The following is a 144,179-nucleotide window of genomic DNA, read 5'->3' as shown; positions in this document are numbered from 1 at the left end:
CTTCGTCCCATCTTCTCTGCGCTAAATCGAAACTGGCACCTATAGGCAACGGCAGAACGACTACACCCCGTCTGGAATTGTGTGCAGCGGTTATTCTCGCACGACTTATCTCTAGCGTGAGAGCTGCACTTTCTACGACGATTTTTTACGAGGTTCGAGCATTCTCCGATTCCAAAGTCGTCTTGGCATGGCTGGCTGGCGGCGCTGCAAGGTGGAAGACATTTGTGGCCAATCGCGTTGCGGAGATTTCCACTCATCTGCCCTCCATCAACTGGTATCACGTGGGCACTCATTACAATCCCGCAGATCTGGTATCTCGTCGAGCATTTCCTGATCAACGTCATGATAACCCTCTCTGGTGGCATGGACCTACCTGGGAACCATCGGAGACGAACAACGGATCATCACCGAACGGCGATCTTGACACTATTGAGCGACGGCAAATAGATAGAGAGCAGCGAGCCACAGCCGTGGTTTGTTTCACTGTGTATGAGAACAGTTTCTTGGATGACATGATGGCCAGGTACTACCCGAATCTCCAGCTTCTACTTCGTATAACTGCCCGAATGCTTCGTTTTGGACACTCTGAGTTCCGATGCACATCTCGCCTCTCTCCAGATGAAATCGATTTCGCTTTGAGAAAGTATCTGCAACACACACAACAGCAACATTTTCCCGAAGAACTCCGTCGACTGAAAAGAGATCTCGGCGTCGAACGCAGTAGTCCGCTACATCAACTCAATCCGTTCCTGGATGTAAACGGTCTCGTCAGGGTGGGCGGACGGCTGCAGCAATCGGATTTGAGTTACAACACCAAACATCCGATCTTGTTGCCCCGTCATCATTCGATATTGACTTCGCTCATTCTTCTCCACGAACACCAAGAACGTCTCCACTGTGGACCTCAGTCGTTACTTGCAGCTTTACGGACCAGGTTCTGGATACTACGAGGTAGCAGCGATTGTGTAAAGTGCAATCGAGCTCGGCCAGCACGTGTAACACAGCAAATGGGACAGTTGCCAGCAGACCGTTTGAAGCCACTTCCACCATTTTCCATCACGGGCGTAGACTACGCCGGTTCGGTGAATATCGTCGGTCGAAGAATTCGTGGAGCAGTACCGTCGAAGGGTTACATTGCCCTGTTCGTTTGCCTTGGAACGCGAGCTGTGCATCTGGAAGCAGTTTCTGATATATGTAAGTGCGTCATCCTTTCTCGCCGCCTTCACACGGTTCACCAGTCAGTACGGCGTACCCAGCAAGATGTACTCCGACAACGCTACGAATCTACGAGCAGCAGCGAGAACACTTCTGGAACTCTACCAGCAGATAGATGCCACTGAACACAGCGACGAGGTCAACGACTTCCTGACCAACAGACGGGTGCAATGGCTCTTTATCCCCGCTCGTTCTCCACACCATGGTGGATTGTGGGAGGCTGGTATCAAGGTTGCGAAGGGATTTCTCAGTAAAATTGGAGGTAATTACAATTACACATTTGAAGAATTAAGCACTCTTTTCGGTCAGGTAGCTGCCTGTATGAACTCGCGTCCGATCTCTGCGATGTCGGATGACCCTACCGATCCACAACCCCTTACGCCCGCACACTTCTTAATCGGGCGACCTCTTGACGCCCTCCCGGAGGTCAACCATTTGGAACAACAGATAGGCTTTCTGTCGAGGTGGAACTATGTGCAGTGTGTCACTCAAGATTTTCGAGCTCGGTGGCGCTTCAACGGCTAGCGAAATGGCAAGCATCATCCCCTAATTTCGCAGAAGGTGATTTTGTGCTACTCGTCGATGAAATCGAAAAATCGCAGCAGTGGCCCTTGGGACGTGTTGTGGAGCTCTTCCCCGGGAACGATGGACTCGTCAGGGTTGTCTCGGTCAAGACACCCAAGGGTGTTTTCCGTCGAGAAGTCAGGAAGCTTCGACGATTCCCAATCGACAGTGACGAGTACGTTTCAGGCAGACATGGGTCGGAAATTCCTACTCGTAATTTGGTGGGCGGATGGGTTATATAAACCCCACACTGAAGAGAAAATATATAGCAAGTATTGAATTGTTAGAAGTAGCACGTCGTTTTTTTATCCCGTTTTCTGAAAGTTTCCCGGTAGTTTGTCCGCTCTTCTTGTGATTTTCCGCGCAGTTTTTTTGGACCTCACGCTAACAATTGTGGTACATAATTTTACGGAGACGAAAGTATTTAAATAAATCTATCTAATCTATACAAAATTGATAAATGTTCAATAGAATCGACAATGTTATTTCAGAACTATGATCACTTACTGATACCCAAAGTAACCATTGGTAATTTCGTTCGTGATTTTAGATTCATACTGCTGAGCAACAACTATACCGTACCTGTTCGTTTTTCACACGGAACAATTTTTTAATAACAGATTAATTATAAATAACGACTATGTCATAAAGATGACTCACGTTGGTCGAAAATCAATACAAAATTTTCAAGCTTGTGGCCAAAATTTAACTGATGCTGTACCACTCAAGTAGCAGTTCCGGAAACATTTGGCATCCATTGTGCTTCATCATGGTTTAATAACGACAATAAACAATCCATTTAGTTTAAATACAGCATTTCAAAGTGTAAAACATTCCTACCTTGTACTTAAGTATTTTTCTTTCATAGTCTGACGATAAAGTCAAAAACTGTCTTGTTTTAAAAATAAGTTAAAAGCAGATCTCAATCCCTCCGTAAAACTGTTCTGGAATTCAATCACAAACTAAATTATTTTCATCAATTTTTTTATTAGTTTCTTCATAAAACGCTCTACAAACGTATAAAAGCAACCATAGAACACTTAGGTTTTATATGAGAAATAAAAGCATATGTTGTTGCTTTTGAGGCTTTTTAACATATATCATAAAATCCCTAATTACTTTGTTTACTTAAAAGATGAATCCTTATAGTGCATAAAAGCTAATTTTATGACAACCATTCCCATCTATTTGCTTTATCCCTGCTCTATTTTCGTTAAGACAAAAAACTTAAAACAATTTTTTTTTTTTTTTTATTATTATAGTCACTTAAACACTCTTGGGTCATTCGTGACATGTGCGAGGGTGAGATTTGAACTCGTCACTTTGGCGTGAGAGGTATGGATGCTAACCACTACGCCGGGGTAGCCCCCAACCCATCAATTATGGTTTCTCCGCAAATCTCAAGTCAGGCCCTCCCAAAATTTGAGCTCATTTGGATGCAATATAGTCAGTGCTGTGTAACTAAAATTTGAGCTAAGTAGTCGCACTCAATTAGCCTGCGCCCTATAAAATATAAATCTGTCTAAAATAACGATTCAGAGAGCATTTTGCGGAGAAGAGTGAAGGCGCAGCTATGTAGCTGGGTTCAATTCCCAGTCCGTTCCAGAAATTTTTCGGGTTGGAAAATTTCTCGACTTCCTGGGCATAATAGAGTATGATTGTGCTTGCCACACAATTATACTAATGCAAAAATGGTACAGCTATTAATTAATAACTGTGGAAGTAAACCTAGAACACTATGTTGAGAGCACGCAATAAGCTAATATGCGATATGCAATAAGCTTGAAATGCGAGGAAGAAGAAGATTGATGGGGCACTTCGGAAACCATCCGTAACGAGGGGATCTTTTCGGGGAACGATTGAGCTTCCAGCTGGTGGAAATGCGGAATGTTGTAAAACAGTTTCGCACACTGTCTGCTTTCATTCCATCGGGAGAAAATTGCCTTGAAGAACACTGGATCACACTATCGAAAAATGAAGATTCGAAGTCATTACCGTGAAATAATACAGAAATAATGAGCTCTCTTTCCTTTCACTCGAGCAGTGTCTCTATGCTTCAATGAATTTCTCTGAATTTCCCTGAAGTTCTCAGAACTTTTCCGAAGTTTTTTAAATTTTCTTGACGATCTCTGAACTTCCCTGAAGTTCTCATAAATTCTCGGAACTTATTGAAGGTACCCGAAATCTTCCTGAACTTAATTGTGCTTCAGTTTACCGAACTTACCCTTGGAAAGCATTAAACTTCCTCGAAGTTTAAAACGTTATAAGAACTTCTTAAAGATTCATGAAATTTGCCAAACGATAATGGGAATGCTCTTAAGATCCTGAACTACCCTGAAGTTCTTGGGATTTCCCTAAATTCCTGAAGTCAAAGGAACTGCCCAAAAGTTCTCGGATCTTCTCTAAAGTTTTTGAATTGGCCCTGAAGTTGGTTGAACTGTGCTGAAGTTCTCTGAACTGCCTTGCTGTTCAAAGATCATCTCTTAAAAGCTCCAAACTTCTTTGGGTGTCCTTGAAGCAGGGTAACTTGCACTCACTTGCTTTAAAAAATTGATTTTCACAATTATTAAATCATTAAATATTATAATCATAATTAGTACTTGTATGTTACAAGAAGAGGTCGTTAAGTATGTGTTTGACACATAAAACTTGTCAGTTTTGCTTTGAGTGCGTCGCAATCAGCGATTTTACGATTCGTGAGCGTTCACTCTGAGTGAGGGCCAACGTGAAAGACTTACATCCTGGGCGGCTGCTCACTTTTGCCTTGACCTGGGCCCAGGTAAAATTCCTATCGACTTGCTTAATTTCTTTATTGAGGCTCCGTCGCCATGAGCCCCTGGGTTTGCCTCTGCTGCGATGTTCTTCCGGATTCCAATCCAGCGCTTGCTTGCATATTTCGTTTGTGTGGCCGACCCACCTCCACTTTCGCTCTCGAATTTCTGTTGCTATCGGCTTCTGATGACATCGACGATGGAGCTCGGCATTCGAGATCCAGTTGTGAGGCCACCAGGCACGAATTATATACCGCAGGCATCGGTTGATGAAGACCTGCAGCTTTTGAGTGTTCTCCTCTGATACACACCACGTCTCGCTGGCGTATAACAACACAGATTTCACGTTCGAGTTGAAAATTCGTTGACTTATCTGGTTGGATCTCCATACGTTTCGTAAACTCGCAAAGGCAGCCCTAGCCTTCTTGATTCGGGCACCTATGTCGCTCTTGGTCCCGCCGTCCGACGCTATTTGGCTGCCAAGATATTGGAAACTTTCGACCTTCTCCACTGCTTGCCCCGCTACCGAAAAGTTGGAAGGGTTGCCCGTGCTGATATCCAACGATTTGGTCTTGTTGACGTTGATGGTGAGACCCGCCGCAGAAGAGCGTTCGGCTAGGTCATTGAGCTTACTCTGCATATCAGAGCGCCGTTGTGCTAGTAGAGCAACATCATCAGCCAAATCGAAGTCGTTGAGATTCCATGGTGATAGGCTGCCAAAGCAGCCCACGGTTCGGTACACGGTCAATTGCACCTACCATGATCTCGTCGATTACGATGAGAAACAGTAGCGGTGATAGTATACATCCTTGTCTCACACCAGCGACTACCCGGATAGGGTCGGACAAGGGTCCGTTATGCAGAACTCTGCACGTGAAAGCCTCATACTGCGCTTCGATGAGGTTGACGATTTTATCCGGGACTCCCTTGCGTCTCAGGGCGCCCCACAGATTCTCGTGATTGAGACGGTCGAAAGCTTTTTCGTAGTCAATGAATATCAAATAAAGGTACTCTTGGAATTCATTGACCTGCTCCAGGACCATGCGGAGCGTGACAATATGGTCTACACAAGTTCTTCCGGCACGGAATCCTGCCTGCTGCCGTCGGAGAGTTGCGTCGATCATCTCCTGTATCCGATTCAGGATAACTTTGCACGGAACTTTGATAACAATACACAGTAACATGATTCCGTCGCACACAGTCAGATCTCCCTTCTTTGGGACCTTCAATAAGATGCCCTGCATCCAGTCGGCCGGCAAAGTCGCGGTGTTTCAGATATTACAGAATAGTTGATGCAACATGCTGCTGAAATGCGATCGACCCCTGGAGCCTTGTTGAATTTCATGCTTCGGATTGCTGCTTCAATCTCCTGCAGTGATGGGGCTCCGGAATTGACGCTAGTGATGCGCCGCACCCTAGGCGGATCATGCCGAGATGTTGATGGCTGGTTGGCTGTCGAAACTTGAAGAAGTTGTTCGAAGTTCTCAATTGTTCAGTCGTGTCCTTCACTGGCATCCTCGGATTCATTCGTGCTCCACTCAGGTGTCGTGAGATATCGTAGAGGAGACGTATATCGCCAGTGTTTGCAGATTTCTCCTCTTCGTCGGCCAGGGAGTTCACCCACGCTTGCTTGTCCCGTCTGCAAGAGCGCTTGACTTCCTTCTCTAGAGCCGAGTACCGTTGACGGGCTTCGTTCTTGGCTCCTCTGGTTCTCGCCCGCTCTATCGGGGCTTTTGCTTCTCTACGCTCCTCAATCTTCCACCAGGTTTCATCGGTGAACCACAATTTCCTCTGGGTGCGCAGCTCACCCAGGTTGTTCTCGCTTGTTTCTATAAAGGCATTCTTGATGGCCGTCCATTGTTCTTCTACGCTGCCACCTTCTGGAACGTCCGCAGCTCGAGTCTCAAGTTCTTCAACAAAAGACCTTTTTACCGCTGGATCTTCAAGTCGGCGTTTGTTGAACCGCCGCCCGAGTCTCTCCTCCCGTCGCTGGATCCGCGCCATGTGTAGGCGGATTTCGCCGATTAGAAGGTGATGGTCAGACGCGATGTCGGCGCTGCGTTTATTCCGGACATCAAGAAGATGCGCAGATGTGGTCGATCTAATTTTCGGTATGTCCATCACGGGAAACCCACGTGACTTTGTGCACTGGCCGATGGGGGAAGAGCGAGGCCCCGATCACCATGTCGTTATTGCCACAAAATTCTGCAAACAGCTCACCGTTCTCACTCATTTCGCCGAGACCATGGCGTTCTATGACACGCTCATAGTCCGTGTTGTCGGAGCCGATCTTCGCATTGAAGTCGCCAGTGTAGATCTTGATGTCACCCTTTGGAACCTTATCCACGATGGCATTCAGTTGACTGTAAAAATTCTCCTTGTCCTGTAGCTCGGCAGCATCGGCGCATAACATTGGATTATGGTAAGGTTACGAACCCGCGTTCTAAATCTGGCAACGATTATCCTTTCATCAACAGGCTCCCACTTGATGAGCGCAGCACTTGCCTGGACGCTAAGTAGGAGACCAACTCCACGATGGCGGGGAGCGTTTTCACCTCGAATACCAGAGTATAGTAGTTCCTGTCCCGACGGTAGTTTGGAAGCAACCCTGCCTTGAAGTTCTCCGAACCAAATTACGTTCCTCAAATTCTCATTATCCAATGTTTGATACTTTTATTATTATGTTTATGTTAACAATAAATCATGATTTTAATATTATATTGATTTGAGCACCGTACTGCATCGTATACAATTCGGGCTGCTACAGTACGTTCGCAGCTCTTCCAGGGCATTGGTCATAGCCAAAAATTTTTGCTCGTGGTACTCTTTGTTCGTCAGAAAATAGAATAGCATCATCGAAATACAAAATCCGGTGATTGCTTCTCGATTGGCAGAGAAGAAAGAAACGAAGAAGGTGAAATGAACACAAACATCGCCACCGCCAAAAGGATTATTCGCCCAAAGGATTATCCACCAAAAGAATAGTTGAGGGAGATTCAGCAGAGAGAGAGATACATAGAGGTACCAGGCATGTTTTGTAGGTACTCAAATCGAGTGTCATAAAAATACATGGCATGTTGAAAGAATGAGGTCGTGAGGTTGTTATTAATTATTTAAGAGATTGATAATCTTATGCCATGATCAAGCAGCTATTCTGTGGGCAACACTGTTTTCTGCAGTGTGACATAGTAGCCAAGATATTTGTGCTCTATTCTTCGCACCAGAAACACCAATGTTGCCTACTGAACAGTTGAATGAGCATAATCATAAGACATCAGTGGCTTGAATCATTAATAACTTTTGTTCCTTACATTTGATTGAAAAGTAGTTTTCAACAAAGTTGTAGCTGAAAAAAATGCTACAATAACTGCTATCATTTTTAAAGGAATATTGATGTAGTGAATTGTTATATATATGAACAAAAACACAAGTTTTTCAATAGTAATTCCCATATAAACTTAAAATGGTTTGTGCCAAGTCAGTTTCTTACTAAAGTAGTTCAAATTTTAAGAGGCTAAGCAGGACCCAATTTGGAACCGTTTAAGCTCTGTGGAGCGAAAATTTCAAATTTTTCATCAGTCTAATGGGCAGGTTTACCTTAAGGAATGCCTCCAAAAGCGTCTACTTCGACTTCTGAGGTCACACAATGGTCCTACGCTTTTCTGGCCGGATTTAGCCTCGTGCCATTACTCGAAAGATGTTCTGGAGTAGTACAAGGATAATGTGGTCCATTTCGTACCGAAGCATTTCAATCCCCCGAACGCACAGGAACTGTAACGAATTGAGAAGTACTGCGCCATCATGAAGCAGGCACTTTGGGAAAAAACCCTAAGGAAGTAAAATCAGAGGAAGAAGATATGAAGAAAAAATGAATTTTCTCACAAAAAAAAAGTTGGTCCAAACGTTGTACAAGATCTAATGAATAGTGTTAAGAAAAAATACGTGCATTTGAATATGGCAATGAAATTGAATAAAACAAACATGGAAAAAATTAAATAATGTTTTCTTTTATTCCCTGAAACTTTGGAGTTGATCGGTTAAATGGGTAAATTTTACCGAATATTTTCTTGTGATACAATTTTATTTCGTACACCCTTTAGTGGAAGACAACTAATAAGTTTTAGTACATTGTGCCTTTGCCTCTGTGTCACTTTACCGCTGTACCACTATACCGCTATGCCGCTGTCATTGTGTTCAGCCCTTTACGTAGTTCCCTGATTCGAGGATACCTGAAGTCCTAAGAACTTTCCTGAACTTCTACGATATTCTTGGAGCTTCTACAAAATTCCCTGAACTTCTATGAAGTTTGCTAAACTACCACTAAGTTTTCGAGCTTCTACGCAGTTCCGTGAGATCGTGCATATCTATGGAGTATTACAAAGTTCCTAGAATTACCTCACATTCTTCGAAAAATTGTGTTCGCTAGACTACTTTGAAATTCACTTCACTTCTAAGGAGCTCCCTAAAATAAAATATCTATTTTCTACGGAGTTCACTAAAATTTCGTGAACTTCTATGAGATTCCCTTAAATATTTCAAAACAATAAAACTTCAATGAAAGCCCCTTAAGTAAAAACATGAACTTTTACGAGAGTCCCTGAAATCTAACAAATTTTATTAAACTACTACGAAATTCCACAAACTTGTCATAGTTTCCACTTCGAGGTATTTCCGATTGATAACAAAGTTCCCTGAATGTCTACGAAGTTCTCTAAAGCTCTACGAAGTTCTCTAAATTTTCTACTAAGTTTCCTGAATTTCTACAATATTTCATGAACATCTTCGAAGTCCCTGATGTTTTATGAAGTTGCTTGGAGTTTAAGAAAAATCCCTAAACTTCAACGATTGCAACAATTTTGTTGAATTTATCGAAAGTTATTTTTTTATCTTTTAATTTTACAAAGATCTCTCTACTCCTACATAATTAGCTGAACATAAAATTTCCTGCTTTCCTACGAAGTTCACTAAAACTTCACAAAGTTCGCTGAGCTTCTAAAAAGCTGGCTGCACTTTCAGAAAGCTTCCTAAACTGCTACGCAGTTTCCTGCACAATGATTCCATAACTTTCACAAACTTCTATGAAGTTCTCCGAACTAATGTAAAGATTCAACTAAATTGAAATTTGAAACTTTAAACACCCTCCCACAGGTGCAAATTTGATAAGCAGTGGTGACGACTGTGAAGACTTTTCATCGATCTCGCCAAAGATTTTTCTCAATACTCCTGGTGAACAGACGCTCAACAAGGTTGGCCAAGTACCGCTGTAAGTACCAACTCGCTTGACGTAGTTTTTGTTTTTTTTTTGTATCTTTTTATTGATTTAACTTTACAGAACCGAGGATTCTTGTTCACTACAACACAATAAACACTTTATTCCGCTATCAAATAAGCCTGCTCCATCAGAACGGGATCCACCCCAAGTCACAATTTCGGTTTTATAAGGTTTCTGTAGACCTTGATTTAGACTTGTAGCATACTTTAAAACTTCCATAAAACTTGAAATGTTACTTGGATTCAAGTAGTTTCATTGTATGGCAGTATCGCCATCGGGGGGCAGAGCTCTTCCATTGCAGCAATCGACGCAAAACGTGGTCATCACTCACACACTCATCACGAAGTGGTTGCTTTCCAAAGTCGACGATGCATCAACCGAAAGAACTACCGATGAAAAACAATGAGGAGGACCACACAATGGTTGCTGCCGAATAAACAAACGATCGCGTGACACACATCGAGAGTGGCCTGCTCCTTTCGACAGCCGAGTGAACAATACTATTGACGGAGATTGTTTTCTGATATTGTGGTGTTTCATAGAGCCCACTGCATTGTCCCGCTATATCCATATACATTTCCCGTTGATTATTTGGGATTGCTTATTACCTTTGTTACTAGCGTAACATAGGTATTAGAATCGATTTTCACACGTCCTGCCGTCTGCGCCCGATAGCCCTCCACACAAGCTATCTCACCTGTATAAAACATTCCCAATCTATAAAACCCAATCGATTCCCAATTTAATCCAGGCAACCTTTTTTCGAGATGGCTTATTCGATCAATATGGTTGATACGTGCATGTTGGTTAACCCCTTTTAAGTCGGAAGAAGGCAAAATTGTGGAATGTAGGGGAGAATAGCGCTGGGTTAAAATGGCCCCGTGCAGTTTTTCGTTGCTTATCCATTACTAATTCTGGAAATATCATGTGCCAGAATGTTAGTTCAAGCACTGAACTAGCAATGCTGATTTTTAAATTCACGAATTGACAATGGGAAAGATATGAAAAACAGCGCAGGGGCATTTTACCCCAGGGGTGCGATTTGAACCATCCTACCCTACGTATTCCAATAGACCTTTTCGATGCTTAATCGTCTTTCTCTATCTATCACACATGTATGAATCGACGGTGTATTTTCCCACTAATGTGTTTCCCTCTTGCTCGCACTCGTTGGATTTAAATTGTACAGTAGCGTCCGCCGATTAGACGTCGAGAAGCTCTATACGACCAATCAGATGTTGTCCCTTTAAATTTGTGCACGACCGATGAGATCAACCTAAATAAAAACCTCAATAATCTGCTGGAAAATGAGGAAAATTTACGAAAATTTTACACAGTCTAGTAGTAGTACCAATAGACCGAGAAAATCTAATCTTTAGTGTTATCATTTTCTGGTATTCTGGAAAAAACTTTTTGTGATTTATGAGTAAAGTAAAATCAAATTTGGGTTGATCTCGTTGGCCGAGTGCAGCGAGTTTTTCCTGGGGGGGTGACTGGCGCTTTAAACCTTGGTCTATACATCACACTCATTTTTAAAAATCGCTATTGGAACTGCTACATAGTGAAACAAAATTGGAAACTCTGACCGATCAGTCCCGTTAGCGTAGCTGTTGGAGGTGCCGCAGGCAATGGTGCAACATGTTTTCGAATTTTATTCTGTATTCTTGCGGAACATTTGAAAAGGGCCTATCTTCGGCCTCTCTCTTTGATTTACCACGGCAACATAAAAGAATTTCTCGCTAAGCTCACAGAACAGTTCAACATAAGATGCTGTTAGCTGTATAGTCGCTGTATTCATAGCCTGGCGGAGAGAATCTCGGGAACCAGTTGAGCTGTCAAATAGTCGTTTGACCAATTAAGCTGTCAATTCACGACCAACAACAGAAAAAGGCACATCAGCTATTACGAACAAAAATTCCGGAATCCGTTTTCTCGTGACTTAAGCCTCGCCTACGCAAACTAACTCAAATTTCCCCTATCCTATGATGAAAGCATAATCAAAGTTTTGTTTATAAAACTTGATAGTACCATTACATTTGTTGGTCTATAATATATTGAATTGGTTCCGCTCTTTGATAGATCGAAATTCTATCCGCCAGACTATAAATATAGCGACTATAGTTAGCTTGCGGCTGAATCAACACACTCAATGGGAAATTCATTTGCAGTCGGGTTATTCGCGAAAGAGAAAATCAATGAAGAGAATCGGGCTGATTGATTTCTTAACTTGTTGTAATATAATAAGATTGTGCTAAAAGTATGTAGAGCACAATAAAGCAGATTAAGTAAAAAGTCATTAGGCTATGATTTATGTTTTGGACTCCAATTCAAACTAGCAATTGCAGTTTTGTTTGCAGCAATTGAACAGTGCAGAAACTGAGACCAATAAAAAATATCCATTAGGGCTCGTACATATATCTATGGATAATATAAAAAAACGAGATTATACTGGGTAACAGAGGTTCTATTCACCTGCCCGGTGGATCAATTTGGGTTTTTAAAATTATAATGGCAAACCGTTATCCGTAACCGATGACCCCGTCCGAAAGCTAGCAGCAAATGTTCACTGAGCCCTCACGTGCTCAAATGGTACATTGGATCATACGTCACAACCTAATGTAATGGGATATTCTGATAAGGACAAATTTGTAACTGTTGATTTAGCTGGTAGGAGAGGAAAAGCACTTCATTTACTGCATGGGTAGAAGTAGAAGGTCAGATAAAAAAATATCATATATAACTAATATCAGGATCCAAGATTATAGGCCAAAGGCTGATTATTCCCTGTATGCTACGGCAACGTCCACCAGAAAGGGTCAACATTTGCATAATTTATTGAAAACGGTAGCCGGATTTATTCACACAGTTCAATTATGCCGTGGTGTTTTTTTCTCTTCCGAAACTCTAGCAAGCCTAACTTCCCCTATAGCTCACACGCGACTGCACACAAGCACTAGAGAATTTTCCTTTGTAGTTTGCTTGCCACCTCTCTTAATGGAAATTATCCACAAGGGTGTAAATTTGCTCTCCACCACGGTTGATGCTCTGCTCAGATCATCATGGTTGATGCCTGGAAAAAAATATACCATAGTCGTTTGATGTCATACCTCAAGTCAGTGCGGCGTGTGTTTAAAGGTATACACACAGAGATTATTTTACTGGGGTCAATAATTTTTTACTGGGTTTTCAAACAGCTGAAAAAGTCAGTAAACTGAAAATAACGGTCACACGTAATGCAACGAACAATTTTAACATATTTTATTTTTATCATAAAAAAAATGTAATAAGAACACAGTCTGTATAAATTTCAAGAAAAAATCACTTTTATACAATTTTTTACAATTTTTTTAAGTTTACTGACTTTTTCAGCTGTTCAAAAACCCAGTAAAAAATTACCGAACAGGGAGGCCGTGATTTTGTGTGCACAAAGAAAAAGCAAACTATAATGCTAAGTGCTGTGGGGTATTCCCAAATCGAAAGGCCTTTGAAAAAATCTACCTGAGCGGTTCCACGATAACTGACGAATCGATTTTATTTTTCCCTATCCGAATTCCAAAAATACTTCGCATAATTCTCGATGAACATTTGAAATAATCCTATCTGCTTTGATCGATTCTCTTCATCGACTTTCTCTTTTCATAACCACTGCTATGCAAATAGATTTCGCGTTAATTCTACCACATAATTTGATAAAGGAGGTTCTTATCGTCCAAAACGTCAAATACAACAGGGAAAGGTTTTGCAGCTGAGTTATTGACTAAAGAGAAAGTCGATGAAGAGAATCGATCAAAGCAGATAGGACCATTTGAAATGTTCATCGAGAATTGTTCACTAGGGACAATAAATCAAGTTAGTGCCAGAATTCGGCCGTTTTGACTACTGCCTAATTTTTCAAAATGGTGAACACTCAAGTTTTTTTTGTACGTTTTTTTTGCATGGTTTTTTAACACGTTTTTTAACGATGATTTTCAAGATAACGCAGTTTTTAAATACACGATTTTCACGACGATTTTTGAAATAACACGGTTAATGACAAACAACGATTTCCAAGTGTTTTCTTTCTTAGGAATGGACTTAGCCAAAAAACAAACTTGGAAGTGTACTTTGAATGTGTTCATGGCAACATATTTTCGGATCAGAAACGACGTGTAGAGGCCGGAAATCGATGATTCACGCTATTTCGGAAAATCAAGATGGCGACTTTCGGTTTGTGAAAACCCTTTCGAATACCCATATTGTAATGGGTATTTTGAAAACGGGAACGACGTGTAGAGGATGAAAACCGATTATTCACACCATTTTGGAATCAAGATAGTGATTTCCGGTTTGGGAAGATCTATAAAAATACCTTACAGGTGAATTTCGCTCGCTGAGCTATCTTTAAGTGAGCTACGTTTTAGTTGGGATCCCGTGAGTGGCCTGTAGCCCACCTTAATCGAAATCAAACGGCATTTCTGACAGTGTTGATTCCATTTCGAGGATTAATGGAGGACTCATGGATGAACAGTTTGGAAAGTTTCGAAAAGATTTAGATGATGATATTAAACAATCGGTGTATCCCTCTACCAGTTTTCAACTCGACAGCTCAGCCCAACTAGCGAAAGCCTTCACCAGTGCTGTGCATTATCATAACGGTTATTGTACCTTCACGGTCATCCTTATATAACCGTCACATATCAAAAATGACGGTCAACTATTTAGCATATCACTTGAAAACACCTTTACCTCACTAGACCGTCTTCATCAAATCCATCCATGACAGTTAGATTAAATGACAACGAGAGTGTAGCAAAATCATTCACTCCCTGATCATCTCTGTTGAACATTTATAAGTGCACGGTAAGAAAAAAATACTCAAAATTAAGTTTAAAAAAACTCAACGTTGGGTTCTATCATTTGAGGTCCGCCGTTGAGTGAATCAGAAAAGGGGCGCTGGTTAAAATTTACTCAACTATTGAGTAATAATAGTGGGAAGTGAGATTAATGCTCCCTCATTTTACTGTTATTACTAAAAGTTGTTAAGTTCAGAACATACGAAACATTTGGAAGAAAACGTTGGATTTTCATTTTCCTTATAACAAATAAATATGTGGGAGATGCTCCGTTACAATATAGAGAAATATCTGCTTATCTTCAAAAATGCCATTTCTTAACTTGCCACTATCACTTTTTTATGTTCCATCGGCAATTTTAATTCTCTCTTACGTACGCGTCATTGTGTACGATGCTTAATAAATCTCAAAACTGACACAACTCACAATTGACAAGCTCACGAGATTTAAACAATGTCAAAACAAATAACTTTTCAACATGGTTACGTTTCGTGCGAAAATTGCAGCGAAAAATCTTAGATTTTTTAATTGCTCCGAAAAATTGCAAGGACGATCATGGAACCAACAGCTGGACCTTCGACAAAATCAGTACCAAACCTAACTTGTTGTCAGTGCGAACCTCAACCTGAGCTGGGTTTTAAAAGCAAACGAACAAACTGACGTTTGTAAGAAAATAAGCAAATCCAATCTTGATACCCGATCCAGGCTGCACCTGAATAATTAGCGATGATTTATTGAAATACACTGCGTTTCTTTACGGAATTCAAAGTAATGATTTGAAGATTTATTTGTTGATGGATACCAATGGTTGCTTTGATTGTTGAAACCTCAAGTGAAGAAAATGTGTATTTATAATAAATATTGCACCGTGCAATAATTCAAGACCAACAATTGCAAAGGCCTCAACTTCAATTTGTAAACAAACCTTGCAAAGCCATTTTATCAACAATCAATACGAAACTAACGATTTTAAATTGGCTCACTACTTGACTAGCCTATTGGTCCCAAGCAAACGATTAACGTACCCAATTCTAGTCGAAATTCCAGTACTACGCAATGTTTGTTTTGATTCGCTATGAAAGTTTGACAGATAAAATATAGGGGTTATTGGTTTTTCTTATTTTCGAGGGGTGAATCGATTAGCTTGGGACCGAAGAGAGTACCAGAGCTGAGCCAAAAAGTTGAGCACGTTATTTCGGGACCTTCTAGTCTTAGAGTTACCTCTATGATTTTATCGCGAACCGAAGTCCGCCAACGCAAACGAACAAAATTAACAGGTAGGGAAAATTCTCCTCTTCCCTATTGTGAATAAGGTTTGTGAATGTAGGTTTCGTTTCGCGAGAAAATGGCCTTACAAGGTTTGTTTACAAAATGGAGTTGTGACTTTTTCAATTGTTGGTCTTGAGTTGTGTAAGGGGTTGTTTGATTTTTTCTCCCGGTCCAGAAATTTGTGGCATCGCTTGTGATAATTTTAATTTTAGTTTATTTACGCGGTGATGATGTGGGTTCACTCGCAACTATTTTTGAAAAAACCAAGTGTTTTCGAACGAAAGTGTTCCATAAGTGCTTCTGAACGTGTTTCGCAGTTGGGTGTGGTGAAATTTGTGCATTCCCGTTTGGTTTTGGAAATCCGTTTCACAAAATTGCCTACCGATTCCTTTTTTTTTGCCGTTCGACGACGACGGGTGTGCTTTCGCAAGAGTAACGTTTATTGGATCCGTTTCTTTGCACGGGAGTGTTTTTTTTTATAACTAGCGTAAGTTTGCCTGCGATTTGCATCGAGTGACGGACATTGTGAGTAAGCTGAAGGATGTCTCGCTGGATACGCCCAGCTGGTGGTGGCCGTGAACGGTTCCTGGGGAAAGCACTAGATGCGAACCTCCTCCCAGATCACCATGGCAATACAGGAAGTATCACAACAAAGGTAATTGCTATTAGATATTTTGAAAACAGTGACAGATAGCGGACATGAAGTACCAGTGGAGGTGCCGGGCAAAGGTGTTTATCCTAGACAAATGGTAAGTTACAAATTCTCTGTTGTCGTTGTAGTAGGCGCTGCCGTAATCGCCGTCGCAGTCGTAGGCAGTACCGTTGGTATATTTAAAATTAAACATCAACCGCTGAAAATATGAATTATCGCGTATTTCTGTTGTTCATTACATTCCAAGTGAAAATCGAGAACGTAATTTCATTTGAATAGTTTGTTTAACCAGGTCTTAAACAATCGTCTCGTCGGTCATAGCTTGTTATGATTGTCTGAACCATGCGTAAAGAGAAAATCGAAACATTTAACGTCGCGTGAAAGTGGATCTTAATGAAGGCCTAAGTACTCTTTCGTAGCTTTTAGTTTTAGGATTTCAAAGATCGTCGGTTGCAGTGGCTTGCTTACTGAGGAGAAAGACGCGGTCCCAGATCCTTTCATATAAAAAATATTAAAATATCGCGTGTTTATCGTGTATTTTGTAAAACTTTTCGTTGTCGTCGGTGCCGGGTTTGAATAGTTATAAAAACTTGAGTAAAGCTATAATGTGATATGAGAGGCTCGGTGGCCTTAGAATAACCGTTTTTGCTTACTGAGCAGAACATAATAAGTCTAGTCTCAGGCCCACCCACATTCAAGATTCGTCAATGATTAAAAAGGAGCTCGTCTGTCTAGTGGCAGACGTTTTTGCTTACTGAGCAGAGGACCGTGGGTTCAATCCCAAGCTCCTTCGCGTTATACGATCGTTAGGACATCAATTCAGCTTATCGTTTACCAAAACGAACCCTGCTGCAAACCCAACCCTCTTACCCAACATCCCAGTGATTCCTCGTGGAAGTGCAGAGGTGTTCTCGGCTTCCATCAAAGCGAGTGTTATGTCAACACAATCCTTCCCATTCCTTTCTTGACCTGTGTTCGGGCGCGGCCGGCGCTGGTATTGCCTAATTTAAGATCACCAGTTTTCACACATTGAGGATGATTGCTAGTCCCAAGCATCGTCTATTGGTTCTCTGTGTAACTACAGCTGGTCTGGCAATAACAGAGTAGCAACCGTGGGTGGTCAATCATGCTCATGCTCATGCTCATGTTGGTCTTGAGTTGTAAAAGCATTAAAAAGGGATGGGGAGCTTACAATTTTCTAACGATGTCTTTACTAGAGAGGGACATATCTGATGTAAGGTTACATTGAGAGAGGGCGAGATGAAAAAACCCGAAAAACTGTAAACGTTATTGTATAACCCTTGTATTTGATGCTTGTCAACTTTTTTTTTCTGAAATAATCCCGAACTTTGGTAAACCAAGCAAATATTGTATTGCGTTTAACCTAAAGATAAACAATGACTTGAACAAATTCAACGTTTGATTACTCAGCAATATCACCTCTAGCTACAATTCATATTTAGAGGGGAGTTCCTATTTATGCAAAGGTTTTTTTTTGCGGATCTCTTGATATTTGGGCTTCGGTAATGTGGATACGATATACGGTCAGCATCTTTATTATTTGAGCTCAAGCGTCACGGTATCCGGAAAAATAAATAGCTGCGAAATCTCTATCCAAAACGGCGCCGGTGGTGTAGCGGTAAGCGTGATTACCTCTCACCCCAGCAGGCCTGGGTTCTATCCCAGTCGGCGCCGCCGGGATGTTCTGAGGCATAACAGCTCTGATCACCCCTTCCTTCGGATGGGAAGTAAAGCCGTTGGTCCCCGGTTCATGAGTTGATGGGTCGATAGGTAGGGTCCAGGTGTGGGAGCTGCCTTCCTGGCACGTCGGTAGCATTGGTGCTCAGCACGGAAAACAAGATCGACGGAAAAAACAAACCAAAGGAAAAAAAAATCTCTATCCATGAATAAGCATTCATGACTGCAGGTAGTACGTGTTCATGCAGATATGAATTCTCACAATGATAATTTTTGGTAATACTTTTTCCTGGATACATCCCAACTATCGCCTTATTCGTGATTGTGGAAGAGGAATGACCGTCATAACCGTATTTATGCTCGAAATGAGATGACGGTCAATTTATATGTATTTTTATTTTTCCTCGGTGATATGATGGTACCACATGATAGATGTTAGTGATATTGCGGATGAGTAAGAAAAGCAAAAAACGATATCTCACGGTTGTTGTGTCATACTGGTGAGAAGTTTTACGGAGAGAGGGTTCTCAGTTGTTTTGATTGTTAACCGTAGGAATCTCTTTTGTCAATCGAAAGGCTCACAGCACCGTGATGCAACTCAGCACTGGCTTTCACTAAGTGGGCTTTGGATTTAGCTCAACGAACGAAAGTTGACTGCATAGGAATTTTCTGAACGGGGACGACGTGCAGAGGCCATAAAATGATTATTGAAGCCGTTTTGGAATTCAAGATTGCGACATCCGGTATTTAAAATTGCCAAGTAAATTTTATGCAACAAGTTTTTAGATAACGTTCATTTGAGATAATCTGTAATTAAACTTATAAGATTTACAGGATTTGTATACATGGAATGTTGAACAACTTGTGATACCAACGACTTGTTTGGGGAATGAATGTAGCACTAGAGGTTTTCGAACAAGTGGTAATGGCCTCAATAGTGCCTAGCATAACTGGATCAGGATTCAGGGTACACTATCAAATAGCTTTGGGGTAATATGGCTGGCAGCAAGACGAGTGAACGTTGAATGAAAATTAACTCTTAAAACACAATAATTTATGGTGGTCCTCAAAAGAACCGATATGTCTTGATGGTTGAGTAATGCTGAGCTATTACGGTTTTCAATATGGATGAGGCTGGTGAGCTGTTTGTTGTTTGGAACGAGGGTGATGCGCTTGGAATACATGGCTCAAAGCAGTTCACGACGAGCAACTGAATCCGGTCAGCAGTGGTGCGGCTTCTTTCTTCTTCTTCAGTGAATCAAGGGCTCTTGAGGGCAGCCTGCTACTAGCTGCTTGCGGGGAGCCTTTTGTTTTATACTGCTGCTGCTAATGATGACCAGACACCACCACTCACCACACGCGGTTATTTAATAAACACCGTTCGGTGAGACCGGATGGAATTGGATTTTTAAATCTGTGTTAGGGAAAGCGCTTTTCACAGGCAATCGGTAATAATTTTGTTTATCATAGCAACAGTTGTACAATCGTGTAATTTTAAGATAGTGACCTATTGACGAAGTCTTAATTTTAACTTTTTCGTACAAAAATGTCCTATCGATTGGCGTATTAAGAATTCAAATCCATCATCTCCAACGTTGCCATAAAAATACATAGTATGTTAGATTTGAACTTATGTGAACTGACATCCGATTGATGACTTTGACAAATGTCTAGAATATACTATATAACAAATTTATGGAGATCCTGAAAAGGACCGTTTTATCGTGATGGTTAAGTAATGCTGAGCAATTATCTCATAAGAGACTGGCGAGCTGTATGTTGTTTGGAACGAGGGTCACGCACTTGGCACACAGTGACTCACGAAGAGCTACTGAATCCGATCAGTAGCGGTGCGGCTTCTTTCTCCTTCTTTGGTGAATGGACGATCATGAGCAGCTGCAGCTCGCTATTGGCGGGCAGCCTTTCGTTGTGTACTGAACGATGTTCAACGCCACGCACTTAAAGCACTGCTGATTGAATAAGCACCATTAGGCGAAACTTTGAGATCTGTGTTAGGGAAAGCGCTTTTTGCAGGCAATCAGTGATAATTTTTATCAACATTGCAACAGTTGGACATTTGTGTAATTTTCAATAGTGACCTATTGAAAATTGATACAGTGTTCATTTTAACAGATGTATAGAAAAGTTTAGAATTCAAAACCAGCCGCTATTGACGCTGACCACTTTTTGTAACACGTTTCGTTTTTTTGAAATTGCACCCCCAATATGTTGCCGCAAGACGTAATCCAACGTCAAAACATCCTGCAATGATGAATCCCTCATTAGTGTAAGCAAAATTTTCACCCTCTGGTTGGGTATACTATGGCCAGGGCTGGCAAATGTCATTTTCAATGAACAATCTCACGCGATATTTACAGAGTTACTTAAGTCACTATCATCGGATGAGGAAACCACAATAGAGATTTTCTTCCAAATCTCATCGATTTTCTTTTTCATGATAGAACGTGACAGTGTTGGGATCATGGCAATTACTAACTCAGTTATTGATATTATTGCTATATGATTCGCTTCAATCTTAAGAATATATTCACTCAACAGATTACATTCTGTTGCTTGCCTAAATTCATCAAAATTAGCTAGAAATATTGATTCCAAAACCGGATGGAAATTATTCTCATGAGTGCATGAACATTGGAAAATGACAAGAAAGGTCATGATAGGTAGTTTCGTCTCATAATTGTGAGAGAACCTGTATTCTCATTGTCACATCACGGCCGTGATAGTAAACAGCTCTGACTAGGACTGGTTTCTTTTTTGTAACGTTGTTTCCTCTTCTAGATGTTGCTGTACTGCCTGCTTCCGTTCCTTTCGCTTGGGGCTCGAGTTCATCCAATGCCCCACCGTCTTACAAAGAAAACGTAGTTGTTCTATGATTTCAGTAAATTTTTTAGAGCCCAACATGATACTTTAACCGAAAATAACATTTTTCATTGAAAAATCTTCAAAAACTATAGAAGATGGTTCTATCTTATGTATTTTGTTTTTTTTTTTAAAGTCTTAAGAATTTTTTTTTCAATTTTTCACCCATACTTTAAAAATGTATTACTGTGTTTATTTTTCATGAAAAGAATTTTTTTTTCCCTACAACTTTGTGTCAGACGTCATTTCAAATGGAAGTGACGTTTCCGTGTTATGATTTGTTTACTAGTTGGGGTGAAAAGTAACCTCCTTGACCGCCAGAATGCGCTGCTACTGCGAAAAAGGCTATGGTGCCTTGTAGTCCGTTCATATTTAGGCAGACATGCCAAATTTCAGTGCGATACTGTCTTTAGCAGTGCTGCCGTCGTAAAATTTGAGCTTGGTAGTCGTAGAAGTAAAATAAGGGCGCACCAACTAAACAAATTAAGAAATTTTGGTTTTCGATAAAAGCTAGTTAGTCGTGGAATACCCGCGACTACCCTCAACTACAGCACTGGTCTTTAGTTTTGTTTTGACAGCTGATTGTTGTTGACGTGTTTGACATCATGTTGAGTATGGTTAAAAACGATTTTCGTTCTCTCATAAAACATTGTTTTTTGAGAGACAAAACGGCGAAGGAAACAAAAGAAAAATTGGATAATTATTATGGGACCAATGCTCCGTCAGATTACACCGTCAAATATTGGTTTCCAGAGTTTTGTGGTAGCCGCAACTCCACTACCGAACAAGTCCGCATCGGCAGGCCCTCCGATGCGGTTACAGAGGACAATGTCAAAAATACATGAAATGGTGTTGGATGATCGGAAAGGTGCGCAAGCTAGCAGATACCGCAAAGATTAGTACTGAGCGCACACGCCATATTTTGGGCGAGATTCTGCATATGAAAAAAATATCCTGCCGCTGGGTGCCGCACAAGCTCACTCCTGACCAAAATCACGATCGCGAGAGCACTTCGAAAGAGTGTTTGGACTTATTGATGGGGATTCAGGTGGATTTTTGGCGTCGATTGGTAACTGTTGATGAAACCTGGATCCACTATTACCGCCCAGAGAACAAAATGAGTGCCCGGCAATGGACTGAAGCCGGCACGAGTGCTCTAAAGCGGCCGAGGGGGCTCGATGGGTCGGAAAGGTTATGGCGTCGGTTTTCTGGGATTGTCATGGCATACTCTTCGTGGACTACCTCAAAAAGGAAAAACTATCAACAGCGAGTATTACTGTGCATTATTGGAGCGATTGAAGGCCGAAATCACTGCAAAACGCTCTCACATGAATCGAAAAAAAAATTGTTTTTACAAAGACAATGCGCCGACGCACAAGACCATCGCAACAACGGCTAGAATTAATGACTTACGGCTCCAATTGCTACTACTAAAATAATGTTTATTTCTGTTCGTTTATGATTAGACATTGATTTTACATTTCAATTGTGTAGCCTTCCCTGCTCTTCATCTTTGTTTATTTTGTTATCATAATTTAATATTTTTGTTTTGCAACTAGTTTACAGCATGCCCCTTACGCTGGATCACGTATGACCTGGTGACTTGATTTCAGACAGGTGTCTCTGAACTTTTCCAGGATGAAAACTCTCCGTTCTTCTAATGTTTGAATTCTAGCCAGGAGGTGGATTTCTAGATCGCGAGGGACTGCTTAAAAGCATCCCAAGGATCTTCTTTTGGATCCTTTGGAGTTTAAGGTGATGGCATTTTGCGAAACTCTCCCAGATTGGCATGCCGTACTCGATTACAGAAAGGATGATTTGTTTGTAGACAGCAAGCTTATTTTTCAGGGACAGGGTTGACTTCCTGTTGATTAGTGGATACAACGATCTTATCAAGATGTTGCACTTGGTTTTCGCTTTGTCAACGTGCTCCCTGAAAAGAAGCTTGCTGTCTAGTATTAGCCCGAGGTACACGACCTCTTTGGACCATTCTCCAACGGAAGAAGTCTGGGAGATTTAGAGTGTGGGTCTTTGCCGCGTTGATACGGATCTTCCAGCTGTTGAAATATTCAGACAGGACGTCCAGGCCTCTCTGAAGTTTTGAAGTCAGAGCTCCGATGACCCTACCCTTGTAGACGATGGATGTGTCATCTGCGAACAGAGACAACGATCCACCGTCAGGGAGAGCCGGCATATCGGAGGTGAACAGGTTGAATAGAATGGGGCCAAGGATGCTTCCTTGTGGAACCCCGGCACCGGTGTTGAAAGCATCCGATGTGATGCCATTCAGAGAGACTCGGAACGTCCTGTCTGATAGATAGTTTATTATTATCCTCACTAGGAAGCTTGGAAGACCGTAGCGCTGCAATTTGAACACCTCCAGGTCATCATGCCAGACATTGTCGAACGCTTTTTCAACGTCCAATAACACCATGGCAGATGTTTTCCAAACAGACTTGTTCCGTCTGAGAATGTTTGTTACACGAGACAGCTGGTGGACGGACGAACGACCTTTCCGAAAACCAAACTGTTCTTCGAGTAACAAGTTGTTTTCATCGGCAGATGTTAGGAGCCGATGGTATACTGCTCTTTCGAACAGTTTTGATAACCCTGAGAGAAGGCTGATTGGTCGATAACTTGAAAGAGAGGACGGATCCTTCCCAGGTTTCCGGATGGGTATGACTTTAGCTGACTTCCAACACGAGGGGAAGTAGCCAAGGCTGAGGTATTGATTAAAAATCAGTGCGAGATGGTTGTAGAATCTGGAACTCAAGTGTTTGAGTTTTAGATTCAGGATGTTGTCAAAACCTGGGGCCTTCATGTTTTTAGGTGATTTGATATAGGCCAACAGTTCGTCAGCCGTAATCTCGGATTCCTCTGGAAAAAATGTTAGGAATCTGAAGAAGATTGGTTGCATTTTCAGCAACCTCAGTTTCTTGAGGGCTGACGATGTTTTGAACGAGATTATGGGAGCTGACGAAGTGTTGACCTATCGCGGCAGCCTTTTCTTCAGGAGTTATCAGATGAACCACTGGGTCGCCGGGACGATCCAGTGGGGTCAGTGTTGGAATGGGCCTAGGCTTGTTTTTAAGAATTTCTGTAAGTTTCCAGAAGGGCTTAGCACAATCTGGGAGGGAGCGGATTTTACTTGCAAAATCGTTATTTCTGAGATCCACCATCCTGGCCTGAATGATCTTTGTTAATCGATTACAATTGGTCTTCAAGTTAGGCAGGCAAGTACGCTGGTATTACCTACGAATGGTGTTACGCAGTCTAATGATATCTTTGGTAGGGCTGTCAAGGTTCAGAGTGTTACTCACCTGTCTGGATACTGGCACGTGTTGTTCCCTGGCCCGGAAAATCGCCTCCTGGCTCCAATTGCTTCCGCATCCACCGTATTCACCCGATTTGGCTCCCTCAGACTATTATCTCTTCCCAAACCTAAAAAAAATTGATCATCAATAAAAATTCAGCTCACGTGAGGATATTATCGACGCCGCGGAGGAGTATTTTGCAGACCTTCACAAAAATTACTTTTCGGACGGGATCATTAGGTTGGAAAATCGCTGGAATATGAGTATCGAGCTAAAAGTGGACTATATTGATTAAAATAAAATAAAACTTAAAAAATCATTCCCAAGGAGGTTACTTTTCACCCCACCTAGTAAATATATCAAATACACTTTTGTGCGATAATACGATTCAAAATGCCAGAATTTTAGCTCAAATGTAAATGATTGACCATAACAAACAATGATGCAAAGATTCATGAAAATCGGGGAAGGGAAAATCCGATCGATTCGTCATTTGGCGTGGAACTGCTCTATGATTTATTGAAAAATATCGAATACGCCATTTTGGAAATTTAGGCCTGAGTCAAATTGGCCGAAGTCTAGCACAAACTTGATTAATTGCCCTTAGCGAGTTCTGAGAAGTGAATCTTAAATCTTGTTTTCGCTATTTGGCTTGGAACTGCTCAACTTTTGCATATCATGAGATTTTTTTTAAATTGATTTCCTGAGGGATACTGCTGTGCATCTATTTTAATTTGAATAGTAAACCTTCCTTTACCAGCTAACGATAAATAAAAAAATTTCCCGTATTCATTAAATTTCTGATTAAAGCTTACTTCGCAGATTTCAAGGAACCGTCATAAGTTAAATATTTTTACTGCGTTGCTTCGGAACAGCAACGCAATGAGCCGACTGAGTCACGTTCCTGCCATTACAAACCCAACACCGGCAGACAGACAGGAACGCATAAATAGCACCAAACAATGGGATGACACTTCTGGAAGATAAGTGCTGCTGCTGCATGATACCACCCAACGGGGCACCAATGTTGTACATTCGTAACGACAACTTTAGTTGGGTGTGTCAGGTGCGCTTGCAGTCCATTATGTACACTTGTAATGGAATCCCAGCATTTCGCGGGTGAACGCTTCCCTGCGTAGGGTCTGTTTGAGGTAATTCTGGGGAAATAACAATGCGATTAGAAGGATCATGTCAGTAAGTACATAGTTGGTTTTGTTGGACCGGAAAATTTGTTGCAATGTTATCTGGCCTTAGTTTTAATAAAAAAAAGTAACTCCTATCCCTTGAAGTTCGAAGAATTATGACATAATTTCCCTCTTTTGGCATCAAATCAATCAAACATATTCGATTACCGAATTTCACCTTCCTGAAAACCCGTTCGCATATGTCATCGACAGCTATCGATCCGTCAAAGTGATTACCGAACAAATTGAAGAGAAAATAAACACCATTAATCACAGGAAACACACAAAGTTCCCCGTTTCCATTCTGGCTGTCGCTTAGCAGAAAAGGCGAAAGGAACTTCTCTTCGGTTGCCAAAATGCTCTTCCTGGTTCGAATCAACGCCTTCCGCCCTGGTGACAGGTTATTTTTGCGTGAGAAGAAAAGGCAATTCCGCTTCAAGCTGGCTGATTAATGGTTCAATCAATTCGAACAAGTTGAAGGTCGATTCGATGCATCCGATGCCGATAAGACAATTTCCCAACGCGCGTTCCCTTCGACAGGGGATGTTAATTTTCCACAGCAATGGGAAACTAGGTCAAAACTGCGAATGAATTGAACAATAATGGCACCAATCAATTGAGCGGAAAATGGAAACCACCCATACATTACCCAAGCTAATCGGTAATGCTCATCTAAACTGCTGCCTGTGTGAGAGTGTTTTTGCGTGGTGCCGGCTTTTATCTCGGCTCTCAATATCAATTTTCTCCAATTCGAATTGAAATGTCCTCGAGTGCCGAAGCGTGTTTGCTCGGTTCGGCGTTGATGAGCAGATAAAAAGGCAGAATCCAAATTGATTCTGATGGTGGCAATGGGCACCAAGACGCAGCGCTGCGGCGTTGTTTCCTTCGGTGAGGGACCGGCAAAAAAAAAATGAATATTGTATATGCTTTCTATTTGGACGAGGCCAAGAGGCTAATGCTCTTGGTCTCGTTGTTTACATGGTGTGCGCCCATCGACGACGACCTCCGAAAATGATGGTCAGAAGCGAAGATACTCCCAGGTCCTTGTGTACATTGGATGGTATTACCTATTTATCACTTGTTATGGGAGAGGGCAACAACAGAACGTGAGCAGAAGATAGCGGACTTGAAACATTGGACAGATAATACCATCATAAATTGGTTTGGTTTATGCGGGAAAACATTGGACCCGGGAGGATATCATGGTAGCAGAACGAGCAGCCAAGATGTGAATATACATTCCAATTTTGTCAGCAAACACTGACGGTAATCGAACATTCTATATTGGAGATTCGTAAATCGAATTGATAAGACATTTGAGCTGTGTAATTTTATGAAGCATGAAATTTATTCATAAAGTATCAATAAAGCGCTCTTGCATGCGCCCATGCTGTTCCGACTTTCCACAGCTCTTTTCAAGTTACTGAAGATAGGCCTAGCATCTTCCTTTGAAACATAGCATAAAATACGTCAATTGGTTTTAATTTGGTTAATATAATGGTGGTGTCATACAACGTGGTATTCCCAACCAGGGGATGTAAGATTTGCTTACACTTATGTGAGATTCATCATCACAGGATGTTAGTGGAGACCGCATGAATTTGAAAATGAGTTATACCGAGCTGCGGTCCAATGCAAGAAAATAAAGGAAGAAAATGTGAAGTGTATTGAGTCGTTCGCAATGCTGTTGTATTTTATATGGACTGTTTCAATTTGAAACTAGAACAGAAACACACCCCTCGCAATACTGAGTTGTAGTTTCATTATACGAGCACTATTTTGCATCAATTTTGAACTGCTCGACTATTCTGTTTTATTTCTGAGCAGATTTTAAACACGAATGGAAATCTGAATCAAATTTATTTGGATGTATTTTTAGACGTTCATCCTAAATGATTAGAGAACTTCATAGAAGTAAGGAGAATTTAATGGAAATTTGGGAATTGTACAAAAGTTTTGGAAATTTCTGTAAATGTTGGGATATTTCAGAAGCTTGGAGAGCTTCACACAAAAGTTGGTGAACTTCATAGAGAACAGTCAACTTTACGGAACTTGTATTTTTAAAATGTTTCAGGGATAATCATTGACGTTTAGGTAGTTTCATGGAAGTAAGTGGTATTTCATATAATATCGGAGAAAATCATTGAACTTCTTTGAATTTCATAGTATATTATAAAACATCATGGCTTGCATGGATCTTCACAGAATTGCATGAAAGCGCTTGCATCTCATACATCAAACAAATATTCTCTCATATGATACCAGACTGTTCAGAAATTATTCTGTTTTAAGACCTCCATGAAGTCCTCTTGATATTTTTTCAAAACTTCAGGTTGATCAGGTATTATTCTAAAGATCTTCAACTATCCAACAATTCCAGCCACGTTTATTAGATATTATACCAGGTTGCTCGGAAATTATTCGGAAGACCATTAAGTGATCAGAGATCACAATGATAACCTCTGGTTACTTTTTAAAGACTTAAGGTTGATCAGGTATCATTCTGACAATATCCAACTATTCAACAATTCAAATCACATCTCTCAGCCAGCTCAAAAAATATTCAAAAGTTCTCTGGATACCTTTTTCACGACTTCAATTTGATCAGGTGATTCCGAACATCTTCCAAAGATCTTCAGGTGATCAGAGATCTCCAAAAACTACGGATTGTATTTTTGCAAGTCTTCAGGTTGGTTAAGTATTATTCTGAAGATCTTCAATTGGGAAACAACTTAAATAACGTCCTTCAGATATTTACCCACGGTACCAGGTTGCTCAAAAATTAGGAGATCAGTGGATAATCCACATGCCTAAGATATTTTCTCAATACCCTGGAGGTCAGAAATTATTTCACAACCTTCTCCAGGTAATCGGAGATCTCCATAAAGAACTCAAAATATTTTTTCAAGTATTTAGGCGGTGTGCAAAACTGCGTAAGGGTTTCGGGTGAACTATCCAGTTCATTTGAATCTCGCCGGGGACTGCTACAAGGTGACGGACTCTCATGCCTACTCTTCAACATCGCTCTAGAAAGTGTAATGCGACGAGCTGGGCTCAACAGCCGGGGTACAATTTTCACGGATTCCGGTCAATTTGTGTGCTTTGTGGACATTATCGCAAGAACATTTGGAACGGTGGCAGAACTATACACCCGCCTGAAACAGGAAGCAGCAAAGGTCGGACTGGTGGTGAGTGCGTCAAAAACAAAGTACATGCTAGTAGGCGGAACCGAACATGACAGGATTCGTCTAGGAAGTAATGTCACGATAGACGGGGATACTTTTGAGGTAGTGGAGGAATTCGTTTACCTTGGATCCTTACTGACGGCTGACAACAATGTGAGTCGTGAAATACGAAGGCGCATCATCAGTGGAAGTCACTCTTTGCTCGACTGTTGAGCTGTTCAGTTCGTTTTCTTTTTCGCTCGAGTTCTCGCTTCGATTCGGTTTGTGCTGTCGCGTTGCGCCGTGGAAGCGTCGCCACCTTCGCGCGTTCTGGCAAGTTTACTGCAACTTGCCAACACGAAACAAATGGTGCGTAAACGTACCAATGATTCAGCAGCGGGCCCTTCAAAGAAGGTGGTAATCCAGCACAGCGCGTCGCAGGATGACGCCGGAAAACGGGTACTACAAGCCAACCAGTTTGCGGTGCTCCCCGAAGAAAATGGCGATGGTGACGTCGTTCCCATCGCTGCAAGAGAGCGGATTCCCCCGCTTTTCACGCCGGAGAAGGATGTTGCCAAGCTGCGTGCCGAACTGGCAAAACACAAGCTGCTGCCTCGCTTCAAGCTTTGCAGCATCGGCACCAAAATCATGTGCTCCAGCCTGGAGGAGTACAATCAAACAGGATGTTTCCTAAAGGAAAACAACGTTGACTTCTTCACGCACGATCTGCCATCGAGCAAGCCACTGAAGCTGGTATTGCGTGGATTACCGTCGTTCGAGGCGGCTGGGGTTAAATCCGAGCTGGAGCGGCTTGGGCTCAAACCTGAGGCGGTGTTCCCAATAAACCGGCGTTCCAACCACAACACCAGCCTCCGTGACCAGTTGTTCCTGGTGCACTTCACGAAGGGATCCACCAGTCTTGCGGCTCTGAGATCCAAAATCCGGGACCTGTTTCAGGTCATCATCAGTTGGGAGCATTACAAATCCCAACATCGTGATGTTACGCAGTGTATGAACTGCCTCTCCTACGGCCATGGCACCAAAAACTGCCATATGAAGACTATCTGCGGCAAGTGTGCTGGAACTCACTCGACTGCGTCCTGTGAGCAAGATGATGACATCGAGCCAACGTGTGTCAACTGCGGTGGTAACCACCAAGCCTCCAATCGCGGATGTCCCAAGCGAGTGGAGTTCATCAATATCCGTCGGAAGGCTACGATCAATAATCAGCCCGGTCGCCTCCGTAATCATCGTTCGCCTCCTGCACGCACGGAAGTCCAGTACCCAGCTCTCCAGCCCCGTCGACATGTTCCGAACTTAGAACCACTTCCGCTCAACAACCAACAAGTCAAGCATGTGAGTATTCCTAACAATCGAACAGTCCAGCATCGTCTCGCTGCTGCTGCTGCCCAGCCAATGCCAGGTCCCTCCACCGCCCCTGGATTATCATACGCTGGTGTTGTCTCAGGTGAGCCTGTCGACGATTCTCCGTTCACCTCGGAGGAACTTGTGACGCTCGTGGCCAAGGTCATCATCATCTTGCGCACCTGCAAGACTCGATCTGAACAGCTTCATGCTGCCCTGTCCCTTGTCACTAAGTATGGACCGTGAAGCCATCAAGATCGTAAATTGGAACGCTTGCTCCTTGAAGAGCAAAAACATCGAGTTTGTTGAGTTTCTCAATGAACGAAACATCGACATTGCCATCATAACTGAAACCCACCTGAAGCCTGAAACAAACGTCTACCTTCCCGATTTCCGGCTCGTGAGGCTAGATCGAACCAACTCTGGAGGAGGAGGAGTGGCTATTGCAATAAGGAGAAACATCTGCTGTCGACTGATGCCCAGCTTTCAGCTGAAGATCATCGAAGCCGTAGGGGTGGAAGTTTCTACTCCTATCGGCCCCATCACCATCGTCGCGGCTTACTGCCCCAAACAAGTCAACATCAGGGACGGATCGGCAGCAGATCTGCGACGAGATATTATCAAGCTAACACGACGACGGGAAAACTTTATCATCGCTGGCGACCTGAACGCCAAACATCAAGCTTGGGGCAACAATCGGCGCAATCAAAACGGCACCATCCTGAACAACGACCTGCAGGAAGCGCAGTACAACATCTTGAGTCCGGAAACTCCCACCCGGTTGAGTCGGTCCGGTGTTCACGCTACCATCGATATCTTCATCAGCAACATGGGCAACAACATCGCTCAACCTATCACCTATCAGGAACTCAGCTCGGACCACTACCCGGTGGTGACTGAGGTGGGATCCTCCGTAAATCGATTTGAAGCTTTCCGGCGCAACTATCATCGTGTTGACTGGGGTCAGTTCCAACATTGCGTCGACACCGCTGTAGACTACGATGTCCAACCGGAATCGTCCGAAGATGTTGACCGGTGTCTGCGCTCCATCGATCAAGCAATTTCCCGGGCCAGGGAGCTACATGTGCCAGTATCCAGACAGGTGAGTAATACACTGAACCTTGACAGGCCTACTAAAGACTTCATTAGACTCCGCAACACGATTCGTAGGCAGTACCAGCGTACTGGGCTGCCTAACCTGAAGACCAATTGCAACCGTTTGAACAAAATCATCCAAGCCAGGATGGTGGATCTCAGAAATATCGATTTTGCAAACAAGATTCGCTCTCTCCCAGATTGTGCTAAGCCATTCTGGAAAATGGCAAAGATTTTGAAAAATAAGCCGAGGCCCATTCCTCCCCTTTCCTCTCCTAACCAAAATTCGGACCCATCTTTACTAATAACCCCATTTGAAAAGGCCAATGCTCTTGGACAACACTTTGTAAATTCACATAACCTTGGCCACGCCATGGTGAGTCCCCACGAGCCTGCAGTATCACAGGCAATGGCTAGTGTCGCTGCCACCCCCGTAGTTGTCCCTGACGAAAGTAGAATATCGGCTGATGAGGTGATAGCAGCGATTAAATCAACAAAGAACATGAAGGCCGCTGGTGTCGATGGAGTGGTCAACCTCGAGCTGAAAAACTTGAGTGTTGACTTCTTCAAGCACCTTGCAGTGGTCTTCAACAAGTGTTTAATGCTTGGCTACTTCCCTGCATGCTGGAAGTTAGCCAAAGTTATTCCAATTCACAAACCTGGCAAAGACCCTACCAGTGCCAAAAGCTATCGCCCCATCAGCCTCTTGTCCTCCATCTCGAAACTATTCGAAAAATTGATACTCAGCCGTCTGCTGGTGTTTTCAAATGATAATAACATCTTTCTCAAAGAGCAATTCGGGTTTAGGAAAGGCCACTCTACCATCCACCAACTCGCACGGGTTACTAACATCATCAAGCGGAACAAGTCCGTTTCCAATACATCTGCCATGGCATTGTTGGACGTCGAGAAGGCGTTCGACAATGTCTGGCATGATGGTCTAGTGTACAAGCTGCATCGATACAACTTTCCGAACTACCTCGTGAAGATCATCAAAAACTACTTGTCGGGCAGATCATTCCAGGTCTACTTGAACAATGTCTCCTCTGATACGTTCAACGTTGATGCAGGAGTCCCTTAAGGTAGCCTGCTTGGGCCTATCCTATTCAACATTTTCACGTCAGACGTTCCTCCCCTGCCAGGTGGTGGTATCCTGTCAATGTTCGCAGATGACACCTCCATCATCTATAAGGGTCGAGTGATCCGTGCTCTGGCGAGTAAACTACAATCAGGCCTGGATGTTTGTCCGACTATTTTAAGAGCTGGAAGATTTGTATCAATGCAGCTAAAACACAAACCATTCTGTTTCCACATTCGTATTCACCTCGGCTTGTTCCGCCCGCTAACGTCAAGATCCATCTTGATAGCACTCCCATTGAATGGTCGAGTGAAGTAGTCTACCTTGGTCTCACCCTCGATAGCAAATTGCTATTCCGATCCCATGTGGACAAGACATCCACCAAGTCTAACATCTTGATCAGGTCGCTCTACCCTCTGATAAACAGGAAGTCCACCCTGTCCCTCAAAAACAAGCTTGCTGTCCACAAGCAAATCATTCTGCCGGCTATTGAGTATGGTATGCCAATCTGGGAGAGTTGTGCAAAGTGCCACCACTTAAAGCTTCAGAGGATCCAAAACAAGATCCTCAGAATGATCCTTAACAGTCCACCGCGAACTCGTAATTCTGAGATTCACCACCTGGCCGGTCTTCAAACACTCGAGGAGCGAAAGACTTCCACGCTGGAAAGGTTCAGAGTCGCCTGTCTGCGATCAAACCACCAGATCATTCGTGATTTGGCAACCTAGTTTAAGTAGTTAGGTGCTCAAGTAGGTAGGTTATCAAATTTTTAAATTCAAACCAAAACAATCCCACAAAGGGTATCCTGTAAATTAGCGCTAAACGCAATCATCACATTAGAATAACCAATTAACTAGAACAAAGATGAAGAGCCAAAGGCTAACCAATTGAAATGTTAAATCAAATGTTGAAACATAAAACCCAGAAAATAAACGTAAATTTTACTACTACTCAGTGGAAGTCGTGCCTACTACGGGCTCCAGAAGAAACTACGGTCAAAAAAGATTCACCCCCGCACCAAATGTACCATGTACAGAACGCTAATAAGACCGGTGGTCCTCTATGGAGACATGGACTATGCTAAGAACAATCTTCGGCGGTGTGCAGGAGAACGGTGAGTGGCGGTGAAGAATGAACCACGAGCTCGCTGCACTCTACGGCGAACCCAGCATCCAGAAGGTGTCCAAAGCCGGAAGGATGCGGTGGGCAGGGCATGTTGCAAGAATGCCGGACAACAACCCTGCAAAGTTGGTGTTCGCTACTGATCCGGTTGGCACAAGAAGGCGTGGAGCGCAGAGAGCACGATGGGCGGACCAGGTAGAGCGTGATCTAGCGAGCATTGGGCATGACCGAGGATGGAGAGCGGCAGCCGAGTATTGTGGCGTACTATTGTTGATTATGTCTTGTACAAATAAATGTATGTATGTATCATAGTTCCAAGTGTTTCCGAAAAACTGCAGAGCTCTTCGATCAGTTTCTAGTATAAACCAGTTTCAAGGATGTTCTGAATCTTCCGGATGATGGTTTCATAGCCATCCGGGTCCATATTTATATCACAACCCTAAATTATTTCCACGTGTTTTTGAAAAAAAAAAACTACAGAGATCTACGATCAGATTCATGGATGGACCACTTTTACAGATGTTTCGGATTTTCTGGAGGATGGCCCTATGGCCATCTGGGTCTTTGTTTATGTCATGACCCCAAATTCTTTCCTATATCTCAGTTCACCATGTTTTCATAAAACCATGGAGCTCTCTGGATGTTTCATGGATGGACCACTTTTACGGATGTTTCGGATGTTCTGGAGGTTGGTTTCAAGGCCATCTGGGACCATGTTAATGTCACAAATTATTTCTCATAACACAGTTCAAGCGTTTTAAAAACAATCGCGGAGCTATAGGATCGGTTTCATGGATATACCACTTTTACGGATGTTCAGAATCTTCCAGAGTATGGTCCCGTGACCCTCTAAGTCCATGTTTATGTCACGACCCCAATTTTTTTCTTAAACCACAGTTCCAAGTGTTTTCGAAAAAACCGTGGAGCTCTAGGATCAGTTTAATGGATGGACCACTTTTACGGAAGTTCCGGATCTTCCCGAGGACGGTCTGTATGGTCCATGTTTATGTTACGACCCCAAATTTATTATTACATCATAGTTCCTAATGTTTACAAAATCAACCGTGGAACTCTAGGATCAGTTTCGTGCATTGACCACTTTTACAGATGATCCGGATCTTCCAGAGGACAATCCCATGGCCACGACTCCAAATTCTTTCAAATATTACAGTTCCTAATGTTTTCAAAGATCCCCCGGAGCTCTAGGATCAGTTTCGTGGATGGTCAAATTGTGTTCCAGATCTGCCGGAAGACCGTTCCTTTGACTCTTGTATCCATATATAGGATCCATAACTATATTCTGGCTAATTTTAAGCATTTGCGCCCATGAATCTAAATAATAGATCTTAACCCACTCGCAAAACCCATAATCACAAATTAAAAAAAAAATACGTGCATCGACCCTTCGCTTTAAAAAAAATATACGAACCTATTTTCAATCTTTCTATAATCAAAATAATCTACAGACCCTATGAAATCAAAAGGTATCACTCCTAATTTGGGCCCATAAATAAATTCAGCAATCGACTATATTTGCAATAGCGACCAAAATATCGATTATTACCGTCCCAATGACGTGTTTATCTCGATAAAATTAAAAAAAGCAGATTTTTAACGATGGGCCTAATCTTAGATCCATCAGCCAACATTAGAGCCATTTCCCCTATAATTATATAAATATCTGGAATTTTGTATTGAAAAATATTGATTGTCTTTGTTTTGCATGGTTTGTAGACAGGGGGTGCAATACGTTTTTACATATTTCCTTGAAAATTCAAGCTTAAAGTATCAAAAAATCAACCATGTAGGGGAAATGACGGCTTCAGCATGACGGACTATTTTCGGCAACCCAAATTGAAACACTATTTTCACTGGATTTTCTTACGAAAACACTTCGCTGAATGCATGCAAACGATTCTTCATGCTTTCAGCTTCAATTTGACTATATTTTTACCACTGAGAAAAAGCAATCTAGCAGGGTTTTCTTGAAATGAAACACACGCACAACAAATTGTAGCTGATTTCGAGTTGCCGATAATAGAACAACAGAATGGAACGGTTGCCGAAGAAAAACTGGTTGCCGACAATACTCGCTCTCACTAGAGAAGATTGGAGCTTTGTAAAAGCGTTTCAAAACAGTTTTTGACAATTCTTTCGACTGAAATTGTTAGAGCAGCTGACAGCAAAAGATTGTAAACAAACCAATACTGCATATGTGTGCGTTTCATAGAGAAAAAGGCTATAGAAAGAAGGTCGCTGCTTAGGTTGCCAAGAATACGTAAATTCCCCTATTTTATTTTCGTTTTTTTAGTTCTATTTTTTTTTAAGTTATCAAAGTTTGCGTTTTCACTTACGCAACTAGACTACCATGCGTCTCCATTGATTTATAACGACTTTAACATGATCACGATGAGAACCACAATATTGTTTTACTATGGAATGGCTGTATATGGAAAAAAAGAAATTGCTTTGTTGACGTAGACTACGTCTTACGGGAAGGTACTAGGGGTACATCGAAAATCTAAACATGCAACCGTCACGAAAAGGTGTAAGGTTTTGAGCTCTTATAGCTTTGTCATTTATAAATGTAATTAAAATCCGAATACACCAATCGATAGGAAATAACTCTTAATATTTGCCTACAGTAGCAGTAGCAGTAAGAAGACAGCGGATCCTGTCAACCGCAGAGTGCACCAGTTTGAACCCCGAACCTTCCTCGACAGAAACGACGTGATCACTCACTGCTGGCAGCGAGCCCTATCGCCTCAATGGCGCATGCACTTCGAAGTGAATCAAACTCGCCTGAGTGATGTGATAACGATCCTGCGTTCTACAAATACTTTTTGGGCTGTGTCCCAATTGCCGAGGTAAATTTAACTCGTGGTTAAAAGTGACATTTCGAAAGGTATTTTCAATGTTCGTAAAACCCGGTGATTTCGATCGATCGGTTTTCAAACAGAATTCCGTTCATGAGTTGAGGGGTCGATAGGTAGGGTCCAGGTGTAGGAGCTGCCTATCTGGCACGTCGGTAGCATTGGTGCTCAGCACGGAAAACAAGATCGACGGAAAAAACAAAAACAAAGGAAAAAAAAAGTTACATTTCGACAGGTATTTTCAATGTTCGTAAAACCCGATGATTTGGATCGATCGGTTTTCAAACAGAATACAGTCACGGTTGCCAAAATTTAACTTCTTGTCGGTCAGAAATAACCACGCTCGGATAGACGAGTTATTCGATAACTTTCCATCTGTCACTTTTAACCACGAGTTAAATTTAACTAGTCAATTGAAACCCAGGCTTGATAGTAAAATATGACGATCCATAAATAGTGTCGCATTTTTTAGACCATTTAACCCCCCCCCCCCCACACCTTGACAGCAACCTAAATAAATCATTGATAAACTTTGTCGAACACTTTTTTCCAGGAAATTAGTGCAAAAACCTAAAATTAAATGAAAATGTTTTCACGTAGAACTACGTCTTTGATTTCTATATGGGGGTACACTTTGTGAAAACCGAAAATGAAACATGTAACAAATTAAGAAAGATTTTGAACGTTATTAACTCAGCTTCCCCTGGTCCAATTTCAATAATTTTATCACCAATCGATCATAAATATGGCTACGCATCGATAAAAATGTTACCGAATGTTGATTTTCAACAAGAAACTATTGAAAAACTGGTAAATTTCCAGCATTGTCCAAAAGCGTCGAATTAACTAACAAATCCACCAATTACCTACATGCATATGCTACTTCCCCAGCACAGTCGTCAGAGAGTAGTAAGTAGACGAAACAAGTCGAAGTGGCATTCGCCTCCGATCCTCGGGCGCGTGCGAATAGGGAGGATGGAATTGCGTAATATTTTGCATACTCATCTCCATACTCAGAACCACACGCTCCCAACGACCACACCACTGTGTGGTGGTGTTTGGTCGTTGAAATTAGAAGAAGCAGTAGCAGTGCTTTGTGTGTGGCGTTGAAAATTGTTCTCCAGTAACAACGAAATGCTGCCTGCAAGCAGCGAGCTGCAGAGCCCACATAAGCAACCATCAAAGGAGGATAGCTGCACCGCTATGCTACGGATCGGAATCAGTAGCTCTTCGTGAGTCGCTGCGGGTCGGTCATCTATGCCAAGCGTGTCACCCTCGCTCCAAACGACATAACGCTCGACAGCCTCATCCGTGTTGAACACCCAGCTCAGAATTACTCAACCATCACTACAAAACGGTCCTTTTAAAGGGCCACCAAAAATTTGTTAAAGAGTATTATTTGGACATTGGTCAAGGTCATCAGTTCCCGCAAGCAGCTAGCTATCAAGGCGCAACCTATCTGTAGAAGGTGTGGAATTGTAGGCCTGAATATATTCGTGCAATTAGTTTTTCCTCGGCTATCATTCCGCACGATTCGTTTCTATCGTATAATCAATCACCCTTGTAGTGACGTCGAAAAGATTGTTTCAATCGGCGCTTACATATGAAATATAATGTGGATTATAGCATTTTTTGTATGTTACCAAAATTTATGAATGGTTTGCCACTAAATGTTGAGATAATTTATTGATTATTGAATAATCACACTGTACACCATGAAAAAGCAGCCTGTTTGTGAGTTTCTGCCTGTTTTCAAGTGAGGAGTTATCATAAAAAACAATTCGCCAGCTGGTATTTCCCGGCGACTTTACAAATAAATAAAATCAAACTAAATCATCATGCAGAACTAGCTAGGATTTGTTTTACTTCATATTTCATAAAATTACTTTTGAGTGTTAAGACATCGTCTCCCGCAAAGTTTACATTTTTCCCTCTACCAACACATACATTAGGGCTAGATAGGTCTCCACAGGATCTATAGAATCCACGCAATTTCAAAAAACCAAAATGCACAGCATTACGAAAAGAGGTCAGGTTTTGACCAATAGCAGATAGATTTTAATTCTAAACAAGCCAAACGATTGGAAATTTATCTACCAATCTGCTAAAATGAACACTTAGTTAATTTTCAATAGGTCACTATTGAAAAATACCAAATGTCCAACTGTTGCAATGGTGATCAAAATTATCACCGAATGTCTGAAAACAGCGCATTCCCTAACACAGACTTAAAAATCGAATTCGATGCGTTCCCACTGAACGGTGCTCATTTAATCACCGTAAGAGGTGGTGTCCAGTCCAGCAGCAGCAGCAGCAGGAGTGCTTTCAACAACAACAACAACGAAAGGCTGCCTGCAAGCAGCGAGCTGCAGAGCTCATATGAGCAACCATAGAGAAGGAGGAAGAAGTCCCACCTCTAGGCTAGGATCGGAATCAGTAGTCCGTCGTGCTCAGCTCAGCATTACTCAACCATCACTACAAAACGGTCCTTTTCAGGACCAACATAAATTTGTTCAGAGTATTATTTGGACATTTGTCAAGGTCATCAGTTCCCGCAAGCATCTAGCTATCAAGGCTCAACCTGGTCTCTATAGAAGGTGTGGAATTGTAGGCCCGAATGTATTGGTGAGATTAATCATGGTCCGACCATTTTCCAGAACACGCTGGTAGGAAGTGTTAAAAATCCATATAGAATTTGAGAGAAGTGGGAATAATTCGCTTAGGGTGTATATTCAGTCCCCAGAAAGCCAATAAAATCAAATTTGTGAGAAAATTAGCTCTCACGAGTTCAATCTCTCGAAGTCCCTCCTTTTTTACATATTCTGCACAAAAGATACATTCATATAATTCGGAAGGAAATCCTGTGAGGGGTGAATTAAATACACCTTTAATACCAAAATGCACAAAACTTAAAAATTTATAAATAACAAAAAAAAAAATCAAAATACACCTTTTAAAGTCGGGTAGATGAATCGAAAATACTCAAGTTGACAGTCCCTTGGATTCTCTTAATCAACTTTCTCTTTGAAATAAATACTACAAATTTGATACGCTTACAAATAAAAAGCGGAAAGAGTTAAGATAATTGATGATTGATCAATTAAAAGAACTAAATGTTCACATTTGTTCCGTCCACTAGCGGTCCTACGTCAAGCTTCCGTTCGTACCCCCAGGCATCTATTTTTGCTTCATCATAAAAGTATGTCACCTTTTTATGTTTTATTTTTTTAGTTTTATAATTGACATTCTATAATTATATGAATCACTAAAAGTTGGCTTAGGGAGGGTCCACCAAGGCACCCGGTGGAAGCGAAATGAACGGGGAGAGTGGAAATGCCAATTCTCTATCTTTGACATTTCGTGAATAGAGCGTGGACTCTTCTCCCCACTCATTGGAGCATCCTCCTGGTGGATATCCCGAGCAAAGTAAAATAACAACCTGATATCATCTTGAAAACAAGTCTTGTTATGTTTGCCAGTGGTGGTGGGGGGACACCCCTCACCATCCCTCTCCAAAGGGGGAGTTTGGTAAAGAGAGATGAAAAAACCGATTTGTGCCTTCCTTAAAAGATGTCCTAGCTCGCTATTCTAATATCTATATGCAATCTTCACACTGCCGTACTCTAACGGAACTATCAACTCTATGCTTTCATCTACTCCATCTATCGTATAAAAATTACCACTACAGTCTGTTATTTGAAATTAGCATCTTCAACTAAGTCTTGTTATTCCAGATATCATTTTGTTTTCAGTTGTTATCACATTACTTATATAGTTATCAACCTCGACTAATTTTGTTATCAGTTGTTATCATGAAAGAATTTAAAATGGTGCAAGGTAAGTTCAAAACTTCTTATGTTATCCGCATGGTAAGATTAAAAAAAAAAACACTGAAAATCATATTTAAGTTATCAGTGTGAGGCTTTGATACCAAATTGATACATTCTTTTGAAAATTTTTTGAAACAATTGTATGAATCACAGAATTTGTTATCAAGATGTTTTCAATGATAACTGAATCAGTATTTTTTATGATATCCAAGGAGTATTCTTTTGTAATATTTTTTTGTTATGTTGGCTGTTTATTCAACCATAATGAGAACACGTTCAGCTATCAAATCTTGATAACCGGGTATCAGAACTTGTTATCATTTTGGTATAATCCTTTGCTCGGGTAGCCTGTCTTTTAACCGGTGGTATGATCCTGTTGCTGAAAGGAGATTCTCATTTATCCCGTGGATGCACGTGGGCTGATTTTGGCTCTTCATACAATGGTAGGTTGAGTGCAATTAGACGTTCTTAAACTTGATCAAGTCGAATAGCGAGAATAATTCACAGTCTACCGACAGTTGTCTTACTACAAGGAGTGGTAGCTACATAACATCATATCATCATCATCATCATCATCATCATCATCATCTTTTGAGCCTGTCAATTAAGCCTTGTAACAAACCCTTTTGTTACGCCCGCTCAGCCCACAAGTGACTCTAACCACACTCTGGGTCGGCTTCTTTTCGCCAAGGTTTGCGAGATTAGAGGAAAAACCACAAGACCATTAATTTACTTACTGACGGCGATTTATTTAATTTTTACCCTAACGGTCCCTAACAGCCCTATCTCTTCCTATCTGTAACTACTTACGGTTTCTTTTTGTGTGTGGTGTCAGTGTCGGGCCCGTCGATGAACGCTCGCTGGTTGGTTCCGCAACGGATTGCACGATGTCTCCGTGCCTAGTCGTATCCTTGGTATCCTTCCTTGCCGTTCGCGCCAATCGTGCCGATTGCCCCGATTGCGCCGATCTGGCCACCCCGATATCTGGTGATGATCGTTCGTGACAATCGTGCCGACTGCCCCGCTTCCACCGTGTGCGTCGATTACGCTGATTGTACGGATCACACTGGTCTCGTTCTCTTGGGTTCGCAGGTTTAAAGTCTCGCTTCGTCCACGTATGTCAGCTTACCGTTGTTTGTATGGCAGTGACGACTCTGGCGGTTTCGTAGAACCTTTCCACCGCTTTATGGAGAATAAATTCCTTCACCAACTTTTTCTTCGTGAGCTAACGTGTGGGTGCTTTTCTGGTGCTCAAGCAAGTGACCGAGCCAATATATTTGCAATCCTCAGGAACGGGCGAATAGGCCTTTTTCTGTGGTTGTTGTAGGTAGCATCCACCCATCAGGCAGTACTGCTACCAAAAATACCAGCGTTTATGGGTGTATTGTGGGTGTGTCGTGTTGTTGAGGCTGCGTACAAAACCTTCACAGTGTGTTGTGTTTTTTTTAATTTAGTCGTTAGCCGTCTTTTGCCTCCTAGATTAATTTAGTATGATACTTAGTTTAATTTATTTATTTGCATGAATTTTATTATTTATATAGCTTTTATATTTATTATTTTAGTTTGAATTAAGTCCCTATCTAGCTAGTTAAGATTTTATTTATGATTTTTCCTCTATACACATAAACAAATCCCCATTTGTGGTAAGAAAACTATGGACTGAGTGAACGAACGGAGTGACTTGTCACAGCCTTGAATTGTTTTTAACCGCTCCAATCTGCTTCACTCGATGGTCAGCTATACGTAGCATTAATAGCACCCAGTGTCCAATGGATAGATCCCAAATGCATTTGAACGATTCATGTGTAGTTTTGATTGTAATAGCCACCGAAAACTTCACCAAAGTAGTCAGAGACCAATAGCAATGTCATAGTGAGTGAGCCGTATATTATTCGAATCATCACAACAAGAAAAGTACGGTCTTCCGCTTTACTACGACTTCTCGAGATCAATCGTAATGGAATCTGTATCATTTTTGTTACATTTAGTATTTGAACTGGTAATTCAAAACTATACAATTCTCAATCATCAAGGCAGCTATAGTAAAAGAACTCAAACCGTGCAAAGCGAAACCACTATCGACCGCAACAATCGCACTGCGCTGAAAAGCACATTTCATTGGTGGAAGCTCTCTCTCAAATCAAACAGCTACTTCAAACGTTACTCAATCCAATTTCCTGATTGCAACCATCCTTCCAGTCGGAATCTCTAACATTGTGAGCTTAAGAACCATTAGACCAAGATTCCGGCTGCATGAATATCACATGGATGGAACCTTTGCCCCCGTCACCCCCCGTAGTAGTACTGTGCGCTTTAGATGCTGTATTTGCATTTTCACATATGATCGAGCATCAAACGAGGGAACGAACGAATTCCAAAAGCACTTCATATTAGCTAATTTGCATAGAATTGGAATTTCTCCCGGGATTTGCTCCCGATTTTGTTGCCAATGCCACTTTTGGCAGTATTACAAACGAAACGGAAAAGGGGAAATAGAGGGAGGTATGCATGTATGAGAACTGATTGTGGTAGCTTTCCGGGCTGGTGGAAAGTTCGGATGGATCTTTGTTCGAAGCTGTTTCCTTGACAGCGGGGATGCCAGCATTCTGCAGTGTATATTTGGGTGGTCACCAGTGTCGGCTTAAGGTATTCTTTCAGACCCCTGAAAGAGATTTTCTTGAACTTCCAATGGTGCTGCCGCTGCTGGCATTGGTTGGTGGGCTTTGCAAATTTGGAGTTGTTGAACAACATTTTAAGCCTCAATGTAGCCCTGCCTGTGTATGTACATGCAGCAAAGTCAAAGTTGATCATAACCGGGAATGGGGAGGGTACAATATAGAGGAAGGGGGCGGTCTACTGCATAAAGAGATTGAAAATCGGAGCAATTGAAACTGATTGTGCTTTATCGGTATTCGTTGAATACCGAATTTTGGAAGGGCTTGAAAGGGAATTGACTGCTCAAAGTGACATGATAGCGCAACTGCACTGGACAGGCTGAGAGAGATAGAGCGGTGGGAAGCTTCAGCAGTAGTTGAAGGAAGAGCTCTGCAAATCGTATCAATATGAAAGGTTTTCCCCATTTTGCTTTCGGAACGCCATGAGCATGCAGCATTACCCTATGTGAGGCGGTGCTAGTTGGCATAGATCAACGAGAGACAAACATTTTAATCAACTTTCGTCATGTCAAAACTGAAAATTTGCCACGAGCTTCCGGGCGGAACAATTTGAGTGGCTGACTCAATTATTATAGCTTGTTCGTTCACACATTGTTCCGCAATGTGGAATGTTTTCGGAACAATTTACCTCCCAATGTAGTCCCCGGTTTGGAACTCAAAAAGGTTAGGAAGATAAAGCAAACGCTAGAAAACAAGCTTTGAATGGGTTAGTTATTGTTTGTTTGCGAGCAACACGAATCACAACGAATACAGTCAGCCACACTAACTGAGTTTAGGTACTCCACGGTGCTACCGATCGGTTGAGTGTGGTTGCAAGTGGTAATGATCCGATTCGCCGCGGTCACTCACAACTTTCATTTTCATTTTCATTTTGCAGTGTAGGGTGGGCAGTAAAAAAGAGTAATGACTGACCCACCGCATGCAGTCTACATGCTCGCCATGGAAAAGTATAATGATTAGATTGAGGTAGGTGGGTGGAAGTTTTTTGGATTGAGTTGGCCACGATGCTACTAAATGATATGGAATGTGTTAGCTGGAAATAATTTGAAACTTGAATGAGTTATTTAATTATACATAAATTCATTATTGAAAGTTCTGCTCTAATTTGAATTAAATTCAATTTACTAAAAACTGACGATACTTCTTCTAGCAAACGAAGTAGGCTTTGCTTGTGAACGGACGTCAAGTTTAGTATTCTTCTTGTTTTCTTCTTTCTATTATTCGGTTTTAGATCCGGTTAAAATGTTTCTATTCGGCCCAGCATACGATTGACAGTTTCAAATAGTGTGGAATTCATTCATTTGTGGAATATGGTGAAATTATAACAGTGACTCAACTAATTCCCAAGGATGTACTAAGTCTACGTCTCTGGAGTTCGCCAATTACACGCAATTTAGGAACCGGAGGACAATTCGATACTTCCATTCAAGTTTATGTTCAAATCCAGCCGGCGGACCGTGTCACAGTGGGACAATTCTGAAAAAAGACGGTCAATACCTTTTTCTCCCCTTTATCGTCGTTTAAGAGACTTGGTGTCTTGGAAGAAGTTTCTCGTAATAATGGTCCACGTCTTTTGAAATAATTACCCAAATTTTTACTAAGCTGATATTACACTTACAAACACTATATTTTTACTGGTTCGGGATAATAGCTTTATGTCTTCAGCAATGTTGTAGAAAAACAAATTTTATGAAACTTTGCTGAAGACACCAAACTTCTATATCATTATCTTCACAATATTTAAGTGAACTCTTGACAGGAGTACCTTAAAATCACTGTTTTGGCTTGTTTGGTCTTATAATCTCAACTAAACGGTTTGATATGTTCTAAATAGATTTAAATATCATCAAATTACACAACTTTGCTGAAGACAACGGTAGTATGTATAGCTTTGTTTGAGTTTTACAGTGGTTTAAAGGCAACATATTACCAATATTTCAATTAAATTTTCTCTTGAGTTTGCAGGTTTTAGCAGCCACATTTAACGTGGTTTGATCAGTCATAATGTGAAGTATAAACGAGCCAAACATCTCAATCGGGTGTGGTCGGGCACTAAGGTTTTGTCAATAATCTTTTCAAGATGTTTTTAAATTAATGTTTATTCAAAATGTTGATCGATATGTTTCTTTCCGCATATTGTCGCGCTTATGTTAAATTCTCATGTGATGATGGTCGTAGCGCACTGCAACTCCGCCCATAAGGATTGTACACAGGTGTGTAACTTAAGCACACACCACACGGGCAAAAATATTGCCAATACTGCCTGATGACTGTATCAATACTGCCTATGACGATGACGCTCATATTGATGATGTGAATACAGAAAAATTGTCAATCTCGATGTATTGACGTCAATATAAAATGTATTGACAATACGATTATTGTCAATAAAAACTGTCGTGTGGGGTACACTTGAGATAATATTTTATGGCAGTGGCTTGAGGAGCAAATCCTGGATAAAGAGCTCCTTGTGCTAAATCAATGGGTACAGTTATACGGTCATAAACATTATCCTGCCACACACAATATTACTTTGCTCAACACCAACGCAAATATATGACCTGCTTAAGGCCAATGCGGTTGTATTTGTTTATATTTATTAAAACTGACAGTTCTATCGAGTGAGGAATTCGCGTAGTACGCGTGCCGTGTGTTTTCAAATTAGTTAAAATGAGAGATTATAAGCGGAAAGATTTGTGCCTTGTTTGGCCTGTAGATTCGAAGAGATACTTCGAGTCTCCACACACATGTGGTGGGTTAGACAAAGAAGTGTGCGTTTGACTATCCTCTTCAGAACTTACTCTAGTTAATAAATTATCACACTAAAGCTTCACGTTGATATTAGTATAGCTGTTGGAGACAGCCAGTTGCATACCGGTCTTGAAGCGAGCCAAATTGCAGCAGGGCAGCTGACTGGGCGTAACGCTACGCTTGACAGGACAATTGACAGGACAATTGACATCATGGATGACAGAACAGGTGACAGGACAGATAAGGAGAGTTATAAGAGAACAGATAACAAATAGAACAAAAGGAAGACAGATTAAAAACTATTAAGTACTTATTTTCTTTCGCATTTTAAAAGTGTTTGCTAGTGGTAAAATGTATTGAATTCTTTTCTATCGTAAGTTTACATGAATTAAAATGCTAGCAATTATTAAATTAAAATTTATATACAGATAGCACAACATATTAAAAACAGTTTGTTGACACAGTGAACTTCAACACGTGAAGTGGATTAAAATTTGTAAGTTTATATATTAAGTTTTCTAAAATTAATCTAATCATTAAATAAAACTTACAGCTAAAAGCATTCTCACTCAAAACTTGAGTTTGCTAACGGAAGATCCGAAAATTCACCGAAGTTTACATTGCCGTCAGTAACAAACTTTTAGAAATTTTACCGACCATTTGGAGGTTAGCCGGGTCCAGTATCAGCCTGTCGGGAGCGATACGATTCGCCGTTGCAAGATGTCCACTCTTAGACCAGGGTCAAAACGTTTGAGTGTCGTTAAGAGGGTCTCAGAAGAGGAGGCGACCACCGAATCTCACTGCCCCGACTGCAATCGACCTGATAATGCGGACCGATACATGGTGCAATGTGACGTATGCCAGAGGTGGTACCATTTCTCCTGCGCCAAGGTAGACGACAGCATCAAAGATCGAAGCTTTAGTTGTATCCATTGTGAGGAAGATGGTGCACAAGCGCTCTTGCCATGTCCATCACGAACAGAAAGTTCATCATCGATTCGCTTGGCGAATATTCAGCTGCAAATGCAGCAAATCGAAGAGGAGCAAAGGGCCCAGGAAAAGTTGATGAAAGAAGTACAGGAGTACGCCAAAGCATTGCGTGAGAAGGCGGTACAGCAGGAAATTGAGAGCAGAAGCAAAGCCATGCAGGAGAAGATGGAGCGGGAGTTAGATTTCATCAGAAGGAAGTATAATCTTCTGCAGAACGAGCTGAATGAAGGTGAGAATGGTAGCGTGAAAAGTTATCGAAGCCAACGAAGTGCATCTAGCACAGTCCATAAGTCGTTGGAAGCCCAGCGCGAGGCGCTCTTGACAAGTTCCGGGAACAAAAATGCCCCAACTTCCTCAAGGTCTCGAACCGGAGCCATCCCAAAAGGGACTACTGCAACGAAGCCAGTGGACGACAACGTTCAACCAATCATCAATCAAGCCAACACTCAAGTCTCGCAAGCACAATCTAGTTTGGATTATCCCCTCAATGTGATATCTCCGCCCACTTCACAACAGCTGGCAAATGCAAGAGCCAACCAGGGAATTACATCGGAAGTAGGAACACGTACCAATGAGCTCGAACAGAAGGTTCGAGATCTGCAGCATCAACTAGACAGTCTTCGCCTGCAGTCAGCGCTGCAGCCTCCGACAGAAGTTTATCAATGTCCGACTAGTCATCAACAGTTCCGGCGGCCCCCAGCGATTGGAAACAGTGCTGCTCTACCGAACAGGTTGGGAAGTATTCCGGCGTGCGAAGGTATGTTCAACCGACCCATAGTTTCATTCCCTTCGTCTCAAATGCCTCCCGTGGATTTCGGAAATATACGCGCCCATCCCGCTCCCAATCGAGCTCCCAATGCAATACCCGTTGCGTCTGGTCCAGTCTCTTGTCCGCCTGTGTCATGCATCCCAAGTTATTCGCATCCGATTGTAACTCCTTGTGTCTCGCAAGCGTCTGGGTTGATTCCGAATGTCTTGAATTGTGGACCCACCACTCAACAACTCGCTGCTCGCCACGTAGTCCCAAAGGAGCTCCCAATCTTCGATGGCAACCCAGCTGACTGGCCTTTATTCTACAGCAGCTACACCAACTCTAATGAAATGTGCGGATACTCTGATGCCGAGAATTTGATGCGGTTGCAGCGTTGCTTAAAGGGTAATGCGCTACATGCTGTTAGCTGTCAGCTTCTTCACCCTTCATCCGTACCGCAGATCATTTCAACATTGCAGATGCTGTATGGTCGGCCTGAGCTGGTGGTGAATAGTCTGGTTAACAAGGTTCGTTCTACACCTCCCCCAAAAGCGGATCGTTTAGAAAGTGTAATTACTTTTGGTTTGGCGGTTCAAAATTTATGCGGCCACTTACGTGCAATGGGCATGGAGAACCATTTGTCCAACCCTACTCTGCTGCAAGAGTTGGTTGGAAAGCTCCCAGCAGGAATTAAGCTGGATTGGGCACTTTATCAACGACAAATTCCTTACGCGGACCTGCGCGCTTTCAGTGACTACATGTCTACAATTGCGTCAGCTGCTAGCAACGTAACGTTCAGCACCGAGGTCATCCAGAAACAGGAGAAGTCGAAGAGCAAAGAAAAGGGCTACGTCAACGCACATGCGGAAGACATCCGAAAGAACGCAGATCAGGAGAATCGGAAGTCGGGTGAGATTAGCAAGGAGAAACAGCCGTATCAACCCAAACCGTGCTCCGTTTGTCAAAACCTTGGTCATAATATTAGAGACTGCAATGTCTTCAAGAGTCGCAACATCGAAGAACGGTGGAAGCTGGTCCAGCAGTTACATCTCTGCAGACGATGCTTGATTTCCCATGGAAAGTGGCCGTGCAAAGTGTCAGGGTGCGGTATACAAGGGTGCGAGCTTCGGCACCATACTTTGCTACACCCAGGGCAACCTGAGGGCACATCTGGAACATCTGCACCTGTAACCGGAAATGTGAATGCCCATCGACAAAAGCCACGGTCTACTCTTTTCCGCATCCTACCCGTGACTTTATACGGCAAGGATTCATCAGTCGAAGTATTAGCCTTTCTAGATGACGGGTCGTCGCTCACTTTGATAGAGAAGGAAGTTGCGGACAAGCTCGGTATGGAAGGGGAACTGGAGCCACTTTGTCTACAATGGACAGGAAACGTAACGAGAATGGAGTCGGAGTCAAGGGTCATCCAACTCGGCATATCTGGGACGGATAGTAGCAAACGTCATACTCTCGAGTGCGTACGTACGGTTGATCGTTTGGATCTTCCTCCGCAGTCTTTGCAATTCAATCAACTGGTTCAACAGTTTCCTTACCTTCGGGGTCTTCCGGTGAAAAGTTATAACGGAGCCACCCCTCGCATCCTAATTGGTTTGGAGAACACGGAGCTACTAGTAACGTTGAAGAAACGAGCAGGTAGACCTTCTGAACCAGTCGCAACGAAAACTAAACTTGGTTGGACAGTATACGGAACGGTGGAAGGCCTGAACGAACCATTTGAACACCGTCTTCTGCACATCTGTTCTGGTTCCAATGATCGGGAACTACACGACGTTGTCAAGGAGTTTTTCTCGATCGAAAACACTGGTGTAGTGGCTGCGCCAGCGGTAGAAGCAGAAGATGTCCGGCGGGCACGGGAGATCATGCAACGGACCACGGTTCGCACAGCTTCCGGAAGGTTTGAGACGGGCTTGCTGTGGCGCTATGATTATATCGAATTTCCGAACAGTAGACCGATGGCAGAGCGGCGTCTTAAGTGCCTAGTGCGAAGACTAGAGAAAACACCTGAACTCTACGAAAACGTCAGGCAGCAGATTGCTTCTTACGAGTCCAAAGGATACGCTCATCGAGCATCGGCGGAAGAGTTGGCCAAATTTGACCCTCGAAGAACTTGGTATCTTCCCCTCGGAGTGGTTATTAATCCAAACAAGCCGGGAAAAATTCGAGTGGTTTGGGATGCTGCGGCGAAGGTGGATGGAGTCTCGTATAACTCTATGCTTCTGAAGGGACCGGACCTGCTCGCGTCTCTTCCTGCGGTTCTACAGCGTTTTCGTCAACGGCAGATAGCAGTAACGGGTGATATCAGAGAAATGTTTCACCAGCTCCTGATTCGCTCCGAAGATCGTCAAAGTCAGCTTTTCCTGTGGTACGACAGTCCGTCTGGCGAAATCCACGTCTATGTCATGGACGTTGCGACGTTTGAGTCGACATGCTCACCGTGCTCTTCCCAATACGTCAAGAATCTGAATGCAGAAGAATGGAGGTGCGAGTTCCCGGAAGCTGTAGATGCGATTGTACATAACCACTACGTGGACGATTACCTTGACAGCAGGGATTCTGTGGAGGAAGCGACGAGTATTGCAACAGCAGTAAAAGAAGTCCATGCGAAAGCCGGATTTGAAATCCGTAATTGGCTATCGAACTCGGATGAGGTTGTGCGACGGGTCGGGGACGGCAGCGTTGCAGATCTTGCCAAGAGCTTTGCAGTAGACAAAAACAATGGTACGGAAAGAGTTCTGGGAATGTTGTGGAAGCCTTCCAGTGACGTTTTCACGTTTTCCATACGCTTCCGTGATGGGATATCCCAGATATTGAACGACAGGGTTGTTCCAACGAAGCGCGAAGTCTTGAGGGTTGTAATGAGTCTTTTTGATCCTCTTGGCTTAGTGGCCGCTTTCGTAGTACACGGAAAGTGTATCATCCAGGACATCTGGAGGTCCAATGTGAGCTGGGACGAGCAAATTCCGGAAGAGATCTTCAACCGATGGCGTCGCTGGGTGGAAGTACTAAAAGAGCTGGATCAAGTCACTATCCCTCGCTGCTACTTCCCAAACTATTCACCGAACAGCTTGGACACACTTGAATTGCATGTATTTGTTGATGCAAGTGAGGAAACGTACGCCTGCGTTGCTTACTTTCGCATCATCGATCGTGGTCAGGTCCGCTGTGCACTTGTATCTGCAAAATCGAAGGTCGCTCCACTAAAACCACTGTCAATTCCGCGGTTGGAACTGCAGGCAGCGGTCATAGGAAGCAGATTGGTGAAGTCAATTGAGGAAAACCACACGCTGCCGATTCGTCGTAGAGTAATCTGGAGCGATTCAAGCACGGTGTTATCGTGGATACAGTCGGACCAGCGCAAATACCGTCAGTTTGTGGCGGTCAGAATCAGCGAAATCCTAGATGTGACCAATATAGAGGAATGGCGTTGGGTGCCAACGCGCCTTAACGTAGCGGATGAAGCAACGAAGTGGGTGAAAGAACCCAGCTTCCATGCGGATTGTAGGTGGTTTGTCGGACCTGAGTTTTTGTACCAGGAGGAGTCGGCGTGGCCAAAAAGGATTCTGCCAACGAAGGACACTGCTGAGGAGATACGCCCGATACATGCCCATCATCGGAAAATTCCTGAACCTCTGATAAACTACAGCAGGTATTCCAAGTGGGAAAGATTATTGAGAGCCACAGCATTCCTTCTGCGGTGTGTGAATAACTGCAGAAGCTAAATCAACGGAGATCCTGTCGAACTCAACCCCATTTTGTCTCAACGGGAGCTGCAGAATGCCGAGGAGTTTCTTTGGCGTGCCGTGCAGATGGAGGCATATCCTGATGAAGCCATCGTGCTCGGAAGACAGCAACAACAATCGAGTGCAGCAAGGTTGGAAAAAACAAGCCCGCTTCACAAATTATCACCCTTCGTCGATGAGACGGGAGTAATTAGACAGGAAGGGCGAATTGGTGCTGCCAACTACGCTTCCTATGACGCTAGGTTCCCAATAGTGCTTCCACGAAACCATTACGTGACTGGACTCGTTTTGGATTGGTATCACCGTAAATATGCACACTGCAACGCGGAGACTATTGTTAATGAGGTTCGGCAAAAATTCCACATTTCTAACTTGCGCACGGCAGTGCGCAAACAGATACGAAAGTGCAACTGGTGTATCGTCTACAAGGCTACCCCACGGGCTCCGAGAATGGCGCCCCTTCCAGAGTCCAGGATGTCTTCGTACGTACGTCCTGTCTCCTTTACCGGAGTGGACTATTGCGGACCTTTCTACATCCGGATCGGTCGTAGTAGTGTGAAGAGATGGGTAGCGCTCTTTGTGTGCCAAACCGTGAGAGCCATCCATTTAGAGGTCGCAAGCAGTCTGTCAACTGAATCCTGCAAAATGGCTGTGCGACGGTTCATCGCAAGAAGAGGTGCTCCGCAGCAGATCTTCAGTGATCAAGGAACCAATTTTCATGGCGCTAGGAAGGAGTTGAAACAGGAGATTGCAGGCATCAACCAGAAACTGGCTGACACCTTTACCAACTGCAACACTCAGTGGATTTTGAATCCACCAGCTGCCCCACACATGGGTGGCTCGTGGGAACGACTGGTCCGTTCGGTCAAAATAGGTTTAAACACGCTCTCTACCAGCAGGAATCCGGACGAGGAGACCTTTGGAACCGTTCTGGTCGAGGTGGAAGCCATCGTGAACTCTAGACCGCTAACGCACGTGCCACTTGATTTGGAAGATGACGAAGCGCTTACTCCCAATCATTTTTTGATGTTGAGCTCCAGTGGTGTTGTGCAGCCAACCAAGTCGCCTGTTGATACTGGCGCTGTTCTCAAAACCAACTGGGGCCACGCGCAGAGTCTTTTAGACCTCTTCTGGGCCAGATGGGTTAGGGAATACCTCCCGACCATCAGAACACGCACCAAGTGGTTCGACGACTCTATACCAATTCAACCAGGAGATTTGGTGATGTTGGCGGATTGTGGAATACGGAACAGCTGGATTCGCGGAAAGGTCGTCAGAGTATACCCCGGAAAGGATGGCAGAATCCGCATCGCTGACGTCCAAACTAGTAGCAGAGTGCTTCAGAGGCCAGTAACAAGTCTGGCTGTACTTGAGGTTCAAAGCAGCGGTACAGCTGGAAGGAAGTTCCAGCAATACGGGCCGGGGAATGTTGGAGACAGCCAGTTGCATACCGGTCTTGAAGCGAGCCAAATTGCAGCAGGGCAGCTGACTGGGCGTAACGCTACGCTTGACAGGACAATTGACAGGACAATTGACAGGACAATTGACATCATGGATGACAGAACAGGTGACAGGACAGATAAGGAGAGTTATAAGAGAACAGATAACAAATAGAACAAAAGGAATACAGATTAAAAACTATTAAGTACTTATTTTCTTTCGCATTTTAAAAGTGTTTGCTAGTGGTAAAATGTATTGAATTCTTTTCTATCGTAAGTTTACATGAATTAAAATGCTAGCAATTATTAAATTAAAATTTATATACAGATAGCACAACATATTAAAAACAGTTTGTTGACACAGTGAACTTCAACACGTGAAGTGGATTAAAATTTGTAAGTTTATATATTAAGTTTTCTAAAATTAATCTAATCATTAAATAAAACTTACAGCTAAAAGCATTCTCACTCAAAACTTGAGTTTGCTAACGGAAGATCCGAAAATTCACCGAAGTTTACATTGCCGTCAGTAACAATAGCATTTCCAACCAATTCTGAAAATCAAACAAACAAACAAACAAAAAACACTTTGAATGCTTTATATTATGTTGGCAACTGTTATTTTTTTTTTATTGTTTTTGGCCTTTTAACATTGGAAAATTAAAATACAAATATGATTTACTAAAAAAAGCATAGAAACAAATTACTGACAAAACCTTATTTCCCGACCAGACCCGATTGAGATTTAAGGCTCGTTTATACTTCACATCATGACTGATCAAACCATGTTAAATTTGGCTGCTATAACCTGCAAGCTCAAAATAAATTTAAATTGAAAAAAATGTAATTTTTTGCCTTTAAACCGGTTTATAATTCAAACAAAGCTATATAGACAACCGTAGTCTTGAGCAAAATTGTGTATTTTGAGAATATTGAAAACTTTATGGAACATATTACCCCATTTATTTGAGATTATAATACAAAAAAATTAAAAAAAAAAGCGATTTTAAGGTGCTTTTATCAAGAATTCACTGAAATCTTGTAGAGATAAAGATATAGAAGCTTGTTCTCTTGAGCAAAGTTTCATAAAATTTGTTTTATATGACTGAACATCAACAGGCGTTATTTGCCCCAATGATGTAACTTAAACTAAACATGAAAAGTACTAAAACAAAACATCAATAAGTACATAGATTGTCATCTCGTAAAAAAAAAGGAACATTACTAAACAAACTAAACTGATCTAGAAAAAAACGAACTAAACCTCCGGCGAAGCAGCTGGTGAGTCAGGTCAAAATCAAACAGTGCGGAGGCCCTATTGAAGAGTCTCTGTAAACCACCGATTGCACCGAACATGCTATAATTAGTTCGATGTATGGGCAGGCGCAGCATTGAATTATTCCGTAGGGCTCGGGGTTGAACATTGATGTCAATTTGCTCAAGGAGGACAGGGAAATCGGTGCGTCCTTGCAAAATATCCGCAATTAGCAATGCCCTTGCTGTATCTCTTCGGACCGACAGGCGCTCCAAATGGATAAGTTGCAAACGACTTTCGTAGCTAGGCTAAGGAGCAGTACAACGATTTAAGGCAGTAGATATCCGTGAAGTCTTTGACAATCCTGAAGATAAACCCCAGAATTCTGGAAGCTTTGCCGACGGCGTGCGAGATGTGCTGCTTGAAAGAGACTTTTGTGTCCAGAATCACGCCTAGGTCCGTAATTTGGCTGACGCGCTCAATTTCAGTGCCTAACAAAACATACTACTACACTTTCTACAACATTGCTGAAGACATAAAACTATTATCTCGAACCAGTAAAAAAATAGTTTTTGCAAGTGTAATACCAGCTTAATAAATATTTAGGTAATTATTTCAAAAGACTCGGACTATTATTACGAGAAACTTCTTCCAAGACACCAAGTCTTTAAAACGACGATAAAGGGGAGAAAAAGGTATTGACCGTCTTTTCTTCAGAATGGTCCCACTGTGCGTGTGTCGTCAAACTACGTTTATAAATTTAAGTTTAATTAAAAAAAGAGGATAGACCTAGCTTTACGTGGAAGGATACACTGATTTTGTAAGGTATGAGGGGATGGATGAAAGAGTTTGGAAGTTGCTAGCAAAGGATAGGGAAAAATTGAAGTAAAAAGCAAAGGAAATTTATTAGGAAAGGGATAGTGCAATTTCGGATGGGGTAAGTCATCATCAAAAGGTAAGTTCGTTGGTACAGGTACATTCATTGAAATAATTCGTTTTTGAGTACGTAAATAACTCTTTTTGTCAACCACTCCTTGATAATCTTTTCAAAAATAAAACAGAAAACAACACCTTAAAGCACCCAAACAAAACAATTAAAATTTATCTTATCAAAGAAAGAGAGTTAAAATAACAATTCATATTATCTAAAATAATTAAAATTCGGATGCAGAGGGGTTGACGAAATTGGAACATTACTGTAAATCATATATTCTAAAACATTATATTATATATTGGGTTGGGGAGGGGCAGCCTAAGGGAATGAAAGGATTTGTTGACTGGACGAGGTATCGTGGATTTGTCAGTCCCTTTTGTCACGTGATTACAGATTGCCATCTGGTCGTTTTGTCTTCCAAAGGTCTTCAATGAAGCTGATTCACCCTGCTGAAACAAACCATCAGGCAGAACTTTACAACCGGTAAAGTATCTGCAGACGTTGGTAATCCTTGCACTGATGGTGGGTTCCATTCACATCACATCACATATTTGTAACAAGTGCAAAATTAACTAAAATCCCAAAACTTCTTATTCATATTTACATTAATAATATTTTTTGTATTCTATGTTTGAAAGATTCTCGATGATTGAACAATAAAAATCTAGATAAAAATAATACTTTAACTAATCTTATTTGTATAACTTCATGCGTAAGTAAACGATTTACATAGTTGGAGATCCTAAACGTTGGTCATTTTATACGATAGATGAGGAGATGGAAGTATTGAGTTGATAGCTCCGTTAGAGTACGACAGTTCGAAAATTGTATGTAAAGAGTAGAAAGCGAGCAAGGACAACATTAGGAAGGTACAAATCGGTACAGTCGGTTGAGTCGGTCTGAGGTCCATGCGACCATCGACATCTTCGTAAGCAACATGGGACACAACGTCTCGCAACCTGTGGCATTCCAGAAGCTGAGCTCGGACCACTACCCGGTGGTGGCCGAAGTTGGATCCTCGGTAAACCGATTCGAAGCTTCCCGGCGCAACTACCATCGAGTCAACTGGGCGCAATATCAACACTGCGTCGACACAACTATCGACTACGATGTCCAACCGGGGACGTCGGAAGATGTTGACCGGTGTCTACAAACCATCGAGGAGGCGATTTACCGGGCCAGGTAACAACACGTGCCACTATCCAGACAGGTGAGTAACATTCTGAACGTTGACAGCCCTACCAAAGATCTCATTAGACTCCGTAACACCATTCGTAGGCAGTACCAGCGTACTGGCCTGCCTAACTTGAAGACCAATTGTAATCGATTAACAAAGATCATTCAGGCCAGGATGGTGTTTCTCAGAAATAACGATTTTGCTAGTAAAATCCGCTCTCTCCCAGATTGTGGTAAACCGTTCTGGAAACTTACAAAAATTCTTAAAAACAAGCCTAGGCCCATTCCCCCACTGACCCCACTGGATCGTCCCGGCGACCGAGTGGTTCATCTGATAACTCCTGAAGAGAAGGCTGCCACGATAGGTCAACACTTCGTCAGCTCCCATAATCTCGGACAAAACATCGTCAGCCCTCATGAATCTGAGGTTGCTGAAAATGCAACCAATCTTCTTCAGATTAGATTCCTATCATTTTTCCAGAGGAATCCGAGATTACGACTGACGAACTGTTGGCCTATATCAAATCATCTAAAAACATGAAGGCCCCAGGTTTCGACAGCATCCTGAATCTGGAACTCAAACACTTGAGTTCGTGATTCTACAACCATCTGGCACTGATTTTAAATCTGTGCCTCAGACTGGGCTACTTCCCCTCGTGTCAGCTAAAGAGAAGTCAGCTAAAGTCATACCCATCCGGAAACCTGGGAAGGATCTGTCCTCTCCTTCAAGTTATCGACCAATCAGCCTTCTCTCAGGGTTATCAAAACTGTTCGAAAGAGCACTGCCGATGAAAACAACTTGTTACTCGAGGAACAGTTTGGTTTTCGGAAAGGTCGTTCGACCGTCCACCAGCTGACTCGAGTAACAAACATTCTCAGACGGAACAAGTCTGTTTCGAAAACTTCTACCATGGCGTTGTTGGACGTTGAAAAAGCGTTCGACACTGTCTGGCATGATGGCCTGGTGTTCAAATTGCAGCAGTACGGTCTTCCAATCTTCCTAGTAAAGATCATAAATAACTATCTATCAGACAGGACGTTCCGAGTCTCTCGGAATGGCATCTCATCGGATGCTTTCAACATCGGTGCCGGGGTTCCACAAGGAAGCATTCTTGGCCCCATCCTATTCAAACTGTTCACCTCCGATATGCCGGCTCTCCCTGATGGTGGATCGTTGTCTCTGTTCGCAGATGACACATCCATCGTCTGTCTACAAGGGTAGGGTCATCGGAGCTCTGACTGCCAAACTTCAGAGAGGCCTGGACGTTCTGTCTGAATATTTCAACAGCTGGAAGATGCGTATCAACGCGGCAAAGACCCAGGTCATTATCTTTCCACACTCTAAATCTCCTAGACTTGTTCCATCAGAGAATAACAAGATCTGCCTGAACGGCACAGTGGTGGATTGATCCAAAGAGGTCGTGTACCTCGGGCTAACACTAGACAGCAAGCTTCTTTTCAGGGAGCACGTTGACAAAACAAAAACCAAGTGCAACATCTTGATAAGATCGTTGTATCCACTTATCAACAGGAATTCAACCCTGTCCCTGAAAAATAAGCTTGCTGTCTACAAACAAATCATCCTTCCTGTAATCGAGTACGTTATGCCAATCTGGGAGAGTTGCGCAAAATGCCATCACCTTTAACTCCAAAGGATCCAGAACAAGATCCTTAGGATGGTCCTAAACAGTCCCCCGCGGACTAGAAATTCTGAGATCCACCTCCTGGCTAGAATTCAGACATTAGAAGAACGGAGAGTATTCATCCTGGAAAGGTTCAGAGACACCTGTCTGAGATCAAATCATCAGATCATACGTGATCTAGCGCGTTAGGTTAAGTTATGCTTGTAGTTAGGTAGGTTATCACTTTTTTCAATTCAAATAAAACACATCCCCAAAGGGGTATTCTGTAAACTAGTTCAAAAACGCAAATATTAAATTAGAAATTCAAATTAAACAAAGATGAAGAGCCAGATAGGCTAATCAATTAATATGATAAATCAATGTACTACCATAATCAACAGAAATAAACATAATTTTATTACTACTTACCATGTGGGTAATTCTCCAGTCTGATATCGTAAAGAACGCAGCACCGTAGATACCAGTGAAAATCATCAGCCCTCCGATCATCCGACTGACGAGCCAGCGAGCCCTCTTGTCGTTCAACAGTTACCAAGGGAACAAGCAAAACCGGCCAGCGAGACTGATCGCCTACTACGATCGAGAATGTGATTAAGAAGTGAAACCCCGAAAAGATCCAGTTTTGCTGTCGTTAAATACGACAGTAAAAAGTTCCAAATCTGCTCGAAAACGATAAGACGGTAAGTTATTTGTCTTTCATATCCAGTAGAAATACTTTTTTTTTATTTTGTTCATTTTGATCTGTTTGATTTGCAGAAATGGCGGACATTTGGCAATATTTTACGAAGCTTCCCGCCGGTTTATCAATGTCAATGTGCACTGCTTCGACGGGGTCATGTTCAATCTCGGGCTGGTTCGTGCTCAATGAGCCGCTCATGGGTCTCTTCCGTATAAATGGTATTCGGATAAACGGTGTTCGGCCAAATGACATTCGGCAAAACGGCATTGGCAAAACACCTTAAAATCTTCGCATCGTGTGTTTGTTATTCAATTATATTATTAAACAATTCAAACAACACATCTCTCAGTCACCGAAGCGTGATTCTTGTTCAAAAGTTTTTCGAATTACCACTTCTTGCTCAGCCGACTGAAATATGCCGGTGTGTTTATAACTATGGCAGAGCATAACGAGAATCAATCCAATCAAGCTCTTCATACAAACATTACGCCTATTTTCCAACGATAAACTTTCGACAACACGGGGGGAAGCTCCTCATTCCCAATGCCCAATTATACGGTGAAGAGTAACACTCCCACGCCCTTCCCCCACAGTAGCAGGTTAGGTACGCGTTCGCATATTTTGCAATAGTTCCTTGATGAAAGAAAAACACACCGAGCAAAACACATCTGGTGTGCGCTCGCATATCCCCTGATGAGGTTGAAGTGACAGAAAGTTTTCCCATTAGGTACTTGGAAAAAATTACGTACAAAAGGAAACGAACGAGTGCAGGAAATTTGCACGACGACGACATCCAGCAGTGTGCTACCAAGAGCAGCTGGGCGATTGAATTGTGTTGTGGGAAAACTATTTCATAAAACAGCTTCGTTTTGCTCAGAACTAGGAACGGAGCGCCACAAGTGGTTTACACTTTGCAGAAAGTAGGGTAGGATGGTGTAAAATGCACCGTTTAAGCTAAATCGTCAATTGCTGGCGTGTGGAAGCTTAAATCAAGGAAAAAGTAAATGAGTTTGGTACAGTACAATGTTTTCTACGAAGATCCAGTGATTTAGAGCTCAAAAAGGATGATTTTCATGATTTTCAAGGCATTAATTAAATATATTTCAAAATTATGGCGGAGTAAACCGTCTAATACATGGTGTAATAAGCGCCAGAACATTGGGGCAAGACGCACCACAACTTTGGGGTAAAATGCACCGCTGGATAGAGACAAACCATAACCTGCAAGTAGAGAATACAAAGGCATGAGGTATTTCAAATGATTATTCCTTTATTTTACATCAGAAATGTTGTCTCAATAGAGTGCTCAACTGTTATTCATGAAGTAAAACATCGAAAAAGTATACGAACAGTTTAATTTATTTTTCTTCATCGGACTTAACGTTTCTAAATGAAGCCTGATGGGGAAAAGCCTAGAAAAGGCGTAAAAACCACATATCTTTTCGAAATACATGAATCACAACAATACAATACAATTACAACGAACATTAATCAAGTCTGTAGAATAAAAAAAAAGTTATCCTCCTATGGCATAGAGTTGTCCGTGAATCAGGTAGAAGTCCTCGTCCTTCTCAGGAGTCTGCGTTGAATACGGTGACGAAAGGTTTCCGCTGCACAGTTAAAGTCGAAAAACTCGTAAAACTCGTTGAAACGCCCAGACATGAACCGTATTGGGTCATGCAAGCTGTAGTTCACAGCACGGGGTCCAAGATGCAGGAAACTCCTCGCTCGAAGAACTCGTTCGGGTGTGTAGATTTCGAATTCAGCCAAGATTCCTGGAGAGTCCATATCACCAATAAGTACTTTCGCTGCGAACACGGCCTGACTAATCGTCCGCCTATGTTCTAGTGTTTCAAGACCCAGGAGTTGACAACGATCTTCGTACGGCGGAAGGTTCACAGGATCATTCCAAGGAAGGTGACGAAAGGCATCCCGAATTCAAACCTCGCTATCCAAACTGCTTGATACGGGCACCATACTACCGAGCTGAATTCCAAGATCGATCGCACTAGAGAGCAGTATAGAGCTTTTAGACAGGCAGGATCGCGAAACTCGTCAGCGATCTTGAAAATGAACCCGAGTTGCCTGTTAGCTTTCGCAACGATGCCCGAGTAATGAAGCTTGAATGTTAAGGCGCAGTCCAGCGTGATTCCTAGGTCACGAACATTGTCCAAACGTCGTAGAAGTTGGTGATTTATCGTATAGTTGAATGCCACTGGTTTCAGCATGCGATGAAATGAGATAATATTACATTTTTGAACATTCTACGTGAGATAGTTTCTTGAGCACCACTCTTCGAAAGTATCGATTAAGTGCTGAAGCCGCAAGCAATCGGCGAAGCTACGAACAATCACATAGATCTTCACATCATCCGCGTAGAACGATCGGCAACCAGTTGGGAGGATCAGTCCGGCCTCATTCACAAAAATCGAGAATAGCAATGGTCCCAAGTTGCTACTTTGAGGAACACCGAAGCTGTTTGTAAAGTAGTCCGATTGCTCTGATCCGATTCTAACACAAAGTTCCCGATTGGTCAGATAGGACTTTAACCAACGAGTTAAACCCGAGGATACACAGAGTTTTTTTAGCTAGCAGTATGGAGTGGTCAACCCGGTCAAAGGCAGCCTTAAGATCTGTATATACAACGTCCACCTGCGCTCCAGCTACAATACTCCGAAGACATAAAGAAATGAACGGAGCTAGATTTGTTGAAACTGATCTCTTGGGATAAAAACCGTGTTGGTCAGGAGAAATGTAATTTCTGCAGCTAGAGAATAATGCGTCGTTGATGATGATTTCGATGGTGTGATGTGATCCCTCGGTAATTTTCGACGTTTCTCTTGTCTTCTTTCTTGTAGATCGGGAACATGAATGACGATTTCCAACGCGTAGGGAACTCCCCCTGCTGTAATGAAATATTGAACAGCTTCGAAAGCGGTGTGGTAAGCTCTGAACAGCATCGCTTCAGGATGTTTGAGGGGATCCCGTCAGGGCCAGCAGCATTAGAAAATTTCAGCTTCTTGATGGCGGATTCGACGAGGTCTACTGTAACCGAGGTAATCGAAAAATTGAAAGCATCACTGGGAGTGTCCCTCACCGCTTCAGCAACTTGGAACAACGAAGCCGTAGTGTCATTGAAAATGCGTTTGAAATGTTCTGCCAGAAGATTATATTTCTCAAGGGAATTGCTGGCGATTCTATCACCCAAGTAATTCCTTCCATTCTTTTGCGATTTATGCTGTTGATAACTGTGTCATGTTTTGAACATAATACATTTTTTTTTTAAATAATTAGTATGTCAACATATCTTTTTTTTATCTAGTTCGTTTATTTGGAAGCCTCAATCACGTTAGCTTTACGGAGCCAATAATTCATTTCATTGTTTTTAACAAATTTCACTTTACAGCCATGCCATATCAAAACGATATAGTGGTTCTCAGAATTTCGTAACAATTGGCCGTTTTGTTCCCTATCGACAAATATTAGACCCCTATTTTTTTTTCTCATAAGGGTGACCATTTCCATGTTAAGGTGGCCCAAAAATCTTTTTTTTTTCAAAAATGATTTTTTTTTAAATAATAACTTTTGAACCACTGGGCCGATTTTAATCTAATCTAATCTAACACCAACACAGCCAGTTCTTGAAAGCATCCTGGAAAATGATATATATACCTACATCATTTTTTTGTCTATTTGATATATGTTTCACATCGAAGATGCGTCACGCATATCAAAACGGCCAGGCCTACTGTGCAGCATTTAAGGGGCAAGATGATTCAGAAAACATCGGACCTGTTTGAATCTAAGATTTAAACACGATGCTTCAGAATCCAATAAATGGATGAAACGTGGACATCTCGTACCGTACGTTCCGATTTTGGTAATTTTATGATTGGTTGGTCGTAGGAAGCATCAAAGCTGGAAAGGTTAAGTGATGCTCCATTTTCCTCTGACGATTGGGTCATGAGCACTAATTCTTGTCGTAGCCTTTTATGACTTATCGCTACACAGCAAAAAACAAATTTTAATATTACATCCAAGAGGATACACTTCAATCATGTCGAAAATCTCATGTAATTTTTATAGCCACACAAATCAACAATTGCAGTAAAAGCAACGTAATGGCAAGTAATATTACACCATATTTTCGACACGATTGAAGTGCATCTACTTTTATGTGATATTAAAATTAATTTTTTGCTGTGTATAGCGCCATTACTCGCATCCTGAAAAGAGAAGAGGGAAAGGCAAAAGAGAAGGACAAAGGGAAAAGGATTATGTGAAATGTATGAGCATAAACAATATTATTGATTTGAAATATACAATATCGAAATACATAACGGTGCGGTGGACACTATCCAAGTCTTGTCACTATTATCAAGTCATAAAAAGTAACAAGGACTAAAATGTGATCCTTTGATTACTGGAAAATCCTGATTCCCCAGTTTGAAGTTGCCGCGACTAGCAGTCCAAATTGTAGACGAAGCATGATGAAGATCAACATGAACTAGTCCGGTTTATGGTAGTTGCGCGGAATGTCTTCCTTCGATTTGAGATAAACAAATGTTCGGATGTAAAGGGTGATACGGTCAAAATTTGGTCAATATCAACTTGACGTATTTCTTTCAATTTTGCATTTAAAAAACCTGAACACCCCTCATTTTGAAGGTGTGTGTGTGTAGAATGTTGTTCCTATTTTGATTTTGGAATTCACTCTTCAATTGTCAAAATGCCGTCCAAGCAAGAAGAGCAGCGTATCAAAATTTTGCTCGCGCATCGCGAAAATCCGAGCTACTCGCACGCAAAGTTGGCAAAATCGCTAAAAGTTGCCAAATCAACCGTTACAAATGTAATTAAAATGTTTGGGGAACGTTTGTCGACAGCCAGGAAGTCTGGATCGGGGGGAAATCGAAAATCGGAAGCCACTGAGACGACAAAGAGAGTTGCCGGTAGTTTCAAGCGAAACCCTAACCTCTCTCTCCGAGATGCCGCAAATAAGCTGGGTGTATCGTCTACAACCGTGCATCGAGCCAAAAAACGAGCCGGACTATCGACTTACAAGAAGGTAGTGACTCCAAATCGCGATGATAAACAAAATACGACGGCCAAAGCGCGATCTCGGAGGCTGTACACGACGATGCTGACGAAGTTTGACTGCGTGGTAATGGACGACGAAACCTACGTCAAAGCCGACTACAAGCAGCTTCCGGGACAGGAGTTTCATACGGCAAAAGGAAGGGGAAAGGTAGCAGATGTTTTCAAGCACATGAAACTGTCAAAGTTCGCAAAGAAATATCTGGTTTGGCAAGCCATCTGTACCTGTGGCTTGAAAAGCAGTATTGAGCATTTCTAGCTCAAATCGTTAAAAAAAATGTCAATTTTGTCTCGACCCCTTCTGATTTGAATGAAACATTGCTCACGTGTTCGCTGCTACTAATGGTTGCATTTTTCATTTAAATATGATTTTTTCCTCCAGAGTAACTTTTGAAAAGGGCGTATAAAAAAATTGATTATTTTTTTTTTAAAAAATCATAACTTGAAAACTATTGCTCTGATCAAAACGGCATATGAGAAGAAGTTTTAGGTAGTTAAATTATCTTTGCGGAAAAAATACACTGAAAGAAAAAACTTCGTAAATTAGTATTTAAAAAACATAAAACGATGATTATCTCAAAACACCCCCCCTTCGATCTTTATAATTTTTTTTTTCAAGAAAATTGATGGAATACCCTTAAGTTTTGTGAAAAGTGTATGCTGGTAACTTCCTTCAAAAGAAATCTATAATTTTTTAAATTTTTGTTGATTTTTACAAGTTGATGAAAATGCATATTTTTTTGAAAAATAACAATTTATTTGGATTTTACGCATAATTTTCGATAACTTTGCATATAAAAACTTTTTTCCTAAGTCCAGCCGTTCTCAAGTTAATGCAAATTAAAAAAATATAATTATAACAATTTTCAACATTTTAGGCCATTTTCAAATGTTCGTCGAGATGTCCAGCAACGAGATTTTATTTCATGATTGTATATTAAAAAACAAACAATTCATTCTCAGATATGGTAGCTGTCAGACTTACTCGTTTCTATCTAGAGGCAGCGGAAGAGAAGCACGTTGATGTGGTCAAATGAAAGATTTGTTGAGATAAAAAACAGTATATATTTATTATTTTATTTTACAACTCATATTATTTGAATACACTGGAGTCGCTTTTTACGCGGGTGATACGTCCCGCGTAAAAAAAACCGCGTAAAAAAACCGCGTAAATTCCGGAATCCGCGTAAAAAAAACCGCGTAAATTCCGAAGTTCACGTAAAAAAAACCGCGTAAAAAAAGACCGTGTAAGAAAAAACCGCGTAAAAAGCGATATACCGCGTCAATTCTGAAATCCGCGTAAAAAAAACCAAAATCCGCGTAAAAAAAAACCGCGTAAATTCCGGAATCCGCGTAAAAAAAACCGCGTGAATTCCGAAATCCGCGTAAAAAAAAACCGCGTAAAAAAAAACCGTGTACAAAAAAACCGCGTAAAAAGCGACTCCAGTGTACATTGAATAATTTGGGTGTATCGTTTGAATTAGAGAATATTTTTACTGCAATTTGGTTGTTTGAAACTGGAATATAGCAATGATATTTTCGAGTTCCAGGAATTGGTTTCACTTTCTTAAAAATTGGATCAAATTCCGTGTCAGCCTTTTTGTATTCTTCCGTAGAAACATAACAAAATGACAGTTTTGTTTGAAGATCTTCTTTACGACTATTTGCCCAGTCGTACAGTTGTTCAGGGTTCGTTATAGGGTGCTCGTGTTGCTTAGCTAAACTTGCTCTGGTTGCCATTCTCTTAAGGGTACCGCCAATCGCATCACAATGACCTTTGCCGTGTGAAGTTGCAAAAAAATGCCATTCAATTTCTACATTATGCTTATCTTTAAATCCACAGAGGCTAGCAATTTTTTTATGTTTTTGTATTGTGAAAATACAAATGCACTTTTGGACTGTTATTTGCAACTTTAAAAATTCTAATAATTTTGAGATAAACAACTGAACTACTGTTACTGTGTCATGCTTTGAAATTGATTTAGGTAGAGGTTTACAACACTTGAAATTGTTATCCATCGTAAAAAACTACTTGCTTTTTAACTTGAAACGCTAAGAGAGATGAACTGAATGGAACAGGTGAAGATCGTCCCAATATATATATATATATGTAGCAGAATAATTACAATGTTGACATTATACCTATCTTCATTAGGTACAATTGATTATAGCAAACTTTTTTAAGTGTGAGTGTAAGAAGCCTCCACGGGGTGCCTTTTTATGTAGTTGTGATATCGCGGGATGAGCTCTTAAGGCACAATATGGTATACGTCAGAGAAGTACCTAGAGAATTTATCTCAATTACAGGTTTAATAACATATTTGTTTACCTGTTTATGTTTTGAGCCTCTGTTATGACATACACAATTCTATAAAGGTATACAACTAATAGAGGACAGAAAAAAGGCACATGACTGGGTTTGTTGATTATTTGGGTATATTTGAGAGTATTTACTTATAAACGTGTTTCTTTTCCGCTGCGTCTAAATAGAAACGGGTAAGTCTGACAGCTACCATATTTGAGAATGAATTGTCTGTTTTTTAATATATATTCATGGAAAAACATCTCGTTGCTGGACATCACGACTAACATTTGAAAATGGCCCAAAATGTAGAAAATTATTATAATTTTTTTTTTAAATTGCATTAACTTGAGAACGGCTGGACTTAGGAAAAAAGTTTCTATATGTAATGTTTTTGAAAATTATGCGTAGAATCCAAATAAATTACTATTTTACTAAAAAATATGCAATTTCACCAACTTGTAAAAACCAACAAAAATTTCAAAAATTATAAAAAAAAATATAAGAAAGTTACCAGAATACACTCTTTACTAAATATTAGGGCATTTATTCAGTTTTCTTGAAAAAAAAAATTATAAAGATCAAAGGGGGGGTGTTTTGAGATAATCACCGTTTTACTTTTTTTAAATACTAATTTACTAAGTTTTTCTTTCAGTGTATTTTTTTCCGCAAAGATAATTTAACTACCTAAAACTTCTTCTCATATGCCATTTTGATCAGATCAATAGTTTTCAAGTTATGATTTTTTGAAAAAAAAATAATCCATTTTTTTATACGCCCTTTTAAAAAGTTACTCTGAAGGAAAAAATTATATTTAAATGAAAAATGCAACCATTAGTAGCAGCGAACACGTGAGAAATGTTTCATTCAAATCGGAAACACTCATGACCAACCGGTTTGCGTTTTGGGCTGGAAATGCTCTATTTTCATAGCTTCCGGGACTGTCAACCAAGAAATTTACGTGAAAGAGTGTTTGAATAAACGTCTGCTGCCTTTCCTGAAGAAACACGGTTGTTCCGTACTGTTTTGGCCGGATTTGGCATCTTGCCATTACGGTAAAAAGGCCATGGAGTGGTACGCCGCCAACAACGTGCAGGTGGTTCCCAAGGACAAGAACCCTCCCAACACGCCAGAGGTCCGCCCAATTGAGAAATACTGGGCTATTGTCAAGCGGAACCTAAAGAAGACCAAAAAAACTGCTAAGGGCGAGCAGCAGTTCAAGGCAAACTGGCTTTCTGCGGCGAAGAAGGTGGACAAGGTGGCTGTACAAAATCTGATGGCAGGGGTCAAGCGTAAGGCCCGGCAATTCGGATTTGGAAAAGCGGAAGCCTAACTGAATATTTTTCCTGAATTTTATACTAATTGAACTTGAAAAAGAAATTTAATTTGATTTTTTAAATAAACGATTTCACCGATTTACACGCGTTTTCCCTTGACCAAATTTTGACCGTATCACCCTTTATGTAGTCGATTTTTGATGTGCATTGGCAAGCTTTTTCGTGGCCAATAGTCAGGTTCAACGCTGCGATTGAACGAATGATGGAACTAATGATGGGACGAATGATGGGACGCCTCGTGAAGGTTCTACTTGGCTTCGGAACAGCTTCTCAGCGGTAAATAATAGGGACCTAGAATGAGGAACTAGAAATTGTCTCCTGGGCCTGGTTATGGCCAGATCAGCACCCGATTATAGATAAAAAAAACCACGGAAAAAAACTAACGTTAAGTTCGAACACCTGGAACAGGGTTGAACAAGTGTGGTTGGCTATTCAACTTGGTGATCGTCAATTGCTCTGTGCAGTGTACATCCCTCCAGATTGAACCCGTGACTTGGAGCTTATTGACGCACATTGTCAGATTCAGGCAAAGCAGGCCCTTCCGACGAAGTTATTGTTCTTGGCGATTTTAACCTACCGGACATTGCATGGACTCCAACCCATAGTGGTTTCTTTTGTCCTGATCACGAGCGTTCATCTTTCCACGTAGAAACCATCCAGCTCCTGCACAGTTATAGTACCGCAATTCTGTCACAAATCAAACGCCTGTTGAATGAAAACAACCGCACCCTGGATCTCTGCTTTGTGAGTGCTCGTGATACAGCTCCTTTTCTCTTCACGGCACCTTTAGTCAAGGAAGTGCATCATCACCCTGCTTTAGTTATCGTGATCGAAAATAATATTGTCCATGATTTCGCCAGCACTCCAAACGCTGTGTCATATGACTTCCGTAGAGCTGACCATCGCAGTATCGTCCATGTGCTGTCTAACCTAGATTGGGAGCATATTCTAGATCCTGTAGACGTCAACATTGCTGCACACACCTTTTCTCACGTCTTGGCATATATCATTGACAGACACGTTTCCAAAAAGATCATCCATATCGACTCTCGCGTCCCGTGGATGACGAAAGATCTTCGCTCGTTGAAAAGAACTAAGAAGGTTGCTCTCAGAAGATTTACTAAACTCCGCACACTGCCACTGAAATGCTACTATGTCAGACGAGTATAAGCGGTTAAGTCGTCTCTGTTTTCAACGCTTTCAAAGGAGGATTCAACGGCCGCTAAAATCACACCCGAAATTCTTCTGGAACTTCGTAAATGAGCAACGCAGGGAAGTCGGCTTACCCTCTTCCATGATTTTTAATGGTGAAACTGCTGGCAGTCAACATGACATTTGCAACCTGATCTCAACCAAATTTGCTAGTGTGTTTGAAGACGAGCAACTCTCCGCTAATATCATTACTTCCGCGGCCAGTAATGTTCCTTTGGTAAACCAAACGCTCAGCGTGGTCGAAGCCACTACAGATACGATTTCTAGAGCAGCATCTAAGCTTAAGACTTCAGCTAAGGCTGGACCCGATGGTGTTTCGTCCATTATTCTTAAAAAGAACATCATTTGTCTTTTAGATCCACTGCGCCACATTTTCCAGCTCTCTCTTTCCAGCGGCATCTTTCCGTCTTGTTGGATATGTTAAACAATTGGTTCTCATAGAGTTCCTAAATGCGCATTTCAAGCAATATCTAAGTACAGATCAACACGGATTCATAACTGGGCGTTCCACAACTACGAACCTTCTGTGTCTAACGTCTTACATCACAGACAGTTTGATTGCTCGGACCCAAACGGACGTTATCTACACAGATCTTACGGCAGCCTTCGATAAGCTTCTTCTTCTTCTTAGCATTTCAAGCTTATTGCATATCGCATATTAGCTTATTGCGTGCTCTCAACAACCCGAAAAATTCCTAGACCGGACCGGGAATTGAACCCAGCCACCTCCAGCATGGTCTTGCTTTGTAGCTGCGCCTTTACCGACTGAGCTAAGGGAGGCCTTCGATAAGCTGAACCACGAAATTGCGATCGCTAAACTTGATAGGCTAGGGATCGGTGGAAATCTTTTGAGATAGTTTCGTTCATACCTCACGGAGCGCCAATTGACAGTAACTTTGGGTACTTGACGCTCAGTAAGCTTCTGCGCAAAGTCCGGTATACCTCACGGTAGCCATCTGGAACCATTGGTAGTTTTCCTTTACTTCGACGACGTTCACCATGTTATCACAGAGCCACGATTATCGTTTGCACACGATCTGAAAGTTTTTCTGCGCATCCGCTCACTCGCCGACTGCCGCACGTAGGGGTATTTGATCAATCTAGCTGGCCAAAACATTTTTTACGTTGTAACTATTTCAGATGTTATTTAAATACTGCTATAATGGTACTATGAACATTAGGGTGTTTCATTTTGAAAAAAGTGATGAATTTTTGATAGGCCACCCTCCAGTTCGATTCATAGCCCCAAAATATGAACCTGTGCAAAAAATGGTAAAGATTGATGAAGGTTTAGAGGTCGCGCCAATGATTTGGATTTTGTATGGAGATTTTGGTGAATTAGTATGGGAAATTATTGATTTTCGTTTACATTGCTCTAACTTTGGTTGTAGTTGTCCAAACGTTGAAAAAAAAATATGTGGTTGTCATGACAATGATCAACAAGCCTGTTGTTGTTGCGATGAAATTGGCGTTGTTGCCTTGTACATATTCATCTGTCAATTTACCCTATTTTGCCATTTTTTCACATTTTTATAATTCTTGATACGCTGCAAAACTGAGCGTAGCAACTGTAGGCTTTTTGTTTATTGCCATAGCAATAACATACTAAATTTTTTCGACATTTGGACAAGTAGAAGCAAAGTTATAGCGATATAAGCGATTTTTTAAATTCTTCCATAGTAATTCCCATACAAATTTCAAATCATTGGCGCGACCTCTAAACCTTCATCAATCTTTACCAATTTTTGCACAGGTTCATATTTTGGGGCTATGAATCGAACTGGAGGGTGGCCCATCAGAAATTCATCACTTTTTTCAGAATGAAGCACCCTAATGAACATGTACATGGAGTTTGTTCAGACTAAAACGAATTACCGGTACCGTACATGGGTGTAACTTTGGATAATGAGCGTAACTTTCCACCATGTTTTTTTTTCTTTTTGTTACGCTGAACAAAAGTCCTAAAACTGTTACGAAAGGTATTTTTAAACCCCTAAAACGGCGCTATGGCCTTATACATGGTACATTTTCAGTCTTCAAACCAATTACTAGTACCGTAAATGGGTGTAACTTTGAATTATGAGGGTAACTTTGCCCATTTTTTTTTTCCTTTTTGTTACACCGGAAAATAGTCTTAAAACTGCTACAAAAGAAGTTTTGTCACTTCTAGAACAGTGCTATGATCATAGGCACGGTATGTTTTAGGATTTAAACCAGTTAAAAGTACAGTAAATAGGTGTAACTATGTTTTACTTGGGTAACTGTCCACCACTTTTTTCTCCATTTTTGGTACAATAAAAAATAATGTTAAAAATGCTACCGAACCTTCCAGTCGGTGAGATATATGGTGTAGGCATCCAATACGTTTTGGAGCTTCGATACGAGAGTGCGCATTACTCGTCCCTTGTAGCTGATTGCCGAATCGTCAGCAAACAGCGAAAGTGTTCCACCTTGCGACAGTGTCGGTATGTCCGATGTGTACAGATTGCACAATATGGGTCCCAGGATGCTTCCTTGAGGGACACCAGCGGGTACATCATACGGTTCCGAGAGAGCACTGCCTACACATACTTGAGACGTCCTGCCGTCGAGGTAGTCTGAGATGATCTTCACCAGGTAGCTGGGGAAACGAAATTGTAGAAGCTTGTGCACCAAGCCATCGTGCCACACGTTATCGAATGCCTTTTCGATGTCCAGTATCGCCATGACCGTTGTCTTCAAGACCGACTTCGCCTGATTGATGAGGTTTGAGACCCGCTTGAGTTGGTCCACCGTCGAGTGACCTCGTCGGAATCCAAATTGATCGTCCAGTAGGATGTGGTTCGCCTCGGTGTGCTCGAGGAGTCTGGCGTAAGTGAGTTTTTAAAACAACTTGCTAAGTGAGGAAAGCAAACTGATCGGACGGTAGCTTGACGGGTTGGTAGGATCCTTTCCCGGCTTCGGTATCGGTACCACCTTGGACCGTTTCCAGGTAGCTGGGAAGTGGCCAAGCTCCAGACAGCGATTGAAGACGTTCACCAGAAGAGTATGCGCTTTCGGTCCCAAATTCTTCAGGACAATGTTGAAGAGTCCGTCGAAACCCGGTGCATTCATGTTCTTCGTTGACTTGATGGTGTTCACCAGCTCATCAAGTGTGATTTTCCGGTCCACCGGAAGCTCGCTAGGCCCAGTAGCTAGCTGGTAGACGCTCTCAAGCAACGGACCCTCCATCGGGCTGACAATATCTCGACCCAGATTATGCGAAGCCATAAAATGTTGAGAAATGGAGTTCGCCTTTTCGACGGCTGTTATGTGAACCTCATTATCAACTCTAAGAGGCGGCATGGGCTTTGGTTTGTTTTTAAACGCCAGAAGGGCCTAGAGTAATTTGGTAAACTACTAAAGTCTTTTGCAAACTGCCTGTTCCTAAGTTTTTCCACCATAATAGCAATAATTTTGTTTAATTTGTTATATAAAACTTTCCTACTAACGTTTTGCGTTCTTTGGAACTGCCTCCTAACACAATTCCTAAGAGATATTATACGCTTGGTCTCATCATCAAGGTTGGTAAACTTACATGTCACCGGGGTTGTCGGGATGAACCGTTGTTCCGCTTCGCCTATGTCATTGGAGAGCGCTTGCAGCACGCCGTCGATTTCTTCCGTCGTCGTTAACGCAGGATTTTCGACCACTCGATCCTCCATAAACCTCTGGAGTTGAAGCCAGTTCGCCTACGATGCTGCTGACGTTGGTTGATGGTTTGATTCATCTTGAAAACCACCGGTAGGTGGTCGGATGACAGATCGGTAATGGCACGGGGCTAAGAGCAACCATCCGCCATGTTGGTGAGAACGATGTCGAGGGTGGATCCGACACCGGCTGGTGAGTAGAAGGTAGGCGAGTCCGGATGGAGGACCACGTAGTGTCCCGCCTGCAGGTCCGTGGCCAGCACTGCTCCGTTCTTACTACTTCTTGCATTGCCCCACAGCGAGTGGCGTGCGTTGAGGTCACCGGCGAGGATAAACTTACCCTTCCGACGAGTCAACTTCTGGATGTCATTCTTGAAACGATCGATTGTTCCATCCGACTCCTTACATTGGGCAGGGCAGTAGATGGCAATGAGTGTGATGAGACCATCCGGCGATGCCAGCTCGACTCCAATGGCTTCCACGAACGATAGACGAAAGTCAGGCAGCATCCTGTACTCCAGTTCTCTCCTGATGGCAATGGCAACGCCACCACCCCTCTGTGCTCGAATTCGGTCCAGTCTAGCAATTGTGTGATTTGGCAGGCTAAAGTTGACCTCCGGCTTGAGATACGTCTCGGTTAGAAACGCGACATCGATGTTATGTTCGCGCTGGAAATCTACGATTTCCGACTGTTTTCTCACCACTGAATGGGCGTTCCAATTAAGGGCGTTGATGGTGAACGTGAAAGTTCGTCATGAAGTGCATCATTTGCACCATCATTTTTTGCATTTCACTGACAAGCGTTGTCAGATGACTGATTACCTGCGTCAGACCATTGGTTGGAGGTACCAATGGTACAGCGCCAGGCTGGATTCCCCAGAATTCTGGAATCCTGCTTGGTTCGGCTTGCGTGGAAAATCATTTTCCAGATCGATTCCGGGTAGTTGCTTCTTTTTCTGCTGTCTCGGCTGGCTTGCTTTCTTCCGCAGTGCGATGAATTCAGCCCGCTTGTGACACGATCGACTAGTCGATGTGTGGGCATTCCCGCAGTTGACACAGGTTGGCTGCTTGTCCTTCATGTCCACGATGCATTGGACAGTGACATGTTGTTGGCCGCATTTGGAGCAACGCGACTTCATATGGCAGTTGCGCGCGCCATGTCCGATATTCAAGCAGCTGGTACACTGCGTCACTTCACGGTGGACCGGCTTGTACCGCTCCCACTCGACGACGACACTGAGCAGCGTTCGGATGCTTTGAAGCTGCTTCATGTTTGTGGATCCGCCAACCAAATGCACCAGGTACAGTTGGTCGCGATACTTGATCGCTTCGTTGTGGCGTTTGATCACGAAAACCTTCACGGGTTGAAGGTTGTTGCGTTTCAGCTCTTCTTCCACAACCGAAACATCCAGCTCGTGCAGCCCGCGTAGAATGACCTTGAAGGGCTTCGTCGACTGCACGTCGTGGGTGAAATTATTCCACCTTCCAGAGTTGCAGTGTCTCCGCCACGGATTTATAATGTTTCGTCGAGGGGACGGTGATTTTCACGCCATCAGCGCAGAGACGGAATTCGGCCCGTAGCCCTTTACGGGCTAGCACATTCAGGTTGTCGAGCAGCTCACGTGGCTGTCCCTTGACATAGAAAGGAGGCAACTTCTCCTTTTTCTCAACGCTTTCACACCTTTCGCCATCATCCTCCTGGAGCAGCGAGAACTGGTTGAGGGCTAGCACCCACTTCGTATGTCTGGCATCGACATTGTTATCCGCCGGCCGCTTGCCGCCTTGCTTCTGGCTACCGCTTGGGCCCGGTTTACCCATGCTTGGGTTGAACGAAAAAAGTAGAAGGGTCTGTGCCTAGGGGCACGAACGCAAGCTTGACGTAGGACCGCTAGTGGACGGAATAAATGTGAAGAGCATTAAGTTCTTTTAATTGATCAAATCAGGCATAACATTTGATAACGGCACAAAAGCATTTGTAAACAAACATTCTAAGGCCCTTTACACGCGAACTAAAGTACGCTCACGCAAACCAATACCACTTACAGAAAGGTGATAGTTGCCCCTATGCGATGATATTGTTGGTTTGCGTGGGCGTACTTTGGTTCGCGTGTAAAGGGCCTAAGAAGGTTTGTTTACAAATGCTTTTGTGCCGTTATCAAATGTTATGCCTGAAATATCTATTATCTCAACTCTTTCCGGTTTTGAATTGTAGGCGATCCAAATTTGTAGTAATCTTTTTCAAAAAGAAAGTTGATTACGAGAATCAATCCAAATCAATTGCACCCCTGCTTCCAAGTTTGTGTGGTCTTTGGGGGCTTGTGGTTCTGAATATGGACAAACAAGCACAGATAAATTCTATTCCAACTCTTTACTGATGTAAGCTTGATGGCCCTGAAAAGGGCCGTTTTATTGAAGAGGACATCCATGGCCACTTACGCTTGGCGTGTTTAGAGTAGGTGACAGCATCACGGACCTCATTTTACACGAACACCTTCAGCACACCTCGTAGATCAGACCGGAGATACGTCAGACACTGCGACGGCGAGCCAGACGACGGATGGTGGTTATCTCGAAGAATTTGCGATGACGACCAGCAACGACCTACTGCTGCTATTGCTGACCACGCCGTCCGAAGCGAAAATGAGCTGATACCAGTAGTAGTAAAGTAGTAAAAGTAGTAAAATTTACGTTTATTTTCTGGGTTTTATGTTTCAACATTTGATTTAACGTTTCAATTGGTTAGCCTTTGGCTCTTCATCTTTGTTCTAGTTAATTGGTTATTCTAATGTGATGATTGCGTTTAGCGCTAATTTACAGGATACCCTTTGTGGGATTGTTTTGGTTTGAATTTAAAAATTTGATAACCTATCTACTTGAGCACCTAACTACTTATACTAGGTTGCCAAATCACGAATGATCTGGTGGTTTGATCGCAGACAGGCGACTCTGAACCTTTCCAGCGTGGAAGTCTTTCGCTCCTCGAGTGTTTGAAGACCGGCCAGGTGGTGAATCTCAGAATTACGAGTTCGCGGTGGACTGTTAAGGATCATTCTGAGGATCTTGTTTTGGATCCTCTGAAGCTTTAAGTGGTGGCACTTAGCACAACTCTCCCAGATTGGCATACCATACTCAATAGCCGGCAGAATGATTTGCTTGTGGACAGCAAGCTTGTTTTTGAGGGACAGGGTGGACTTCCTGTTTATCAGAGGGTAGAGCGACCTGATCAAGATGTTACACTTGGTGGATGTCTTGTCCACATGGGATCGGAATAGCAATTTGCTATCGAGGGTGAGACCAAGGTAGACTACTTCACTCGACCATTCAATGGTAGTGCTATCAAGATGGACCTTGTTGTTAGCAGGTGGAACAAGCCGAGGTGAATTCGAGTGTGGGAACAGAATGGTTTGTGTTTTAGCTGCATTGATACAAATCTTCCAGCTCTTAAAATAGTCGGACAAAACATCCAGGCCTAATTGTAGTTTACTCGCCAGAGCACGGATCACTCGACCCTTATAGATGATGGAGGTGTCATCTGCGAACATTGACAGGATACCACCACCCGGCAGGGGAGGAACGTCTCACGTGAAAATGTTGAATAGGATAGGCCCAAGCAGGCTACCTTGAGGGACCCCTGCATCAACGTTGAACGTATCAGAGGAGACATTGTTCAAGTAGACCTGGGATGATCTGCCCGACAAGTAGTTTTTGATGATCTTCACGAGGTAGTTCGGAAAGTTGTATCGATGCAGCTTGTACACTAGACCATCATGCCAGACATTGTCGAACGCCTTCTCGACGTCCAACAATGCCATGGCAGATGTATTGGAAACGGACTTGTTCCGCTTGATGATGTTAGTAACCCGTGCGAGTTGGTGGATGGTAGAGTGGCCTTTCCTAAACCCGAATTGCTCTTTGAGAAAGATGTTATTATCATTTGAAAACACCAGCAGACGGCTGAGTATCAATTTTTCGAATAGCTTCGAGATGGAGGACAAGAGGCTGATGGGGCGATAGCTTTTGGCACTGGTAGGGTCTTTGCCAGGTTTGTGAATTGGAATAACTTTGGCTAACTTCCAGCATGCAGGGAAGTAGCCAAGCATTAAACACTTGTTGAAGACCACTGCAAGGTGCTTGAAAAAGTCAACACTCAAGTTTTTCAGCTCGAGGTTGACCACTCCATCGACACCAGCGGCCTTCATGTTCTTTGTTGATTTAATCGCTGCTATCACCTCATCAGCCGATATTCTACTTTCGTCAGGGACAACTACGGGGGTGGCAGCGACACTAGCCATTGCCTGTGATACTGCAGGCTCGTGGGGACTCACCATGGCGTGGCCAAGGTTATGTGAATTTACAAAGTGTTGTCCAAGAGCATTGGCCTTTTCAAATGGGGTTATTAGTAAAGATGGGTCCGAATTTTGGTTAGGAGAGGAAAGGGGAGGAATGGGCCTCGGCTTATTTTTCAAAATCTTTGCCATTTTCCAGAATGGCTTAGCACAATCTGGGAGAGAGCGAATCTTGTTTGCAAAATCGATATTTCTGAGATCCACCATCCTGGCTTGGATGATTTTGCTCAAACGGTTGCAATTGGTCTTCAGATTAGGCAGCCCAGTACGCTGGTACTGCCTACGGATCGTGTTGCGGAGTCTAATGAGGTCTTTAGTAGGCCTGTCAAGGTTCAGAGTGTTACTCACCTGTCTGGATACTGGCACATGTAGCTCCCTGGCCCAGGAAATTGCTTGATCGATGGAGCGCAGACACCGGTCAACATCTTCGGACGATTCCGGTTGGACATCGTAGTCTACAGCGGTGTCGACGCAATGTTGGAACTGACCCCAGTCAACACGATGATAGTTGCGCCGGAAAGCTTCAAATCGATTTACGGAGGATCCCACCTCAGTCACCACCGGGTAGTGGTCCGAGCTGAGTTCCTGATAGGTGATAGGTTGAGCGATGTTGTTGCCCATGTTGCTGATGAATATATCGATGGTAGCGTGAACACCGGACCGACTCAACCGGGTGGGAGTTTCCGGACTCAAGATGTTGTACTGCGCTTCCTGCAGGTCGTTGTTCAGGATGGTGCCGTTTTGATTGCGCCGATTGTTGCCCCAAGCTTGATGTTTGGCGTTCAGGTCGCCAGCGATGATAAAGTTTTCCCGTCGTCGTGTTAGCTTGATAATATCTCGTCGCAGATCTGCTGCCGATCCGTGCCTGATGTTGACTTGTTTGGGGCAGTAAGCCGCGACGATGGTGATGGGGCCGATAGGAGTAGAAACTTCCACCGCTACCGCTTCGATGATCTTCAGCTGAAAGCTGGGCATCAGTCGAAAGCAGATGTTTCTCCTTATTGCAATAGCCACTCCTCCTCCTCCAGAGTTGGTTCGATCTAGCCTCACGAGCCGGAAATCGGGAAGGTAGACGTTTGTTTCAGGCTTCAGGTGGGTTTCAGTTATGATGGCAATGTCGATGTTTCGTTCATTGAGAAACTCAACAAACTCGATGTTTTTGCTCTTCAAGGAGCAAGCGTTCCAATTTACGATCTTGATGGCTTCACGGTCCATACTTAGTGACAAGGGACAGGGCAGCATGAAGCTGTTCAGATCGAGTCTTGCAGGAGCGCAAGATGATGATGACCTCGGCCACGAGCGTCACAAGTTCCTCCGAGGTGAACGGAGAATCGTCGACAGGCTCACCTGAGACAACACCAGCGTATGATAAACCAGGGGTGGTGGAGGGACCTGGCATTGGCTGGGCAGCAGCAGCAGCGAGACGATGCTGGACTGTTCGATTGTTAAGAATACTCACATGCTTGACTTGTTGGTTGTTGAGCGGAAGTGGTTCTAAGTTCGGAACATGTCGACGGGGCTGGAGAGCTGGGTACTGGACTTCCGTGCGTGCAGGAGGCGAACGATGATTACGAAGGCGACCGGGCTGATTATTGATCGTAGTCTTCCGACGGATATTGATGAACTCCACTCGCTTGGGACATCCGCGATTGGAGGCTTGGTGGTTACCACCGCAGTTGACACACGTTGGCTCGATGTCATCATCTTGCTCACAGGACGCAGTCGAGTGAGTTCCAGCACACTTGCCGCAGATAGTCTTCATATGGCAGTTTTTGGTGCCATGGCCGTAGGAGAGGCAGTTCATACACTGCGTAACATCACGATGTTGGGATTTGTAATGCTCCCAACTGATGATGACCTGAAACAGGTCCCGGATTTTGGATCTCAGAGCCGCTAGACTGGTGGATCCCTTCGTGAAGTGCACCAGGAACAACTGGTCACGGAAGCTGGTGTTGTGGTTGGAACGCCGGTTTATTGGGAACACCGCCTCAGGTTTGAGCCCAAGCCGCTCCAGCTCGGATTTAACCACAGCCGCCTCGAACGACGGTAATCCACGCAATACCAGCTTCAGTGGCTTGCTCGATGGCAGATCGTGCGTGAAGAAGTCAACGTTGTTTTCCTTTAGGAAACATCCTGTTTGATTGTACTCCTCCAGGCTGGAGCACATGATTTTGGTACCGATGCTGCAAAGCTTGAAGCGAGGCAGCAGCTTGTGTTTTGCCAGTTCGGCACGCAGCTTGGCAACATCCTTCTCCGGCGTGAAAAGCGGGGGAATCCGCTCTCTTGCAGCGATGGGAACGACGTCACCATCGCCATTTTCTTCGGGGAGCACCGCAAACTGGTTGGCTTGCAGTACCCGTTTTCCGGCGTCATCCTGCGACGCGCTGTGCTGGATTACCACCTTCTTTGAAGGGCCCGCTGCTGAATCATTGGTACGTTTACGCACCATTTGTTTCGTGTTGGCAAGTTGCAGTAAACTTGCCAGAACGCGCGAAGGTGGCGACGCTTCCACGGCGCAACGCGACAGCACAAACCGAATCGAAGCGAGAACTCGAGCGAAAAAGAAAACGAACTGAACAGCTCAACAATCGAGCAAAGAGTGTCAGCTGATACCAGACAGCAGCGTTGCTTTATATTTTTTTTAGCTTAAAGCAGAATAATGTGCAACCAAGTGGTATAAAAGCTACAAAGACTCCTCCCATTATGAGTAGTTTGCTATCAAGTAGCGACACTGGCTATTTTCTTTTTGCGTACACGGCGAATGAGAACGACCCAAATTTGAGTTTAGTTCACTCATAATCGCCAAAAGTGTAGGAACTCAGCGATGAGTAAATTTGTCTCATGATTTCGTGTGGAAAACCTCAAAAATCTGCCAGAAAATGAGGAAATTGACGAAAATTTTATTCAGTCTCGGAGTAGTACCAATAGACTGAGTAAATCCAATCTTGACTTTTCTCAAATTCGGGAATTTTTCCCTGGAAAACCTGGGAAAAAAATAAGGCAAACTTACTCATCGCTGAGTTCCTGCACTTTATTTCTTATTTCTGAGATAACTAAACTCAAATTTGGGTCGTTCTCATTCGCCGTGATAGATATTGGCGTCTGTGGTTAGCGTGATTACCACTCACCCCAGCAGGCCTGGGTCCAATCTCAGTCTGCGCCACCGGCATGTTCTAAGGCATAACATCTCTGGGAGCTGCCTCCCTGGCGTCGGTAGCATTAGAGCTCAGTACGGAAAACAAATCTCGCGTCACTTTTCAATAGGTCCTATCTACATTGATCGATTATCTTCATCGACACTCTCTTTCGTAAATATTCGGCTTCACAAATGTGGATCAACAATAGAAAAGAGCCCATCAGTATTTGTAAACAAACCGTTCCAAAGCCCTTTACTCACAAAGCGAAGGCCACCCACACAAGCCAACACCATCATTAGATAGGGGAAAACTTCTACCTACAAGATGTTGGTGTTGGTTTGTGTGAGCGGCCTTCGATTTGTGAGGCTTTGGAACGGTTTGTTTACAAATGCTGATGGGCCCTATTCTATCGTTGATCCAGAAATGTTTCCTGCCGTCTTCGTCGAATTAGATGCTAGATTGTTGCTTCTTCCATCGAAAATATCCGGCCGTGGCGATTCAAAGTTGATCAAGGTTGATCAAAATAATTTGTATCCCTGCTTCCAGTTTGATAACATGAGCATTTTGTGTGGTCGGTGGTTCTGAATATGGACAAACAGGCAGATGAATTATATTCCTACTCTTTTCTGTAATAAGATTGGTGGCCCTGAAAAGAGCCGTTTTGTTTCCAATGTTGGTGATGATTTACCTCCGAAACCAAACAGAGTGCGTCTCTGTCACTTCAAAAACGTAGATGACATCCATGGCCGCTTACGCTTGGCGTGTTTAGTGTAGGTGACAGCATCACGGATCTCATTTTTCAGGAACACCTTCAGCACACCTCGTAAATCAAACCGTAGATACGTCAGACACCGCCTCGGCGAGCCAGACGACGGATGGTGGTTATCTCGAAGAATTTGCGTTTGGTTCTGAACATGGCTCCCTATTCGCACGCGCCCGAGGATCGGAGGCGAATGCCACTTCGACTTGTTTCGTCTACTTACTACTCTCTGACGACTGTGCTGGGGAAGCAGCATATGCATGTAGGTAATTGGTGGATTTGTTAGTTAATTCGACGCTTTTGGACAATGCTGAACATTTACCAGTTTTTCAATAGTTTCTTGTTGGAAATCAACATTCGGAAGCATTTTTATCAATGCGTAGCCATATTACTGATCGATTGGTGATAAAGTTATTGAAATTGGACCAGGGTCAGCTGAGTTATTAACGTTCAAAATCTTTCTTAATATGTTACATGTTCCATTTTCGGTTTTTACAAAGTGTACCCCCATATAGAAATCAAAGACGTAGTCCTACGTCAAAACGTTCGAAAACGCGCGAGAAAAAAACTTGCGAAAACACAGGAGAAAAGAATACTTGCGTTCGACCACACTGAGTGCTGATCGTAGCGTGTTAGTTTCGTCTGGAGTTCGATCGGCTATTTATTTTATGATCAGAAATTGTTTGCGAAACCTCTCGATGAAAACAAGCCCAATTCGTTACCAGGAAAAATCATCTGAGGAAAAGTTATCGTTGTTTTTCTACAAGTGGGAATTTTACCCCAGGGGTGCATTATGAGCCGTTCTCCCCTATGCATGACGAAATTATGTTTGCTCAGTATGTGCCACGCTCTGGAAAAGTAGGTACCCTGCGGGGTGCACTGCGTGAAGAGCGAGTTAATTAGATTACCCTAATGGTGTTTGACGGCGGAGTATGTACATTGGGTGAGATGGATCGGTGTCGCGGGGAACCGTGCGCAGAGTTGTATAATTCGATTTGGATCTAGAACAGGAATTGAAAACAAAGTTTTAATGGAATCATTTAGCGAATTCCTTTGGAAAGTATAAACATTAAAAATTACACTCAATTCTGTTATGTGATTTTCATGTTTTCGAGTTTGTCCTCATGCATGGTGACCACAGTTTTTAATAGCACCATATTTTTCATTGATCTCATTGTGATATTTTAAAGCAAAATGCAATAAATTTGGTTACAATTTGAGTTCACACGATCAAAAATAGAGGCGAAAAAGAATCAAGTAAAACAGAATTGAATGTCAGCGGCGCCGGTGGTGTAGTGATAGGCGTGATTACCTCTCATCCCAGTAGGCCTGGGTTCAATCCCAGTCAGTGCCGCCGGGATGTTCTGATGCATAACATCTCTGATAACGGGAGGAAAGTAAAACCGATGGTTCCCGGTTCATGAGTTTGATGGGTCGATATGTGTGGGAGATGCCTCTCTGGCGTCAGTAGCATTGCAATGCTACATTGGTGCTCAGCACGGAAAACAAGCTCGACGGCAATAAAATCAAAGAAAAAAGCAAAATATTTCTACGGGAATCGAGTTAATCCAAACCATTCTTTCCCCTTTGATGAAAAAGTCCATACACTAATGAAGCAGATGGATACTATATTTCGTGTTCGTACACAATTCCACTAAGTCAAGAACCCACGAATCTATTTTTATGCACAGTTCCATTCACTTGTACAGTTTACCTTTTCCATAGAATATACAACGACCCACACTTCACCCAATCGTCTCCGTTCATCTCAATAATCGGCTCTACCGAGAGCGGGGTGGGATAGGAGCACTCAGAAACTCTGAAACTATCTCGCAGATAATACCCGAGCTTAATCTCCTACAGAGAGCATTTCCTATTCATTTATCTTTCCGTTTTCATTTCCTCTTGCAAAAGCATTCCAGTCCCGGTAAATTTTTGCTGGACTTCAGGAACGTAGGCGGAATCGAGCTTCCACCACCCGACCGTCGTCCTCGCCGTTGAGTACACATGAGAATGTCTCTGAGAGGTCGCTTCATTCAGGGTCCTTGCGAAAAAAAAAGCGCCTCCCAAACAAAATACACACAACAAGAACAAAACAACTCCAAATCCCTTCCTTAGCTCGCTCCCGTATTTCTATCATGTTTGTTGTTTTGCTGATCAGGAACAGGCAACGGCATACCGATAGGGTTGGGGGGTGGAGAAGGAAATAAAGAAGATTGGTCGATAGGGAATGTATCGTAACCGGAGATGAGGCTATCTTGATGTTCAGCCTCGGCGAATTATGGTGCGCTGTTATTTAGTATTCATGGGAAACTGGGATTGCCCTTGAGTGACTGCAAGCGACGGGTGATTATATTTTTTCCCCCGACTATACGATGCCATTTCGATGGCTTTGTGGACTGGAACGAATGGTAAATGGGTTTATCGGTTGTTGTGTGATTTCACTTAACCGAATGGTTGGATTGCGATTCTATCCGTGGGAAAAATCAGAGCTTGATGTTTACTGTTTTAAAGCATACAAAGCGATTATTTTGGTAGTTAAGAAAACCATTTTACTTTTGATTCATTTTTTCAGCTGCCTTAAAAACGGAACAGTTTTCAATTTCAACATATTTTGTGTGAGTTTACCCAGTTTGTTTTGTTTTTCTTTTACCGCCGCCATCCGCATTTCATACGAAATCCGCTGCTTCTTCGTATGAATTTCAAGTCTTCGTCTTCGTCTTCTTCTTCGCTATTTTATTTAACGTCGATCTCTGTTCCGCAATCTAATGCCAATCTTCGGCGGACATCGATTGCCATTCATTTATTTATTTGTCTTAAATTTATGTAGACCGTTTGACAAAAGTTGTCTTACGTGCTATTTTACAATTTTACTAAGTTTAAAAATATACAGCCATACAGCAAAACGATATAGTGGTTCTCAGAATTTCGTAAAAAGTTGTAGTTTTGTTAGGGTGGTCCAATTGATTTTTTTTTCTAAATTATTTTGACGTAGGATGTTTATTCAATCCCCGCGTGTGGTGAGTGGTGGTGTCCAGTGGTCATCATCACCAGCAGCAGCAGCAGTGCTTTCGGCGCGTGGCGCGTTCTCCAGTACACGACGAATGGCTGCCCGCAAGCGCAAGCTGCAGCCCACTGAGCGGTCCATTCGCCGAAGAAGGAGGAAGAAGTTGCATCGCTACTGATCCGATTTCAGTTGCTCGCCGTGAGCCGCTGTGGGCCATCTCTGCCAAGCGCGTCACCGTTCCAAACAACATACAGCTCACCAGCCTTATCTCTGTAAAACACTTTAAGGGGCTACGCCACCCTAGAATACAGAAAAATGCACCAACTTCATTATTTTTTTTGTTGTTATTTAATAAAGTCACATACTAAATTAACTTATATGGGCTTATAGCACCGACGAACCGACATGCCAGCCGTGTTTCAGCTTTGCCCGAATTATTTTAACGACACATTCAAATCAGGGTGACCACATCTGTCAAAATTGAATATATCCGCCATGTTTATTGCGTATGTTGGCTTGCCTTTCAAAAAAATATAACACCAACGTCAACAACCAAACCGAAACATGGGAAGAAAATGTGAGGCAATTTTTTGTTATAATAATGACGGGAAAAACATCGGAAAATCGTTATATAGATTTCCCCAGAGCGTCGGAAGGTAGTTTTATTGTCGTCCTGAAAGTTATCATTGAAATTAACTGTTGTTTGTTAACTTTTCAGTTGTCTAAAATGGATAGAATATTGCCAATCCGAGGAGCTAGAGGGCGAGTTTTATTCTGGCGGACCACAAGCCCTAAGGAAGAAAAGAGATCATTTCACATTTGAAGCGTTGAAAGACTCAAACAGGAGTGATAAAGGGTAAATTATCAATAAATTAATTCCTTAGTGTGAAATCTTTAAAAAAAAGGTGATTTTCCAGCCTCAAGATAGGAGCTGTTCCATCCGTTGAATTCGTGTGGGTTGAGCCTGAGACTAAGCAATTAGCAACAAAATCACCTAGTATAACAACTTGTGTAAACTCAATCGAGGACACGATTTCTTATGATCTATCTCGGGTAAATACAAGCGATGAAGACCTTAACAAGACAGACGATATTTTTCTCGAAGATCTGGTTTTTTATGATGTTGAGTACCTAGATGAGGGAGAAACTATTGAGAACAATGATAACGTCTTCGACGATCAAAATAACAGCACTACTACTAAGGATGTTGAAGCACCGATGGTTTTTTTTTTTTTTTTTGATAATTCGTTTATTTTTCCAGGCTCATTTGCTGTAGCTTTGCGGAGCCGATATTCATTGTTTAGATAACAAAATTACTTAAAACTAACGTTAGTAAAGCGGGGGCCGATTACTCGCGGCTATCTCGAGGTTAGGGGTAACAAATTGTAACAAATGGATGGCAGGGTAGGGATTGTGAACACAAGGTTTGGAGAGAAATGTGCTCTTGATCTCGAACTAGGCGACACTCTGATGAAAAAGACAAACATGGGGGTACACCGATGGGTAGCTAACAACTTGGGAAAACACAAGATGACACTAACTTCTAAATCCTCAAATCTATCCGTTTTAAAAACACATAAATTAAATTCAAATAGTAAAGGTCTCGGCTCGCCAAGACATCTCTAACGGGTATCGCGGGTTGTTTTCCTCGGGCCCTGAGGGATGTGGATAACTCAGATCTGGCAACACGGTGTAAGGTACACGACCAAACAACATGCTCGATATCGTGATAACCACTGCCACACGCACATAAATTGCTGCCTGAGAGCCCAATTCGATAGAAGTGCGAGTCTAACGAGCAGTGATTGGACATAAGCCTTGATATAACGCGTATAAAGTCGCGGCTCTTGTCCAACCCTTTGAACCATGGTTTGTTCGACACCTGTGGGAGAATAGAATGTAACCATCTTCCCAATTCACCATCATTCCATTTTTGTTGCCAACTGATGAGGACTTGCTGGCGAGCAATGGAGAAAAATTCGTTGAAGGCGATTTGTCGCTCAAAAATATCGCCTTCCATAGCGCCCACCTTAGCCAATGAGTCCGCTTTCTCATTACCCGGAATTGAGCAATGAGATGGGACCCAAGCTAAGGTGATAGTATAGGAGCAGTTAGATAAAGCACTCAGTTTAGTTCGTATTTCAGGCAGGAAATACGAGAAGTCTTCATCGGCCTCATTGAACGAATAGCCTCCAATGAGCTAAGACTATCCGTAAAAATGAAATAATGGTCAGAAGGTAGTGAGGCAATTCGCTCTACTGCGTAAAATATAGCTGCGAGTTCCGCAACGTATACGGAGCATGGTTTCTGCAGTTTATAGGAGGCGCTATGAAATTGATTAAATACACCAAATCCAGTGGAAGCATTTATGGTTGACCCATCTGTGAAAAATCTTTTATCGTTACTTACATGGTGGTACTTGATTGCAAAAATTGAGGGAACAACCATCGACCGATGGTGATCTGGTATTCCATGGATTTCTTGCATCATGGTCAGATCAAAATTTACAGAGGAACTATAGAAGGCTTGGAAGCAATCACGATTGGAGATTAATGAAGAAGGACCAACCTCCAGCGTCATGTACTCATAGTACAAACTCATGAATCTTGTTTGAGGATTTTGGTCGAGCAGCTTCTCAAAGTGTTCAATTACCAAAGGATTCAATACTTCACAACGGATGAGGAACCGGAAAGACAGCTCAACGAAACGATCTGTCAGTGGGAGAACACCCGCGAGTACTTCGAGGCTCATCGTATGCGTCGAGTGCATACAGCCAAGCGCGATTCGGACGCAACGGTATTGAACTCGTTGCAGCTTCAAGATATGTGTTTTCGCCGCGGATTGAAAGCAGAAGCTACCGTACTCTAGAACCGACAAGATGGTTGTTCGATACAACCTGATAAGATCTTCCGGGTGTGCTCCCCACCAAATTCCGGTAATTGTACGAAGAAAATTGATTCTTTGTTGGCATTTTTGTTTTAGATACGCAATATGTTTTCCCCATGTGCATTTGGAATCGAACCAGACACCTAAATACTTGAAAGATATACTTTGAGTGATTGTTCTACCCTTTAGTTGAAGCTGTAACTGTGCAGGATGATGCTTCCTAGAAAAAACAACCAACTCAGTTTTCTCCGGAGAGAATTCGATACCCAGCTTCATAGCCCAAGCAGACAAATTGTCTAAGGTATCTTGCAATGGTCCTTGCAGGTCCGGTGCACTTGGCCCTATAACGGATACAACGCCGTCATCTGCAAGCTGCCTTAGCGAGCAATTTTCATCAAGACAACCATCAATGTCTTTAACGTAAAAATTATAAAGAAGGGGGCTTAAACATGAGCCCTGGGGGAGACCCATGTAACTAATTCGTGAAGTTGTCGAGTTTCCATGAGAAAAGCTCATATATTTCTCAGACAACAAGTTGCTCAAATAGTTGTTCATAATTGGTGAAAGCCCACTATCGTGGAGTTTATCCGAAAGTACATCGATACAAACAGAATCAAAAGCCCCCTTAATATCCAAGAAAACTGAACCCATTTGCTGTTTTTGCGCATAGGCCAGTTGAATTTCAGTTGAAAGCAACGCAAGACAGTCGCTCGTTCCTTTGCCTCTCCGAAATCCAAATTGCGTATCTGAAAGTAAACCATTCGACTCGACCCATTTGTCTAGACGAAAAAGAATCATTTTCTCCAACAATTTCCGTATACAGGACAGCATCGCGATGGGACGGTACGAGTTATAATCCGACGCGGGTTTACCGGGTTTTCGAATGGCGATAACTCTTACTTGCCTCCAATCATCCGGAACAATGTTGTGCTCCAGAAATTGATTGAATAAGTTCAACAAGCGTCTCTTCGCGATGTCTGGGAGATTTTTGAGCAAGTTAAACTTGATTCTATCCATTCCTGGAGCTGAGTTGTTACATGAGAGGAGAGCAAGTGAGAATTCCACCATCGAAAACGGAGAATCTATTTCGTTACTACCCGACGGACTATCACGAACGTTGGTTTGAACCGACACCGAATCCGGGCAAACTTTCTGCGCGAAGCTGAATATCCAACTGTCTGAGTACTCCTTGTCTTCGTTGACCGGTGATGACGCGTTGCGCATTCTCCTGCCGACATTCCAGAGTGTTCTCATGGAAGTCTCTCTCGACAAACCATCGACGAACCGACGCCAGTAACCGCGTTTTTTGGCTTTAATCAAGCTCTTAAAAGTTTTCTCGAGGTCGGTGTACCGCTCGAAATCCTCGACCTTACCGTGTTTGCGGAAGCGTTTAAACGCGGCGGACTTCTCGCTGTTCGCGTCGGTGCAATCCTTATCCCACCACGGAGTGAGAGGTCGTTTGCGAATGAAAACACCCGGAACGCGTTTCGTCTGTGCTTGAAAAGCGCAGTCAACGATAAGTCGCGATAAAAAGGAGTACTCATCCAGCGGAGGGAGTATCTCAACCGAATCAGTACCACCGAGAACCGCGGACGCAAATTTTTGCCAGTCGATGTTTTTCGTGAGGTCGTACGCGATGTCAACCGAGCGAGTGGAAGATGAACCATTGGTAATAGAAATTTTGATTGGCAAGTGGTCACTACCGTAGGGATCTTGAATTACTTTCCACGAGCAATCCAACGATAGTGAACTCGAACTGAGGGAGAGGTCTAATCTACTTTCTCTTGCTGGAGGTTTGGCCACTCGTGTTACTTCCCCAGTGTTTAGAATTGTCATATTGAAGTTATCGCAAAGGTCGTATATCAGGGTTGAGCGGTTGTCATCGTACAGTTCCCCCCAGCCTGTACCGTGGGAGTTAAAATCTCCTAATATCAACCGAGGCTCAGATAAAGCTGAGCAGATATCTGAGAGACCTTGGCGAGAAATCGCAGTTCTTGGAGGAAGATATACTGAGGCAATACTGAGGCTTTTACCTCGAATATTTACCTGACATGCGACAACTTCAATGCCTGTCACGGAAGGCAGATCGATTCTATGAAAGGAATGGAGCTTATTAATCCCGAGAAGCACCCCTCCATACGAATCTGCTCGATCAAGGCGAATAATGTTAAAATCGTGGAAAGGGAGATCGGTGTCTGAAGAAAGCCATGTTTCACAAAGAGCAAATGCATCACAAAGTGAGTTGTGAACTAAAAATTTGAATGTGTCAAGTTTCGGTATAAGACTTCTACAGTTCCACTGAAGAACAGAGATCATATCCCCGACCTCATTCGGAAAATTATCCATCAAAGGATATGATCGATGCAAGGAAGGGCCACCTAAAAGCTAGTTGCTTCAAAAGAGTTTTCACGAATGGAAGCACTAAATTAATAATGTTCCGAGTTGAGTCAGAGACGTTGAATATATTGAAGATGCTCTCCACAATTTCAGAAAACGTGAACATGGCATCATGTTCTTGCTGATTATTCAGCTGTTTTTCTGGCTGAAAAACTGGGATATCTGGGGTTTTAGATGATCCAGGAAGTGGCGGAAAGTCCTTGTTAAAATTACAAGATTTAAATCCCGGTGGTGGGGGTTTCGGTACATTTCCGCTACCTCTTAAATTTGTCAAGGTAGGTTGGGAGTCCATACGAGAGGTCTTACGCGGATTTTGAGTGACGTTTTTTTTTAATCGCTTTCTCGTGTTGCCTTTAAAGACAAAGGGACTACCTTCACCAACCTCTGAGTCAGAGCCCTGATCATCATCTGGCAAAATGGAGTATGTGTTTTTGGTTTTTGGGGTGGTTTGGGAAGATGAAGCGGTGTTTTTTAAGAGTTCTGCAAGTGACCTCTTGGAGCGAGCTTGCAAAGACCGCTTAAGTTTTTCTCCCTGCTGTTTGTACTTCGGGCAATCAACCAAAGCATGCAGAGTATCCTTGCAGTAAACACATTTTGGGGTAGCCCGGCAAGGACCATCTGCATGCAGCTCGCCGCATTGATCGTAGCTCGGTTTGTTGGAGCAGAAGTCAGCGGTGTGACCAAGTTGCTTGCATTTTGAGCAGTTCATTACCCGCGGTACAAACAAGCGTACAGGCAGTCGAACCTTCCCAATTACGACGTAGTCAGGTAGCGCCGATCCTGAAAAGGTCACACGGAACGAGTCTGACAGAGAGTACGTTTTTTTCGTGCCAATGAGAGACACTGATTGCATTTGGATGCAATCCAGAATCTTCACTTTCGGAAGGGTACGGTTTTTAAAAATACCGAAGGATTCGGCATGAAGGAAATCTTCGCAAGTTAGACTCGCTTCGGTGACCACTCCTTCGATTTCTACGTCGCAACTGGGGATGTAGACTTGATATTCCATCGTAAAAAGCTCATAGGCAACAATCCGGTTTGCCTGTTTCAGGTCATCAACGGTAACGCGCAGTTTGTTTGGCGTCACCTTAAATATATCGGTTACGGCCGAAAAATGTTTTGTCAGATCCTTCGAAATCCGAGAAATATTCAAAGGTTTTTGTTTGGGCCGGAAAAAAACAACCCACGGACCTTTTGAGCCACTTGGGTAAGCTTTATGGCGGGGGGTCGCAGAAATTTTTAAGGGAACGGTTGGAGTAGGGGGAACAGGTGGACGAGGGGGCGATGGTGGAGAAGGGGGGGGCAGGGGGTGCAGGAGGCTGTTGTTTAGACATCACCTTTGGGTAAGCTCCAGTGCTCGTTTTGGGGTCCGAAGTAGAGTCCCCTGAGGTATCCATTTTCTCTTCAGTGAGAAGCAGATTTTCGAATGATGGAGATTCAACAGACTCATCATCGGAGATATCTGCTAGCGAAACACCCCCGCCATCATTTGTTTCATCCATTGCGGGGTCTTAAGTACCTCCGCAACAGATTTCGACATAAACAAGAAGAAAAAAAAAATATGCGTAAGGAAAACAAAAAAAAAATAAAATAAAATAATAATAAAAAAAAAAAAAATATATATATATATAAGAAAAAAAAAAAACTTATCCAGAAATATAACGGTAAAAATAATACTTAATCCAACAAAGCAAAAAAAAATGTGCCAGGAAAGTTAATCAACACTATAGGGAGATTAATCAGACTGCAAAAAAACAGTGAGTGAAAAAAAAAAGAAAAAAAAAATGAAAACTTTTTCAGGAAAAACAAAAAGGTGTCAGAAAAGTTAATCAACACTATAAGGAGATTAATCAGATTGCAAAAAAAAACGAAGTGAAAAAGAAAAAAAAAAGGAAAACTTTTTCAGGAAAAAAACAAAAAGGTGTCAGAAAAGTTAATCAACGCTGTATGGAGATTAATCAGGTTGCGCAGAACGGAAGATAACCGTTTGTTACTTAACTCTTCACACAAGCGCACGGAGTGTGGCTGATGACGATGATCTACTGATGTGAGGATGATGGTGATGATCGTTCTATTGTTGCCCTCGAGTGTTTTCAACAAAGCACCGGCTGGTGAACTCGATGACCTTGATGTTGCAGTGGCGTGATGCGATGAAATTTGTTGGCTAAAGATGAACAGCTCATCTGCCGGACTCGGCCGGAAATGACTGCTTCCTTTCTCGAACGGTTGTGCGGCAAATGCAATTCCGCGATGCTCACTACACTTGTGTATACTATAACACCACTCAGTGTGAAAGCGGATTGAAAAAAAAACCTCAATAGGGAAAAAAAAACTAGTACTGATAACGGAGTGCAAGCAACACTAGACCGAAACAGTCGAACGTTCGATGCGGAATGAAGCACCGATGGTTACAGGTTTCAAATCACCCGAAGGAAGTGGTTGCAACACAATCCCAGACACGGGATTGATCCTTCCAATCGATCAGAGCTCAAAGAAGCTTTTGGATGCACATCATCAGATTAGTTTGAATAAACAATCGATATTACGAGGTACAGTAAATAAACTTAAAAACAGACTAAGGAACAGTGAAAGGACGAGCAGAAGAAGATTTTGGTCCAGGAAACAGGATGCTTATAAACTCAAGCATCAAAACGATCAGCTTGAGCTAATCCGAAAATTACATGCAAAAGATAAAAACTACTTGATGATCTGGCCAAGAATCCAGTGCTATATAACAGCCTGCGAAACTCCACGAGAGTAGCAAAAGCCAGACGATATAACCAGGAAATGAAGAAGTTTTCCGTATCACTTTACCTTTGTGGCCCACGTGTGTATCGGATGGTTCAAAGGTCAAATGTTCTGTGTTTGCCGGCGAAACGCACCATTAAACGGTGGACCAATGACGTCCGATTTGAACCAGGTTTGAACAGCGCTATCCTCAAAAGGATTAAAACATTAACTCGGAAATTCAGTGACCTGGAACGAGTAGTGGTACTGGCTATAGATCACCTCCTCCACCACGAATTAGACAAACATTGGTTTTCGTCCCTTACCTATGTTCGACACAGCTCTGATAGCGATGCATATGCTTCCACCTCGTTTGTCAGCTCAGATCAGCAAATGACATTCGATAGAATTATTTACATCATCGTTTTGAATGATTTGCGTTATGGGGCTAAACCAATACCATATACATTTCCATTTAGTAAGACATTCATTCTGCAGAGAGCATTACGCATTTCAACTGAAGGCCCTATCCCTTCTCATAACAATTTTCATCCTGTTTTCTAGAGGAAAATCATCTGATTTCAAAACATCCGTTGCAGGTATCATTCGAAAAAGCGATTTCAATGATTTGTTTTGAATGGTCTGAGGTTTCATTCGATCAGAGGATGATGTTTGTGTACAGTGTAGGAAGATGTGATTCTAGATGTGGTCCAATTACTAATGATAGGAGGCAAGGACGCTCAAGAAGCAGGCATCGTGATGATGGAGCACACCGAGAGCCAGGTCTGATTTTCGTCATGATCAATCAAGTAGCAGGGGAAGGTACTCTAATTTTGTTTGTCATTACTGCAAAGTTAAAGGTCATATTCAACGAAATTGTTACCGGTGGAAGAATAAGAACAACGCAGCGGGGAAGTTTGTGGAGGAATCGGATAAAAAGGATCCAGAGAACTATTTTAAGAGACTACAAATTGACCATGATAGCGACAACAATTCAGAACGCGATAGCCTCAACCATGATCTCGGCACACAGGGGCAGATCAAAATGGTCAAGAAACCCGAACGTAGGCGTAATGTTGCGCTTTGGGGTATCGAGTTGCGGAGGGCATCGAAGAGACGCTACGAGAGTTCAGATGAAGATGAGCCACCCCAGAGATCTTCGCCATCTTTGTTGCTACCTTCACCAGCCAGGAATGATTTATACCCCGAAGCACTGCAGTCAAGATCTGGGTTAAACATGTTCCATATCGAAGACATGACTACGTTGAACCATAGACGTAACTCTAAGACCTGAAGGTCCCGAAAAAACGTGCTCAACTTTTTGGCTCAGCTCTCGTACTTTCTTCGGTCCCATAGCTAATCGATGCACCCGTCGAAACATGGGAAAATCCACGAACCCCTCATTTTATCTGTCAAACTTCGTAGCGAATAAAAATAAAAATTGTGTAGTACTAGAATTTCGACTAGAAGCGATACACTCATAGATGTACTTGGGACCAATAGGCTAGTCAAGTAATGAGTCAATTTCAAATCGATAGTTTCCACTGGTTGGTTGAACCCCTCATTTTATCGAAAAGAATGAAGAATAAGAAAATGGATTCTGGATTTGTTTACACATAATGAATTGTTCGATTGAAATCACATAGAATTACAAGAGAATGAACATTTTCATCAATTTACTTCAAGAGATTTTGGGAATAGACAAAAGATTACTGTTTGAATAACAAGATTGTTTTTTGGCTGAATTAGATTTACTCATCTGTTCAAATTTGTTTCTATAAACTTAAGGAAGAAGGAGTTTTAGCTTGTTCATAGAGCAAATAAATTCCAGATCAACAATTGAAAAGGCCTCAACTCCATTTTGTTAACAAACCTTTTAAGGCCATTTTCTCGCGAACCGAAACCTACATTCGCAAACCAAATACACAATGGGGTAGAGGAGTTTTTTTTTTAAGGTAGAAATTGTTTGTTTGAATGATTCAAACAATCCCAACATGCTTCAACATCTGCTTTGAAAGAGTCATCACTTCAAGTGAATGTGCAAGATGCCAGTGTGCAAATAGCAGATGCATCTCCAGCTGATGGATCTTTGAACAAATTCTATTGCAACATGTTAAGCAGGAACTCCAATTCCGACTCCAAGCAAAAAAAGATGGAAGATATGCTTGGGAGCCATTCAGGTTTCGAATTAACATTCGGTTTTCCTAGAGATATGTCGATAGTGAGCATGCATAAGGGCGTGAACGGGATGATCGATTCTCTTCGTCCATTTTCTCTATTGTTAATAACTCGATTGGATTGAAATTTCTCGGTGCAATTGTTGTTGCTTTTAATGGCTAATAGAACATGTTACAGCACTGTATTGGAAAAAATTTCAGAAAATTACTTCTCTTAGCTGTAGCAATTTAAAGAGAAAATCGACGAAGATAATCGATCATCGCGTTTACGCCCTTATGCATGCTCAATGTCGATGTATATCCTTATCTGTTACCCCTTACTTACCCCTTAATGTAGAGGTAAGTGGATCATCTGGTCAACATATTTAGCTCTCTTGCCGTGCGGATCTATTTGCTTTTTGCTGAAGGAAGTGTTACTACTACCTAAAGCTACAACAAATTTAAACAGCATTTTTCAGAGCTCAACCTGCAAAATTTCTCCTTGTTTGGATCCTATACGAGGTCATCCTTCTTGGATATCGATTTGGAAAACTACTTGCTTGGAAGCTTCGGATAAAAATTTACTGCCGCCATGGCGCCTAAGCGCAAAAGAAAAGGGCAAACTCTTGATCCCCCTTCTGATGAAATTAAATTGAGCAATCAATTTGATTTGCTCACGGATGACGAAAATGATCCATCATCCAAGAAAAATTCTAGTAAACTTTCCCGGCTTAATGCCAAGAAGTAAAAGATTCCCCCTATTGTTATAACCACTTCCGATTTCCATGCTCTTCGCATGGAACTTTTGAATTTCGTGAAAATTAAATTTTCACTACAAATTGGACGTCGGGTGAATGCCGTGTATTGGCTGAAACCTTGGATGGATTTAAATGTCTTCTCAAGTATCTTACTGAGAAGAAGCACAAATTTTTTACTTACGACACCAAAACTGAACGTGTGTTCAAAGTTGTCATGAAAGGACTGCCCAGTGGTGAATCCCTGGATCAGATCAAAGATTAACTGGCAAAATTACTTGGAGTTGTGCCACTCCAAGTAGTCAAAATGAATATGAATTCCCGTCCTGGCGATTCGCGCAAAGGGATTTCTAATGATTTTTATTTGGTTCACTTCAAGTCTAGTGAACTAAACAACCTTAAAGCCTTAGAAAAAGCTAGTCTTATGCTCTATGTCCGAGTGAAGTGGGAACAGGAGTGGAGGAAATGTCCAAACCTTCACCCAGTGCCGTAAGTGCCAGGGATGGGGTCACGGAACTAAAAATTGCTACATGCCAGCTAAATGCATGAATTGTGGTGATTCCTCCCACGCAAAAGGACGACTGTCCTGTGAAGGAAGATCCTAAGAAATTTAAATTTTCAAATTGTGGTGAAAACCAAAAATCCAATTCTTGGGAATGTAAGACTCGCAAAGCGATCCTACAATCTCGTTCTAAGTGACAGGTACGAAACGCTCCACGTTTCCGAACAGGTACAAATTCCTCTGCTGTTAACAACGGTCAGCGAGGAACAAATTCTACATTCGTACCCGTAAGTACAACTATCACCCCTGCTTCAAATTTTTCATCTATACCTACTCCCCTCGCTGCTAATAATGTTCAGCGAGTTAATGGAGCTACCTATGCTGCTATTGCACTGGGTAGAAAAAAAAAACTAACCAACGTTATTCTAACGGAAATTTTGACAATTTTGACTTAGGAAACATTACTGCTCCAAAAATGGAATTTTTACAGAAGCTGCTTAGGAGCAATATCGAACATTTATGGAATATAACTTCAATCCAAACATTCCTTTGCAAACCAAAGATGAATTTAATTATGCTCTTAAATCTCTGACTACTTCTATAGTTGAAGCAAGAGCTGCATCAGTACCAAAAAGCGAGGTTAAGTTCGATTCAATTATAATAGTCGACCATCTTCACCTCTTAATTTGTCTTAAAAATATCCGTAGGAGACAACATCAAAGAACACGCGATCCTGCCATGAAAGTAATCTGGCGGCATTTGCAAAAACAAATTAAAAAGCTATTCTCTGCCCTGAGGTACAACACTTTTGAAAATAATGTTTCTAAATTAGACCCAAGTTTGAAACCCTTTTGGAAACTCACAAATTTTTTGAAAAAACCTCAAAAGCCTATTCCAGCGCTTAAAGGAGGTGGTAAAATTTTGATCACAAGTTTGGAAAAAGCTCAGAAACTTGCTAAGCAATTCGAGAGTTCCCATAATTTCAGTTTGGGTCTTACTAGTCCTATTGAGAATCAGGTTGTTCGGGATTATCTGAATATTTTCTCTCGGGAAAATATTTTTGATGATTCCTGGGGGACTGATTTGGACGAAGTAAGGTCTATAACTTAAAAGTTTCAAAATATGAAAGCTCCAGGTGATGATGGAATTTTCTCAATCCTCACCAAAAAATTCCCAGAGAGTACCTTGTCTTTCTTGGTAAAATTATTTAACAGATGTTTCCATTTGGCATACTTTCCTGATAAATGGAAAAATGCAAAAGTTGTTCCAATTTTGAAGCCGGATAAAAATCCAGCTGAAGCTTCTAGCTACCGTCCAAAATGATTGCTTTCTTCAATAAGTAAACTTTTTGAAAAGATAATTTTAAATAGAATGATACTTTACATCAATACGAACTCAATTTTTGCAGATGAGCAGTTTGGATTTCGCCATTTTTTCAACTACTCATCAACTCTTAAGAGTTACCAATTTAATTCGTTCAAACAAATATGAAGGCTGCTCAACTGGAGTTGCTCTTCTAGACATATAAAAAGCATTCGACAGTGTTTGACATGAAGGTTTGATTGCTAAATTGAAAAAGTTTAATTTTCCACTCTATATTATGAAAAAAATATTTAACTGACAGAACTCTGCAGGAAATTATCAAAATTCCAAATCTGATCGACTACCTGTTAGAGCAGGAGTTCCTCAGGGTAGCATCCTTGGGCCTATATTGTATAACATTTTCACTTCGGACCTCCCTGATTTGCCTCAGGGTTGCCACAAATCTTTGTTCGCTGATGACACAGGCATTTCCGCTAAAAGAAGAAGTCTTCGTGTTATTTGAAGCAGACTGCAGAAAAGTTTAGATATTTTCTCTTCTTATTCACAAAAATGGAAGATTTCTCCCAACGCTCCCAAAACTCAACGAATAATATTTCCACATAAGCCTAGAGTTTCTTTTTTGAAACCTAGTAGTAGTCACATAGTCACTATGAACGGAGTTCCAATTTCCTGGTCAAACCAAGTGAAATATCCTGGATTAGTACTTGACCAAAAATTAACTTTTAAAGAATTGAGGGCCAAATGTAACAAATATATAAAATGTTTGTATCCTCTTATAAACAGGAAATCCAAACTCTGCCTGACGAATAAACTTCTAATATTTAAACAAGTTTTTAGACCAGCCATGTTTTATAATTATTTCATACACAATACTACCGCCTTGTATTGAATAGAAAAAATGTGATCAATTTTAATCAATTGTACGTTGAGTTGAAGTTCACAATTTTTTTTGTATCCACTTACCCCGGTGAACCTTTAATTTTTACCAAACTGGCCACCAAATATGTTTTTCTATTTTCGCTTCAAAAATCGATATTTTTGCATAAATGTTGGAATTTTCATGCATTTCATTTTATATTTTTGAATAATTTTTTCCCCATAGGAAGGTTTTGCCATGCTGTCAGTAGTTGTGAGATTAAATCTGCATAGGTAATCCATTGTTGCGGTTTTCTTCCCTTCATCGACCAGAGAGACCACCCATTCTCGCTTGTCCCGTCTGCAAGAGCTCTTTACGTCTTTCCCTAGAGCCGAGTTCCCATTACCTGCTGATCCAGTAACCCTAGCTTTTCTGGTGTTTTCTGGTTTGAACGAAGCGAATTCTCAGGAGTTATTTGTAACTTAGGAGCCTATTGTGGTGCAAACTGCTCAAAATGAAATAAATTCGTAAAATTTGGCTAACATAGTTTTCTCTTTGATAAAACCCACCGTGCTGATGCTGCGTTTGCATTTCCAATTGAATTAATGATTCGTCAAAGCAACCCTCATTTGGTGTACACTGTAGGGCGATCAGCTGGATTGTCCCGGAAGCTGTGCAATGCGGCAATCAAAACATGCGCAAACACAATTTTTCGTTGAATTTATTATGTACACATTTGAGGGGTGCTCCAGTTGCACTTTTTTTAGAGGGAAATTAAATCCAAACACTTCGACTTTCAGTTGTATAAGGTGTGAATAAGTTCAGTAGCCCAATGTCGCAAGATTCATCAAAACGCGATTTTCATTGCATCCCTAATGCCTATGGAGCATTCCTATCGCCGGCCGCATCAATTTGGACAGTCCTTGCTGCATTCACACCCGTTGGCCTTGGTGTGGCTCATTTTTCCGCGGTATACAGTGATGCATATCGTCACGTGTCACGCATAAATTAACGATGTGAGGAGGCTGCTGAAATGCAGCGTAAGTTTTGTTTGAAGAATTTTGGTTGACTTTCAGGAGTTAATTCGTAGGTAAGGTTAACTCAACCACCGAGGAAGAAAGTGGTATCCGATGAAACTTTCGGCTAATTCATCCTTAAACAAACGCCAACCTTTCAGAAGCACTTTGGTCCTTGAAGTTCGTTGCTTTCAAAGGCATCATTCTACGAATAATGGGACAAGTTCTTTCTTTGAAATGACACCGTATAAAAAGTAACGAGGCAGTAAATTTAAGCTGCGACGGCGCCGTCGTCGTCGCTGCCGTTGACAGCATTTCGTCGCCCCGTTTCGTTGATGTTTGTCACTGAGTGCAGTACTTTACAGCATCCCGTCAGATCTCGTACGAACCCTATGCGTGTAATGTCGTGCTATAAAGTTGAACTATTTCACATTGCAGCACCTACCGCATACATGCTGATGCACTGCTGCATGCACACACGGGCAACGTCGGATCGCATCGTTGAGCAGTCGAGATTTATATGACGGGGTGTCAGTTCAATAGTGCGAACTTTGCGTTCGTTTGGACACAGACAACGCGACGGTATTCTAAATCAAGGAATGATGCCTAATAAATTTGGAAATTCCAAACTGTTGTCTAGGTTTTTCGGTTCTAGCTCTGCGCACCGTCATCGGATAAGTAATACATCATTGTAACGTTCACCGAACGGAGAAGTATTGTGTTATCCGAGGGCTCGCGCGCGCCTGAGTGACATCTCAAAACTGACAAGCTGAAGTGTGAGATGAAGAGTAGGGTCGTTCAAATTTTGAAATTGATGCTTCCATCCTTCCATTTTGCTCTACTGGGGGATGAAATAAGCTTTTTTTTTTAATAGCAATATCGGCTGAGATGCACAAACGTGTGTCTGGAAGTCTTGAAAAGTCGTTTTGAATGTTTTGAACGACGCTAATGATGCGACACATATCTATGCGAATGAATATAATGGTGGAGCTTCGTGCAGGGGTTTGACACATAATTCATATTGCTTTGAGGCACACTTGCAAGGAGTGTTATACTGAATTAGTGTGTCACAACGAGCGCTCGGGAGCAATAAGATGACATCGTGGTGTTGACAAGTATGACAGTTTAACGTATGTCGGAATTAGCTGTGCAACATGAAATAGTGTGACAAATGCATCTAAGTGAGAACTATTCACCAATCTGGAAGCAGAGCCCTGGAGATATGTGGAGATGGTTTCTGATTATCTTTAATTATCTTAATGGGGATTGCCGTTTGTGTTACAGTTCTGACTGTTTTGAATTATTTAGGTTTACTAATTCAAAATTTGTTTTCATATATCTGATCGTAGGACCAATTGATGAATTCAAAGACTCTCATAGGTCAGCTAAGGCACGGTATTACCAAGCCGGAGGTGACGGCTGTTCGATTCCCATTCCGGTCTAGAAATAATAAACTAATAAATTATGTATTGCACTGATGCGTGGTGTTCGTATCCTGGTTGACATAAGGATGTTTTACTGCACAATTAATAAACACTGCCCCGTAACGTGGGTAGATCATCTTTTCGTGGTACGTTACGGGATGTAAGATCTACCACCGATTCCCAGTCTTGACTACTTCAAACTAGGGGAACAGGATTTTTCAGTAATCAAAGGAACACATCTTAGTCCTTGTTACTTTTTATGCCTTGTTGATAGTGATAAGTCCTCCGGTTGCCTGGACCAAGGATGATCTTGAAACAAGGAAAAACTACAAGGGACAGCCCTATGGTACGCAATGGTGACGTAGGACTACGTGGTCTTATATGATAAATCTTATTTGTTAACTGCAACAGGAGCTTGTGTTTTGTGTAGGAATAGGAATTTGAACTCACGACAAGCTACTGATTCCGATCAATAGCGGTGCAGCTTCTTCCTCCTTCTAAGGATGCTCATATGGGCTGCAGCTCGCTAGTGATTGAATAAACACCGTTTGGTGAGATCGGATGAAATTCAACTTGGAAATCTGTGTTAGGGAAATCGATTTTTGCAGGCAATCAGTGATAATTTTAATTATCATAGCATTAGTTGCACATTCGTGCAATTTTAAATAGTGATATTTTGAAAAATGATAACTGATTCGTAGAAAAAATTTCTATCGATTGGCGTATTAAGAATTAAAATCCATCATCTCTGGATCAAAATCAGACCACTTTTATGCCACGACCGACTTTGGTTTTTGAAATCGCACTCCAAATGTTGCCTTAAAGTATGTTAGATATAAACATATCTAGATAGAGCTGGAATGAGGCGTAACAGAATTTGTAAATAATGACTTATCTCGATGATTTTTAGGAATTCAAGGCACGCTCACGCAAACCAACATTACCGTCTGGTAGAGGAAGTCTTACTCTACCTGATGGTGATGTTGATTTGCATGGGCGAGCCTTAACTTTCAAGACATCATCGAAAGAAGTCATTGTTTCTAAAAGCTGTTACGCCCTAATTCCAGCTCTATATTGATATGGGAACTGACATCCAATTGATGACCTTGGCAAATGTCCAAAAAATACTCTTTTACAAATTCATGGTGGTCCTGAAAAGAACCGTTTTGTCGTGATGGTTGAGTAATGCTGAGCTATTAAGGTGTTAAACATAGATCGGGCTGGTGAGCTGTATGTTGTTTGGAATGATGGTGACGCGCCCAAAGAGCTACTGATTCCGATCAATAGCGGTGCGGTTTTTTTCCTTCTTCTATGGATGCTCATGTAGGCTGCAGCTCACTGCTTGCGGACAGCCTTTCGTTGTGTACTGGAGAACAATGTTCAACGCCAAACGCCGAACGCACTGGTGCTGCTGAAGCTGATGCCGACGACCGGACACCACTACACATGGTGATTGGAACTGAATCCGATCAGCGGTTGAGGCCAGGTTGGTTGTGTACTGGAGAACACCACCGCTCACCACGCGGTGATTGAATAAACACCGTTTGGTGAGACCGGATGAAATTCAGCTTTGAAATCGATGTTAGGGAAATCGCTTTTCGCAGGCAATTGGTGATAATTTTAAGTATCAATGCAACCGTTGGACATTCGTGCAGTTTTCAATAGTGACATTTTGAAAAATGGTATAGTCTTAGTTCTAACAGGTACGTAGAAATATATCTGATCGATTGGTGATAAAATTATTGAATTTGGTCCAGTGGTAGATGAGTTATTAACGTGCAAAATCTTTCATAATTTTGTTACATGTTCTCTTTTTCCATGTTTCCACAAAGTGTACCCCCATAAAGAAATCACAGAGGTAGTCCTACGTCAAAAATGAGTTAGTTAGTCTTCATCTATGTGATTCTTAATCTTCTATTCGTTGTTCCCTAGTTTGAAGTGGTTAATGCTAGCGTTCTAATGCATGGTCATTATCGGTGTAATAGCCTGTTTTTGTTGCTGAGGAATCCAATTTTAACTGACAAAGGGGCGCGCTTTTGGAGAGTGTTCCAACTCCGAAGGGTATAAATAGCGGGACCTTTCAAATAGAATCGATTCCTTGCGATGAAGGCAATAAAGACAACTGTATCAAAACCAAATACTTCATCATTTCTCAATAGTGATGGAGTAATACGACATGCACTTAAATAAGGTCACGGGATATACTATAATAGATCAAATTACTGGTCGCAGTAGTGTCATGTCACGAACAGAGGGAAAAAAATATACCATAAAAGAATTCAATAGAGCTTTAGGAATTCATTTTTTTCTGGAACATATTCTTTGAATGAATACTGTGGATCAGTTCAATTAGGGTGACTTCTCATTTAGCTTAATAAATTGTTCAAGAGCTTCAACGGAGGTTCACAATAAAAAAGCTATTTTATAATATTTTTGGAAAAACAAAAACAATGGCAATCAGGATCCCTTCCATTCATTTTAGCTAAAAAAAAGTTTTATTAAATTATGGAATAATAATAATTGTGATGATATCTTGTATGTGTAAGTAACAAGACAATATTGTAAAGTTTGTGTTTGTCACATAAAACCTGTAAATTTAGCATTTACAGCGTCACAATGAACGATTTTCTTTTCGCCTCTTCGCGAAGAGTGAAGAGTGAAGAGTGGGTGAGATAAAGGATAGAATCGCTTATTGCGACCCACATGTAGCAAAATTGGTAAGTATTATGTGTCAAACACAAACTTTACAATATTTTCTTATTGCTTACACAAACAATATATTATCATAATATCTTATTATTCCATAAATTCATAAAACATCTTTTTATCAAAAATGAACGGAAGGCATCCTCATGGCAATCAACACCTTCGTTTTTAAAACATGACAATAAGTTTTAAAGAAACAGTTTCATCATCAGATACATTACCTGTTGAAGTTTAAAATTTATTTAATTCTAGAAAGGCGAAGATTTCAAAATATTTAACGTCTTTAAGTTTCATATTTCAAGTACAAGTTCAAGATATTGAAAATTTTCCAAGTGTCATAATTATGGGAACAAAAATGTTTAACAAAGTTAACATTTAACTTAATGATAGATATGAGATGTTCAGTGAATTAACTTCACAGAAATTGTAGGACCTTTAAATAAAAGGAAACCTTAGAATGAAGTTCAACAAACAAGCTGCGGGAAGATAAGGTAAGTTCTTAATTCATCTTGAAAATATGAGCAACTTCATGAAAGCCTTAAGAACTTCATATCAGCTCCATTAGCTTAAATAAACCTGAAGCATATTTTTAAAGTATTTGGAATTTTAAGAATATCAAGTGAACTTAACGGAAGTCTAAACAAATTCAGAGATTTGGAGAGAATTTTGTAAAATCTTAGGAATCTTTAATGAAGTTCCAAGTATCTCCAGGGCTGATAGCTGATTTGGTCACTTTTTTCAAGCCAGTCACTTTTTCTTATAATCAGTCACTTTTCGGCTTTTTTAGCGTGAATTTATTTTAAGATTGATCATTCTTTGCTTTGCAACGTTTAATCGTCTTTCTCTATGTAGGAGTAGACACCCTACTCATTTTTTTTAAATAAAATTACCTGAGTTTTCCATGTTTTTCCAGTATTTTCATGAAAAAACTCCAGGTTTATAATAAAAAAAGCTATTTTTTGCGTTAAACATATGCTTTTTTCTGGTAGATCAAAAACAACAGTAATTTACCCCAACGTTTTTAAGACATGGCAATCAGTTTTAAAGAACCAGCTTTACAATTTAATTCATTGAATGTTGAAGTTTAACACTTACTTACTTGATAAAGTTAAAAAAAAAGCCTACTCAATTTGAGCAAGTCCAAGCTGAAAATACGGGGAAATTACTGGAAGCTTTAAGATCCTCAAAGCGGTTCTTTTAGCATCTGAAAATTTTCGGGAACTTTTATGAAGTTCCTACAATTTCAGAGAACTTCACAGGTGTCAAGTGAACTTGAGAAATATAGAAAACATTAGGGGTATTGCGCAAATTACTCACATTGTAAGATTTTTGGGGAGTTTCTGATCTTAAGAGCAGTTTCTGTAGCTTAAGTCTAGGCGTTTGGAGCAGTTTAAAGGTCTATAATCGATAAATTTAGAAAAATTCAGGATAGTTCCATAATGTGCTGAAGAAAAAAAAATCAAGAGCCCTTAAGATGTTTCGATAATTTTAGGAAAGTTCAGAGTCTTTCAGAGAATTTATGACAACAACAGAAATATTTCAGAAACTTCACAGAAGTTCAGAGAATTTCACGAAAATTTATAGGCATTTACGGGAATTCCATTTATTTCCTAGCAGCAGAACTGAGATCTTCAAAAGAATTGAGAGCTTGAGAGAAGCTTCGAGAACATCAAGACAGATTAGAGAATCAAAGGGCAGTTCAAATAATTTCAAGGAAATTGTGGAAACCTTAAAGAAGCTGCGAGAAACCAGATTATAGTTGCTGGGCGAACTTCTGGGTGTTACTAACTGCTTTACTCTGGAACTGATTCGGCATACTCACGAACTCTGTGACTAGCCACTTCGCTAGTTTGTGGTTGGGGGAACCAACTGCAGACACGATCTCTCGCATTTCATTTCCCGGTTTGTGGACTTTGGGGAGACCTTTTATCCTGGGTAGAATGGGATTGGATTCCCGTAAACGGCCTGCTCCATCTCCTAATATTGATTTGCACTCCTTCAGTGCTTTCTCCACGCGTTTCACTATGTTCTGTAAGGGGTCTACTCGAAGCTGTCTATACAATTGACACACCTCAACAAGGATACGCGGTTACAACCAAGCCAGACGTGGAGCAGATCATCATTGACGTAGAGACAGCGATTACCAAGACCCCTCCAACATCATCACATAATACGGTCAGGACTATCACATCGAACATATAATCAAGGACGGACAAGAACAAAGTTGCGCCAACGAGAAGGAAATTCGTTGAAGCAGACAAGGCAGCGCGGTCGTTATCATGGACAAAGACGATTACGACAATCAAATGACAACGAAGATTAACACCGGACCGTATAGACAGCTTCGAGTAGACCCCTCACAGAACACACAGAAAAAATTCTGAATTTTAAATATCGCGTAAAATCTCCCTTCGATTAATTTTGAGCTATACTTGGCATAAACAGCGAAATCGTTTACAAGCTTGCATACAATATTGCTCATTTATTCGATATTGCGCTTAAATTTACACGAAATATCGCGTAAATTTATGCCAAATCTAGCGTTAATTTTATGTGCGCTATATCTCGCAGAAATTTACATGAATTTTTCGAACGGTGCATAGTGACACGCGTGGAGAAAGCACTGAAGGAGTGCAAATCAATATTAGAAAATGGAGCAGGCCGTTTACGAGAATCCAATCCCATTCTACCCAGGATCAAAGGTCTCCCCAAAGTCCACAAACCGGGAAATGAAATGCGAAAGATCGTGTCTGCAGTTAGTTTTCCCACCCACAAACTAGCGAAGTGGCTGGTCACAGAGTTCCAGAGTATGCCGAATCAGTTCCAGAGTAAAGCAGTTAGTAACACCCAGGAGTTCGCCCAACAACTACAATCTTCAGGAGACATCAACGAGGACGAGATTATGGTATATTTCGACGTCACAGCTCTTTTTCCCAGCGTACCGGTCAAGGAAGCGATCAACCATTTGGAGGACTGGCTATTAACACAACGAGAGGATGCAGCATGGAGAAACAAGGTTCGGACGTACCTTAAGCTGACCCGCCTTTGTATGGAAGAGAACTACTTCTCTTTCCGAGGTAACTTCTACAAGCAGACGAAAGGAGCCCCAATGGTTTTTTTTAAGGCTTTATTAAAGAGATTTTTAGCCTTAGGCTAGTTCATCTCTAGGAGCCCCAATGCGAAACCCCCTATCCCCCTTGTTGTGTGAACTTTTCATGACCAACTTGGAGACAATCCTGAAGGAGAAAGGACTATTACCAAACCGTTGGTGGAGGTTTGTTGACGATATCTTCAGCGTAGTTAAACGGGAAGCCCTTCCACAAATGTTAGATGAGATCAACAGAATTCAAAAGGATATCAAATTCACTCACGAGGTAGAAAAAGACGGGAAAGTCGCATTTCTCGATATTCTAGTCATCAGACAATCAGGGCTGTCATCTTATCACTCAATGCGCGCAATGTACTGATTTTCTGAAATAAACAAAGTGAGAATCTAGCAAACATACAGTTTGCTTGTCTTTCACCCTGCAAAAGTAAAAAGTAGCGGATAAGAGAAGACAGACGCCGGCGCCGGTGGTGTAGTGGTAAGCGTGACTGCTTTCTAATACCCCAATGGGTCTGGGTTCAATCCCAGCCGAGGTCGGTGGGATTTTTCTGAGGCATAAAAATCTCTGGTCACGTCTTCCTTCGGAAGGGAAGTAAAGCCGTTTGTCCCGGCCCATGTATGTTGTAAATGGGTGCGATATCCTACGCAGGTGTGGAAGCTGCCTTCCTGCACATTCGGTTGCCGTCAATTGATGGCAATCGATGTCCGTCGGTGATTGGCACTAGATTGCGGAACAGAGACCGACGTTAAATAAAGAAAAAGAAGAAGAGAAGACAGACACACACCCAGAAATAACGAAAGCTCAATTTGTAGCCATCGCTCTGACCGACCCAGCAAAAAGACAAAATTCTTCTTCGTTATGCTCTTCTTCATCTCCTATGCATACAGTCGTGGTAAGCAAAGTCTGCAAAGAATTCAAAGAAGACATTAGCGCTTGTTGTATTATATTCGCTCCCTGCGCCGCACGGAGTGTACTGCTCATTGAGTGGATTGCTTTCTCACAGATTAGTTCAAGACCAAGAACCAACTCCATTTTGTAAACAAAGCTTGTAAGGCCATTTTCTCGCGAGCTGAAACCTTCATTCGCAAACCTAAACCACAATCGGGTAGAGGAGAATCTACCCTATCTGTTTATTATGATGGTTGGCCTTTGCGGACTTCAGTTCGCGAGAAAATGGCCTTACAAAGTTTGTTTACAAAATGGAGTTAAGGCCATTTCAATTGTTGGTCTTGGGTTGGAAAAGAGTGTGCGAAGAAAATGGGAGAACCACACACTCTTTGTCGAGTGTTGTGAGACGCATACACGAAGTTGCGATTCTAACCCTCTGAGCTGCTTCCCAGCCCTGCAGAGAATTGTCATCATTATCTTCGCTTGAATGCGAACTTTACAGGAAACCAACAAGCACTAATAGAGTTATCCCCTATACTTCCAATCATTCATTCCAGCAGAAAATGGCCGCCTTCCACCACATGATTCATCGAATGCAGACTCTTCCACTCAGTGATACAGGAAAGGTTAAGGAATTGCAGTACATCTTCGAAACAGCAAGACTCAACGGACACAAGGAGACCACAATTTAGGCAATCATCGATAAAAAAGCGAGAATTCTACAAAGGAGATTATTTACAACTCTCACCGCAGAACCTGAACCCTGGATGTTTCAGCGAGCCTCGAGATCAACAAACAACGGAATTCAACTTTACTCAACAGAGGTCAAGGAAACGGACACACATCAACGAGTAAACAGTGGAATTACCTGCTCCTACAGAAAATTAAATTTAAGTTTAGCTAGCTTCTAAGTGAAAATGTACCTGTGTTAACATATATTCGGTGAAATGCGATGTTTTCTTCAGTCGAGTATTAGTACAAGATGCTAAAGATGTCTGCATATTGTAGACGCGTATCTGTGAAGGATAAGCAAATAAGTTAGTGGAATTAAATGGAATTTACTAATCTTTCTCTCTCTCTTTCTTCGAGAGAATTTCTGGAACGTGATGAAAATTATATGAACATCCGGAAAACGTGAGAGTATTTAAAGCGTGTTATATCATGGAGATTTCAAGAACTTAAAAAAACGCAAAAATATAGCTTACTTGATTAGAGAAAATCAACGAATTTCCATTAATTAAAATAAATGCGAGAACTTTTAGCAAGCAGCAAGCAGCAGAAATTCCAGAGAACTTCTAATCAATCAAGATACTTCAAGATAGTTTCATGATATTCAGCTTCAGAATAATCCCATTAACTTAAGCAAATTTGCAGAGACTTACAAGGAGTTCCATGGAATGATGGGGTATTCCATGAATTCTATGATTCATCCGAAAACGTCAGGGAATTTTGAATAGATATCAGTAATTTTTATGGGCTATTAAACAAATTTAGAGAATTTCAGGTAGCCATATAGGGGAAATGGCTCTATTGTTGGCCTATGGATCTAAGATGGGGCCCATCGCTAAAAATGTGCTATTTATCAATTGTATCTAGATGAACGCGTCATTTGGACGGTACTAATGGATATTTTTGGTTGCTATTGAAAATTTAGTCGATTGCTGAAATTATGTATGGGTCCAAATTAGGGACACTTAGTCCGACATTACATACATTTCCTCTATAAGTTTAGGGGACATTAGTGAGCGTTTATAATAGTTGTAATACTTGAGGGAAGTTGTCGAAACTCCAGGGCAGATCATTTAATTTCAGTAAAGTTGTGGATTCTTAAAAACTACTGAAAATTCAGGGCAGTCTACAGAACTTTAAAGAAATTCAACAATCGTTTAGGCAGGAAAGTCTTAAATTAGTGTCGATAACTTAAGGGAAGATTCATGAACTTCATAAATATCTTGAGAATTTCACTGAAAATCATATAGATATATTAATTATTGCGTTCTAATTCCATGAATGTGGGAGCACAAAAGTTCCAGAAATTTAGAAAAACATCGAAAACTTCATAGAAGTTTAAGAATTTGATGAGAAGCATTGTGAAAACCCAGCTTGTTTCTCAAACAACAAAAGAACTACAAAACTTCCTTTGGAATTCTACTTACATTGTTAGTCTCCTAAGAATCCATTGACATTTCTCCTCACAAATTCATTAGATTTCTTCTCAAAATTTGTTTGGCGAACCCTCTTGAATTAATTTTCCGAATTCCTATGAAGATGTTCTGGAGTTATTCTTAGATTTAACTGTAATCTTCCTTTTAGTATTTTCAAAAATATTCGAAGGACATATGCTCCAGATTCGTTTACTCCCACAAACACAAAATAATCCTCAGAAGGCCCTTGGAATTTTGCTTTGATTAAGTTGTGCTCATCAGAAATTTTCAGAGTTTTCAATAAACATTGATTTTAACTCAATTCAGGGTTTCTTGAAATTCTACTCAAAACTATCATGCTTCACAAGAAATCCAAATTTCCTCATAACCACCTTAAAAGCAGATTGCATTTGATGTTTTTCTAGAAGTTTTTCTTCCCCAGAACTTTCTTGAAATTAGGTCTTTAGAAATTATATTAAAATTTCACGAGGTATTGAAACTGTGCAAAGTTTCTTGAAGTTTTATAGCTTTTAAGTGCATAACTAGTTCAAATTTAAAATTTCTAGAAAATGTGCATGTTCAAAAAAACATTTGATTTTTTTAATATATTTGTTACTGCAGATTAGTCAACTGTGGATCTATAAACTTCAAAGTGTGAATGAAAATAACGAGAAAATTTAAATACATGAATTTTAAAATTCATTTTCATTCTTTAGTAAGAAAATTTTTAAAATTCTTTGAGCCTTCCAGGTAGTTTATGGAAAAATAAAATTTCCTGAGGATTCCCGATTTACAGGTTTTTGCAGTAAGTAGCAGTGTTCGGAAAATCATTATCAAATCTCATTAATTGAGCCTCCCAGCGAGAATAAACTCACGTGTGAATGCGGCAATCAAAATTCACGCTTGAGATTCTCATGGATATTCACGCACTCACACTCACAACGCCATAAAATCCACTCAAACGTCAATTGATATCATGCCTATGCATGTTGTGTAAGTTTTCCAACTCCTGATGCACAAACAATAGTAATAACAATGAATAACGCCAAAATATAAAGCAATGAATTTTTGAACCTGAAAACTCATCGGTGATTTTTGCGACGTTGAATTTTGCAAGGCAAAACTCATAGGCGCATAAACTCATGCATGAGATTTGAGTTTTTGAGTTTTTCTGAACACTGGAATAGACACCCTGACTAATACCGTGGGCTTGAATCTATTGAATCTTTCGCTTTAAAGGTTCATATCGTACATAAAGGCTCATGAAATACTTATTGAATAAGTCTAAAAAATCAAACATGTATTTGCTCTTAAGTCACTTTTTAGTCACTATTTTTACAACTATAAGTCACTATTTGGTCACATATTTCTTCAACATGGTCACTAAAATCACTTTTTTTGATCGCAGTGATTGCTACCATGTCAGAAAACGCTAGAATTTTGGAGTAGTTTATTAAACTTTAAACGTGAGATTAGATGAATTCACGACAACTCAATGTTCTTAAGGGAAAAATACGAGATGTGCTAAGAATAACAAGACAGTACAGAAAAACTTTAGATACTCAGAGAAATGATGAAAACTTCAGAGAAATTATGAAAGATTCAAACATATATAAAGAGGCCCAGAAAACTTCAGATAATAAAAAAAAAGACAGTTCCATTTATTTCAGAGTAGAACCCATGTATTGTAGAATTGTGAGCTTAGGGGAAGTTTCTCTGATCTGAATGGAACAGAGAACCAAAGAGTAGTTCAAATAATTTCAAAAAATTGCAGAAGCCATACAGATGTCACAGATGATACAGCTCCGAGAGATTTTCCGGAACGTAAGGGAAGCTATATTAACATCCGGAAAAAGTTAGAGTATTATAAAAAAATATAAGGATGTCATGTGTACTTCCAGAATTACAAAAAAATGTGAAAATTTAACATATCTAGTTGATTAAAGAACTTCAAGAAATTCTAGTGATCTTCAAAGAAATGTTTTTTTTTTTTTTTTTTAGATAATTCTTTGATATTCAGTGAAGTTCCGAGTACATCAAGAACAATCAGATAGTTTCAGAGCAATCCCGTTAAATTAAGAAAATTTTGTAGAGTTCCGTGGAAATGTGAGATATTTCAAGAATACTATGAATTTTTGGAAAACTTCATAAGCGTTTGGGAATTATGCATATTTAGGGAATCTCAGAGAAGCACAGAAACTTTGGGGATGTCCAGAGAAGTTCTGCGAGATTTAGTGATTAAAACAAAGTTCCGTGAGCGTTTATGAAGTTTACAAAATTTTTGGAAAAATTAAGGCAATTCAATCAACTTCATTTAAATTGCGGGAACAAAAAATACTGAGAAATTCAGGGCAGTCTGTGGAACTTTAATGAACCCTACCTATTGACCCATCAACTCATGAACCGGAGACCAACGGTTTTACTTCCCTGCCTCAGAAAATCCCAACGGCGCCTACTGGGATTGAACCCAGGCCCGATACTTCTGCGCCCAGTTAGTTTTGATGAAAATAATACAAATCGTAGTTGAAGATGCTAACTTCAAATAACAGACTAAAGTGGTAATTTTTATACCATAGATGAGGAGATGAAAGTATAGAATTGATAGTTCCGTTAGAGTACGGCAGTGCGAAAATTTGCATATAGAGAGTAGAAAGCGAGCAAGGACAACATTAGGAAGGTACAAATCGGTTTGATCATCTCTCTTTACCAAACTGCCCCGTTGGAGAGGGATGGTGAGGGGTATCCCCCCGCCACCACTGGCAAAAATAACAACTTGAGTGTGGTAAAAATCGATAGAACTGTTTCAAACACATCGTCGGTACATGAGCGAGTCGGTGATCATCTCTTTTTGCCAGTGGTGGCGGGAGGAATACCCCTTACCAGCCCACTTCAACGGGGGAGTTTGGTAAATAGAGATGATCAAACCGATTTGTACCTTCCTAATGTTGTCCTTGCTTGCTTTCTACTCTCTATATGCCATTTTCACACTGCCCTACTCTAACGGAACTATCAATTCTATACTTTCATCTCCTCATCTATCGTACAAAAATTACCACTTTAGTCTGTTATTTGAAATTAGCAGCTTCAATTATGTAAATCGTCATCTCACTGCGTCCTAGCAAGAAGTACGGTCGACTTGCTTCGCGCTCCGTTGTTTTGGAAGTTTTCTCGGTATTCGCTTGATATAAATTATCAGTTTTTTCTCACTAAATGACTCCTGGCATAGTTCCCGGTAAATTGATCGAAAAGTGAGTTTTTTTTTGTAGTAGAACGATTAATCCTTGCTATTGGTAATTCGCGAACCAATTTGGGCATCATCGTTGCGTGGTCACGCATACGCGCTTACGCATACCCGCTCACGTATCATCATCATCGAGTGTGAGCACCCGTTTCTACATCTACATCGTTCATCAATCATCGTGCGCCTGTATGCGCTGAGTACCGAGCCTCGATCAAGTGCACCACAACGAAGGTCATCCACGCAGCGCGTCTCTTCCAGCCATCTGTGTAAACGCCTACACATATAACGCTCGGTGGTAGAAGTATAGAATTATCAGATAAGTTTTTGTTTTTTTTTTGTTTCTTTTCCTCCTCCATTAGTTAAATTTTCATTTTGTATTTCTGTGTTTGTAGTGTTTTCTGTGTATTGTGTCTGTGCGTTCAGTGGGAGAGCGTTTTGCGCTCCCACTAGTTGAACAAAATGGATGTTTTGTCAGAAGACGACATGGATGACCATTCATCTCAGAATAATGATGATGTCATCCCTGGTTCGTCGTCTCAGTCTGTCAATGGGCAGGATGAGAAAAGCACCAGATTGCGGGCCTACCCGAATGACTCGACTGGCCCATGGGTTGTCTATTTTCAGCCCAAAAACAAACCCTTGAATGTTGTTCAGATATCTGATGATCTGACAAAGCAATTCTCTGCCGTGACCGAAATAACGAAGGTTAGGCACAACAAACTTCGTGTGACCGTCGCTAACCTGAAACAGGCCAATGAAATTGCTGTTTCCCAGTTTTTCACACTGGAATATAGGGTGTACATTCCAGCCTCTGATGTGGAGATCGAAGGCGTGGTCACTGAGGCGAGTCTGAACCCCGAGATACTGGAGAAGCAAGCGGTTGGCCGATTCAAGAACCCCTTGCTTCCTCCGGTAAAGATACTGGCCGTTCATAGAATGAAGTCAGTATCGCTCAGCGAGGGTAAAAAGAGTTTTACCCCCACAGACTCGTTTCGGGTGACCTTTTCTGCCCTTCCATCGAGCTGGGAAAACTTCGTCTTCCTGTGCGGTTGTTTGTACCTCGGGTCATGAACTGCCAGAATTGTAAGCGGTTGGGACATACGGCCTCCCACTGCGGCAACAAGGCACGCTGCTCTACATGCGGGGAGAAGCATGAGGATGGCGCCTGCGCAGCTACTGCACCAAAATGCGTGTACTGCAATGGAACTCCTCCTCATGCTCTCTCGTCGTGCCCGGCGTACAAACAGCTCGGGGACAAAATGAAACGCTCCCTTAAGGAACGTTCCAGGCGGTCTTTTGCAGAAATGCTTAAGACAGCCAAGCCATCGACCAACGAAACAAATCCCTTCGCTCTTTTGTCAGATGACGAGTCTGGCTCTGACTTGGCTGAGGAGGGAGTTTCTTTCAGTTTTCCGGAAGGTTCTGCCCGGAAACGAAAACGCATACGTTCGCGGAAAGTTGCAGATCAAGAACCCCAAATCAGCTTGCCCAAATCAAGGAGTGGTGGAAAAAAGGAGACTTCTACTCCTCCTGGATTCCGCAGAACTGATTATACCCAGGATTTTCCACCTTTTCCGGGGACATCCAAAACCCCTGATGCCCCAATTTTAAGAACAGAAACCCCTTCTTCATCTGGGCTGTTCTCATTTGATGACATTGTGGACGGTATTCTCAAATACCTCAACATTTCTGATCCTCTGAAAAGCATTGTCCTCACATTGCTTCCCACTGTGAAATCCTTCTTGAAGCAATTGACTTCAAAATGGCCCCTTCTTGCAGCTATCATCTCCTTCGATGGATAATTTTCCAAACGAGGTCGGGGATTTGATCACTGTTCTACAGTGGAATTGTCGAAGTCTTATTCCGAAATTAGATTCGTTCAAGTATTTAGTCCATAACAATAATTGCGATGCATTTGCCCTCTGTGAAACATTGCTCTCTTCAGAAATTGATCTCCCTTTTTTTGATTTTAACATTATTCGATTGGATCGTGAGGATTCACGTGGAGGAGGGGTACTTTTGGGGATCAAAAAGTGCCATTACTTCAATAGAGTGAATCTTCCCGAATTCCCCGGTATTGAAGTTGTCGCATGTCAGGCTACCATTAAAGGTAAGAGCCTTTGTATTGCTTCTGTATATATTGCTCCTAGAGTCTCTGTTAATCGCAAACAACTTTTCGACATATGTGTGGTACTTCCCGCTCCATGGTTGATCATGGGAGATTTTAACTCCCACGGTACAGGCTGGGGGGAGCTGTATGATGATAACCGTTCTACTTTGATTTATGATCTCTGCGACAACTTCAACATGACAATCCTTAACAATGGAGAAGTAACACGTTTGGCTGGTCCATCCTCGAATGGTAGCAGATTAGACCTCACCTTTTGCTCCAATTCACTATCGTTGGATTGCACTTGGCATGTAATCCAGGATCCGCACGGTAGTGATCATCTGCCGATCAAAATTTCGATTGCCAGTGGGTTCAACTCGTCAGAATCCGTTAACGTCGCGTATGATCTAACCCGTAACATCGATTGGACTAAGTTCCAATCCGCGATAGACGATACAGCATCGTCAGTGGAAGAGCTTCCGCCGTTGGAGGAATATAATTTCCTCTCTAATCTCATCGTCGACAGCGCACTTCAAGCTCAAACACGACCGGTGCCGCGATCGTCTATTCGTAAGAAAACACCATCGCTATGGTGGGATCAACAATGCACGGAGGTTTACCGTAAAAAGTCCGACGCGTTTAAACTTTTTCGGAAACGCGGAACACGCGAGCATTTCGACGCATACACATCTCTTGAACGCGAACTCAAGAGCCTCATCAAGGCCAAAAAACGGGGTTACTGGCGGCAGTTTGTAGACGGATTGTCGCGCGAAACGTCTATGAATACGCTTTGGAGTACGGCGCGAAGAATGCGTAACCGGTCTACTAACAACGAAAGCGAGGAATGCTCGGATCAATGGATTCTTAAATTCGCGGGAAAAGTGTGTCCGGATTCCGTGCCGTCGCAGTTGATTCCTCGCGAAAACGCGAATTCGGTAGACGAAATCAGTCAGCCTTTTTCAATGGTGGAACTTTCACTCGCTCTCCTTTCGTGTGGCAATTCTGCCCCGGGATCTGATAGAATCAAGTTCAACTTGCTGAAAAACCTCCCAGACGTCGCTAAGAAGCGCATGTTGAACTTGTACAATCAGTTCTTGGAGCTCAATATTGTTCCCGACGATTGGAGACGAGTAAGGGTGATAGCCATTAAAAAGCCTGATAAACCCGCGTCAGATCACAATTCGTATCGGCCCATCGCGATGCTGTCGTGTATTCGGAAATTGATGGAGAAAATGATCCTTTTTCGCCTCGACAAATGGGTTGAGACGAACCACCTTCTTTCAGATACTCAATTTGGTTTCCGTAGGGGTAAGGGAACGAACGACTGTCTCGCGTTGCTTTCCTCGGAAATTCAGTTGGCTTTTGCTAAGAAAGAGCAAATGGCTTCTGTGTTCTTGGATATCAAGGGGGCTTTTGATTCAGTATCCGTTGAAGTTCTTCCCGAGAAACTCCACGCTTGTGGATTGTCTCCATTAATGAATAATTTTTTGTACAATTTGCTGTCAGAAAAACATATGAGCTTTTCTCATGGAAACTCTACAGCTTTTCGATTTAGCTACATGGGTCTCCCCCAAGGCTCATGTTTAAGCCCCCTTTTGTACAATTTCTACGTTAGAGAAATTGACAATTGTCTTAGTGACAATTGCACGTTGAGACAACTTGCAGATGACGGCGTAGTGTCTATCACAGGGCCAAAAGAGGTTGACCTGCAAGGACCCTTACAGGATACCTTGGACAATTTGTCTACTTGGGCTATTCAGCTAGGTATCGAATTCTCCACGGAGAAAACTGAGTTGGTCGTTTTTTCTAGGAAGCATCGCCCAGCACAACCGAAGCTTCAACTTTTGGGTAAACCGATCACTCATTCCATGTCTTTTAAATATCTCGGGGTCTGGTTCGATTCCAAATGCACCTGGAGATCCCACATTGAGTATCTGAGACGAAAATGCCAACTAAGGATCAATTTCCTTCGATCAATTACCGGAACGTGGTGGGGAGCCCATCCGAAAGATCTTCTGACGTTGTACCGGACAACGATTTTATCGGTTTTAGAGTACGGTAGTTTTTGCTTCCAGTCGGCAGCTAAAACGCACATCATCAAGCTGGAACGGGTCCAGTATCGCTGTCTTCGTATCGCGTTAGGATGCATGCACTCGACTCATACTATGAGTCTCGAAGTGCTGGCGGGCATGTTGCCACTATCCGCCCGTTTTTCAGAGTTATCTCTGAGGCTCCTCACCCGTTGCGAAGTAATGAACCCACTGGTGATCGAAAACTTTGAGAAGCTCCTGGAGCTAAATCCTCAAACATGTTTTATGACTTTGTACTACCTTTATTTAACACAGGATGTCAGCCCTTCAAGAAATATTCCCAATCGTGTAGTCTTCTCCGATTTCGGCAATTCAGTGAATTTTGATTTATCTATGACGCAGGAAATCCGCGGAATTCCAGAGCGTCATCGTCCTATGATTGCTCCGTCATTATACGCTGCAAAGTTTGGCCATGTTGATTCTGCAAGAACGTTTTTCACAGATGGATCTCTAATAGAGGAGTCCGCTGGTTTTGGTGTATTTAATGAATTTCATAGCGCCTCTCGAAAACTTGAAGCTCCTTGTTCTGTGTGTGGCTGAACTGGCAGCAATTCACTACACTTTGGAAACTATTGCTTCACTTCTTCCACACCACTACTTTATTTTTACGGATAGTCTCAGTTCTGTCGAGGCTATCCGTTCCATTAGGCCGGTAAAGCACTTCTCGTATTTTCTCTTGAAAATACGAGAACTGCTTAGTACTTTATCCGTGCGCTCTTTCATCATCACCTTCGCGTGGGTCCCTTCGCATTGCTCAATTTTGGGCAATGAGAAGGCGGATTCACTTGCGAAGGTGGGCGCTATGGAAGGCGACATTTATGATCGACAGATCGCCTATAGTGAATTTTTCTCTATTTATCGTCAGCAGTCGCTCGTTAGCTGGCAACATCAATGGAGTGAAGGGAGCTTGGGACGATGGCTACATTCAATTATCCCTAAGGTGTCGAAGTTTGCATGGTTCAAAGGGTTGGACTTGGGTCGAGACTTCATACGCGTGATGTCTCGTCTCATGTCCAATCACTATTGTCTAAACGCTCACTTGTTCCGTGTGGGGTTGGGAGACAGCAATCTCTGTGAATGTGGACAAGGTTACCAGGACGCTGATCACATCCTTTGGTCTTGTGCGGAGTATCGTGGAGTCAGATCACATTTTTATGATTCCCTTCGGGCTCGAGGTAGACAACCTAATGTTCCAGTTCGGGATATTTTGGCTAGACGCGATCTGGAGTTTATGAAACTCATATATGTTTACTTTAAGGATATTAACCTTAGATTGTAAGTTTGATTAACCTTGTGTTTAGTTTGTATTTTGTACGTGTGGGTTTTTTTTTTCAATGTTTGTTTTCAAGATTAATAGAAATAATTTCATGCTTTAGGATTAATTAAATAGTTGTATCGTAAACCACATTTCAAACCTCCTTCTTCCCTTTTCCCATCCAAAAAATTGTAAATCTCCACTAACCTCGAGACAACCACGAGTACTCGGTCCAGTTCCTTTAACTTTAAATTTAAGACAGTAATAATGTATAACGCAAAGGATAACTCGGCTCTGTAAAGTTTATTCGATTGAGCCTGTACAAATAAAGTAATTATAAAAAAAAAAAAAAAAAAAAATTATGCAAATCGTTGACTTCACGCAGAAGTAATATGTACTAAACATATAGTCAAAATACAAATCGGTTTTTGGAGCTGGTTTCTCATGGCGTAACGGAAAGCGTATGCCCATGCATCCTGAATCAAAAGACGATCATCCGAAAAGAATTTGATTTTGTTTTCTAAGGCGTTCGGTTCATTTAAAGGGAGGTGGATGCTTTTATTGGCCTATTTTCCTAACGATAATTCTGTGCAAGACAATACGCCCCAGTAAATCCTCGTAATAGTTTATCCCACCCGATGAAAATCAGTCGACTGCTCGTAATAAGCTTAAACATTTATAACAAAGAACATTAAAATTCTCAATAAATCGTCTCAGCTCTTCCTCCATTCCAGTCAGAGAAAGAGTTTACCAACCCAAAATGCACGCCGTAAAGGATAATTCGAGCCGGACAATCGACAACGTCCTAGGAAACATTGGCAGATTCTATTTGGTGACTTTCTATTTGTATTCTCACGGCCATTTAAAGACATTTCAACGACAAACACCGCATGACACGGTTTTGCGGCCAAGTCATTATCGAAAGAGAAAATCGATGAAATGAATCGATCAATGTCACTTAGGACCTAATGCATTGTTCGGGTTGAATTCAAATATTAAAAGACCACTTCCACATTCCTCGAAATGTCTACGAGACGTAATAAAAGAATGGGATAAATTCTACCCCCGGGAGGCGGTCGCCATCGGTGGCTCTGATCTCTCTGTAATGGCTCAGCCAGCCAAACTCGGAAGCAACACAGCCTGGAAATCTTATCGGCCTTATCCGCCTCGTGCTGGCATTTCTTTCTTTCGGTGGTGTAGTGCTGCTGCCAAAGCTTGCAGCTTCGAATGAATACCCCCGGAACGACCGGCCGGCGATGACGGGGAGGAATCGAAATTACCATAATTTCATGAAATTTATAGTTTGATAAACATGACTGTAACTTGCAAATTGAATTTATATGCTCGTTTTTTCTCAAGCTGCTCACACCACCGACTGACGTCGCTGGTTGCTCACTCTCGGTCGCAAGAAGGCGCAGCAAAGAGATTTTATAACGACCTAACAGAAGTACCTATCACTGCTTGTCGTTCGTGTATGATGATGGGTCTTGCTGAAGAAGGCCCCCGGATGACGATGACGATTCTACTTTTCCGATCCACGGAAATGCATCATCCTATTGACAGCCTCGGCCGGTGCAGCACAATCCGTCAGGAACAAGTTGAGCTATGAATGTGGTCTTTATGAGCGAAGGAATTGATGTTGATTGTCCACTCGTAAAAGCGAATGATGGATGGATGAGTCGGTGTTTACGGGTAGTTGGGCAAATCAATACTAGAAATCATCGAAGTATGTCAATTTGTTGGATGAAAAATGTTCCCAATATGTATCTTCGAATCAAATGTGGATGTGCACAGCAAAAACATTTTCGACGAATTTCTGCCCGGTTATTATGGCATCTTATGTAGCTGAGATTCAATAGAGAAAATCATCGAAACAAGCTGACAAAACAGAATTATACTGACATAAAAAAAAAAAACAGATATTGTAATATATATTTCACTATCATCAACCACCAATTCACTAGTGGTGTAGTGTTAAGCATGATTACCTCTCACCCCGGCAGGTCTGGGTTCACTGGGTGTGAAGTTTCTTGCGAATATGTGTTTTAAGTATTGGATATGAGCATGGATTGGAAGTGCAGTTCATCGGGAATAGTTAGAGCTGAAACGAGGAACTGGAAGGGATCGTGGGTCAAGTGGCCCAACATCCAGAGGTTCATAGTGACAATGCTGCAATGAGGGGGCGTTTATCCCGATGCACTTTTTTCCGGGGCCAGCATGGGAAACTGATTTTATTATTATCAGAATCAAGGAGTTGGCGCTCCATTTGGGAGAACAATCGATCTTCAGCTTAGGAATCACGAGGAGGCTAGTTAATTACAAATCATTCGGGTGAGACCCTTTCTTTTTATTTGTTTACATTATGTTCCAAACAGTATTCATAAAAACTTTACCAAATTATGTCCCAGCATTTAAATTGAGGAGCTCGGCTAGCTTGGTAGCGGACGTTTAGTTGACTAAATCGACTAAATAGACTAAATTTATTACATAACTTCATAACATAACATCAAATTGACTAAACTGACAGAAGTGACTAAATTTACTTAATTGAGTAGATTAATTAAATTGTCTATATTGACTAGATTTTCTAAATTCACAAAATTTACAAATAGTCTTAGTTTACTGAATGGACACAATCAACTTAATTTTTAAAACTGATTTAATTCACTTAATTACCTTTTTTGACTACATTGACTTTACAAACAAAACTGACGAAATTTATTAAATGGACTAAATTGAACTTAGAGACTTAATTGACTCAATTGACTAAATTGACTTAATTGACTCAATTGTCTAAGTTGACTCAATTGACAAAACTGGCTACATTGTCTTCATTTACCGAATTTACTTCATTTTTTTAACTTATTTAATTTACATAACTCACTAAATTTTATAAATTTTCTTTAGTCACTTAAGACAAAATTAACTATATGTACTTAATTTACTTAATTGACTCAATTGAATAAACTGACTGAATTTACTAAAATTACTAAAATGAATAAATTTACTTTATTTACTAAATTGTCTAAATGGACGAAAGTAACGAAATTAAATACATTGTCTTAATTGAAAGAATTGTCATAATTTGCTAAATTTACAAAATTTACAAAATAAACTAAATTTATTAACTTTACTGTATATATTAAATTTACCAAATAGACATAATTGAAAAAAAAAAATATTAATATTTTCTAAATTGGCGAAATTGACTAAATTTACTAAATTAACTACATTGACTAAATTGGATAAATAGGCTGAAGACAAAACAAACAGAGATTGTTAAAAAAAATTAAATTAACTCCAATGACTAACGTGCCAACATTGACGAAATTAAATAATTTTATATTGGTAAACTTTTCTAAATTGACTAACTGGGCTGAAGACAAAACTGACAAAAATTGTAAAAATTTATGAAATTAACTTCATTGGCTTGACTAAAACGGCTAATTTGACTAAATTGACTTCATTTAATAAGATGACTTAATTGACTCAATGCTGAAATTTCCTAAATTTACTTAATTTATTAAATTGACTAACTTTAGTTAAGTGAGTCAGTGTTCACTCGGCTGTCGACAAAAGCAGACCACTCTCGATGTGTGCTACGCGATCGTCTGTTTTCTCGGCAGCAACCATTGTGTGGTCCTCCTCATTGTTCTTCATCAGCAGTTCTTTCGGTCGATGCGTCGTCGACTTTGGAAAGCAACCGTTTCGTGATGAGTGTGTGAGTGCTGACCACGTTTTGCGTCCATTGCTGCAATGGACGCGCTCTGACCCTCGTTGGCGTACAAAAATTTGCCATATAATGAAACCACTGGAAGCGGCTCCAGTTCTGATGGAGGAGGCTTTTTGGATAGCGGAAGATAAAGTGTTTATTGTGTTGTACCTTTTGACTATATTTTTAAGATGTATTGTATAGAGCATTTCTAGCTCAAATCGTTAAAAAAAATGTCAATTTTGTCTCGACCCCTTCTGATTTGAATGAAACATTGCTCACGTGTTCGCTGCTACTAATGGTTGCATTTTTCATTTAAATATGATTTTTTCCTCCAGAGTAACTTTTGAAAAGGGCGTATAAAAAAATTGATTATTTTTTTTTTTAAAAAATCATAACTTGAAAACTATTGCTCTGATCAAAACGGCATATGAGAAGAAGTTTTAGGTAGTTAAATTATCTTTGCGGAAAAAATACACTGAAAGAAAAAACTTCGTAAATTAGTATTTAAAAAACATAAAACGATGATTATCTCAAAACACCCCCCCTTCGATCTTTATAATTTTTTTTTTCAAGAAAATTGATGGAATACCCTTAAGTTTTGTGAAAAGTGTATGCTGGTAACTTCCTTCAAAAGAAATCTATAATTTTTTAAATTTTTGTTGATTTTTACAAGTTGATGAAAATGCATATTTTTCTGAAAAATAACAATTTATTTGGATTCTACGCATAATTTTCGATAACTTTGCATATAAAAACTTTTTTCCTAAGTCCAGCCGTTCTCAAGTTAATGCAAATTAAAAAAATATAATTATAACAATTTTCAACATTTTAGGCCATTTTCAAATGTTCGTCGAGATGTCCAGCAACGAGATTTTATTTCATGATTGTATATTAAAAAACAAACAATTCATTCTCAGATATGGTAGCTGTCAGACTTACTCGTTTCTATCTAGAGGCAGCGGAAGAGAAGCACGTTGATGTGGTCAAATGAAAGATTTGTTGAGATAAAAAACAGTATATATTTATTATTTTATTTTACAACTCATATTATTTGAATACACTGGAGTCGCTTTTTACGCGGGTGATACGTCCCGCGTAAAAAAAACCGCGTAAAAAAACCGCGTAAATTCCGGAATCCGCGTAAAAAAAACCGCGTAAATTCCGAAGTTCACGTAAAAAAAACCGCGTAAAAAAAGACCGTGTAAGAAAAAACCGCGTAAAAAGCGATATACCGCGTCAATTCTGAAATCCGCGTAAAAAAAACCAAAATCCGCGTAAAAAAAAACCGCGTAAATTCCGGAATCCGCGTAAAAAAAACCGCGTAAATTCCGAAATCCGCGTAAAAAAAAACCGCGTAAAAAAAAACCGTGTACAAAAAAACCGCGTAAAAAGCGACTCCAGTGTACATTGAATAATTTGGGTGTATCGTTTGAATTAGAGAATATTTTTACTGCAATTTGGTTGTTTGAAACTGGAATATAGCAATGATATTTTCGAGTTCCAGGAATTGGTTTCACTTTCTTAAAAATTGGATCAAATTCCGTGTCAGCCTTTTTGTATTCTTCCGTAGAAACATAACAAAATGACAGTTTTGTTTGAAGATCTTCTTTACGACTATTTGCCCAGTCGTACAGTTGTTCAGGGTTCGTTATAGGGTGCTCGTGTTGCTTAGCTAAACTTGCTCTGGTTGCCATTCTCTTAAGGGTACCGCCAATCGCATCACAATGACCTTTGCCGTGTGAAGTTGCAAAAAAATGCCATTCAATTTCTACATTATGCTTATCTTTAAATCCACAGAGGCTAGCAATTTTTTTATGTTTTTGTATTGTGAAAATACAAATGCACTTTTGGACTGTTATTTGCAACTTTAAAAATTCTAATAATTTTGAGATAAACAACTGAACTACTGTTACTGTGTCATGCTTTGAAATTGATTTAGGTAGAGGTTTACAACACTTGAAATTGTTATCCATCGTAAAAAACTACTTGCTTTTTAACTTGAAACGCTAAGAGAGATGAACTGAATGGAACAGGTGAAGATCGTCCCAATATATATATATATATGTAGCAGAATAATTACAATGTTGACATTATACCTATCTTCATTAGGTACAATTGATTATAGCAAACTTTTTTAAGTGTGAGTGTAAGAAGCCTCCACGGGGTGCCTTTTTATGTAGTTGTGATATCGCGGGATGAGCTCTTAAGGCACAATATGGTATACGTCAGAGAAGTACCTAGAGAATTTATCTCAATTACAGGTTTAATAACATATTTGTTTACCTGTTTATGTTTTGAGCCTCTGTTATGACATACACAATTCTATAAAGGTATACAACTAATAGAGGACAGAAAAAAGGCACATGACTGGGTTTGTTGATTATTTGGGTATATTTGAGAGTATTTACTTATAAACGTGTTTCTTTTCCGCTGCGTCTAAATAGAAACGGGTAAGTCTGACAGCTACCATATTTGAGAATGAATTGTCTGTTTTTTAATATATATTCATGGAAAAACATCTCGTTGCTGGACATCACGACTAACATTTGAAAATGGCCCAAAATGTAGAAAATTATTATAATTTTTTTTTTAAATTGCATTAACTTGAGAACGGCTGGACTTAGGAAAAAAGTTTCTATATGTAATGTTTTTGAAAATTATGCGTAGAATCCAAATAAATTACTATTTTACTAAAAAATATGCAATTTCACCAACTTGTAAAAACCAACAAAAATTTCAAAAATTATAAAAAAAAATATAAGAAAGTTACCAGAATACACTCTTTACTAAATATTAGGGCATTTATTCAGTTTTCTTGAAAAAAAAATTATAAAGATCAAAGGGGGGGTGTTTTGAGATAATCACCGTTTTACTTTTTTTAAATACTAATTTACTAAGTTTTTCTTTCAGTGTATTTTTTTCCGCAAAGATAATTTAACTACCTAAAACTTCTTCTCATATGCCATTTTGATCAGATCAATAGTTTTCAAGTTATGATTTTTTGAAAAAAAAATAATCCATTTTTTTATACGCCCTTTTAAAAAGTTACTCTGAAGGAAAAAATTATATTTAAATGAAAAATGCAACCATTAGTAGCAGCGAACACGTGAGAAATGTTTCATTCAAATCGGAAACACTCATGACCAACCGGTTTGCGTTTTGGGCTGGAAATGCTCTATAGTGACCAAGAATCCTCGGCTCTGTAAAGTTAATTCGGTTGAGCCTTACCAAATAAATTAATAAACAAAAAAAAAATTAGTTAAGTGACTAATTGGCTGAATTTACTTAGTTGCCTAAAATGACTAAATTGACCTTAACTCAAATTTGACTAAAATGACTAAACTAAGTAAAATGACTCAATTGACTGAATGTACTTAATTCACTAAAATGACCAAATTGACAAAATTGACAAAATTTACAAAATAGACTATATTGGCAAAATTCATTCAACTGAATTAATTGACTAAATGTAAAAATTAGAAAAAAATATTGAATTATCTGCAATGACTAACTTGATAAAATTGGCAAAATTTACTAAATTTACTAAATTGGCTCAAGACTAAACTGACGAAAAACCAAAAATTGATTAAATGATTACAAACTGACTAAAGTAACTAAATTGACTAAATTTATCAAATATACGAATTTACAAATTTGACTTCATTTACTAAATTCACTTTAGTCAAAAGTGACTAAATTGACTAGATTTATAAAATTCACGATTTTACCAAATTGACTTCATTGACCTAATTCACTAAATTAACTAAATTAACGAAATTGGCTCAATTTACTATGTTGACTCAATTAACTTTATATACTTTATTTACTTAATATGCTTATTTTACTTAATTGACTGAATTTGCGTAATTGAATTAATTAATTATTTTTTAATAAATTTATTTAAATTGCTCAATTTCCTTAATTTACTTAATTTACTAAATTGGCTACATAGACTTAATTTACAAAATTAACAATATTAACAATTGTATATTTATATACAATTTACAAAATTTACAAAATTTACAAAATTTACAAAATTTACAAAATTTACAAAATTTACAAAATTTACAAAATTTACAAAATTTACAAAATTTACAAAATTTACAAAATTTACAAAATTTACAAAATTTACAAAATTTACAAAATTTACAAAATTTACAAAATTTACAAAATTTACAAAATTTACAAAATTTACAAAATTTACAAAATTTACAAAATTTACAAAATTTACAAAATTTACAAAATTTACAAAATTTACAAAATTTACAAAATTTACAAAATTTACAAAATTTACAAAATTTACAAAATTTACAAAATTTACAAAATTTACAAAATTTACAAAATTTACAAAATTTACAAAATTTACAAAATTTACAAAATTTACAAAATTTACAAAATTTACAAAATTTACAAAATTTACAAAATTTACAAAATTTACAAAATTTACAAAATTTACAAAATTTACAAAATTTACAAAATTTACAAAATTTACAAAATTTACAAAATTTACAAATTTTACAAAATTTACAAAATTTACAAAATTTACAAAATTTACAAAATTTACAAAATTTACAAAATTTACAAAATTTACAAAATTTACAAAATTTACAAAATTTACAAAATTTACAAAATTTACAAAATTTACAAAATTTACAAAATTTACAAAATTTACAAAATTTACAAAATTTACAAAATTTACAAAATTTACAAAATTTACAAAATTTACAAAATTTACAAAATTTACAAAATTTACAAAATTTACAAAATTTACAAAATTTACAAAATTTACAAAATTTACAAAATTTACAAAATTTACAAAATTTACAAAATTTACAAAATTTACAAAATTTACAAAATTTACAAAATTTACAAAATTTACAAAATTTACAAAATTTACAAAATTTACAAAATTTACAAAATTTACAAAATTTACGAAATATACATTGCATGGCAAGCACAATGTTAATGCATGTCCAGGAAAGTCGAGAAAATTTCCAACCCGCAAAATGTCCTCGACCGAACTGGGAATCGAACCCACCGCCTTCGGTTTGGTAAGACCGTTACTCAACTGACTAGGTTCTCTGAGTTCCCCAGCAGGATTCCAGACGTGCCAACTTAAATTCGAGACACTATTGACGGAGATTCCAAATGTCTCTGAAGATGACCCCAATCGATCATGATCAACAATCCAAACGACGCCCGTGTCGGACGGAGATACAAAACTTATACAGCTTGATAACGTCAATTAGAGTTCGTTTGTTCTTGTTGCAAAACCTCGTCTGCCAGCGGCACCGGTGGTGTAGTGGTAAGCGTGATTACCTCTCACCCCAGCAGGCCTGGGTTCAATCCCAGTCGGCGCCGCCGGGATGTTCTGAGGCATAAAATCTCTGATCACGCCTTCCTTCGGAAGGGAAGTAAAGCCGTTGGTCCCCGGTTCATGAGTTGATGGGTCGATAGGTAGGGTCCAGGTGTGGGGCTGCCTCCTTGGCGTCGGTAGCATTGGTGCTCAGCACGGAAAGCATGATCGACGGTAAACAATTCAAGGGAAAAAAAAACCTCGTCTGCCATCGAGAACGCCTGGACTCATCTTCTCGAGCGTCTGAAATCTCCATTGGGAACGTCCTGTATCTAAGTCGGGAATGTCTGAAACCCAAGTTAAGAAATTCTTGAATCTCCGTCGGGAATACATCTGCGATAAGGCCTGGGACCTCCATGCGTCTGAAATATCAGCCAGGTGCGTTTCAAATCCAACTAAGGAACATCTCGGGTCATCGTCGGATACTTCTGGAATCATCTTCGAGAACGTCAGTGATTTCCGTCAAAAACATCTTGAAGCATCGGCGCGAGCTTCTGGAATCTATCATCTGAAATCTTCATTGTGATCGTTTGGAATCATCTTCAGAAATATCTGGGATTATCTTTAGGATCGTATGGAATCTGCGACTAAAACGTCTCTAATCTAAGTCAAGCACGCTTCTAGGAAAGTACCTAACGTCCGTAGATCTGTCGCACCCTGATATTCGTTCAAATTCCAGCGCTGGGGTTCAGGACGATGTGTCGACTATATCGACCGCAAGAATCCATTATTCAGCCAGCATGTACTCCCAAAACGTGAGAGTTTTACGTTCGAAAACACACGTTTTACGTTCGAACGTTATCAAACTGTAATAACGACGACCGGACATTCAAGATTGTGAGATTTCGTCAGACTATCACATCTTCCGCTATGACCGCAATCAAGCTACAAGTGAGCTTAACAGGGGAGGTGGTTTCCTAATCGCTGTCAAATCTAGACATTCGTGAACACTGGTTTCGTTTTAGACTGTTCGCCATCTTGAGCAAGTGGCTGTGCGCATCAATCTGTTACTTCACTCGCTGTTCATCACTGGAATATATTTGCATCCGCTTTCCAGCCCGGATTCATACACCGATGCGCTACAGACGATTTTTGTGAGATCTTCAAGCACCGACATCAACATGGCGTTGGGGGATTATAACCCACCCGTGTCTAAATTGGAATTTTGACGAAAATTTGAATGGTTATTTATTGTCTGGAATCAGTTCGAGGACCTCTGAAAATTCCATCGGGAACTACCGGAATTCTAATCCGGATTGTTCTGAATAACTTCGGAAAACAACGATAGCATCTGGAAGCTCCATCAGCGACTGTTGTAGAACCTCGTCGGGAATGGTAATCTTAGGGAAAATCAGGTATCGCCGTTGGAATCTGCTGGATTCCTCGTAAGGAATGCCCGCTATGATTTTGTAAACGTCTGGAGTACCCGTAGGGAACGCCACATCAAGAACTGCAGGAGTTCTCGACGAGAATGTCCAGAATTATGTTCGGAAACATGTGGAATCTCTATCGAAAACAAAGATTGATCGAAGGAAATCTACGCATTTCTTTTTCTTTATCTAGTTCATTTTTTAGAAGGCTCAATCGCGTTAGCTTTATGGAGCCGAAAATTCTTCGTTCATTGTTTTGACGTAGGACTACGTCTTTGATTTCTATATGGGGGTACACTTTGTGAAAACCGAAAATGGAACATGTAACAAATTAAGAAAGATTTTGAACGTTAATAACTCAGCTGCCCCTGGTTCAATTTCAATAATTGTATCACCAATCGATCAGAATCGCATCGATAACAGTGTTCGAATGTTGATTTTTAACAAGAAACTTTTGAAAAACTGGTAAATGTCCAGCATTATCCAAAAGCGTCGAATTAACTAACAAATCCACCAATTACCTACATGCATATGCTGCTTCCCCAGCACAGTCGTCAGAGAGTAGTAAGTAGACGAAACAAGTCGAAGTGGCATCAAGATGAAGAGCCAAAGGCTAACCAATTGAAATGTTAAATCAAATGTTGAAACATAAAACCCAGAAAATAAACGTAAATTTTACTACTTCGCCTCCGATCCTCGGGCGCGTGCGAATAGGGAGGATGGAATTGCGTAAAATATTGCACACTAATCGCCATATTCAGAACCAAACGCAATTTCTTCGAGATAACCACCATCCGTCGTCTGGCTCGCCGTGGCGGTGTCTGACGTATCTCCTGTCTGATTTACGAGGTGTGCTGAAGGTGTTCCTGAAAAATGAGATCCGTGATGCTGTCACCTACACTAAACACGCCAAGCGTAAGCGGCCATGGATGTCATCTACGTTTTGAAGTGACAGAGACGCACTCTGTTTGGTTTCGAAGGTTAAATCATCGCCAACCTTGGCAACAAAACGGCTCTTTTCAAGGCCACCAAGCTTATTACCGTAAAAAGTAGGAATAGAATTCATCTGCTGTTTGTCTATATTCAGAACCGACGATCACACAAAATGCTCATGTAACCAAACTGGAAGCAGGACGGCAGTTAACATTTGTGAAGCCGAGTTATTTACGAAAGAGAGTGTCGATGAAGAGAGTTGATCAATGTAGATAGGACCTATTGAAAAGTGACGCGAGATTTGTTTTCCGTACTGAGCTCCAATGCTACCTACGCCAGGGAGGCAGCTCCCACACCTGGACCCTGCCAATCGACCCATCAACTCAACCGGGGACCAACGGCTTTACTTCCCGAAGGAAGGCGTGATCAGAGATGTTATGCTTTAGAACATGCCGGTGGCGCCGACTGAGATTGGACCCAGGCCTGCTGGGGTGAGAGGTAATCACGCTAACCACCGGCGCCGATATCCGAATGAGATCGACCCAAATTTGAGTTTAGTTATCTCAGAAATAAGAAATAAAGTGCAGGAATTCAGCGATGAGTAAATTTGCCTCATGGTTTCCCAGGTTTTTTCCAGGATTTTCCAGGGCAAAATTCCCGAATTTGAGAAAAGTAAAGATTGGATTCACTCAGTCTATTGGTACTTCTCCAAGACTGAATAAAATTTCCGTCAATTTCCTGATTTTCTGGCGAATTTTGTAGGTTTTCCACATGAAACCATGAGACAAATTTTACTCATCGCTGAGTTCCTGCACTTTTGGCGATTATGAGTGAACTAAACTCAAATTTGGGTCGTTTTCATTCGCCGTGTACGCAAAAGGAAAATAGCCAGTGTCGCTACTTGATAGCAAACTACTCATAATGGGAGGAGTCTTTGTAGCTTTTATACCACTTGGTTGTACATCATTCTGCATTAACCTGAAAAGATATAAAGAGCGCTGCTGTATGTCATTAGCTCACTCTTTGCTCGACTGTTGAGCTGTTCAGTTCGTTTTCTTTTTCGCTCGAGTTCTCGCTTCGATTCGGTTTGTGCTGTCGCGTTGCGCCGTGGAAGCGTCGCCACCTTCGCGCGTTCTGGCAAGTTTACTGCAACTTGCCAACACGAAACAAATGGTGCGTAAACGTACCAATGATTCAGCAGCGGGCCCTTCAAAGAAGGTGGTAATCCAGCACAGCGCGTCGCAGGATGACGCCGGAAAACGGGTACTGCAAGCCAACCAGTTTGTGGTGCTCCCCGAAGAAAATGGCGATGGTGACGTCGTTTCCATCGCTGCAAGAGAGCGGATTCCCCCGCTTTTCACGCCGGAGACGTGCCGAACTGGCAAAACACAAGCTGCTGCCTCGCTTCAAGCTTTGCAGCATCGGCACCAAAATCATGTGCTCCAGCCTGGAGGAGTACAATCAAACAGGATGTTTCCTAAAGGAAAACAACGTTGACTTCTTCACGCACGATCTGCCATCGAGCAAGCCACTGAAGCTGGTATTGCGTGGATTACCGTCGTTCGAGGCGGGTGTGGTTAAATCCGAGCTGGAGCGGCTTGGGCTCAAACCTGAGGCGGTGTTCCCAATAAACCGGCGTTCCAACCACAACACCAGCTTCCGTGACCAGTTGTTCCTGGTGCACTTCACGAAGGGATCCACCAGTCTAGCGGCTCTGAGATCCAAAATCCGGGACCTGTTTCAGGTCATCATCAGTTGGGAGCATTACAAATCCCAACATCGTGATGTTACGCAGTGTATGAACTGCCTCTCCTACGGCCATGGCACCAAAAGCTGCCATATGAAGACTATCTGCGGCAAGTGTGTTGGAACTCACTCGACTGCGTCCTGTGAGCAAGATGATGACATCGAGCCAACGTGTGTCAACTGCGGTGGTAACCACCAAGCCTCCAATCGCGGATGTCCCAAGCGAGTGGAGTTCATCAATATCCGTCGGAAGGCTACGATCAATAATCAGCCCGGTCGCCTCCGTAATCATCGTTCGCCTCCTGCACGCACGGAAGTCCAGTACCCAGCTCCCAGCCCCGTCGACATGTTCCAAACTTAGAACCACTTCCGCTCAACAACCAACAAGTCAAGCATGTGAGTATTCCTAACAATCGAACAGTCCAGCATCGTCTCGCTGCTGCTGCTGCCCAGCCAATGCCAGGTCCCTCCACCGCCCCTGGTTTATCATACGCTGGTGTTGTCTCTGGTGAGCCTGTCGACGATTCTCCGTTCACCTCGGAGGAACTTGTGACGCTCGTGGCCGAGGTCATCATCATCTTGCGCACCTGCAAGACTCGATATGAACAGCTTCATGCTGCCCTGTCCCTTGTCACTAAGTATGGACCGTGAAGCCATCAAGATCTTAAATTGGAACGCTTGCTCCTTGAAGAGCAAAAACATCGAGTTTGTTGAGTTTCTCAATGAACGAAACATCGACATTGCCATCATAACTGAAACCCACCTGAAGCCTGAAACAAACGTCTACCTTCCCGATTTCCGGCTCGTGAGGCTAGATCGAAGGAGGAGGAGGAGTGGCTATTGCAATAAGGAGAAACATCTGCTGTCGACTGATGCCCAGCTTTCAGCTGAAGATCATCGAAGCCGTAGGGGTGGAAGTTTCTACTCCTATCGGCCCCATCACCATCGTCGCGGCTTACTGCCCCAAACAAGTCAACATCAGGGACGGATCGGCAGCAGATCTGCGACGAGATATTATCAAGCTAACACGACGACGCGAAAACTTTATCATCGCTGGCGACCTGAACGCCAAACATCAAACTTGGGGCAACAATCGGCGCAATCAAAACGGCACCATCCTGAACAACGACCTGCAGGATGCGCAGTACAACATCTTGAGTCCGGAAACTCCCACCCGGTTGAGTCGGTCCGGTGTTCACGCTACCATCGATATCTTCATTAGCAACATGGGCAACAACATCACTCAACCTATCACCTATCAGGAACTCAGCTCGGACCACTACCCGGTGGTGACTAATGTGGGATCCTCCGTAAATCGATTTGAAGCTTTCCGGCGCAACTATCATCGTGTTGACTGGGGTCAGTTCCAACATTGCGTCGACACCGCTGTAGACTACGATGTCCAACCGGAATCGTCCGAAGATGTTGACCGGTGTCTGCGCTCCATCGATCAAGCAATTTCCCGGGCCAGGGAGCTACATGTGCCAGTATCCAGACAGGTGAGTAACACTCTGAACCTTGACAGGCCTACTAAAGACCTCATTAGACTCCGCAACACGATCCGTAGGCAGTACCAGCGTACTGGGCTGCCTAATCTGAAGACCAATTGCAACCGTTTGAGCAAAATCATCCAAGCCAGGATGGTGGATCTCAGAAATATCGATTTTGCAAACAAGATTCGCTCTCTCCCAGATTGTGCTAAGCCATTCTGGAAAATGGCAAAGATTCTGAAAAATAAGCCGAGGCCCATTCCTCCCCTTTCCTCTCCTAACCAAAATTCGGACCCATCTTTACTAATAACCCCATTTGAAAAGGCCAATGCTCTTGGACAACACTTTGAAAATTCACATAACCTTGGCCACGCCATGGTGAGTCCCCACGAGCCTGCAGTATCACAGGCAATGGCTAGTGTCGCTGCCACCCCCGTAGTTGTCCCTGACGAAAGTAGAATATCAGCTGATGAGGTGATAGCAGCGATTAAATCAACAAAGAACATGAAGGCCGCTGGTGTCGATGGAGTGGTCAACCTCGAGCTGAAAAACTTGAGTGTTGACTTCTTCAAGCACCTTGCAGTGGTCTTCAACAAGTGTTTAATGCTTGGCTACTTCCCTGCATGCTGGAATTTAGCCAAAGTTATTCCAATTCACAAACCTGGCAAAGACCCTACCAGTGCCAAAAGCTATCGCCCCATCAGCCTCTTGTCCTCCATCTCGAAGCTATTCGAAAAATTGATACTCAGCCGTCTGCTGGTGTTTTCAAATGATAATAACATCTTTCTCAAAGAGCAATTCGGGTTTAGGAAAGGCCACTCTACCATCCACCAACTCGCACGGGTTACTAACATCATCAAGCGGAACAAGTCCGTTTCCAATACATCTGCCATGGCATTGTTGGACGTCGAGAAGGCGTTCGACAATGTCTGGCATGATGGTCTAGTGTACAAGCTGCATCGATACAACTTTCCGAACTACCTCGTGAAGATCATCAAAAACTACTTGTCGGGCAGATCATTCCAGGTCTACTTGAACAATGTCTCCTCTGATACGTTCAACGTTGATGCAGGAGTCCCTTAAGGTAGCCTGCTTGGGCCTATCCTATTCAACATTTTCACGTCAGACGTTCCTCCCCTGCCAGGTGGTGGTATCCTGTCAATGTTCGCAGATGACACCTCCATCATCTATAAGGGTCGAGTGATCCGTGCTCTGGCGAGTAAACTACAATCAGGCCTGGATGTTTTGTCCGACTATTTTAAGAGCTGGAAGATTTGTATCAATGCAGCTAAAACACAAACCATTCTGTTCCCACACTCGAATTCACCTCGGCTTGTTCCACCTGCTAACAACAAGGTCCATCTTGATAGCACTCCCATTGAATGGTCGAGTGAAGTAGTCTACCTTGGTCTCACCCTCGATAGCAAATTGCTATTCCGATCCCATGTGGACAAGACATCCACCAAGTGTAACATCTTGATCAGGTCGCTCTACCCTCTGATAAACAGGAAGTCCACCCTGTCCCTCAAAAACAAGCTTGCTGTCCACAAGCAAATCATTCTGCCGGCTATTGAGTATGGTATGCCAATTTGGGAGAGTTGTGCTAAGTGCCACCACTTAAAGCTTCAGAGGATCCAAAACAAGATCCTCAGAATGATCCTTAACAGTCCACCGCGAACTCGTAATTCTGAGATTCACCACCTGGCCGGTCTTCAAACACTCGAGGAGCGAAAGACTTCCACGCTGGAAAGGTTCAGAGTCGCCTGTCTGCGATCAAACCACCAGATCATTCGTGATTTGGCAACCTAGTATAAGTAGTTAGGTGCTCAAGTAGGTAGGTTATCAAATTTTTAAATTCAAACCAAAACAATCCCACAAAGGGTATCCTGTAAATTAGCGCTAAACGCAATCATCACATTAGAATAACCAATTAACTAGAACAAAGATGAAGAGCCAAAGGCTAACCAATTGAAATGTTAAATCAAATGTTGAAACATAAAACCCAGAAAATAAACGTAAATTTTACTACTACTGTCATTAGCTCATTTTCGCTTCGGATGGCGTGGTGAACAGCAATAGCAGCAGTATGAAGGTGGTGGCTAGTCCACTTCTTCACACCTAACAAGCAACAATTGACTGGTCGTGGAAAAGGAGTAAAAGGACTGGTAAAGGAGGCGCCAAGCGTCATCGCAAAGTTCTTCGAGATAACCGCCATCGGTCGTCTGGCTCGCCGTGGTGGTGTCAAACGTTTTTCCGGTCTGATCTACGAGGTGTGCTGAAGGTGTTCCTGGAAAATGAGGTCCAAGATTCTGTCACCTACACTAAACACGCGTAAGTGGCCATGGATGTCCTCTTCAATAAAACGGCCCTTTTCAGGGCCATCAAGCTTACATCAGTAAAGAGTTGGTATAGAATTTACCTCTGCCCGTTTTTGTCCATATTCAGAACCACAAGCCCCCAACGACCACACAAAATGCTCTCCAGAGTTGTAATCTTTTAACCAAACTTTGAGGCATGGATGCAAGTGATTGATTATCTTAATCAACTTTGTCTTTGAAAAAGATTACTACAAATTTGGTACGCCTACAATTCAAAAACGGATCAATTAAAAGAACTAAATGCTCTTCACATTTATTCCGTCCACTAGCGGTCCTACGTCAAGCATCCGTTCGTGCCCCGAGGCACAGACCCTTCTACTTTTTTTTTGACTGAATTCACTTATTACTTTGTCTAGTAGCAGTTGGGCCGAATGCTCGCGGCTTACCAGAGGTTAGAGGGGTACGTTTTCGAAGGATAGGATCAGAGAAGGAGCATGGGGGTGGGGTTTTTTTTCTCATCAGAGTGCTGTCGCCGGTATGAACGGTAGTGTGGTTCTCGATTCGTCTGAAGTTCGGTATGGTGATCAGTGGGCGACGATGAGACTCATCGAGACAGAGGGATTTACGCAGTTCATATGGGTCTAGATGAAATCTATGGAAATTAGATATGTTTTACGAAATTATACGGATACCGTCCAAATTATGAATATACATATGTTGGTTGTTTAGGCAAACAGCAAGTGTTTCATTTATTAATAGAGCAGTTCTCCGCCAAATGACGAATCGATCAGGCATGAATGGATCGATTTGCATGAAACTTTGGATGGTTGTTTGTTATAAGCAATCATTCACATTTGTGCTCGAAATCTGCCATTTTGAATGTTGCAAATTGTTTATGGTTGGTTATGGCTATTCATTCATATTATGGTTTGTTGCATTTATGACTATGGAATTCCAAAAGGCCATAACTGGAACTCACTATAAAAGGAACATTTAGCTATAACTGGTACATCTATCCTACTCACGTCAACATTAAATGACATATGAGGCAAAGCTGTATGGAAAAATAAAGTCTTTCTAGGAATATAAATACTGCATTATTTTTTGCAATCCAAACAAAAAAATCAAAAAAGTTATTAAAACCTTAACAATTTAAAATGCCCTAGTTGAAAATCGAATAGAAGTTGAATATGAGCGAAGGGCCATTAATGCGACAGTACAAGTCAAAAGCATACTTCTTTGTCTAACCCGTACGATGTACGCGGAGATTTGATGTATGTCTTCCAATCTACAGGCAAACAAGAGTGCGCTTGACTTTCTTATATATTATCTGCGGCTGTGGATTAATTCTAGTGACGTTTCATCACTACCTATATATTCTGTTTATCTTGCAGGCAACATTGTTTGTGACTTTGTGAGCTAGCTTCTTTTCGACGAGAAGCTCAAAAGATGTCGTTACTGAGGTCCTATTTTTTGAGGTATAATCCTTTCAAGAAAAACTTCTTCAAAAGATACGTCTGTTTGTCTGTGCTTTTGCAGTATTAACCTGGTTTTATTACTTCTCTTTCTAAAATTATTTTCTAATTTTCTACGAAACCCACTATCTTGTTGGGGAAACATTACCCTTATGATAATGGTGTAAGTTTTTGTGGGCGAGCTAAGAGTTTCGACAAATTAACGTTCGAATCATTGTTTACAAAAGCAAATACGTTCTCATTAAAAATCATGCTTGAATTTACCGAAACTGCTAGCTCACATGCGCAAACATCACCATCAGACTGGGAAAATTTTCCACTATCTGGACGGTGGTATTAGTTTGTGTAGGCGTGCTAGCAGTTTAGACAAATTGATAAAATCATTACAACAATCAAAAATCAAAATCACTAAAAGTGGCCTTACCAGGTACAAATTATTTTATTTGTCCCCTGTCAGTACTGTGTCGCTTTTGAATATTGGCTTCAGTGGGAGGCCATTCCGAAAGCCGTAAAACCGAAAACAAATAGCTTTGGGGAATGTAATTTTTAATATTGTTCTCTGGCTGTCGGAATATCAACTCTCTGATTTATCAACCTTCAACTTCACCACAAGCCATGTTTTTATTTTTATTTTATTTCACTGCTGGTTTCACACTTCATCGGATGCGTTCCTTGTTTCGTTTTGGAATTTTGCAAACGAACCTCACCACAGGAGTGCATTGAGTCCGGACTCCGGATCTACCCTCTTCCTGCTCGGGAATTGTTGATTGGGTGCGATTCCATGTGTAAGGCAATTTTTCACTTATTTTCACATTGGATCCGATGCTGCCATTCTGAGTAAATTGGAATGGGGGTTTTGCGACTGCTGAAGCCAGGAAATATGAGCTTTATGTCATTTCTTTGAAATCAGTTGAAACAGGCATTCCGGTTCATAACCAGTTCTCGATAGCGGCATATTTTATCTTACAAAAGATTAAACTTTTAAGTGTCTACGTAACAATTTTCCAACAATGCTTCGTCAAGAAAAACTCTCGACAAAGCCCTTTTCATCGCCTAAACTCGACACCAAGAAAGTTGAGCTCGTTCAGTAGAGAACTGTCACCACTCATCACCACCGGCAGCATGCTAACTATACAAAGAACTTATTTTTCCACTCCAAGCGTCCACTTTAAAGTTTCACTACGTAATTATCTCCTCACGGCAGCACACGACTTTCTTCTCCAAGTCCAAGTTCAGCCGAGATTGTACGAACAATCCCACACAGTAGCTCCCATTGTAGTGTGGGTGAGCAAAGTGGGCGTCAAAATGCATGGGACATTACGTTACACTGGAACAATTTTAAACTTCTACCGGTCCTTGCACGGCCGTTGGATCCGACTCGTGTTTGAGATTTCGTTTAACTCAAATTCGCAAAAACGTAGGGCACTTATAGACTGGGTAAATTTTTACTCAAATAAAAGTAAGATTATTAGTGATCTACGTTTTTGAGAATTTGTGTAAACGTAACTCAAATATAAGTTAGACTCAACGACCGTGCGTGCTTAGTCCGGGAAGATATAAGAGGCGGGCTCCCTGGATGTAAGGTGCATCTCTGGTGCACATCGTTGTTGTCGTTGTTCACTAGCTAAACATATAGGGTAAAATTGCCATTTATGAACCCTTTTCCCTTAGTGGAAAGTATAGGCATTACCCAAGTAACAATTTTGGTTTTATGAGGGTTCTCTAGACCATGATTTGGAATTGTAGAATGTTATAAAACTTCTTAAAAGCTTGCAATGTTACTTGGGTAATTCAGTTTTACAAATAAAAATAAGGGTTGTGTCCCAAGCACGACCACATTATTGACGTAGGAGATTGTTTTTTTGAATAATGATTATTAATTTTTTTTATATTATTATAAAATAAACAAACATTCAAGTAGGAGACATCCAATATTCTCAATTTATCTAACTACGAAGTTCCCTGAATTTATTCCAAATTCCATTTTTCCCCATCACTCTTAATTCTACGATTACTTCTGAAAGCCCCCATCATGTACAAATATTCTTGAACATCTGAAAAGTTCCTTGAAACTTAACGAAGTTCCCAAAACTTCCAAAAAGTTCGTTGAGCTTTTCTGAAGTAAGATATCTGACAAACTGCAACGAAGCTTCCTAAACTGAAGCGAGGATCCCTGAAGATCTTAGAAGTATGCCTGAACTATTTTGAGATCTTCTATACAGTTCCCTGTGCTTATATGAAGTTTTATGCAGCTTTTCAAATTGCTATAAAACTCGCAAAACTTCTACAAAGTTTGCTGAACTTCTACGCTACGAAATTCCCAAAACTTCTAGTTCTTCTTTGCTGCATTTCTACGTTTCTCGTAGATTTTCCGCAAAATTCCACAAATGGTATAACCTGAACTTGTACGTAATTCCATGAACTATTCCTAGCTCATGAGGTTTCAAAAAAGTATCCTGAAAATATATGAAAATCGCCGAACAATAATGAGGTTCCCTGAAATAAAATAAGGTTTAACTTCTATGACGATCCCAAAGCCTCAATAGAGTTCTCACTTCTACGCAATTTTCTGAACTTTTCCAAAGCTTCCTGAGTTCCTACGAAGATTTCGGAAGCTCTATGAAGTTCCCGGAATTTCTACAAAGTTTCGTTAATTTCTACGATGTTTCCTGAAGTTTTTCGAAGGTGCCTGAGGTAAAAGAAAAATCCCTGAACTCTTGGCCAATTTGTAGTGCCTGTAGACGGTTTATTATACTAACGATTCAATGTTGGTATAGTACAAATTCTACCAGTGCAGAACATTAAGAGAGGTAGACATTAATAAAAAACAATAAAAAAAAGTAAGGGGAGGAGGAAGTGCTAGATAATTCTGAAGGAGGCCTGGCCCTATTGGCACTCCCGTTAGCTACGCCAATGCACAGTGGTCCAGAATGCAGATTTAGGTGGAATGATATGTTTTGAGCCTGAAATTGGAACTTTAGACTAAAAGTCTCTTCTACAAAGTTGTTCCTTATAGTTAGGCCCTCATTTTTATAAATATGAATTCTATGAAATCCATATTTTGCCAATAACTTTTTTATTTGAAATTTATCATGAAAGTCATTTTCTAGAGACTTTTAAAACTCTTTAAGACGAATGTTTTATAGCTGGATTTGTTGCCTGTATCTCTTATAATTAAAAAGTTATACTTAAATATACTAAAAAATATGAATAAATTCAAATTGATTTTATACGAGTAAAAAAAATAACATACCTCCAATTTTTTCATATTATTGAGAATAACATACGCCCTTTCAAATGCTGCAAAAAAACTTTTTTTTTGTTTGCCCCAACCAGAGATATTAACATTTGAAAAGTGCATATTTTTAGTATACAAACGTCAATAACTCTTGATTGACGAAAGATTTTGACAAGCTTTGTACAGCAAAAATTTGCGCCTTTTTAAGATCTAAAAGTTATCTGAAGACCCCTTTGCTGAGAAATTCGAAATAAGAAAAATAGAGCAAAAAAACTGTTTTTTTTAAGAGCCACCCTAACTCAATTCAAGAAAATAGCTCTAAATCGGCCAATTTAAGAGATACAAAAAAGTTATGTTGAACAAAGTTGCTTGAAATTAGCTCAGCTATAACTTTGCGGAAGAACGTATACCTTAATTTATTCAAACAAAAAAGTTAGATTTTTGATTTTAATGATAATAGGAACCACCCTAGAATTCATATTTATAAAAATGAGGGCCTAACTATAAGGAACAACTTTGTAGAAGAGACTTTTAGTCTAAAGTTTCAATTTCAGGCTCAAAACATATCATTCCACCTAAATCTGCATTCTGTACCACTGTGCAATGGTGGTCTATAAAACGTTATTGGTGAGATCAATTTGTAACACTAATTTTCGTGGGTTAAATAAAGCAATTTATTTATTTTACGTATATCTCACACTAAGCTTAATAACTTGCCCCTTATTGAAAGAGGAAGCTATGGAAACGTAATATTAATAAAAATGCATTGCTGCTAAAACCTTTAAAAATGCTCTTTTACTGCGAAGCTACTCAAATTTACAGTCCTGCTCATGTTTCTGACGTAGGATTACGTCTTTAGGCACCATATTGAGGGTTCAATAAAAAAAAAAAAAAAAAATCTACCGCGTCACCAAAAGTAGTCAGGATTTGACCACTTAGAACTATGTCAATAGGGGATGGTTTTGAATTCTAAACAAGCCAATCGATTAGGCGCCGGTGGTGTAGTGGTAAGTGTGATTATCTCTCACCCCAGCCAACAGGCCTGAGTTCAATCCCAGTCGGCGCCGCCTGGATGTGCTCAGTACGGAAAATAAATCAAGGAAAACAGCCAATCGATTGTGAATTTTTCTACCCAGCACCGATTGCCTGCAAAAAGCGCTTTCCCTAACACAGATTTCAAAATCGATTTCCATACGGTCTCACCAACAGTGACGCCACATATTTAGATTTATCTGTAATCATACAGATTTTTTTTTCAATATTTTGATGCAGATATTGTATATACAGATATTATTACAGATTACAGATTTTTGAAAAATATACAGATTTTTCAAATATAGGGAATATATTTTGTATTGTTTTTTTTTATATTTATTAATTCTGATGAATAATCGTTTCTTCCTTTTGAGCAGCTTGAATTCAATCTAAGCATCAAAGCCTAATCGTATTTTTCACTATATAAATTATTATTGTTCAAGCTTCGAATGGACTTGGAATTTTTCGAATGGACTTCTGATGTTCAGATGTTCTGATTTCACGTTACCAGGAAATTTAGTTTCCTTTTCTATTTGATTTATTAACCATGTAACATCGCGACAGATACCAAGGCTAATTAAATAAATTTTTGTCAACTAGGTAAACAAGCAATTTTAGAAAACCCACAATGTGGTTGATTATAGTTTGGAAGTCGAAGAATCAACTGGATATTTTTATATTTAAAGAGCGTAATTACAGAAATAAAGAATATTGCATGCAATTCGACTAACTTCCTGTCAAAATTCTGTGTTATGTCTAATGTCCAAAAAAGGTTTGCGTAATCTGAGACATAAATAAATCAAATTCTAGGGAATTGTGATAAATACTTCATTCAGGAAATTTTCAGTCCGAAACAGATTTGTCTCTTACAACTGGTACTTAATGTTTTGTATTTTCAGACAGTAGAAGAGATAAAAAAAAACTCTACAAAAAATCAAGAGTGTAGGATTTCAAGATTTTTCAAATAGACAAATTCTTTAGAAAGCAAACTTTAGTTATTTTTCATGATTCTAAACATTGAACTATGAATTTGCTCAATGGATATTTACTTAAATCCGCACTGAGGCCATAATAAAGAAATGAAATAGATTTTTTTTTACAGATTTTTGTCAGCCAGATACAAATAAAAAAATTTTGTTGGGATGAAAATACAGATTGAACTTTGAAAAAATGTGGCATCACTGCTCACCAAACGGTGTTTATTCAATGACCGCGTGTGGTGAGTGGTGGTGTCCGGTCATCATCAGTAGCAGCAGTATACCACAAAAGGCTCCCCGTATGTAGCTAGCATCAAGGCTGCCCTCAAGAGCCCTTGATTCACCGAAAAAAGAGAAAGAACCCGCACCGCTACTGACCGGATTCAGTTGCTCGTTGCGAGCTGCTGTGGGACATCTACGCCAAGCGCGTCGCCCTCGTTCCAAACAACAGCTCGCCAACCTCAGCCATGTTGAACATCCTAATAGCTCAGCATTGCTCAACCATCACAACACAACGCTTCTTTTGAGGACCACCATAAATTATTATTGTTTAAGAGTTAATTTTCATTGAACGTTCGCTCGTCTTGCTGCCAGCCATATCAACCCAAAAGCTCTTTGATAATGTACCCAGGAACCAAACGTACATACAAATTCTCCCGATGACCGAATACCACATGACCTTGTCGGTTACCAGATGCACTTCGAATTAATAGGTAAGGTTTTCTCCAGGAAAAAAATCTCGCATATACATGATTGATCGTGTATATCTTGCGATTGGAAAACTTTAGCAAGAAGGTCCTCCAATCAATTTTCGCTTTTTTGATTGCAAGAAAAAGCGTAATTTTGTCATAAAAAAGAGGCGTTTCCGTGATGGGAAAAAGCTGGTTTCCAAACACAGTAGCCGAATATTGATACCAAGCACGTAATCGTTCACCAAATCTACGGTCGTGTCTTGGATACAACTTATTACTTTTTAAGTCAGAGGAGCGGAGTCATCTTCCAAAAGAAGCTTCTTTTAGAAACTTCTTTAGAATCTACTTTTGAAAACTTATTCTAGATCGGTGCCCGTCGCTCCGCTCCTCAGACCGAAACAAAAATGGCCAGGACAGGAAATCTGAGGTAGCTATGCATTAAATGAGCATTTAACAATCATTGAAAGATCATGAATATAGCGTTAGGAAGGTCCATAATTGGTCAATTTACCTTAGGTATAGAATTGGCCACGGATGATGGTGGATGGCATGGGACGTGATTAAAGCGTTAAAGTGCAATTTGCTAATTGTACTTGCGATAACCAACTTTTGTTGCACATGAGACTGCTGGGCTGTTTGGGGGGGCTGAGGGGATGTCTGGTTTGAATGGTGGACAGTGACTGATTCAGAAAAGATATCTAAGGAAACTTTTTTTTTTCGTTTGTTAGATAGTGTAGAACGGAAAGCGATAGAAGATGATTATTAGTTTTTTCCTTTTTTTTTCTAAGTGATACTTGATGAAAGCTGGCTTATAGAGGATTAAGAAAAGTTGACTAGATGTTTGGGTTGGCCTGTTGATCTTTGGGATAGTTTATGTTTGCAACTCATGCGTAAAACACCAGATCGGTGAAATGCTTCGCGATGGATACTCAACCGACTTGTTTTACAAGATTGATTAAAACCACCATGGAAAGCACTTCAAAGTAGAGACGTCGAAATATAATCGATTATTGCGAGAATCGTAAATTTCACAATCTGCTAACTGCTAACCACGCAAATTCACAACACATCCATCAAGTGGGATAAAGTTCCCTCAATTTTCAGTTTAGAAATCCATAGTATATGATTCTTAAATCGGAAGGAGTCATGATTTTAAAAGTGTCACCGTTTTGGGCTCAGCCAATTTGATAAAATCATTTAATGATAATTTTCAACTTGAACAAGGTTCTCAAGTGCGTGTGCGTTTGGAATTGCTAGATGACTTATGGAAACAATTCTCCGAAGTCCAAGATGAAATTGAATCATTGGAAGTGGCTGATGAAAATGAGGATTTAGAGTTGTCCGAAGAGCGAATCGCCTTTCACAACATGTATGTTGAACTCAAATCATCATTAATTTCGAAATTGCCATATGAAAACGTTCGTAATTTACTAAGTGAGCCTCCTAATCCTGGTCCAATTGCCCAATCCGTTCAATTACCAGAAATAAAAATTCCTGAGTTCAATGGGAACTCAAAGGATTGGATAGAATTTAGAGATGTATTTAAATCCCTTGTTCATGGAAATCTGCAACAACCAGTACAAAAATTACATTATTTGAAGGCATCGCTCAAGTCTGAGGCACAGAGAATCGTCTCGTCTCTCGAAATGTGCGCCGACAATTATTTGATAGCTTGGAGATTATTAGAAAAATGGTACAATAACCCCAATCTATTAATAAAAAGACATCTCGCCGCTTTGTTTTCGATTCCGCCGTTGAAACGTGAGTCGGCTACCAGTTTGTCGGAATTGGTAGACCAGTTTGATAGACATGTTAGTATTTTAAATCAGTTGGAAGGAGTGGAACAACACTGGAATTCAGTGCTTGTCGAAGGGTTGAGTCGTCGTTTAGATTCTAACACACTGAGGGAATGGGAGAATCACTGCAATGAAGAGCAGAGACCGACTTACGATGAACTAATCGCGTTTATTCGGAAACAAGCCCGAATGCTTCAATCGGTTAGGTTGTCCCAGGTTAATCTATCCGCGCTCAAAATCGTCTACTTTCGTGATTTCTGAACCGTCCAACAAATGCCCAGTGTGTAAGCAAAGTCATCCTATTTATCGTTGCGATCACTTTAAACGGTTATCACCAAAAGAAAGGTTTACCGTAGCTAAACGGCATAAGTTGTGTATCAACTGTTTGAACGGATTTCATCTAGCGAAAAATTGCAATTCGATCGGCTGTAGTGTTTGTACCAATCGGCATCACACTCTATTACACTTACCACCAACCTCGGGAACAGTGTCGACTACTGGTGGTAGTATCGCGAATACGTTGATGATAACAGATCACTCACGCCAAGATGAATCTGAGTTACCACACTCTTCAAACGAGCAATACGCATACCAGTTTTATCAACCCCCCTCCGTTGCGTCGCGCGCGTCGGTACCTTCGCTTTCACCGACACTCTCGTCTTCATTGGTCCCATGCGTTTCTGAGGATAGTGCATCGAAGAATACTCTTGTGAAACCGACACAGCTAATCGAACCGGTTGATGATTCGTATAAAGCGCATTCGCTACGCGATGGTTGTGAAATTTTTTTTAGCTACCTCAGTGATAAAATTAAAGGACGTTTTGAGTATGCCTCGGTTTGCTCACGTCGTGTTAGACAATTGCTCGCAATGCAATTTTATCTCCGAATCATTAGCCAGGAATCTCGAATTAAAACGCATTAAAACAAACATGGACGTCGTCGGTATCGGGCAAGGAAAAGTGCATATCACTGAAATGGTTGAAGTACAAGTGTTTTCTCGCTTGAACAGGTTCAGCATAGTGATTAAATGTCTAATTATCACCAAAATTCCTGCGGTATTGCCAAATAGAAATATAAACATTTCCGATTGGAATATTCCGGGCAAGTTGGTCTTGGCTGACCCTAAATTCAATATCAGTGCTGGGGTGGATCTATTAATAGGGGCTGAGTTTTTCTTCCGGTTAATTGAAAGTGATAAATACCATATGGCTGATGGTTATCCATCTTTACAGCGAACCGTGTTCGGTTATATTGTCTCCGGGATGTACGCGACACCGAGAACAAACCCCTCAATTTGTATCGTCAGCACAGGAGAAAATCTCGATGGTATGCTTCAACGGTTTTGAGATCTAGAGCG

Source organism: Ochlerotatus camptorhynchus, unplaced genomic scaffold (genome assembly GCF_037179485.1).
Source record: "Ochlerotatus camptorhynchus isolate MF236.1 unplaced genomic scaffold, CSIRO-AGI_Acam_v1.1 ptg000015l, whole genome shotgun sequence".
Classification (NCBI taxonomy): Eukaryota; Metazoa; Arthropoda; class Insecta; order Diptera; family Culicidae; genus Ochlerotatus; species Ochlerotatus camptorhynchus.
The sequence above is the reverse complement of the archived record's forward strand: the minus strand, read 5'-3'. Positions refer to the sequence as shown.